Source organism: Choloepus didactylus, chromosome 4 (genome assembly GCF_015220235.1).
Source record: "Choloepus didactylus isolate mChoDid1 chromosome 4, mChoDid1.pri, whole genome shotgun sequence".
Lineage (NCBI taxonomy): Eukaryota > Metazoa > Chordata > Mammalia > Pilosa > Megalonychidae > Choloepus > Choloepus didactylus.
Genome location: NC_051310.1, coordinates 20,787,453 through 20,931,631, shown reverse-complemented (window position 1 = coordinate 20,931,631; position 144,179 = coordinate 20,787,453). Strand labels below are relative to the sequence as shown.

Genomic DNA, 144,179 nt, shown 5'->3' with positions numbered 1-144,179 from the left:
CATCACCTGGCCAAGTTGCCACATGAACCTAACCATCACACTACTCAACAATAAAAGACAAACAACCCAATTTAAAAATGGGCAGAAAACTGGAAAAGACATTTCTCCAAAGAGGATATACAAATAGCTAAAAAGTTCATGAAAAGATACTCAACATCACTAGCTATTAGGGAAATGCAAATCAAAACCACAATAAGATATCATTTCACACTCACTAGAATGAATGACTACTAATAAAAAAATTACAAGTAGTGGAGAGGTTGTGAAGAAAGGAACATTCATTAATTGTTGGTGAGAATGTAAAATGGTACACTGTGGAAGACAGTTTGGCAGTTCCTCAGGAAGCTATGTATAGAATTACCATATGACCTGGCAATCTCACTACTAGGTATATACCCAGAGGAATTGAAAGCAGGGACTTGAATAAATATTTGCACACTGATGTTCATAGTGGCATTATTCACTATTGCAAAAAGATGGAAGCAACCCAAGTGTCCATCAATTGAAGAACGCATAAACAAAATGTGGTATATATATACATCATACAATGGAATATTATTCATCCATAAAAAGGAATGAAGTCCTGATGCATGCAACAACAGGATGAATCTTGAATGAAATAAGCCAGATAGAAAAGGTTAACTATTGTATGAACTAATTATAATAAGCAAACTCAAAGAGTTAGAATCTAGAATATAGATTACCAGGGGATGGACTGGGGGTAGAGAATGGAGAGTTGATGCTTGTTTTTTACAGAACTTCTATTTAAGTTGATTGTAAAGTTTTGGAAATGGGTGGTGGTTATGTTAGCACATTATTGTGAGTGAAATTAACAGCACTGAATTTTGTATATGAATGTCATTAAAAGAGGAAATTGTAGATCATATATATATACTAGATAAAAATTAAAAGATAAAAAAAAAACCCAGTCTGAATGAGATGGGTCACATCTTAACTGAAATAGCTTCATCTAAAGGTCCTACTTACAATGAATTTACACCCACTGATATTAAATGTTTTTCTGGGGTACAGACAGTTTCAAACTAGTACACTGATTCAGTTGGGTCACACTTTAACTTCAGTAACCTCATCAAAATGTTATATTTACAACAGTTCACACCCACAGGAATGCATTAAGTGTAAGAACATGTTTTTTGGGGGTATATGGATCCAAACCACCACAACACAAAAATGCAATTAGACGAACAAGAGATTTATAGAGAGAATGCCAGTGAGGGAAAAAAGATAGGAAGCAGGCATAGGCTGTGCAAGCTGTAAGACTACAGTGTGGGTCTAACCCTTCTGAAGGAGAGAGGGAAGGAAGGAAGTTTGGATGTACGTGGCTTCTACTGCCATGCAGTCTAAGGAAGTTTCCATCAGTCCATTGGAGTGTCCATGAGCCAAAATTGCCCATCAGAGGTGTCCTGAATCCTATAGAGATGGGAATGAATTAGTGTCCCTGCTGTGCTCTATCATTGGCTGAGAACAACCCATGGAAAACCTAAAGAAATGACTTCTGAGGGAGTCAACAGAGCTTGTGGATCCACTGTGGACCAGACTTTATCCAAGACTTCATTAATACCTGTCGTTCTCAGGGACTCACTCTGAGAGATGATGCTTCTGGTCTCCGGGTACCAATGCCAACTCAGACCCTGTGTCTAATTGTCCTTTAAGGTCTGGTTATTTCACTTTTTCCAGTATACAGTCATCCAAGTTAATGGCCAAGGTCCCTTTGGGGAGGGGCTAGAGGAATCATTGTGATATATACTTACTATAATCAAAGGGTTCTGGAGCTAAAAATTAGCTCAGAACTGGGAACTGAGCAAGGGATCATAACTTTTAATTGAGTGAACACCCTCAGCCTCCTGCTCCTCTTTTCTTGCCTTTTTCTTGTTTTTGCAGATGTTAAGCAGCACCTTATTGGCTCCTCATCTATTTTGCCCTAAGGACACCATACTCTATTCACCATCCGCATAGCTCCCTGAAGGTCAAGCCCCTTTGGCTGCCCCTCTGACCTTACCAGTCATCATGGAAATTATAGCCTCGTGACTTTCTTTGGTTAAGCTCTGCACCTTGATCTCAAATTAGTTCAGAACTCCATCATCCCCAGAGATTAACAAGCCCATATCTGTATTCTCTGTCTTACCATCATCCAAGGTCTGCAAAGGAGCCACCACTAAGCTTCTTAGTGATGCTGGTGCCCCTCTCTCCAGTGCATTTCTAATGACCTCAGTGAATGGTTGACCTCTGTTCCTGCCCCCAAAACATAATCCTCTGGTGAGTTGTCTGGTCTCATATAATAATACACATTTCAGAAAGTCCACTTCCCTTGGCCTCTCTATTCCTTACCCTACTGACTATAAGGGCAGCTCAGACATTTCACTTTGCTCAGCATTGGTCTTCATTTTCTCCAGGATTCTATGAGCCACCCTAGCATCAAGTTTGCTCCATCCTTCAAGCTTCTCCCAGAGTGTTAAGTCCGTGTCCCAATACAGTGCTCCCAAGTCAACGAATTCTTGCTCATCCAATCTTATAATCCACCCCCCCTTCATCACACACCCTTAAACCAAGTCCCTGGGATATTTATTTAGCTCCTGATGGTACATTCTAACAATTCTTAAAGCTCCTTTTCTGTATAATCTCTTTTCTCCCATATTAGACCCAGATTTCCAAGTCAGGTTATGCTGGACCTTAACATTAATTAGTCTGGGTGTGGGAACAACTCTCCATGGACAGCATTTGCTACCTTTTGAAGGAAGGACCTCATCAGTGTTTTCCAGCATGCAGAAGATAAGGCCACCTTTGAAAACTCTGAAGATACAGGAGGATCTGCAGAGCCAACATCCTCAAGGGCATTCATCAAGATGTCCCTGTTCCTGCTCCACATTTTAGGGTCCTGGTTTTCCTATTGAGGACCCTGATCTTAGCAAACAAGACCTGTCTTGGCTGAGCATTTAAACATCCCTGGAGCTCTACAATAGTAACTATCAGATCTTCTCTCTGCGGCTCAGCTATGTCCATTCCTCTGATGCAGGAGATGAAAGCTACCAAAGATACCCTCTTTGTAAGCTACCAGAGAGATCCTTGGGTTCTAAAACTTAGTCTTTACTACCAGTTAAAGTCATTCAGTTTCTTATTATTTCTCTGCAGAGCACCCTGCAACTTGAAAGCTAACGTCTCTATCTTTGAAGGCATTTTTTCTTTTATATCTTTCAAAAGCCTGAACCATTGCATCTGCAAAGGAGTTCCTCTCTACTAGGTGGTCTTCCCAGGTCAATTTCAGGTGAACTTGGGTCACCTTGGAAGAATCTTCAGCAACTGAGCCACTACCCTGTGCCAGGGACCATCCATGCTCCACTCAGGCCAGTATCCTGTTTGCCTACCAGGCAGTGAATCAGCCAGTCCCAGAACCCCATCTTACTGCCTGTTTTCTAGACCACTCCTGGTACCACTTGTGTGAGTTCAGGTTTTCCAAGAAGCAGATGCCAAGACAGGATTTGACATGCAAGAGATTTATAGGGGGAAATGCCTGTGAGGAAGATGAGGAGAGAGCCAGAGAAGGTGGGGGAAACCAACAAACCACAGTGAAGATCTGGCCTCTGTGAAGAAGATAAGGAAAGAACAGGGTTTGAGAAGGAAGTCTCAGACTGCAACAGAGTTCTAAGAAGTTTCAACCAGGCCAACAGGGAGTTCTCAAGCCAAGGTAGCTCATCATTAGCCTTCTCATCACACTCAAACCTTGGCTGGTGCAGCCCATGCAAAGTGAGGCTTTGTGTGAAAGTGGTGGTGAATTCAGAAGGAAGGCCATTAGTCAATGATTTTCTCTGCAGCAGGAGTTATGGGTAGCACATTTGCATGGCTGCCACACCTACCTGTCTCAAAGATTTACTAGAAAACATAAAAAAGTTCCAGGATCTAGCAGGAAATCAGGGTATAACCAGAACTGGACAATGGACAAAGAAATTACCAGCCATTGGTAGAGGAAATGCTGAAAACATCTATCCCCTTATGGTAGGCAGAATTCTAAGATGACCCTCACGACCCTCACCCTTGTATAATCTCCTCCCTTGAGTGTGGGCAGAACCTGTGAATACAATAGGGACTTCTGAAGATGTAATTAAGGTTACTAATCAGCTGACTTTGGGTTAATCAAAAGGGACATTATCTGGGCGAGGAGAGTTTTTTTCAGCTGGTCACAGCAGAGGTCAGAATAAATCAAAGTGAGAAGGGGATTCAGTGTGAGGGATTCCACTGCTGGCTGTGATAATATGAGAGGGCTGATGAGAGGGTCCACAGCAAGGAACTGCAGGTGGCCTCTAAGAGCCAGGAAATGGTGACCTCAGACCTACAACATCAAGGAACTGGATCCTACCAACAACCTGAGTGAGTTAAGAGGCAGATTGTCCCCAGAGTCTTGGACAAGAATGCAGCTGGCTGAGAGACACTTTGGGGGCAGACTCGGGGTAGAGAACGCAGTTGACACATGTTGAGTTTAGTTTCAAGCAGCTAAATTTGTGGTAATTTGTTATGCAGCAATGAAAACTAATACACTCTTTCCCTTCTCCTCCCCAAAATGCACGTAAATTATTTATATATTTTTATATATGTATGTATCATGCTTGTTACAATGTTCTCATAAGCTTGTGTGTCCTTAAAGAAGCTGCTCAACTCTACTGAAACCCAGTTTCCTTGTGTCTAAAAAGGGAAGGTGAGTGAAGACATTTTCCTTTGATAGATAATCTCTATGTTCCTTAGATCTAGATATGTTCACTAGACTTGCATAACTTGGCCCATCCCATTTCATTATTTTATTATCTGTTATTCCCCTTATTAATGTTTATTCATCACAATTTTAATAATAAATATTTAAGGTTTCTTAAGCTTGTATCATTTCATTTCATTGACTGCAATCCTATAATGTAAATGTTATCATTTGCACATTTACAGATTAGTTTAAATTGTTTATGAGTATTTTTTAAGCACCTAATAAATGCTGAACACTGTTCTAGAACTTGGGGATACAGTAGTAAACAGAAGTTTTAAAAATCCTTGCTGCTTTCATGAAGCTCATTCTGATGGGAAAGCTAGACAATACCTGAGTAAACTGGTAAATAAATGCAATAGTTTCAGATTTGATAAATTCTGTGAAGGAAATAAAGCTAGGTAATAGGAGAGTGAGAGACTGGGGCAAAGGGAGGTCAATTAAGGCTGATAACCAGTTTAATGAAAAAGATCCCATAAGGTGAAGTTCTGAAGGTAGAGCATTCCAAACAGAAGCTATCACAAAGACAAAGTACAAAGCTTGGGGTATTCACAAAAATAAGGCCAATGTAGAAACTGAGGCTCAGAGGAGCCAAGTAAGTAGTCCAAGGCCACCCAGCCATTTGTGTGTAGCACCAGGATTTGAAGCGGATTTAGTTTCTGATAGTGGGATCTAACCCGCAATGCTCTTTGTTAGGGAAATCACAGATACCTGTTAAGCCACCATCTTCTAGACATCACCTTCTAGACATCACCTTCCCCTACCTTCTTCTCTCAGGAAGCCACAAACACAGGCTAAATGGCCATCCTCAGCCTTTCTCTACCCTCACCTCCTTTTCTATGGTGGGCCAATCCACAGGCAGGGGAGAGATGTTATGTCTAATGAAAAGGTCCTGCTAGACCTCAAACCTGGAAACCAGGAACAAGCAGCCCCAGATGCTTATCAGAATAGGAATTCTCAGTGGCAGGGCCCCTCAGCTCCCCCCAGGTACATAAAATCCACACTCAAACAGAATAAATTGTCCTGTCTTCTCCAGCATGAAGGGGGGCATGCCATCTACTGACCCCGACCCAGAGCAGTTTTCAGCCACCCTGGGAGCAGCCATGATGGGACTGCTCTTTTGGACTCTTGATACTACACAAGCGACAAAGAGATTCACTTTTTCTGGACTCTTTTTTTCTGTCCAATAAAGGGATCATTTGCTGAAAATTTCTGTTGTGCCCTGAATCTGTGTTCCCATGGTCACACCATTGAAGTAGCATAAATAACCCTAAATATAAAAACTCTTTACAGGTCTTCAGCAACTCTTGCTTACCAATGAGCTCTACAGCGGGGAGCTAAGAAAGAAGTTCTATTTTTTTAATAGTTAAAAAAACTGAAAGAATATTTCATGATGCAAAAATTATATGAAATTAAAATTCCATTGTCCACAAATAAAGTTTTATTGGTACACCAGCCAGTAAATTACAAATTGTCTGTGGCTGTTTTGCTTTCAACAACAAATATCACGTGTTGTGACGGAGACCACAAGGTCCATAAGGCCTAATAGTTTTACGATCTGGCCCCTTACAGAAAAAGTTTGCTGACCCCAGCTCTGCAGTGTCTTAACACGGCCACTTAAATGAGCAGGAAACAAGTGTCCCAATGAAGCTCCGTGTTCCCACTTTGAAACCTGATATCTGAGGAACATCTAGAAGCAAAGTTTCCACTGAAGAGTTCACTGGCAGGCAAGAGTAGCTGAAGGCCTGTAAAGAGTGGTTAAGCTCCCCTGTTTTATGTTAAGGGTTAGTTCGGCTACTTAATTGTTCTACCATATCTTCAGCCCTAAAGAGGTGGTTAGGAGAGAGAAGAGAAGGAGGAGCAAAAACTAGACAGGACAATACACAGTATAAGGGGAGAGATGGTCACACCTCAGAAATGGGGAGAAATGAAGCAAACTACTTAAGATCTTGAAGACGAGAGCTAGGACATGCAGTGTTTAAAATGGTATGGTGGTTTGGAGCTATATACCCCCAAAAAACATGTTCTTAATTTTAATCCATTTCTGTGGGTGTGAAACCATTATAAGTAGAATTTTCTAATGAGGTTACTTCAGTTAAGTTGTGGCCCAGCTCAGACAGAACAGCTCTTTATCTTATTACTGGAGTCCTTTATAAGCAGAATGAAATTCAGATGGAGAGAAAGCCACAGAGGAAGCAGCCAGAAGCTGAACATCAATGGAACCTGGAAGAGAAGAGAGAAGCCAGGAGAGGCCACCGTGCACATTGCCATGTGGTAGAGGAGCCCAGGACCAAGGATCACCAGCAGCCAACACCAGAACACTAATCCTCAGGAAGAAAGCATCATCTTCATGATGCCTTGATTTAGACTTCTCCTAGCCTCAAAACTATGAGCCATTAAATTTCCATTGTTTAAGACAGCCCATTACATGGTATTTGCTTAGCAGCTGTGGAAACCAAAACAGATTCCTTAGAGACCCTCTGTATTAATTTCCTAGAGTTGCTATAAAAATTTCCACAAACTGAGTGGCTTAAAACAACCAAAATCTATTCTCTTACAGTTCTGGAGGCTAGATATACAAAAACAAGGTGTCTCTAGGAAAGAATCCTCCCTTCCTTCTTCCTGGCTTCTGCTGGTTGCCAGCAATCCTTGGCAATTCTTGGCTTATAGCCACATCCACTTGAACTTCTGCCTCTGTCTGCACATGGCCCTGTGCCCTCTGGGTGTGAAAATCTGTTTCTCTTTATGGTCCTCTTATCAGGACACCAGTCAATGGATTTAGAACCCGCCTTAATGTAAATGACCTCATCTTAACGAATTATCTCTGCAAAGTCCCTATTACTAAATAAGGTCACATTCTGAGGTTCAGGGTGGACATGAATTTGGGGGAGACACAATTGAACCCAGTACACTCTCTGAGAGATGTGGCTCTAAAGGGCTCACACAGACTGGAAGAATCCTGGCCTCATTACTGACTAGCAGAAAAATCATTTTACCAATGCAAACCCCAATTTTCTTAATAGCAAAGACGGGGCAGAGTGAATTCCCACCAGCTGAAGGGCTCCTGCTCTTCATTCCCACTTGGCCCTCCACCTCCCTGCCTGGGTCTCCTTTCCTCCCCGTCTCTGTCGACATACTCACCTGGTAAACCCAGTGCCTTCCCTAGTATCTGCTCACTGGTAGGCACTCAATAAATATTAGCGGAATGAATAAATGAATGCTGTGACAAGGTCCGACGTGTGTTCTTTTTTATCTATAAAAGAAAGAAAATCAGCATGCTCTTCCCCTTGCTAGCTGTTGCAATTTCACAAGCTTGTCACGCTAACCACCAAAATGCCACCTGCTGAAGTTTCATAACCCCCAGTGAAAAAAACAGAGTCGAAAGCAGTTTCCCTGATAAATTACCCCGGGTGTTCCTTTCAAAAGCTGTTTGCAGATGACATAATCAAGTGTAAGAACAGAAAACTCGCATTCTTGGGCTACCATTCTCAGATACAGTGACTAATTTCCTAGAGAAAATTGAAGAAGGAAACCATGTGTCTTCTTTTTCTGCCATGCCTCACAGAAAACAGACATTCTCTTCCCTTGCTATTGTTTTTTTTTAAAAACGATAAAGATGTTGAACACAGCAATCAACACGTTAGAATGTGTGTGGTCTAATCTCAGAGTTGTGGAGCTAAAAGAATAAATGTGGATGCTAAAAGCAATTTCAAAATAGCTCATGTACTTTAAAGCCTTTTTCCTTCTCCCATCTACTTCCTTCTCCAATTGCAGTTTTTCTTACACCTACACAGGGGAGACAAGAAACATCTGGTTTTTTTTGCTATAAGGTCCACAAGGAAGTACTCACAAGTAATGACTTGGCTTCCCACTTACCAGCTGGGAGACTTTGGAAAAGCTATGTAACTTCCCCAAGCCTCAGTTTTCTCATCTGAAAAATGGGACCAGCCATGCCTATATTGAAGATCTGTTGTAATGAATAGATGTATGTAACATGGCACTTGCTACTAGGGGATTATTATTGTCATGGCTAATTACATTAATGACGTGATTAGAAGCAGATTTGTGTCATCTAATAAGGGCTAACATTTATTGAGAGCAAGGTTCTAACTGCTTTTTTCATGCATTAGTTTGTGCTATTTTTGCAATGGTGCTAGAAGAGAGGAAGGTTCAGAATCCTCTTTCACAAATGAGGAAACTTGCCTGAAGTTACACCAGCAGTTTGCTGCAGAGCTGGGATTTGAACCAGACGTCTGGCTCCAGAAGTGGGGAGTACTTGACCATTAGCCTGACTGCTCTCCTTTGAAATACCATGGTGGTATTACAGTCCAGAAACATTCACAGAGATGCTAACAACATACAGGGAAGGAAAAAATGTTCTAACAATAATAAAAGATTTTCTTTTAAAACTTTTACAGCCCTTTGCTCTGTTTTCTAGGGAAGTTAGCTTCTCTCCTTGGAAAACTTGGCTGCTCTTCCATAAGTTTTCAATAAATATTCCTTTCATGTAAGAGAAAAATGAATTATTACATGAATTAATACACAAATTATCCTGTGTATTTCAATGTAATACAACTAGGTAAAACCCAAACATTTTTTAAAGGCACAGAAAAAAAGACAAAGAACATTCACCAAAAATGTTGATAATATTTTTAAAGCGATTCCCATCCTACTGCCTACATTTTTATATTTTCTAGATTGTCTCTATTTGCTTATACATCACTTTTTTTTGAAGGAGAAATATCATTTCATAAAATGAATATTACACATTTTATCATTTGAATGCACAGAAACCAGCATTTCCCTTATTTTCTGAACTATACAGCACAGGCCAATTGTGCTTGTTTAAAAATACTTCAAAGTTCTCTTAAACACATAAAAATTAACATTTTCTCTTATTTAAATTCAATAGCCTATTCTCTGCCACTTTTCACATGTGCTAGCTTAAGCCTGACATTTGGAAACTGCCTGAAACCATTTCTGTGAGTGGACCACTGCCAAAACAAAAGTTTATCCTCTCTCTGATTTTATGCCATCACACCGTTTTGCCCTTTGGTCCAGGTGTTCTACAAATTCTTGCATATGTTTACTAACCATTACCATTGTGCTAAAATCAATACAGACATTCAAATGAATGAAATATGAAAATAGAGACAAATAAACTATACCACATACCATTCTGTATCAGAACTAAAATTCGGCCATCTCACTGTAAAAGGGGCTATTTTCTAAACTGTACTAGCATGATGCTAGATGCCTCCTCAGACAGTAGATATTCTGAGATGCCTTGTGTTGCCAGCCCAGGTTAATAAACAGACCTCAAAACATCCCAACTCCCCTTACTAAACCCTTATCTCGTTAGCATTTGTTAATATTTTCAAAACCCTTGTGTAATTTGTTCTTACTTCTAGGAATAAAAATTCCTGAATGTAAAATTTAAATGTGCACAGTCGACAAACATATGCAAGGAAAGCTGTCAACACTGAAATATGAAAAAATCTAATTAATTTGGTTGATTCCACCCAAGAACAGTCAGAGAAGAATTTCTGAATCATGAAATATTTGAAGACATGCAGACTTATTAAGTACAGCTATATATGTTAGCCAAAGCAGGGCCACCATGGATTAGTGAGTCAACGTCCAAATTAACAATCAGTAAACGTGGCATCGATTATTATGTTGATAGGCTGTCTACTGGGCTTCCAAAGATATGTTCTTAGAGGGAGATCAAACATAGTCTCATGCAGCCAAGGGATTTTTCAAGCTTATGTCTGACTTGGAATAGATTCTACTTTCGTGAGGTCCAAATTATTGAAGTTCTTCTAAGTAGGGAGATGGGGATTGTCTGACAACCTAACTGGGCATCTGATCTTTCTGTTTTTTATTTTTTAAGACACCATACCTTCCACTAGTGCGATCCCAGAAAAGAGGCTGGAAAATGTGCCTTGTCTTCCGCAGTGAGGAATGCACCTTTTAGCGTGGTCGATAGAGGCCTTGAGGCAGGAATATTTCAGAAGGACGTATAAGAAAATGCCAAGCACAGGACCTCAATAAACACCCGCCACATCTGAGTCTGAGTCTCATATGAGGTCGAGCTCAGGAATGAACAAATTGCAGGTTGAGTCAAGTGTAAAATGTTTCATGATAGGCTCAAGAGAGACAGAACGGATTAGGGTGGTTTGTCAAATGGGGCACGGGGAGTTATTCTAACAATAATACTTTAGACTGATGGAGTATCCTTCCAAAGAATTTTTCTTTCTAAAACTCTAACATTCTTCCACAAGCAGGACTTTGTTCCTGTGTAGTTTGAGGTCCCCTTTTTTTATGACTGGAGAGATGGTCAAATGAAAGATTCTAAAAATCTTAGTACACTTTATTAACGGAACATCTTACTTTTCTGCACCCCATGTTTAACACTTTCCCTTAATAGTCAATCATCATTCATTCAAGCCTCTTGTAAAAAGCTTCCAATAAACTACATGCAACATAATCACTGTACTTAGCCACATTCTTCTCAATTTCAGCATATCCCATGCTTCATCCTTTTGCCTTGAACTGCACTGTTTGATGATTAACCTTGCATCTTCTCCGCAATGCGTGTTGGCAAAGAGACTGATTCCATTTCCTATAAGAAGAAGCTGGGTAAACATATGATCCTGCCTCTGGAGGGGTCTCAGAGCGGAACAAGTTTGAATGTATTGCCCAGGAGCTTCTATTTGTTCAGTAAGACCCAAAAATTCAGGAGCAGGCCTTTCATGAGAGTCTGCTTGAGGTGATGGACAAAATGTGGGTGGGGAGGCTGGGAAAACCTGGGTTCAAATACCAGCTGTAGAACTTAGCAGATAGATTCCTTAGGCAAATCAGAGCCTCTGTCTCCTCTAGTAAAATGTGGATAATTCCATGTGTCTTACATGGATAAGTAGAGAAAATGTAGACATAAATTGCTGAGCACAGTGCCTGCAACTCAGAAAATGTTAGCTTCTAAATAATAGAAAAGCAAAACATTTTGGCTGTGGCATTCGGGTAGCTTGAGGGTGAAGTGAGAGAATTGTGGAAGGACGAGATCACAAAAAGAAAATAAACGATTTATTTCCCATACTGATGCAGCTTTTTCACAAAATATTTGACACATCCACTTTCAGTTTTACTAAAGAAAAGAAAGATAGTTATTCAAACTGACTGTCTGTGAATTCAGCTCGACTCAGCTCAATTCCTAAAGGACTGAGCAATGCTGACTCAGAAAGGCCTGGGAAACTCAAGAGTCTTTCTGAACAAAGAGCTGAGAGAAAGATGCACCTGCTTCTTAGGGAGGGCTAGACTGGTCTTGGAAAGCCCTTGCTAATGCTGCCTGCCAACACTGGGCTCGTCCCACTTTTCCTCCATCCCTCCTCCCTCCACACCCTAACTTACCTTCCTTCACCTCACAGGTGATTGCTAAAAAGCCCTGGCAGCTCAGTTCCGTGTAACAATGAGGGGCTTCCACCAAGAGGGCAAGGGACACCAAAGACCCTCCAAACCCCAGCCTTTGTGATCGCTGGGACACATCTGTCCACCTAATTTTGACATCAGAGCTAAAGGAATCATTTGCCAAAGGCAATCCCCAGTGGGAAGTGCCTTCCATGTTCTCTAATGCTTGGACGGTTGATTGTGCAGAGCAGAATGCTGAAATTCATTTGATGTGATTATGGCAATGTTACTCTGTGTGATACCTTCAAAGAATGCAATGACCAAATGTCACAAAGCTTCCTCAGAAATGCACCATGGACCCAATAAATACATAAATACTTTGACATTTCTTTGACATTTATTGGCTTCCCAGAGACTCATGGTATATGAAGGACGGACCACTTGAATTTTAAACAGTATCCCACTGACATAGTTTGGGTTATCTTTCAAAAATAGTTTGATCTATGCACTATTCCCCTAATATGAGTAAAATAGAATCAATGGGTATTGAGCAACTATTGGCAAGTGCTTAAAGATCAGCACAAACAGACACTGTTTTCTTCCAGGAGATCTAGAAGCAGCACTGCAGATGAGCCCTCCTCAGGAAACTGACTTCCCATCTTGTGAGAAGGAGCCCATTGCTCTAAAGGCTTAATGACATCCAGCTCATTTGGGGTGAGGTTAACATACTGCACACAGCCAGTACATAAAGGCTCTCCTTTGATAGAGGTGGCGATTGTGCTTACGGATGACTAACGTTATTTCAAGGCACAGAGCATGGAAAGTTTTTCCATCGGAACCAATAGTTAACATAAAGTCCCCAAGGATAGGAAGGGGGCTGGGACATTGACATGTTTCCTTTTGACATCTTGCACCAATATACTACAAGCGATTAAGGACGCCGTATCTCATCTTCAAACAGCTGAGCTTTCTACTGCGGCTCTTAAGAGATGCTATTTGTAATTGTAACCAGATTGTTCCCCCAAACACGCCACAGAATCTGGTCATAAAGGTAATGTTCTTCTATAAAACAACGGCTTCATAAAATGATCAGAGCCTGGCCCAGTGTCCTAAACACTTACCTACCCCTTAAACTGTTGGATTAGATTAAAGTGCCATGGGGACATAACTGATGTAATGTTTCAAAATCATAAATGCAGGGAGAGGGATTTTAGAGCTGGATAATGGAGAAAATGGAATAATGCAATAAAAGCTGGCTCAAAAGCTGAGTCTGTGATACTTGATTTATTGTTTTAATATAATGCTGTAAAGGCCATGCTTGAATATACAGCAGTATTTTATTTATCTAATAGCCCTGATCCTAACAGTGGGTGTTTAACAATGACTTTAAACTGGAATGGTGGCACACATAAATGAAGCTGTTTTAAGAATGCTCCCCAAGAAAGGCAACAGAGAAGACGTGGGAGAGGTTGAGGGGCTGTGTTCCAGGGGTACCTGAGGGCCCCTCTATAAAACATAATTTCTCACCTCTCCAGCATGGCTCTGCAGCTTTGAGAACTGCCCCCAGTCCTGCAAATCTCAGTAAATTAGACCCAAGATGAAAGCCCTGGCGAATAATCACAGCCCATAGGACTAGCCCTGAACCTGCCGCGCTGGGTCCTCCCTGGGGCCAGCAGTGGGGCGCACTCGCTGACAAGGGAGAACGGAAGGGAGTGGTGCCTCCATGCTCTCTGCTGCTCTGCCCTCTTGGAATGTGCCAGACAAAATGCCATCAGCCATGTAGGTGAGCCTCAATCCCGTTCTGGGAAATTTTCAAGTTGTCCTCAATTATGAGATGGGAAATACAGTCTCAAATACAGCCTCAATTCAGAAATCAGAAGGTACAGTTCCAGGCAACAATCGCATTGACTTATTTCACATCTCTCCTCCCCAAGCCAGGATCCATTCCACAGAGAATTCTTTCTGTGGTGAGAACCCGATCCCTCTAGCCGGTCCTCCTGAGCAAAGACCCCTATGAAATGACCCCAGACTCAACATTCAAACCACTCTGCACCCTTGGCGCATCCTCCTCCCTCCTTCGTCCCCATTCCCTTCCTTCCTCCTGCCCACTCTCCCGGGTCAGATCCAATCTCAACGTGCTCCCCAAAGGCCAATGAAGACCAACCATCTTGTGAATGGTCTCGTTGAAGCGCCTCACTCAGGGATGGGGGTGGGGGGCTGGTTGGTGGGCTTCAATTTGGCAGCTCTCTCCAAAGAAGTCCTCTTCACGAATCCACTCTTTCTACCTTTATATCCTCCTGGCATGTTTTTGCACCATCTGAGCCCCAAGCTTTTGAAAATCAGCCTTTGTTCTGCCGTTTCACTCTGGAATTTCATATCTATAGTATCCTGGTGCCTCTGTTCAAATTTCCAGTTACCTTTTCTCACATGTGTGCAAAGTGGTTAGCATACACTAAGCACTGGCACTTAATAAATGTATCTATCCATAGTAATATCACCAGTCATAAAGTTAAGGCACTTGGAAAGCACAATAACATAAAATTCAAAACTCCAATCAGGTCATGTCTCCACCTGGATATAGGTCCTCTGGCGGCTTCCCATTGCGTTTAGGATAAAAATACCCCCTCCCCATCAGTCACACTCCACCCCTGCCGTCTCTCAAACCTCACCTTCTTTAACCCATCTCTTCATAAATTTCCTCCAATCACAGCAGGCTTTATGAGTCATTGCTCCAACATCCCAAGCTCTCCCATCTCAAGATCTTTGCACTTCCTGCTCTCACTGCCTAGAACAGTCATCCCCAGTTCTTCAGTCTCCCTCAGATCCTAGCCCCGAGAGGACCCCCATCACCACCACCCGATAGGAAGTAGGTTTCTGCCTCACACCCCCAGGCACACAGGAGTGCATTACTAGGAAACATTTGCATTATAGCATTTACCACGATCTGGAACAATCTTCTTAATTTTTGTATTTTCTTATTATCTATTTCCTTCTCCCTAAAAAACAAAAATGGGTGTCTTCCTGCAATTTCCATCTAATGGAAAACCTCTCCCTCTTCCCAAATACATGGATATTTTCCAGAGCCATTAGAGATGATAAGGAGATAATAATAACTATTAACAGGTATTGAGTACATCGATGCTGGGCATAATGGCCTTATGCATATTAAGCCATTTAACACAACACTCTGATGAGGTTAGTACCCACATTATGTCCTTTTTCTCCTGAGGAAACTGGGGAACAGAAAAGTTCAGTAAACTTGGCCATGATTACAGTGTCAGAACTTGCACGCAGACCTTCTGGCTCCAGAACCTGGACTTGCAGCCACCTTGCGGTGTGCCATCTTGCACCTCCTGTCATGCCACGGGCAGAGGTTCTGTCCTCCCCAGAGGCCACTGTATGTAATTACCTGGGAAGATAATCTCTCCCACTCCACCTGCTCCCTCCATATACAAATTCTCAGAACAGCTATGGATTTAAAACTGAATTTTTACAACAAAAAGACAAATGCATAGAGTAGTTAAACAACTATAGATTTAAGATGGACTTTTTCCATTCATATTCCTTTTAGTTTTGTCATCATTTTATGATGTTTCTTCAAAATCTATCAACATCTGCTTGGCCCTGATTTAAATGCTGGACTACAAAGTTTGTCAATTGTTTACCTGTGGCATCATCTGTGCACCAGTATCTCACCCACGGGATGGGTCAAGGTGTGGCTTCTAGTCAAGTCAACAAGAACTTCTCTGGCTTGCTTTTTCTTTTATTCTCTTCTTTCTTTTACTGTTTTTTTTTTTTCTTCTTTATTTCCTCCCTCCCACCTGACCTTCTTCCTTCCTTCCTCCCTTATTTCCTTTCTTCTTTTCTTTCAACAAAGCTGAGGGAGAAAAAGCAGAACTCCAAAACATATATTTCTGGGCTCTATGAAAGTAACATTAGTGGCCATTTACTGAGGACTTGCAGAGAGACAGGTGCGTTCCACATTGGTTCAACATGTGGGCTCCGCAGCCACATGGCCAGGCTTTGAACACTCACTTGAGACTTTGAGCAAGTTACTTCTCCTCTCCCAGCCACAGTTTTCTCATCTGCAAAGTGGGGATACATCCTTCATAGAGTATTTTGAATATTAAATGAGTTAATATACATAAAGTGCTTAGAACAGGACTGACTTACGGAGTATCATATAAATGTAACAGTACTGTGAATTTGGGGCAAGAGAATGCAAAAGGGTAGTGTCAGAAGAGTGAAGGGGCTCCCACAAAGACTGGCAGAGGGTACTTAAATGGCCTATGAATTTGTACAAAGTAGATAAAAGATAACGCCAAGAAAATGCATTTATAGATATAAAATTTGCCCAGTTGGGATAGAACATTATAGCACAGAGCAGAGAAGAAGAGAGAAATACATTCATTTTGGGGTAGTACAACTTTCTCCCAATATCTCCCATTAAAAATCACAGATTCTACATGCCCGCAGATCACTCCTAAATAAGCTTCCAGCCACTACAGGTGCACCTTCTAGTGTGTCCGACACAAGGCCCAGCCCCAGCCTTTGCTTGAACACATCAAATGAAAGGCAGGTCCCTGTTTCCCAAGACAGACCATGCAGTTGGGCTGAAAAATGGCCCCTAAGATATCCATGTTCTAATCCCTGAACCTGTAAATGTTACCTTCTGTGCAAAAGGGACTTATCTGTTTCCTTCTCCCTAAAAAGCAAAAATGGGTGTCTTCCCTGCAATTTCCATTTAAAGGAAAACCTTTCCCTCTTCCCAAATACATGGATATTTTCCAGAGCCATTAGAGGTGATAAGGAGATAATAATAACTATTAACAGGTATTGGGTACATCGATGCTGGGCATAACGGCCTTAAGCATATTCAGCCATTTAACACAACAACCTGATGAGGTTAGTACCCACATTATATCCTTTTTCTCCTGAGGAAGAAGATGTGATTAAGTTAAGGATTTGGAGATGGGGAACTATCTTTGATTATCCAGGTGGGCTCTAAATGTAATCACAAGTATCATTATAAGAGGGAGTAGAAGGAGATTTGACTAGACAGATAGAAGATATGAGGATGGGAGCAAGAGGTTGGAGAGATATGAGGAAGGGGCCACATGCCAAGGAGTACAGGCAGCCATCAGAAAAGGCAAGGGGTGGATTCTCTTCTAGAGCCTCCAGAAGGAACCAGCCCTGCTGACACCTTGATTTCAACCCAGCAATGGTGATTTCAGGCTTCTGGGATACAGCTCTGCAAGAGAATAAATTTGCATTGTTTTAAGCCACCAAGCTTGTGGTGATTTGTTATAGCAGCCACAGGACTAATACAGATGGGTTGTTGTAACTGTTACTACAGTGGTTCTCCAACTTCCCACCCATGAAATGCTGATGCCTCATGACCCACATATTAAATAGGTAAAGTTGAACTATGAATAAAACTATTATACAAAAAATAATAATGTCTATTAGTTTTGAAACCATACTATATCCCAGGCACAGCATTAAGTTTTTCCATGTATAATTTCATGAAATTTAATCCTCGCCACAATTCCTACTTTGTAGATGAGCCAAGGTTTGAAAAGTTATATAATTTGCTGAAGTCATAAAGCTAATTAAGTATAAAAAAAGGATTCAAACCGACTTTGAGTCCCAAAATAATTACGTTGAAATTAACATGAACAAATGTACCAAATTTAAGTTTTTCCTATGTTTGAAGGGTCTACTATTAGTTGTCTGTGGGTGTGTGCTAGCAGATAGCCAGAAAAATGATTAGAAAGACCAATATTAACAAACAAATGAAAAAAACTCAGAATCATTAATGTCTAAGAACAAATTGCTTCCTTGAAGCACTAGATATTTGGATTTGTAATTGCAATGTTATGTAGCTTTATGGAACATAAAGTTTAGTTATATTAAATATTTCTAAACATTGTAAATTTGGAACAATTAAATATAGAATGACTTTTGAGGCTGCCATTTGTTTATAAATCCCAGGCCACAGCAAGCATTTAATTCTCACAACTACCTTCTGAGGCAGATGATTTTTATTCTTCCCATTTACAAATGGGGCAACTAAGGCTGAGAGAGTTTAAGTCACCTGCCTAAGGCCCCTCAGCTTATGAGCAATGGAGCCAGGATTGAAACCAGTGGCAGCCTGATTCCAAAATCCAACATACTTTTCTGCACCCCAATGAGAAGGGAGAACCATCAACCTGCAACCCCCCAAAAAATTTTTCATCCAGGAGGACATTACACTACATGCTCAGCCCCTTGTGTCTCATTTTGGGGGTAGCATAATGGCTAGCTTTGGGGAGATGTGTTGAGGAAGGGCCAAAGGCAAAGTGATCTATTTGGTTAATTTTTTTTTTTTTTTTTTTTTTTTTTTTGATATACTGCAAAGAAAGCATGACTTCTAGGTACTGAAAGTTGGAAAGCTGTTCATTTTATTGAGCCCAAGTCTGCTTCTGTGGTATTTCATCGCCTGGCCTTGGATCTGCCCTCTAGGGTCACAGACAGCAAGCCTACTCCCCTTCGATTTGATGGACCATTCATTTCTCCCTAAGTCTTTGTTTCTGAACTAAATATATTCCTTTTCTTCAAATGTCCTTGATAAAATAAGGTTGCTGTTTTAGGATCTGCAAAATCAAAGCTGACTCTCAAACTGGCTACAGCCTTGATTTCAGTTCTGTCATCTCAACAAGATGAAAGCCTCAGAACAAGGAGAGAAAGACTAATCGGAGATTCTTGTTTTTGTTCTCATTTTTTTTTTCCCTTTGGTGACTATTCACTACAGTACAATGCACTAGTTAGCTATTCCAGCCTCTCACTCTAGGGCTTGGTCAAAGGAATCATGAAGAATGAAGGGCAATTGTGGCCCCCTAAGCTGGCCCTGCTCACACACAGGGGGTGACACAGAGGGGCTGGCCTAAAATCCACAGGCAACCCTGAGTGCATGGCCAGGAAACTGCTTCCACAGAATGGGTCCTCGTTTATTACCTCCCCTATGGCTTAAACGTGCTTACCTCATCTAAGGCATTAAGGGTAGGTCCTTATCCGTGTCCCTGGAAGCAAGGAAGCATAATTTCTGGATACGGATCTACTTGTCACAAGAATGCCGTGAGTATCACATGGAAAAGGGCATACAGAACTCATTGTGACTTCCCTGAACACACACAATGGCCACACTCAGTTCACCAAATTTGTGTTTCATGAAAAAGGAAAACACTCATGTTCTAGTTTGCTAATGCTGCCAGAATGCAAAACACCAGAAATGGACTGGCTTTTATAAAAGGGGGTTTATTTGGTTACACAGTTACAGTCTTAAGGTCATTAAGTATCCAAGGTAACATATCAGCAATTGGGTACCTTCACTGGAGGATGGCCAATGGTATCCAGAAAACCTCTGTTAGCTGGGAAGGCACATGGCTGGCATCTGCCCCAAAGTTCTGGTTTCAAAATGGCTTTCTCCCAAGATGTTTCTCTCTAGGCTGCAGTTCCTCAAAAATGTCACTCTTAGTTGCACTTGGGATATTTGTCCTCTCTCAGCTTCTCCAGAGCAAGAATCTGCTTTCAATGGCCATCTTCAAACTGTCTCTCACCTGCAGCTCCTGTGCTTTTTTCCAAGTGTCCTTCTTGGCTGTAGCAAGCTTGCTCCTTCTGTCCGAGCTTATATAGTCTCCAGTAATTTAATTCAGACCCACCCTGAATAGGTGGGGCAACACCTCCATGGAAATTATCCAATTAGAGTCATCACCCACAGTTGGGTGGGGCACATCTCCATGGAAACACTCAAAGAATCACAATCTAATCAAAACTGATAGGCCTGCCCACACAAGATTACATCAAAGATAATGGCATTTGGGGGACATAATACATTCAAATTGGCACAACTGATTACAGGTGAGCCTCAGTGAGGTCTTCAGGCTCTCAAGAGAATTTGACCTATGATCTTCTGTAATGGTTTCCATTTTTTCCACCTTGATTCTCCCTGAGAAAATTCCACTTAGAACAGCCCAATTCCCAAAGCAATAAAATCAAGATATTTAAGAAAATAAATGGCTTCTGTCATGTTCTAGTCTAGTAAAGATGTCATAGCACAAAGACCCCTCGCAAAGTCCCCTCAAATGTATTTGTGCTAAAAGGAAAAAACTTGATCTTTTGACATGTGTCTTCTGGGTACTGGGTCCAGGAGAAAGACAATTCGCAAGCCAAATGCAAGGTTTCTGACAAGAACCTCCTGACTTTCTGACAATCTGCTTTGAGCTCTGAGATCCTCATGGATTTTCATTCCGCAACCATTTCTGATCATGAAGTCGGAGGCTCTGTGGCTGGTGGATCAAGCTGGGTCAGGAAACCAGTGTTCAGGTCCTGCTTCTGCTTTTCTTCATTCTGGGATTCCGCACAAACCCCTTACCCTCCTAAGCTTTGGTTACCTTATCTGTGGAACTGTTATTATTATTTCCCACAATAATACTTACCTCTAGGCACTAATGGAAGAAAATGATGTTACTACTACGTTGCACAAGCGTAACTTTTGAGGGTTTGATCAAGAGGCAGCTTCAATTCTATCTCACCATTCCTTTCAGTTAATTCCATGGGACCGGCTGTTTCTTGCCCCTGGATCACCTTTTGGGTTATTCCCAAGACTTTTCTGAACACTTTAAAGTAATCACAGAAGTCTTGGTTTAGTAATTCATATTTTCTATCCCCTGGAATAAAGAAAACATTCTCCTTCTTCATTCTCATTCACAGCCTCTCCATGTTCACAGCTGGGCAGAGCAAGCTGACTGCCCACAGCAAGAGAAGGTGGTGTGTGGCTTCTCTTTCCACACTTGCACATTCTTCCCTTCTCCTAGACCTTGTTAGTCGTAGTTTCTGACTCTTCTACAAGCAGAGTGTGAGGGAGAACAAGGAAAAAGAGGCTCGTCTTGGGATAACCTAGCCTTGGAGCCATGTTCTCTCCTGAAGATTCTTCCCTGCGTCTCTGAGACACACACCTTCACCCCATCGCTAGGGGTTTCTCTCCTGTTGTCAAGTTGACTCAGGCTAATGCTTCTCTTACAGCTGGCACTTATGGCCCTTCTTCAGCCCCTGGAAATCTAGGCATCCACCCCCTCCCCTGTGGGAGATACCACCCCCCTGCTCACGACCATCTTGGTCAGGATCTAAGACAGCCCCAAGCTGGCTTGCTCACAAGCATGTCCTGCCCCCTCCCCATTTCACAGGACACACTTCCTTTGTCTAGAGAGACCCAGGGAATGTAGCCAACCTCAAGGCCACAGCGAACCCTCCTTCACTCCATTTTCAAAGCAACTAGCCAGTCCAGTTTCTCACCCTCTGGATTTCTGGAAGTATGTCATGTACCAGTCAACAGTGCCTGCCATACTGACAGAGATGCACATTATGTTGTCTGGGTAGAATCCTTAAAACTCTCTCTCTGATCTCATCCTTCTCCCTTGTGGGAGTCAGGGGCTAACTACACATCAACAACTACCAAAAATCCTCTTCTCCTCTACCACTCTTTTGTCCATCTTTCCAACCTCTGAGAGGCTGGAGCGAAGTGGCCAGGGATGAGCCAGAACCTTGGGTTTTGGTCACCTCCTTCTCAAGCCTTGCATGGCTTAGACTGTAGCATCTATTAACCCAGGGCACAGTTGTTATTGGGACTGGAAGACCTTCAATTTAATATCCCTTTACAGTAATAGAAACAGTGGTAAAGATGGCAGCCAATATTTCAGTCACTTGGGTGTGCCAGGCACTGTATCAAGTGATTTATGAGTATTCTATTATTAACTCCTCATTACAACCCAATGTGAAACCTGCATTTTTTGCCTCCTTTGACAGATGAGGAAAGTGAGGCTCAGAGAGGGTCTGTAACTTGGCTCAAATCACAAAGTACCTAAGGGGCAATGTTACAACTAGAAAGCAGGTCAGTCTGATTCCAAGGCCAATACTCACAACTTCTCTACTCTCATACCAGAATGCCTGTGTAACCAACCATCAAATTAGTCATTTATTTGATAGTCCATGAGAAAGCCCTTTGTTAAACTATAAAGTATTCTTCAATTATTTATATTGTTATTGTAGTTATAAAAAACAATAATTTTTATTATTCCATTCTACCAGTATGGCTTTAAGCTGCTTATACAAGATGCATTGAACACTATAAAATGATTAAAATTGAGGCTGGGGATTGGGAGGTGATAGAGTAAGTGTTACATTGGCCATTAAAATGTCTTAAACATTAAGGTGCCTAAAAGTAGACTATTTAACTGCATTATGATCATCAAATTAACTTGGCTCTTTTCCCAAGCATGATCTGTGGTGAACCAAAAGGACTGAAATGTAGGCAACATAAATGATGTGCAAGACCCCCTCTGATAGGTGCATGTAGCCCTACTGATTGCTCAGAAAACAGAACATCTTTGCTTTGCTCTGGAACCATACAAACATCAGAAATATTTACACAGCTTTCCCTACCACTTAAAGGATTAAAGCATTAAAACTTGATGAGACCACTATTAACATTAACAGCTAACATGCAATGAGTTGTTCTCTGCCAGGCACTGAGTACTTCCTAAGAATGGTTTCCTCTAACCTTCTCAACTACCCTAGAAATAAAACCATTGGTGTTCCCATCCTACAGAGGGCATTTCATATGGTCACCTTGAACTTGTAAATGATGGAGGCTGGATTTGAACTCACCCACCATGCAAAGCAGCCTCATGACCCTTGAGGGTTGACACTGGGGTTGACGCTCTCTCCACAGCTACCATGAAAGAGGCTATTCACTGTATATACATTCACAGTAACAAATGCATAGCAAAACTATCTTATATTTGCATGTGTGTTTGCATTTTTAGAACACTTTTCAAAAATATTAACTCCTTCAATCCATATCACAATCTTATAAGCAAGACAAGAATTCTTTCCCCAGGTAACTGTATGGTAACGTGGTTGTGGACACTAGTGTCAGACTGTGTGGGTCCACATCATGCCTCCTTCACGGACTCGAGAAAGTTACCAACCTTCTATGTGCATCACTTTCCTCATCTGTACAATGGGAATAATAAACAGTGCTTGTCTCCAAGGTTCTTGAGATGGTTAAATTGGATAAGAACGTGAAGTTCTTAGCCCAGCCCATAATAAGCCCCTAGGAGATTCTATTTTACAGATAAAAACAACTGAGGCTCAGAGAAGTTAAACAACTTACCAAAGAACATATGGCTCCCAAGTCTCAAAACCAGGACAAAAATCCAAGTCTTCTAAATCCTAGGGCAGAACTATTTACACTACAATATCTCATCTCTCTGTTACCTTTCATTTTCATTATTCTTTCATGTTCTGGATTTAAATCAGTCTGAAACTTCTTGTCCTCTAAGTGGTTCTAAATGTAATTCCTCTTCCTATGCCCATTCAATAAAGATTACAATTTCTATAAACCTCCGAGTCTTCTTGTCCAAACTCTTTTATGAAAACCTTTATCCCAAGAAGTTACTCATCTTATTGCCCAATAGCAAAGCAGTTCTCTCAAGAAAACACCTTCAATATATAAGCACCAAGGCCATAAAAACATGGAATTCACAGCAGCACTCACCACCCAGCCACCCAACTGCTCTCTCCCCTGAACCTGCCATGTTATGTTCATGGGTCTTCTTTGCTTACTGAGACAGACCCTAATAATGTACAAGCTCTTGCAGTGTTTGTAAGTAAATTCGGCAACCCACAGATGGAAAAGCTGCCTTGGGACCACACTTCCACCTTATTTTATTTTCTGAATTTATCCAACCATCCTGGAAAGCAGTTCTTAAAATTATGGGATGCAGAATGAAAAACCCATCAGGATTTAATGACCATATTTCAGCATCTTGCTGCTTAAAGGAAGCTGGCTTTTTCAGCACTTTTGCAATTGTTCAAATTGGAAGGGGATCAAAAAGGTAGAGTGAGAGTTTGATTTTTTTTAACTGCCATGAACCATCCATCAAAGTTAAACTATTGATAGGGAGAAGGGAGGAGGAATGAAGAGCTGTGAGTGAGGACGATTGCAGGATATTAAAAAAGACAATCTCCCCTTCTAATAAAATACAATTAACTGAGTTTCATCAAGGCTTCTATAAAAAATACACAAAGAATCAATATTAGGCATAAAACTCAAAAGTGGGTTGTTATCTCTAAACCAGAGAAAACATTTCATTAGGCTGAGGGATTTTATACTCCCATTGGGAAAATTACTTTTTCCTCACACCCCTCCTTTGCTCACTACAGAAACTCAATTGAAAAGTCAATCATCAAAATCACTTAGCGAATGTCCAGAGGGGCTGCCAATTTCTAAAGATGTGTGTTTCTTCGTGGAAGATTCAGGTCCCTCGCACCCTTCCGTGGTGTTGGCTCACACTCTTCCATCATTTGGCTGTTTTTTTACTGTTCTGCGGTCTTCTTTTTCTGTTTGTCTGTTTTTGTTGTCGTTGGAAACAGAAAGCCCGTTTTCTAGGGTTACGGGCAACAGCTTTTCCCTTTAACATTTCGGTGTTCCTTGACAGTCTGTGCACCGGTGAGATCACCTGTAGTCCAAGTTATAAATGAGCATCACTCTCAAGTTGCCCTCACTGCAGCAAGGACAGACTTTTCCTGGCTGATAGCACAAGGGATAGTCTTTTCAAATCTCATCTCCAGATCTGCCTGTTGCTTAATTTACCCTCTGTCCAGTAATGACGCTGATTGGTTTATGATCCTTCTGACCACAGAACGACAAGGCACAACCCCTCCTTCCACCATGCACTAAAAAACAAGTCAAGCAGATAGGCACACACACACACACACACACAAGGAATCCAGGAGCAGAACTTGAAGATCAAGAACACATGGGCAAAGCAGGAGCTTCAAGAATCATCTGAAGACCTCAGTCATAAATCACCAAACCAGAAAGAGCATGATATAAGACTACTGTGCTACTGGGTACCGATGGCGGGCTGCTAGTAAATGGTAGCTGTGGTAAAATAACAATTTATTGGATACCTACTATCATTCTACTTCGGAGTCCTCTTTTTATTGGCTAGCAATGTGATATGGGGCCCATCACCTCAATTTCTGAGCACAGGGTTGTTAAACTCACATGTGATATATTTGAACCCACTTTATCGACCATCAAGCATTTTAAAAGAGAGGTTTAGTTTGCCAGCCCAGCACAGTGACTTGTGCTGTTAGTTGACCAGTCTCTGTGTGTATTTATTTATTGAAGTAAATAAATTCTAACCTACTTTGTTTGAGCTGTGTGGAAGTGTCCCAAAGATGACAGATGGTGCCAGTAGAAGCAAAGCTGCAGTGGGGCCATCATCCCCAATGAACACGTCTGGCATCGGTCTTCACCTAATAATCTTTATATTTGGAAAAACACCGCTGCTTTGGTCAGGTCCAAGCCTTTTGCCCTTTCCCTGATCGCCCTGCTATTTCTGAAAGAACTTTCTATAATCAGCAAAATAAGTATCTAAATCTTAAAAGAATTTTTTGAAAAAGAATTCAGCAATTACTAAAGCATGTACTTTTTATACACATCAGGGTATACCCCAGTAGGGTGTAATCTCCATGAAAGTCTTATTGTGCATTGCCAGCAGTTCACGCAGCGTCTGGCACCCAGTAAAAAAACCTGTTTAATTAATTAATATATTGCCTACACAAAATGTCAAAAATTGGGTTGCAATTACTGTTAAATCCTGGTAGAAAAAGCAGAAATTGACTGCATCATATAACTGAGTGAAAATCGTGATTAGACCAGTAATTAGCAGGATCACAGCTGTGACTAATTCTTTAGACCAGAGCCATTTAATAAATAAACATCCCCTGGCCTTTGAAGAATGTATTATTACCCAGGCAAAAGTCAAGATTAGCCAAGCAAAGGTGGTGAAAGCCAGCAAAGGACTTTTAGCCATGACATTAAACCTGCTTAAATCACACACGATTTAAGTAACGATAATAAAAATTGTAGTAAGAATGCCAATGTGATACTTTACACAATGATAGTAAAAATTAGTTATAATTAGTTGTATGCTCCATCTTAGAATATTTCAACAGTAGATTTATATCCATAAAACATTTTGAGTTCCACACTCCAATCAGTATTAAAAAATAAAAAAAAAATTTTTAAATCCTTTTTTCTAGGCCAATGTGATACTTTAACCATAGGAATGCTGCCATCTAGTGGACACCTCTTAGTCTGAGGTTCTTCTGTCTTCTGGAAATAAGTCAAGGAAGTATACACAGCCCTGAGGTTCATGTCAGATATCTGTTTTTCTTTAGGAGATTAATTTGTGTGATTCCTCTATAGGTTTTTCTAAATGGAGATCAGAGTATGCACTAGCCTGTCTCCTGTCTTAGCAGAAAGATATTTTCAAATGTGTCAGTCACACTAGAGCTGGCATTAGAATTTCTGTTTATCTGCTTTTGTGTGAAAACAAGAAACTCAGAAGAGAAACTGTGTCCCTCTGGGAAGGAGCTCCATCAGACCAGCAAGAGCCTGCCTTCTGTTTAGCTCCTGGTGTGTTTTGAGGAACTAGACCTCAAAAGGAAACATTGACAGATCACTTCCTTTCTCTCTCTCTCTCTCTCTCTCTCTCTCTGTTTGGTGTTGTCCTGAAACAATTTTGGAGAACTGCTCCATTACAAATTTGCTACTATTTGGAAAAGAACATTTTATTTTAGCCCCTCCACATGCATTGCTACAGTATGGAGATTGCGTGGCGTAGGATAAGGATGCAAGTGAGAAAGCAGAGAATCCAGGCTCTTTTCTCAGCCATGGGTCTGAGGCATGTCCTGACTGTCAGCCTCAGTTTCTTCCTCTGCCAAGTGAGCAGCCAGATTATATGATGTTTATGGCACCTCCTCGCTCAAAGGCATGTGCAGACAGGTCAGAGGCCAGTGCTACAACCCTATTAAATGAAGCAGGCACTGTGCCAGGATGACAAACATAAAAAGCAATCTCAAGACTCCCCCCATTTTACCCTCTTCAGTTGATATCCAGCCTCACTGCTACCTGGAAAATCTTGGAGAGAAGGGTTGCTCCTTTCCACTCAGTGGAGGGCTGACATGGAATTCACAATCATTTCTGAGCACTATTCCTACATTCACCAAAGGATGTGGATCTTAGCCTTGGATGCACATTGGAATTGTCTGGGAGGCCTTAAAGAATTCCGATGCCTGGGATCTACCCAGACTTAATTGGTATGGGATGCTGCTGAGGCCTTGGATGGTTTAAAAACTCTTCAGGTGATTGTAATTTGCAATAAAGCTTGAGAACCACTTCTCTAGAGAAAATAAAACACAAAGCCCTTTGGTAATGAAATGAATCTTTTCAGCAATCGGCAGGAAACCAAGGCACCTGTACCCAATCACCTCATCCCTCATCATCCTTTACCTTGGGAACTTCTGGCTGCTTCTAAGCCCCTTTGCTTGCAGAGGAACATTTCAAACACTGCTCCTTAGTCCTCAAAGTAAATGCATGTGCCACAATAACTCATTCTTTGCCAAAGAAGGAAAAATAAAAACAAAAGGGAATATTAAATTCTCCTTGCTAAAGACTTTTTAAGTACTGTAGATGTTTTAAAGAGAAAAGGGAATTTAGTGATCATCTATTTTAATTCCTTGATTTGACAGGCAAAGACGTAAACCAAGAAAGATCAATCACTTCATGTGGGTTATTACACATTCCATGTAGGCTGGAGTCTTTGCTGCTACTTTTATATACATTGTATCATTACCTGTGCACTACAAACCTTCAAGGTGGCCATTACTGTTCCCAGTTTACAAATGTGTTGAAATTTCATGAGATTAAGCCAATGTAGGTAACTTTGGACTTGGACTTGAACCTACACCCACCCAGCTCCTCTCTACCACACCAATTCCAATTTCCAGACGTGTGACCTGAAAGCTCACAGTCCAGTGCTCTCTCCACCATACCCCAGCTGCCCTTCACCTTCCATTTATTTATTGGACTATTATTCTCTAAAGTAATTCAGCTAAGGCTCTCCTTAGAAATCTACTTAGAAAAACCTTGACTTTCTTCTTCCCCAAATTACTACAGCACAATATTTTCCAAGCCAAAAGCAAATCCTGTGGTCTGACAATAGAACAGAACTTGGAAATGGGGATAACTAAGGAAAATCTAGAGAGTGCAGTTGCTCTCTGCTGTCTTCATGTGCACAAATATTTTTCTAGTATAATCATCATGCTCATTTGAAGAAAATGTGTAATAAGGTATAAGAAAATTTAAAGCCCCTATTTTGACCTCCCAGAAATAATCACCAATCACATTTTGACACATTGATGCATTCATTTCCAGTTGATTTAAAATGAATCCTTTTTATTTTCTTTGAAAAACTGGAACCATTTTGTAAATACTACTCTATATACCACTTTTTAAAAACTGAATATTACATCATGAGCAGTTTTCCATGTCATTAAATATTATTTGCAAGCATGATTTAAAAATAAATCAATTCCATACTATAAGATGTGCATAATTTCTTTACCCGTTCTGCTATCATTGGACATTTAAGGAATTTCCAAATTTTCACTATTATAAAAGCCCTGTGGGGGCAGGTCCTTGATGGGCGGCAGCGATCTGCAGACCTGCAACGTGGAGGAGGACATCTGGCAGCTCATCTTCCCCAAGAAGTTTGGAACAGCTGAGACACTTCTCGATTCAGAGTTCACATGCTTCTGGAGCATCAAAAGCAGCAGAACGAGAGTGCAGAGGGTGAACAGGAACTCTCAGAGGTCTTCATGAAAACTTTGAACTATACGGTCCATTTCAATTGGTTGGAAAACAAAAAGAACATTGCCTATGTCCATAATTTGTTGCTCCAGAAAAAGCTTTCTAAGTTCAAGTTGGCCTGTTTGGCCAACCTTTGCCCCAGAGACTGCCAAGGAGTCCAAGGCTCTGATCCCAAGCCTGGAAGGGCAGTTTGAAGATAAGGTGCTGCAACAGATTCTCGATGATACCCAGATAAAACATGGCTTTCAAAATTAATCTCCAAACTTCACTGCAGCTTGGGGACCAACATTCCCAGCAGAGGGGCTGGGGCAGAAACCCTCTTCCAGAAAACACATGGGCTGCCTATGGCTAGAACGACACAGCTTGGTCTTGGTTTTGTTGCCATTTCAAACTTGACTCTTGGACCCTGGGGACCATGTAAGGAAAGGTGGAGGTGGGATGATTGGATTATAAACTGCACTACTGCGTAGTATTCGGCTCCTGCATTATTTTTGTATTTCATGTTTTCATTTAGTGTGTTTATAGTTTTGAAACCGGGCTAGAACACATAAAACAAGTTTGGGGAAAACAGCAGTATTACTTAGATGCAAAAGGAAAAATTAAACCAGACCAGTATGGTGTCTGAAAGTCATAAAGAAAGGATGAGTGGTAGTGACTGGGAAAGGGCCTTGGCACCATTGGGCCTAACCCAGGAGACAGAGAAGAAGTTCGCTGCGGAAAGCAGTTCCACCGGAAGATGACGGGGCTGACTTGGACTGTCTGGCAGAATGTGAATTTGGAGTAAGTGGTCCTGAAGCACTCATTTTGTTACCCCAAATTAAAATTTTTTTCCTTCAGAGGTCAGACATTGTAAGTCTGAACACTTTGAAGTGTCTCCCTCCTGCAGAACAGCCAATCCAAACCCTGGGCTTGCTCATAAGCAACTCGTGCTCTTTAATGGGGTTGGTTTGGAAGGAGAGCGTCTGTCCGTCCCTGAGCCGTCACAGGGGAAGCTGCTTGTACAGAGGCTGTGTTGGGGGAAACACAGAGAACGCTATATTCTAGCTTTGATTTTTCTGAAGGGAAGTAGGCCTGTTTTCTTCACAATTTTTTTTTTCCTTTGGAGCAGTTGTTGGCTGTATATGAATTTATGATCCAAGGAAAAAGCTGGGTTAAAAAACACTGTTGGCTTTAAAAGTCGTGATAGTTTTATGTCAACTGCTGGCTAAGGTAAAAGTAAAAATAAAGTATTCTTATTTTCATAAGTTCTTGCTCTTTCTGAAATAACATGGTTCCTGAGTTACCAATATTCTTGATCAGTGTTTAGAGGAAATAATCTGTCCTTTTTCCCTTGTGCAACTTCTCTTTTTGGAGCCTTAAGTGTTCTCAACTGTAAGGTATGGGCAATAATAGAACCTGTCTACCCCAGGGATATTTGTAGAAGATTTAATGAGAAAATTATTATGAACAGCCTAGTGGTGTTTGACACATAGTGTGTCTTCAGTTAAGGTTAGCTGTTACTATTAAGCTCAGTCAGGTGAACAAGTATATAGAGATGGCAAGTCAGCTTGTTTCTCTAGAAATTACTACAAGAATTTGGTACTGTGGCAACTGATACTGGGATCAGACTATGAAAACAAATCAAACAGCTTCCTCTTTAAGTCTCCAGAATTACTATTTGTTCCAATTAGAAGTGTCTGTTCTGGTTTGCTAATGCTGCCGTTACGCAAAATACCAGAAATGGATTGGCTTTTATAAAAGAGATTTGTTAGGTTACATAATTACAGTTCTAAGGCCATAAAAGTGTCCAAACTAAGGCATCAACAAGATGATACCTTCACTGAAGAATGGCCGATGGCATCCGGAACACCTGTCAGCTGGGAAGGCACGTGGCTGGCATCTGCTGGTTCTTTGCTCCCAGGTTGTGTTTCAAAATGGCTTTCTCCAAAATGTCTCTGGGCTTCATCTCTTAGCGTCTCCAAACATCTTTCTGTCTGCACCTCCAAGCATCTCCAAGCATCAGCAAGCATCTGGGGTCTGTGTCAGCTCTTAGTCTCTTAAGTACTCCAGTGAACTAATCAAGACCCACCCTGAATGGGCAGGGCCACACCTCCATGGAAATAATCTGTCAAAAGTGTCACCCACAGTTGGGTGAGTCACATCTCTATGGAAACACTCAAGGGAAAAGTTCAACCCTAATCAAAAGACTAATAAATCTGCCCCCACAAGATTGAATTGAAGAACATGGCTTTTGGGGGGACATAATATATCCAAACTGGCACAGTGTCCTTGATGAAGCTGTAAGAATTATTAATTGTATTAAATCTTGACATCTGAGTAAAAAAAAAAAAGCTCTTTAATAAGCATCCTAGCAAACACCTATTTAGATTCCGATTTACATGTTTTTCATGATGAGTTTCTAAGAACTGTCATAATATTTTAAGACATGCACATAATATATAAATATAAACATATATTTATAAATTCATAAATATTACACATATTACTTAATTTGAATATAATATATAAAATGATATAGACTATATAAATATATACATATATTTGCCAATATGATAGGCCAAAATTCACTATCTTTCAATTATTTCAATTAACTTATACATTTTCATAATATTTCATATTAGCTAAAGCAATGCAGGGCCCAAATAGTTCTGGTCAAAACAATTTGGTTGGCTCGGTCATTGTTTGAGAATGGCAGCAAAGATGGCTTCTCTTACCTCTAACGGCTAAAGTGTCCATGTCGTGTCATATCTTCCAGGCATTTCAAAGATCCTGAAAGGTGGAACTGTTTTACATGCACAAATCTGGTTGCTATGTTCTTAGAGGGGTGGTACTCAAGTGAAACACTCCTGAGATTCCAGTCAGCTTCTTCTGAAATATGGATGGCTCTCTTATCTCTGTTTATTCTTGTCTCAATTTACCCATCAGGAAAGGCAAGCTTTGCTTTTAATGATTATGCAGAACTGGCCCTTTACTGGTCTAAGGACTATTAACATCACTCCCAGAGGCTCCCATATGACTGCCCCTTAGAGTTCTGCAGCTCTCAGTTCAGGAAAGTCCTGAGGAGCTGGACAGAGGCCCCACCCATTGACCTTGGCAATTGGCTCAACCTCTCTATGCCTGGGTTTCCCCATCTGTTTTAATGGGATACTACTGAATATATAGGATTAATAGTACTTCATAGGATTAAATCTGATCACAGTTATAAAGTAGCAGAAGCAGAGGCTGCATCCAGAAGTGCTGACTCCCTTCTTTGTCCCTTGCTAGAAAGGGCTTCTGCCCCTATTTCCCATGTCCTTTCCTTCCCTGGTGAACTAAGCAGGTCAGTTTGGAAGGAAACCTCGAGATCCTCTCTGCCTCTCTCCATAAAGCCCAATTTAGCCTTGTGTAGCCAGTACCAGTGTCCTCTCCTTTGGGACCCCTCTCCCATGGCTGTTGCTTCTCTAGAAGCTCATGGGAACCCCGATCCTCCTCCCCAAACACCTCAGCTACAGAGCCCTGCCCCCAGTCCCACACCAAAGGACCCACTTCTTCCGGTTTTCCAAATGTATAATCCCTTGATGTCTATAAAAGCTATTCATCTCTGCAATGTATAGAAAAACTGGAAACAATCAAAGTGACTAAAAGTAGCAAATGTCAAATTATGGTCCAACTCAACTGAATGTTATAGGCCACTAAAAATTACAATTATGGAGACCATATCAAAACAAAAGGCTATTTAGAGTATATTTTATGAAAATGCAGAATAACGAACAATGCTATGTACACTGATTACAGTGATTTCCAAATCTGTCTACATACAGGCAAGGACTGAAAGGGAATCCAAAAAGAGGAAAACAGCTGTTTCATTAGGATATGAGGATTATGAGTGAATCTTTTTTAAATATCTTTTCCCTTGTCATAGTATGTTCTTATAACAAATAAAATCCAGCTTAACTGGTAGGAAGAGCATAATTTATTTATTTAAAATTGCCATCCCAAATGGTTAAGAAAAATACCACTGCTGACTCTAAAAATAGTAGTGTGGAGTTACTTCAAGCTTATAATTATGGTTATCATTTATTGACATTGATTCTTAATATATGTCAGGCTTGAGCTAAGTATTTTGCAGGTATAATTTAGCCTGATAACAATACTCACAAGGTTAATTAGCTTCGTTTTACACATAAGGAATCTGAAGCTCAGAGAAGTTTAGTGGTTTGCCCATGATCAGAAAGTTAGCAAGAAGCAATGCTGAGGGAGGTCTGTTTGGCCTTCAGAGCTTGCAGAGGAATTTTCACTCATGTTGCATGATTCACTCCTAACACAGCCAAGTCCATAAGGCATACTAGTCACATAAGAGTTTGGTAAAGTTCTCTGTTTTTTTTAGCAGTGCAAGCATGCCTAAATACTTCATTTGGGTCATTTATATTAGTGGAAAAAGCTTAAAACCAGATTACACTTTTCACTTTGCCTATCTCTAAAATGCATTTAATGGGCTACAGGTAAACTGTGATACTTATTAAAATGGACTTTTATTGCATCCTAAATAGCTGTGATAGCTTCACTGTGCATTTTAAATTTGCAGAGCATTTATTTTTGCTCTGCATTTATATTTGCACAATTTATATGAGTCTTTGCTAATAAATTTCTTATCTGATTAGCATTTGATGACTCAAGCTCAGCAACTGACCCATGCTAATGATGCAGTAATACTACAGTAGATTAGGGAAGGGGTAGTGTTGACTCACTCCAAAGGGTACCTGTCATATTATAAGCTTAATTCACTTCTGCAGAGTCATTTAAGGCTTCCAGTGAAAGACTATTGTCCTGTTTTGTTTTTTGGCCATTCAGAACCTTGCATGAAAGTATAATTCATCTAAGCAACAGATGTCCTGAAAGTTTTATGCAAACCAAGTTGCTTTTATTGAATTCCATTTTTAATGCCCTGAAAGAAAATCATATTGCAAAAAGTTATACCCTCGCTACTAATAATTGTATATGCTAAAATTAAGTTAAAGTGCTTTTGTTAAAGGAGGAGATGGAAAGCTGTCATATAGATGGCAACTAGAGAGGAATATAAAGGGAGAGGAACAATCCAGATTATTTGCTACATTGGAGAGCAGAGGGCAGTTATGGTCAGATTATAACTCTATTAGCCTTGAGTCTTCATATATATCAGGACGTGATGAAGCCTCCAGAACTCAACATCACTGGACTCACCAATCTGGATAAAATTGGCTGGAACTTCCATTTCATCTCAACCATCCTTCTGGGTATTTACACCTTACTGCCAGGGGTAGACCTCTGCCAAATTAGCTCAGTTTCTGGATTATGTCATCATCCAACCCCTGTTCTGCACTGCAGCAAATTTGAAAGGAATCTCAGTTTCTTCCATCTATACAAACCACACACAAACTGTGCCAGTTTGAATGTATTATGTCCCCCAAACGCCATTATCTTTGATGTAATCCTGTGTGGGCAGACGTTATCAGTGTTGATTAGACTGTAATTCTTTGAGTGTTTCTTTGGAATGTGCCCCACCCAGCTGTGGGTGATGACTCTGATTGGATAATTTCCAGGTGTTGCTCCGCCCATTTGGGGTGGGTCTAAGTTGAGTCACTGAAGCCATATAAATGAGCTGACAGACAGAGGGAACTCAGTGCAGCTGCAGCTGTGAGTGATGTTCTGAAGCGGAGCTACAGCCAAGAGGGACACTTTGAAGAATGCACAGAAGCCACAGGTGAGAGACAGTTTGAAGGCGGCCATTAAAAGCAGACTCTTGCTTCAGAGAAGCTAAGAGAGGACAAATGCCCCAAGAGCAACCGAGAGTGACATTCTGAAGAGGAGCTGTGGCCTAAAAAGGAACATCCTGGGAGAAAGCCATTCTGAAACCAGAACATGGAGCAGATGTCAGCCACGTGCCTTCCCAGCTAACAGAGGTTTTCCGGACGCCATTGGCCATCCTCCAGTGAAGGTACCCTATTGCTGATGTGTTACCTTGGACCCTTTATGGCCTTAAGACTGTAACTGTGTAACCAAATAAACCCCCTTTTATAAAAGCCAATCCACCTCTGGTATTTTGCATTCCGGCAGCATTAGCAAACTAAAACACAAACACATGCATACACACATGCACACATACACATGCACACACTCACAGGCATACACATGTACCACGTGCACACACACACACGTAAATTTGCACTAACTCTGACACACACATACACACATGACTCGTAGAAAGTATTTATTTCTGAGATTTCAGAAAATGGGGTTATTTCAGTTGCACATTCATCATCTCTGTGCATAAAATTCCTTTGACCTCTTCACCAGCAGGGGCTCCTCGCTGGCCTCTGGCCACCTCTCCAGCTCCTCTCTCTCTTCTCATTCTTCCCAAGCTTGATCTCTTATGCACAGCAGTTTTGAAATTCCCCTGGTTTTCTTGACTCCTTCAAGTCTTTACTGTTCTCCCTTTCATCCCCAAATGTCTTGACAAGGTATTTTCCTAAAATGGTTTCCTTCCTTGGAAGAATTCCAGTAGCAGATGTTAAAATAGTACATTTTCTGCCACCTACATTCCTCTTTCTCCCCTGCCTATTTTGCGTGTGTGATTTGCGACCAGTACCCAGGACAATAAACAAGTGCTATATTCTGGAGTTGATAAAGCCTGGTAACAAAAAAGAAGCACTGAATAACTCTTAAAATCAATCCATCTTTTGGGCATCTCACTAATTGGAAGGACATTATATGGCCTGAGCTGCATTAAACACAGGGTGGACCTGTATATTCCTTGGCTTGGGACCCAAACCATCAAGAGGGCCCATGGATGCCTTGGATCCCAGCTCTTTTCGGGGACAGCTGGTCATCTACCAACCATGAGTTTGAAGCCAAAAAAGGCAACTATTCAATAATCCCAGAAGACTGTTAACAGGAGGTGCCAAGTGCATGATTCCATGTCAAAACAGAAGCCTGCTGAAGACACTGCTTAGCAAGGAACTAAAGAAAGTTAGTTCTGCCAAGGAGATTTCAAGACAATTCAGTAAGGGTGGTGTGTCAGTTTGGAACTGTTATGGGCCCCAGAAGAGCCATGTTGGGTAGAACTTTTGATTAAGTGTTTCCATGGAGATGTGACTCAATCAACTGTAGGTGAGACCTTTGATTAAATTATTTCCATGGAGATGTGGGCCCTGCCCATTCAGGGTGGATCTTGATTAATTCACTGGAGTATTTAAGAGAGCTCAGGAGCCCACACAGATGCTGATGCTTGGAGATGCTTGGAGATGCAGACAGAAGGATGTTTGTGGATGCTAAGCTAAGAGATGAAGCCCAAGGTTTGCCCTAGAGAAGCTACAAAAGGACCCCCAGATGCTTAGAGGGAAAAGCCCTGGAAGAAAGAAGCAAGGATGCACAGGAGCTGAGAGAGAGGAGTAAAGAAGAGAAGCCCAGAGACATTTTGGAGAAAGCCATTTTTAAACACAACATGGGAGCAAAGGACCAGCAGACACCAGCCACGTGCCTTCCCAGCTGACAGAGGTTTTTCCAGATGCCATTGTCCATTCTTCAGTGAAGGTATCCTCTTGTTGATGCCTTAGTATGGACACTTTTATGGCCTTAGAACTATAAACTTGTAACCCAATAAATCTCCTTTATAAAAGCCAACTCATTTCTGGTATTTTGCATAACAGCAGCATTAGCAAACCGGAACAGGTGGGTATGGAGGGAACAGCTGGAGTGTTGCTTTCAAACCTCAGTTCATCATGCCAAACATCCAAACTGAACAGCAGATGCAAGCACTAGTGCTGGGTGTCATCTTTGCTATGGCAAAGGAGGATAGAGAAGTAGAGAACCAATTTCCTGGATCTACACCCTTCAACACTGGGTTACTTCAGGGTCAAAGACACTCGAGGTGATGCATAAAAAAGCCCATCACTGTTTCTGCATAGGTCTTTCTCCTTTGGCCAGTCTTCCTGAGCCGTATGGCCAATCTCTCACCTCTGCCCACTCTCCTCCCCAGCTCTCATCACCCCACTACACACACACCCTTATCCACTAATGAAAGACCAGCTCTGTTATGTTTGCCTCCATGTGCAAGCCAGAATACTTTCTTCACCTCCCAGGGGTAGCTGCATGTTTACCCTTTAAGAGGAAAATTGCTGTATTGGCAAGAGATTTCATCCTGCCTCAGGGAACAGGGAGGGGGGATATAAGATGTGCCTCTTTTTTTGTCAAGAGATTCTCCTCTTCATTCCAGAAATCATTCTCTGACTCTGCCGGCTCCCTTTTGCAATACAAAAGGAGCAGTTTACCCAAGGATTATGAGCAATTTGGGAGGTAGTTTCCCTGCCAAGTTGCCAAGTCATGAAGAAAATGCAACTTGTCTGGCAATAAAAGGATCAGGAAATAGTGATGGCCTGGGAGTTCTCTGCAAGCAGCAGCAGGGAACCACAGAGGGAAATGAAATGCTCTTTCAAGAGGAAACACCAAGAGCTCTCTGGCTGAGCTCTAGCCTGGAATCACAGAAAGCCCAGAATGCAGGGCTTGAGATGCAGGACAGTCTTGGTCCTCATCCTGGTCACCCCTGCAGCAGCACTGGACACACGGATCACACTCTCACCCTGACCCCTCTCTCCTTCGGCTCTCTCCTACCTCCCCGCACTCCTCCTTGGAATCTCCTGCACTGGTGTGGCTCCACCTCCTGACCTCCAAACCCATCGCTCTATCCTTGGACCTCTCTTCTGCATCAATTCTCACTCCCTACCTCTTCTCATCCAGACTTCAAGGACTATCCATATGCTGATGGCTCTCCACTTTCTAACACCAGACCACTCCCCTTAAACTCAGACTTCTCTATCCATGGCCTACTCAACATCTTTACTTTGATGTCTGATAAGCATCTCAAACTTAGCAATGTTCCAACTTGCACTCTGGGTCTTCTGTCCAAAGCCTGTTCCTCCTTCTGTCTTGCCCATCTCAGTAGATGAAAAACCACTCTTCCAAATGTTCAGGCTAAAATCTTAGAGTCATCCTTCAACTTCCCTCTTTCTCTTACACCTTATATCTGGGCCATCAGTAAAGCCTATTGCAATTCTACCTTCTAATTCCAACCACTTCTTACCATCTCACCATTACCAACCTGGTACCAACCACCAGCCCATCTTATTAGGACCACTTCAGGAACCTCCTAAATGGTCTCCAAGTTTCCATCCTTTCTATGGTGTGCTCCACACAATAGCCACATCTTCTGGGAGCCAAATCCGACCATTTCCCTGTTCAAACTTTCCAAATATTTCCAATCTCACTCAGCATAAATTCCTACATGATCTGTCCCCTGCTACTCACCATGCCTTATTTTTATTCCTAGCATTAATCATACCCTCCATATTATACATCTGTTTTTTCCTCCAGGACAGGGATCAGCAAACCACAGCCCCCAGGCCAGCCACCTGTTTTGTAAATAAAGTTTTATCGGAACACAGCTCACTCAGTCCTTTATTATCTGTGGCTGCTTTAGGGCTACAATGGCAGAGACCATATGGTTCACCTAAGCCTAAAATATGTACTGTCTGGCCTCTTAACAGAAAAGATTTGCTAATCCCTGTGCTAGAATATAAACTCTGTGAAAACAGGGAGTTTGTAAACAATGTTCAATATTTGTTAAATAAATAATAAGCAAATATGAGATAAAGTGTGAAGTAGTGACTGGATTTCTAACAAAGGTATCAGAATGTGATGTCCAAATGAGGATTGTCTTGCAAAAGACAATGATTGCAATAATAATGTAATGGGTGTTCTGGCTGAAAGCAGATGCAAAAAGTTTTGATGTTGCAAATGGTTTCTGCCTCCTAAGAGAAAAGGCTTGAATTTACTTCCAAGAAGACCATATTTTGGTTTGGGAAAATTCCCCCACTCGTATTAGTTCCCCCCTGCCACCCCCAGGGAACCCCTGTCTTCAGTGGCATAACCTGAATGCTGATGTCCCAGACTACTACATTTAATAAGGGAAATTGGGTGTGATTTTCCACACAGCTACAGGTTTCAGGTGAAGGTGAGGTAAAAACCCACCTCTTCTCTTTAGGTGCTAGAGGAAGTTTGTCTTGGACCCTGAGGGATGGAGATGGCTGGGGCATCCCCAGTGCGGCATGGGCGCGGGCCCTGAGGTAGAGAGGGAAGTGGCCGGGAGGACCCTCTGAGGAGAGGCCTGGGTCCTGGGCTCTGTGTGTTGCTGCTCTAGTGGAGGTTTGCAGTTATTCTGTGTGGTTTCTGGATTTCTAATGTGCTACTGGGAATTAGAGGAAGAGCTTGGCCCAGACTAGAGATGGAAGTGCAAAAGGAGAGAGCAGTTCATGCTCCCCTAGAGCCAGAATAGGGGTAACACATGGGGACAGCAGCCCCTGCAGCCATGCCCACTGGAGAGGCACCTCAGGGTTGCCGGAGCTACGGCAGCAATGTGGGCACATCACGGGAAGCTGGAGGACAGAGGGAACCACTCCTGAGCACAGCTGGGAGAGCCCATCTGACAACTCAGAAGAGCCCTGGGTCGGGAACTTCTACAGTAGCGATACTGTGGATACTAAAAAGGAAACGTGATCTTATTTTGGATTACAATCTAGTGAGACAAGGACGTTTAGCTTATAATAAAACTAGCAATTTAAAGAACATTATCTTAATGATTACCATTGAGTATTCATTTATTCAGTCGTTTAGTAAATATGGATTGAGTGCTTGCCATATGCCCAGCATGGGCAACTAATGGAGATAGTACAGTGAGCCCAACAGACAGGACTGTGATTTCAGGAGCTTATGGTCTAGTGGAGGAGGTGGATAATAAACAAAATTAAACAAATACTTATGCATTTATTATAAACTGTACAAAGGAATACAAGGAGGGAGACACAATGGATGGACGCATGGATGCATGGATGCAAAAGAACAAATGAGCTTTCGACTTTCTTGCACTCCTAAATTCTTCCAATTCATTACTGGTCCAAAAGACATGCCTCATTGAGAGCTGGTTAGCCTGGGTGACTTGCTCTTATCCTCATGATAGATCCCTCCCTTTAGTCAGGAAAAGGACCCCACTCTTTGCAGGCCTACAAGAGCCCACTGTTCCAGTTTGCTAACAGTGCCCTTTTGCAACACACCAGAAATGGACTGGCTTTTATAAAAGGGGTTTATTTGGTTTCACAATTACAGTCTTAAGGCCATAAGGTGTCCACAGTAAGGCATCAACAAAGGGTATCTTCACTGGAGAAAGGCCACTGGCATCCGGAAAACCTCTGTTAGCTGAGAAGGCACGTGACTGGTGTCTGCTTGCTCCCAGGATGTGTTTCAAAATGGCATTCTCCAAAGTGTTGCTTTTGGGGTGTTTTGTCCTCTCTTAGCTGCATCTGCTTTTCAGAATGTCACTCTCAGTTGCTCTGAGGTCCTTCCATCTGTGAGCTCCTTTATACAACTCCAGTGATCCAATCAACACCCACCCCGAATGGGCAGGGTAACAACTCCATGGAAATTATCCAATCAAAGGTCCTGCCCATAGTTGATGGAGTCACATCTCCACGGAAACACTCAATCAATATGTTCCAACCTAATCAACACTAATACATCTGCCCCCACAAAATTGAATCAAAGATAATGGCATTTTGGGGGACATAATACATCCAAATTGGCACACCTGCCTCTTCCACCAATTGCTCCAACACACCTACAATGAGCTCTCTCTTTACTCATTATTCACCAGCCCAGGTGACTTCCTGGTGAATTTCTAAATATAAAACTTGCCCTTCAAGACTTTCATAGGAAGATGACCCAGACTCCCAGCAGCCTCCAGGGTAGCACAAGTCTGGGACTCATCAAATCTTTACACATAAACCCCCAAAACGGGTTTACTGGTAATCCCAATTCATTAGAGGTATAAACACGGAATGCTTCTTTTCCCCAGTAATTGCTCTGCCCAAAAGTTTCTGCTCTTCCAACCCCTCCCTGCTGGAAAGAAGGGCATCTGGTAATATCCCAACCTAGTTCCATCACTTTTTGGTCACTCAATTATTAGAATAGAATAACTCCAGTTCTTAAAGACCCGCTCTTCATTTTAACTCTTCAAATTCGTATTTGACCCATAGCTCTCCCCCAGGGCAGGCTAAACTGCAGCCCTGCAGCTCTCACATACTCTCTCCATCTCTTACTCCAGTCCTACTGTTGCGGTGTTGGAGCAAGAGGACACAGAAAGTAGACCCAAGTGTCCACCTGCCTACCTCCCTAGCCGCCAGCCCCTTTTCATTGGCTTCTTCTGTTTCTCTGCCTAATCCTGACTGGATATTAGTCCCCTCTGTGTGACTGGGCTTAAAATGGACTCCCAGGACCATATTTGCAGATTCTTGGGAGGGGAAGTAGTCTTCAGAGCCTCCTCTTTACATAATCCTCCCCCACTGAAAATCTTGCTGGGCTTGTCCTTTTCCTACCTCCCTCAGCATCCTGAGGAAGCTGCAGGATACCCTGTCCCAGTAGGCAACTCCCTTTTGGAGACACCAGTAAGACAGCTACCCCTTCTGGGACTCCACTAGACCCACAGGACATTCAGATGGTCCTACAAGCCAGTGGCAGAAGTGCAGGCAGCTTTGCTGGGGCTGCTGCTGGGATCATCTTTCTCCAGTCCCTGGAGCATAATTTTAGTAGCATCAGAAATTTGCAGACCACAGATGACCATTAAACCCCAAGCTAGCAGAGAGTAGATGGTTCAGGCACGTAGAAGATTTGGGGCCCTCCAGCCCTTATTTTGGGGAGGAGAGCAAAAGGAATGGTTTTTCTTCACCAATAATGTACTCTCCCCCACCCCCTTAAGAGGCTATTTCTCTCCTCTTGCACCAGCCCTCTTGGATCTGGAGAGAGTTGGGGCAAGGGGCATAGGGCAAATTCTCTAATAGTGTCTGCCAAAAAGCCTTGCAGAGTGGGGCCACCTACTAGAAGTTCTCGGAACTTGGGACATGAGGTCCTTAGCACCTTTGGGTCTCAGCTGTGGGACTTTGTAGGCAATTCTGGGGAGCTATGACTTCATTCCACCTCCAGAATCATCTGGTTGCTCTACTTTTAACAGCTCAAGACCAAGCCGGATGAGAGCATCAGGATTCAAAAATATTGCACTGAAAAGAAAACCTTTAAGAGGATCCTCTGTGGTCCTGGCTGGAGCTCTCAAAGCTCCGTGATGTCTCACTTGATAAAAAAGGGGCAGCTTGTCTGTCAGCAGCTGAAGCACAAGTTCACTAAGAACTAACAGACCCAGAAACAAACGTCACCTGAGGCTGCACTAACAGAAATAGGCGGTTTTCTCTCTCTGTCCTCAACCAACCACATCGCACATTTGAGAAACATTTATCGAGTCCCAGAATAAGATAGGTTCAGAATCAGAGATGGACAGAGCCCTCCTGCCTACCTAGGTGACTGTCAGTCCAACGGAGGAGACAGATATGAAAACAAACCCTCCTGCCACAGGGAGAAAGGAGCAGCATATCAAGGGAAGGCAACATTCTGAAGAGAACCAGGAAACCTCAGAAGCAAACATTTGTCCTGATCTTTGAAGCATAACTAGATCAAAAGGAAAATGTTATGGGGGCAGGGAAGAGAAACTTTCAGTGTTTCAAACAGACTAAAGGGGAGGGGCATGTTCATCTTTACACACTTAGGTCCTTGTAGCTAAGAACCCCTGAAATACCCTACCATAGGCAATAAATAAATACTGCTTCCCTAAATGAGCTGTAACAGTGACCTTTATCTATTTGAAGGGCTCCAAAGTGGGATAAGGATTAGACTTTGTTAGGGTTGATTCTGATCTAGAATTAGAATCAACTGGTGGAAGTTCTAGAAAGGTAGATTTTGGGGCTCAAAAGAAATCATTTCTAATGATGACAACTTTCCTGGAATGAAGACATCTTGCTAGAAGAGTCCAGTTACCAATGAATGGGGGTCAGATGGGAGCTAAATCATCACTAGTCATACTTGAAAGTAGGGATCCCCTCTCATCGAGTCTCCAAAGCACTCAACGATTTGCTAATCCTATTTTGAAGATGGTGCCATTCATTTGGCTTAATAAACCCAACATGTTTATTAAACAATAATCTCCAAAAAGAACTGGAAAAACCTGCACAAGAGGACTGTCCAGAGATCACATGCCAAATAATTCACTTCTTGTTTGGACCCGTAGTGCAAGGATTTGAATGCATGAGCTTCTTGCTCCAGGACCTTGGCGACAGAGGAGAGAGGATCTCCATCAAAAATATATATATAAAAATTAAATGCTTCTTATTTTTATGCTGCTGATGATAAAGAAAGGCACTTGCTTGCCTCACAACTACTTTTTTAGCTTTCCAGTTGTGGTTGCCATGGTGATCTGAGCTGATGCCTGACTCCTGAGAAGAGGCCCAAGCTCCCTGGTGTGGTTCACTGAGTTTCCAAGCCTGGCTGACACCCCCAGATCCTCCTCAAGGACCTTGGGCCCTGTCTGCCAGCAGTGGGCTGTGTCTTACTTAGTCCAAATAATAAAAGGAGGGAATTTAAACCTTGGTCATTTGGTTTTATAATAGTTTTTCTTAACAGATTTTTATTTTTAACAATACACAGCACATACAAATATAGGGCAGTACAAATAAAGTAAACTCACCTGAAATTACATTCAAAGAGGACCTCTGTTACTATCTTGAACACATTCTGGAATAATATGTTATTGTCTCTATCGTTTGTCTGTGTGTGCTCATATGAATACTTCTTTTTATATGAAATCAAATCATACGGCACTTGATCTTTGGACCTTTAATATTTCACTCAAAATGTCATGTTATGGTCATCTATCTTCATCGAAAAATGCAATAATATCTAATAGAACTGAGAGCTAAGAAGAAGACCTATTAATTCGCTTGATTCTCATATAATTCTAGCCATGTGGGTGCTGCTATTCTCCCTGTTTTACAAATAGAAAAAACTGAGGCATCAAAAAATTAAGTTCCAAGATCACACAGCTATTAAGTCTTGGAATCAGAATTCAAACATGGGTGGTATGGTTCCAAAGCCTGTGCATATAACTACCACATGATGCCATCTTTTCAAAGGTTGTATGGCATTTTGCAGGGTAGATTTACCATCATATTGTTACTCAGTCCTCTTTTTTTTTCAGCATATAGATTGTTTGCAATACTTTGCAATTGTAAGCAAACTCTGATAAACTTCCTTGGATGAACCTTTTGTAAACCTTGGCAGCCACTGTGCAGAAGGAATGCTGTCAGTGGGTTTCCTCTGCTGTTTAGAAAGGTTGTTGGAATTTAAAGTTGTGTGAGAGTGCCTCTTCCCCCACCTCCTTGACATACCAGGTTTGTCATTGGTGCTTTCAGCTGTAGTTCTTTGACTGTAATGAGGTTGAACAGCATTCATTTTTATTGATCTGTTGGTTCTCTTTTTTTAAGTTACCTATCTGTTCCTTTGCCTGTTTCTTTTTAATTTGGGTGTCTATCTTTCCCAGGTTAACTTTCCACAGCTCTCTCTATGTCCAGGCTAGTGTATATATTATGGCAATAGAGTTGATTGACTCTTTCAGCACCTGTCCTAATTTCCTCCTATTCCAAGAGAGCTAAAAACCAGACTCCCTTACAGCTAGGGTTTTCTTTTTAATTCTTTTACTGAGATATATTCACATATGATACAATCATCCACAATATACAATCAACTGTTCACAGTACCATCATATAGTTGTGCATTGTGCCGGTTTGAGTGTATTGTGTCCCCCAAATGCCATTATCTTTGTGGTCTTGTGTGGGGCAGGCGTTTTGGTGATGGTTGGATTTGCTTGGAATGTGCCCCACCCAGCTGTGGGCAATGATTCTGATGAGATGTTCTCATGGAGGCGTGGCCCCGCCCATTCAGGGCTATATAAATGAGCTGACTCAAAGAGGAAAGAGGAAAGAGAGTGCAGCTGGGAGTAATGTTTTGAAGAGAAGCAAGCTTGCTAGAAAGGAATGTCCTGGGAGAAAGCCGTTTTGAGGCCGGAGCTTTGGAGCAGACGCCAGCTGCCTTCCTAGCTAACAGAGGTTTTCCGGACACCACTGGCCGTCCTCCGGTTAAGGTACCCGACTGCTGAGGTGTTACCTTGGATGCTTTGTGGCCTTAAGACTGTAATTGTGCAGTGAAATAAACCCCCGTTTTATAAAAGCTTATCCATCTCTGGTGTTTTGCATTCTGCAGCATTAGCAAACTAGAACAGATTTTGGTACCAGAGAAGTGGGGTGCTTTTGCTGCTGAGTTTGCAAATACCAAACATGTTGGAACAGCTTTTTAAATGGATAAGGGGGAGTTTCTGGAAGAGTTGTGAGGAGCTTGATAGAAAAGGGCAAAACTGCTTTAAAGAGACTGTTTGTGGAATTATGGACTCTAAAGATACTTCTGATGAGGACTTGAGCAGAAATGATGAATGTGTTGTTGCAAACTGGAAGAAAGGTGATCCTTGTTTTAAAGTGGCACAAAATTTGGCAAAATTGAGTCCTGGTGTCAGATGGAAGGAAGACTCTGGAAGCAACAACCTGGAATACTTAGCTGAGGAGATCTCCAGACTACGTGTGGAGGACATATCCTGGCTTCTCCTTGCAGCTTATAGTAAAATGCGAGCAGAGAGAGATAAACTTAGAACTGAACTCTTGGGTTCAAAGAAACCAGAAGTTGATGGCTTGGAAAATTACAGGCTTCCAGGGGGTGGAATCCCAGAAGCTACAGCCCAACGTGAAAATGGAACCAAACATGGAACCCAGCCGCCATTTCAGTACAAGCCAAGATTGGAAAAGGAGTTATCTAGAAAGGATTTGTGGAAGGTCCTATTGTCTAATGGCTTCGACCCCTGTGTGCTTCATGCAAAGCCAACAGAATTTTTGCAAGATCTTTATAGACAGAGCCATTGCCGGTCTGGATGGAGGAGACAGACAAGGAAAAAAATTAAAGGAAAAATCTCTTCAAAGACAGAGCCATGGAGGTTGAGGTCTGGAGTCAGGAGGTCTTGGGCTGGGAGAGCGGAGGAGCCCACATGCATGGAAAGGGTGAGTTTGCCCTGGAGGTCTAGGGCGGGCTTTCCGCCTCAATGCTCTGGAAGAGTTTTGCCACCTCAGGTCCCAAAGAGGGTGGAGCACATTTCCAGGAAATTGGGGAGAGCCTGGCTGCCACCCCACTGTTCTGAAGGGGTTGAGCGTGTGTCCCGCAGATGGAAGGGAATCCGGGAGCTGCCCCGATGTTTGAGGAGGGTGGGGCCGAGAAGGTGGTCTCCCCAGTGTGTGGAAATGTTGGAGCACTCACCCAAGCATTTGGAGAGAAAAGGGCTGCCACAAAGGCCCTTAGGAAGGGTTAGACTCCTGCTCTCTCAAGCCCCATGGATGCAACATCGTTCTGTTAATGACTCTCAGACTTTGAAATCTAATGGAGTTTGTCCTGCGGGTTTTAGGAACTGTTTTGCTCCTGTTAACCCTGTTTTCCTTACTGTTTCTCCTTATGGCAATGGAAATGTTCATCCTATGAATGTCTCTCCTTTGTATATTGGAAGCACATAACTTGTTCTAGGTTCACAGATCCACAGCTAGAGGGGAATTATGCCTTAGGACTGACCAAGCCTAAACTGATTTTGATGGGATTTATACTTAACTTTTGTTACTGAAATGATTTAAGTTTTTGTGATATTGTGATGAAATGAATGTATTTTGTATTTGGAAAGATAATGTCATTTTAGGTTCCAGGGGGTGGAATGTGCCGGTTTGAGTGTATTGTGTCCCCCAAATGCCATTATCTTTGTGGTCTTGTGTGGGGCAGGCGTTTTGGTGATGGTTGGATTTGCTTGGAATGTGCCCCACCCAGCTGTGGGCAATGATTCTGAAGAGATGTTCTCATGGAGGCGTGGCCCCGCCCATTCAGGGTGGGCCCTTATCGGTGGGGCTATATAAATGAGCTGACTCGGGGGAAGAAAGAGAGTGCAGCTGGGAGTGATGTTTTGAAGAGAAGCAAGCTTGCTAGAAAGGAATGTCCTGGGAGAAAGCCGTTTTGAGGCCGGAGCTTTGGAGCAGACGCCAGCTGCCTTCCTAGCTAACAGAGGTTTTCCGGACACCACTGGCCGTCCTCCGGTTAAGGTACCCGACTGCTGAGGTGTTACCTTGGATGCTTTGTGGCCTTAAGACTGTAATTGTGTAGTGAAATAAACCCCCGTTTTATAAAAGCTTATCCATCTCTGGTGTTTTGCATTCTGCAGCATTAGCAAACTAGAACATGCATTAATCACCACAATCAATTTTTGAACATTTTCCTTACTCCAAAAAGAATAAAAATAAGAATAAAAATAAAAGTAAAAAGAACACCCAAAGCATTCCATCCCTCCCCATCCCACCCTATTTTTCATTTTATTTTTGTCCCCATTTTTCTATTCATCTGTCCATACACTGGATAAAGGGAGTGTGAGCCACAAGGTTTTCACAATCACACAGTCACACCATGTAAGCTCCATAGTTATACAATCATCTTCAAGAATCAAGGCAACTGGTTTGCAGTTCTACAGTTTCAGTTATTTCCTTCTAACTATTCCAATATACTAAAAACTAAAAAGGGATATCTATATAGTACATAAGTATGCCCTGCAGAGTGCCTTTCGACTCCATTTAAAATCTCTCAGCCACTGAAACTTTATTTTGTTTCATTTCACTTCCCCTCTTGGTCAAGATTTTCTCAATCCCACAATGCTGGGTTCAGGTTCATCCCTGGGAATCACGTCCCTCATTGCCAGGGAGATTTAATGTCCCATGTAGAGGGGGAGGGCAGTGAGTTAATCTGCCGAGTGGGCTGAGAGAGAGAGAGAGAGAGAGAGAGAGACCACATCTGAGCAACAAAGAGGTTTTCTTGAGGTGACTCTTACGCAAAATAAAATTATAAGTAGGCTTAGCCTCTCCTTTGCAGTAACAAGCTTCATAATGGCAAGCCCCAAGATCGAGGGTTTGGCCTACTAAGTTGACAGTCCTCAATGTTTATGAGAATATCAGTAATTCCCCAGGTAGGAAAGTTTAATATTTCCACATTTTCCCCCAGTTTCTCAGGATGGTGTTGCAAATACATTTTTTGCAGCTAGGATTTTTAATGTAATCTTGTTCCATCACTCAGACACCCTAATAGAATTTAGCCAGAAAATGGGTCAGTACACGAAGCACATTTGGCATTCACTTTTGCTGCTGTGGAGTCACTAAGTCTGGTGTGACTCATAAGCCAACAGTTCTGGTCACAGCTTCTTTACATATATATATATATACTTTAATCAAAAAAATTTTAAACAAAACAAAAAGGAATAAGAAAAACCAATAACCTAAAATAACTACATTGCTTCCAACATGTTACCATACCCCAAGAAAATTAACAAACCATAGTCATTCCTAAGCATTCCCATATCATTAAGATTACTCTCCGTATCTTATCTGTTCTTATTAGATTATCATTCCCCCTTCACTAGTTGCTGTCTATCTCTAGATCCCCTACATTATACAATATAAAACATTTATTTTACATTTTTCACAGAGTTCACATTAGTGGTAACATACAATATCTTTCCTTTTGCATCTGGCTTATTTCACTCAATATTATGTCTTCAAGGTTCATCCATGTTGTCATATGTTTGATGACCTTGTTCCTTCTTTACTGCTGTGTAGTATTCCATAACGTGTACATACCACATTTTGTTTATCCACTCATTTGCTGAAGGACATTTGGATTGCTTCCATCTCTTGGTAATTCTGAATAATGCCACTATGAACATCAGTGTAAGAATATCTGTTCACGTCACTGCTTTCAGATCTTCTGGGTATATACTGAGAAGTGAAATTGCTGGATCAAATGTAACTTGATATGTACTTTTCTAAGGAACCACCAGACTGTCTTCCAGAGTGGCTGTACCATTATACAGTCCCACCAACAATGAATAAGAGTTCTAATTTCTCCACATACTCTCCAGCATTTGTAGTTTCCTGTTTGTTTAATGGCAGCCATTCTAATTGGTGTGAGATGGTATCTCATTGTAGTCTTAATTTGCATCTCCCTAAAGCTAGTGAAGATGAACATTTTTTTTCATGTTTTTTAGCCATTGTATTTCTTCTTCAGAGAAATATCTTTTCATATCTTCTGCAATTTTATAATTGGGTTGTTTGTACTATTGTCATTGCATTGTAGGATTTCTTTAAATATGTAAGATATCAGTCTTTTATCAGATACATGGCTTCCAAATATTTTTTTCCCATTGAGTTGGCTGCCTCTTCACCTTTTTAACAAATTCCTTTGAGATACAGAAGCTTTTAATTTTGAGGAGTTCCCATTTATCTATTTTTTCTTTCACTGCTTGTACTTTGAGTGTAAGGCCTGAGAAGCGACCTCCTAAGAAGGTCTTGAAGATGTTTCCCCACATTATCTTCTAGGAGTTTTATGGTACTGTCTCTTATACTGAGGTCTTTGATCCACTTTGAGTTAATTTTTGTGTAGGGTGTGGTCACAGCTTCTTAATCCTTGGCTCAAATCTGTGACCCTGTGCCCCAGTAGCCAGCAGTGAGCATGGCAGCTTCCTCAGCAGCTTCCTGGCGATCAAAGCAGCAGTTGCCTTGGAAAGCCAGCTCTGGAATCTCTTCCTTTGGCCCTCCAATGATGTAGTAATCACCTAATTCTTTGTATTAAATCCCTTTCTGCTTAAAGAGCTAGGGTGGATTTTGTAATCTGCAACTGAACCCTAACCACTAATTGCTAAGCCATGTTAATCACATTTTGTCAATATTTTTCAAAGTTTGTCATTGCCTTTCCATCTTGTTTTGGCTGTTCCATGCCATTTAATTTCTTTTCTGAGTGTGTAGTCATGTTTTAAATACTCTTATGGCTAGTTTATAAGATCCCAGAAAAGCTTGTCCCACATCAAGTGTACAAAAAGCTGTTGTCTTTCACTACTATTATTAATTATTTGCAATTACGTGTGTGTGTGTTTAATGTAAGGAATAAGACAACTGCCATAATCAGGTATTCCCACTTTCTATAGAGACTTGAATCTGCACTTTATTATATGCCAGGGGTTGCCAAACTTTTTGTAAAGGGCCAGATACTAAATATTTTTGGCTTTGCAGGCCATAAAGCCTCCATCACAACTACTCAGTTCTACCATCGTCCTGTGAAAACAGTCATAGATAATATGTAAATGAATGGATCTGGCCATATTTGGCCTTCTGGTCATGGTTTGCTGACACTAGGTCTATACTATCCATTGGTTTTTCTATTCCTGGGCCACGCTCACTGAATTGGTATAACTTTTAAGTCCTTTCTCATTACACTCTACAGAATTCTTCTAGCTATTCTTGACTACTCCTATAGAAGGACTTCAGAATCATTTTTTAAGTTAAGGAAACCTTAACTGGGGTTTTTGCCAGTTTGGATGTATTATGTCCTCCAAAATGCCATGTTCTTTGATGCAATCCTGTGGGTGCAGAGGTATTAGTGTTGATTGGGTTGAAATCCTTTGAGTGTTTCCATGGAATTATGACTCAATCAACTGTGGGTGAAATGTTTGACCCATTCAGGGTGGGTCTTGATTCAATCACTGGATTCCTATAAAAAGAGCTCACAAACAGAAGGACCTCAGAGCAGCTGTGAGTGGCATTTTGGAGAGTAACTGAGAGAGACATTTGGAGATGGACATTGAAAACAGACATGCTAGTCCAGAGTTTGCTCTGGAGAAGCTAAAAGAGGACAAAATGCCCCAAGAACAACATTTTGAAGAATGCACAGGAGCTGACAGAGGAGCTAGAACATAACCCGGGATCAGCAGACACCAGCCACGTGCCTTCCCAGCTAACAGAGGTCTTCCAGACACCATTGGCCTCCCTCCAGTGAAGATATACTTGTGTTGATGCCTTAATTTGGACATTTTCATGGCCTTCAGACTGTAGCTTTGTAACCAAATAAACCCCCTTTATAAAAGCCAATCTATTTCTGGTATTTTGCATAATGGCAGCATCAGCAAACTGGAACAGGTTTTACTTAATTCATAAATAAATTTAGAAAGAATACCACCTTTACAGAATTATCTTCCAATCTCCACTTATTCAAGACTTCTTTTATCATTAATTTTCTTTGTAAAGAGGCAGTTTAGGCAAAGATTCAAATCCCAGCTCTGCCATTTCCAGACAATGTTGCTTTGGACAAGTTTTTAACTCCTCTGTGTTTTCCTTTCCTCATCAGTAAAATAGGAATAATAATATCTCTCTTGCAGGGTTTTGTGAGGATTAAATGACTTTCCTCACACACAGAAAGCACTGTTCTCGTGAACTTCTACACTTCTTGTTACATCTGTTAAAGTATAGTGGTTATTGCCATGGCATCCTTCTGTTTCTAACCTTTAAAAATGCTTATGGTGTTTGCCATTAAGCATAATGGAAATAACTCATGGAAATTTCACTAATATAATCTATTCCTATTTTACTCTTTTGTGTATCCTGAACATATACAGACTTTTATCAAATGCTTTTGCCACATCTAACGATATCAACATACACTTTCCCCTCTCTTACCCAACAACATAAATGATTACACTATAGATTTCCAATACTGGTCCATCTTTGATTTGCTAAAATGAACCTCTCTTCGCCATGATGCTATCTTTTTTACCGCCTTGCTAGGTTCTGTTTGCCAATACTTTATTTTGGATTTTCACATCAATATTCTTAAGGAAGATTAGATTGCTTCACTGCTAATTGTTTGTTTCTAAGTGCTACCTTCATCCAGTTTTTGGTACCAATATTGTACTTGCTTTCTAAAAATAATTCAGAAGGTTTACTTCTCCTTCTCTGTTCTAGAACAATGTTAAACAGCCTAAGAGCCACGTGATGCTCAACAAGTTAAAATTATTCAATTGGAAATGGTTTGGGCCCAATGTTTTGTGGAACTGACTCAATTTCTTAAATGAAAATGGTCATTTTAATTGTTTTTAGTTTCTCTTGAGTCTGTTTCATTAAAGCTTTTTTATTTTGAGAAAAGCATTCATTTAACCAATTGTTGTTGTTAGAATATAATCTGTATTCACATGTACAGTAACAGAAAAACTATAAACTTCTTTAATTTATATATTCTTTAGTTTTTAGTATTTCATTAATTTTTATACTGATTCATTTCATCAATATTTATATTATTTTTAATTAAAAAGAAAAATAATTTTTATATATGCCTCACTCTGTGCCTTTACCCACCTCCCCACCCCTAATCTAATGTACAGTCGTTAACAGTCCTTAGAAATGCCATTGACATAAGCAGGAGCCCTCATGCTGGCTTAAGCAGGGCATGGGAAGGCAAAATGGCAAAGAAAATCTATGGTTGCTGGGACAGGAGTTATGCCAGGCTCCAAGAGTGGTTCTCAACCTTGACTGCACATCAGAATCACCTGGGGTGTTTCTAACAGTCATACCAGTGACCCCTCCCCAAACCAGTGAAATCTGAATCTTTGGGGCAGAACCTAGGCATCAGTATTTTAAGTCCCCTCAGATGATTCTGATGTGTACCCAGACCTGAGAACCTCCAGGGTCCAGAATTATGGAGGGGAAACACACCAAAACCTTAAAGGAATTAGGGGCTCTGTCCCAGGCACAAAGGTTTGCATCTCTCTGCAGGGCTCTGAGAACCAGGATTGCATCATCACCACTTAACACAGGCTTCCAAAGCTAGAAATACCTCAGGCCAAAAACAGGCATGTACACAAAAATGCAAAAACATTCTCCCAGTGGAGGTGGACAAGCAGTGCCTGAGACAAGAGCCACGGAGCGGCAGTTCCTGTAGCTCACTGCTCTCTTCTACTCCTGTACGAATTCATCATTTCCTTTGAAAAAGGTTTAGAGTTGAGGAAATAAATTCAGGGAGTAAGATCTCCATGAGTCTCATTCATGACCTAGATGTAGTAACACCACAGGATAGCATTTTCAAACTGAATTAAGCTTCAGAAGATAGTCTCTAGAACATCTCAAACAAGATGAGGAGAAAGTGTATTAAATAATTATTCTCCACCCCACCTCACCCCCTCCTCCCAGAAAACATCCAAATAGGTAAGACTTTTCCCATTTTATTCCTCTGTTGTTTTACATGAGGCCAGTTAATCAACCTATTTTTTGGTTGTGGATAATATATCAGCTGCTTGGGCTTTTAAAAGTCCTCATATTTAATCTAAGAGTAGTTTTATTCATTTCACATGACAATCAGTGGCAATCCCCAAACTCCAGCTTCCCTAGTAATTCAGGATGGAGTCAGACAGACTAGTTCAGGGCCCAACACTCACTATGTCTGTGTCCTTCGGCACATTTTGAAATTTTAATTTCAAACATTATCTACCTCACGGGGTTGTTGTGAGGGTGAAATGACACAACTCATGTAAAGTACCTAACGCAGTGTCTGCCACATCATAAACACTGCATCCACTCATTTGACAGATATTTATTTCACTATGTACTATGCATCAAGGACTGCATCAGGAATGATATATACAGTGGTACACAAAATCAGGCGATCCCTGCTTCCATGGAGCTTACATACTAATTGTCAATACATTCTGGCTATTATTATTTCAATATGCTAAGAATGGCAACAACCTTTTCACAGCTAAAAACAAATAGCGTGAGTGATATGGCAAGAATTTGCAAACTTTTACTTGAGCTTGCGGATTCCCAAATCAGCAGCTATTTGTACAGTTAAGTTTCATGGAAAGAAACAATGTAGGACTCAAGGGCTATATAACTTTCTGATTTTGCTTAAATTTTCTAATACTTGACGAGGCAGGGATAAGGGGTGAGTAAGAACAGCTTGAGATGGCCAAATTCCTGTCCCAGGATGTCTGTACAGTGCATTATAACTTCTGTTTTAAGTCATTTCACCTCTTGGGCTATAGTTATTTTGTAAAATGAAGAGGGAATGCCAACCTATTTCTAAGATCCCTGCAGCTCTAGCATTCTTCAGTAATTTGTTTTGTTTTTGTTTTTCCCTAAAAGCAGTGATTCTGGTCTCCCAACTTTAATACAGTAGTATTAAAAACACTTGGCAAATGTTTTTCTACCAACTGAGATTTTTACATATTAAAACAGGAACCCTGTGGCAGAGGCTGCTAATCGCCTACCCCAACCTCCATTTCTCCCTTCCTCCTTGGTAACTGAACCCTCCTTTTCTTTGAGGTAGCAACAGCCCAGATAAGACCCTTTTCCCAGCCTCCCTTTGACACTCCAGCTGCAATTTTATTAAATTTCAGCTGATGAAATGGAAATCAATCTCTTCTTCCCCTTTTGAACAGCAATAAACAAAAGGAATATGTAAGAAGTAAAATGCTACTGAAACATGCAGAAGAGGAATTTTCGAAAGCCAATGTTGAACAAATATTCCCATTAAACAAGCCATAAGCATTTTATTTAGATAATTAAATGAATGGGTCTTGAACCCTTTACACTTAGAGGAGAAAAATTTCATTGCTGTTAAACTAATGGTAATCATTTAATTCATTGTGTTTATGATCACTGTAGTAGATTGAATCATGTACTCCAACAAAAGCCATGTTCTTAATTTTAATCCTTATTCCAGTGGATGTGAACCCACTGTAAATAGGATCCTTAGAAGATGTGTTATGGATGGACTCATTTGTGAGTAAGCATGGCCAAACTGAATCAGGGTGGGCCTTAATCCATACTACTAGAGGCCTATAAAGAGAAGAAATTCAGACACGGATGGAACCTTAGGGAGAAGCCAGAAGTCAGTGGAAACTGGAAGAGCTGATAGAGGGTGACAGATCTTCACGTGATGGAGGCAGGGATGCAAGCCAAACGACCCCAAGGAACAAGGCAAGCCAGCACCAGAACACTACAGGCTTCAGAGAAAAAGCAAGGCCTTGCTGATGCCTTGACTGTGGACTTCTAGCCTCTAAAACTGTGAGTCAGTAAATTCCCGTTGCTAAGCCAACCAGGGTACGGTATTTGTCAAAGCAGCCTGGAGAACAGCCAGAAAACAATCACTGACCATTCCCCATGTCTTCTTCTACCCTCTATTTAAGACAGCAAAAAGTCCTTGCCCTCTAAGAAAATTTTATTAGAAAGTTTCATACAGTATTCCAAATAGAAGACTTTAAATCCTTTCATTTAAGAAACCGGACACATCTCCAGGATAAAGTGTCTTGGATAGTTTTACTTACAAACCTTAATTATTTGCATAAATAATCACAATCTATCTAAGTCTGTTCTACAGGGTCTTGAGGAAGAGACCTTGGGAGGATGTCACCAATAAATTTTTTTTAAAATTAAAGGAACTTGCACCTTCTGCCTGCGTCTATTAGGATCTTCCAAGTGAATGGCTGATAGTCTGTTTTCAAATAGAGCAGTAAATCCACTGCAGTGGAAACACAGATGTCAAAGTCCACACTGCTTTCCAAAGCACACAGGACATCATCACACATAAAAACTTTAACACAGTCTATAAAACTACTATCCACATTGTGTTAAATATATACCACACAATTTGAAAGCATTAGTGTATGGGCACACCTCATTTCATCGTGCTTTACTTTGTAGATATAGCATTTTTTACAAACTGAAGGTTTGTGACAACCCTGTACTGAGTAAGTCTATTAGTGCCATTTTTCCAACAGCATGTGCTCACTTCGTGTCTCTGTGTCACATTTTGGTAATTCTTGCAGTATTTCAAACTTTTTCATTATTATTATATCTGTTATGGTGATCTGTGATCTTTGATGTTACTATTGTAATTGTTTAGGGGCACCATGAACTGTGCCCATATAAGATGGTGAACTTAATAAATGTCGTATGTGTTCTGACTGCTTCATCAACTGTTTCCCCATCTCTCTCCCTCTCCTCAGGCCTCCATATTCTCTGAAACACAACAATATTGAAATTAGGCCAATTAATGACCTTACAATGGCCTCTAAGCGTTCAAGTGAAAGGATGAGCCACACACCTCTCATTTTAAGTCAAAAGCTAGAAATGATTAAACTTAGTAAGGAAAGCATGTCCAAAGCCAAGACAGGCTGAAAGCTAGGCCTCTTGTGCCAAACAGTTAGCAAGTTATGAATGGGAAGGAAAAAGTAAATGTGCTACTCCACTGAACACATGAATGATAAGAACATGAAATAGCCTTATTGCTGATATGGAGAAAGTTTTAATGGCCTGGATAGAGGATCAAACCAGCCACAACATTCCCTTAAAGCAAAGCCTAATCCAGAGCAAGGCCCTAACTCTCTTCAATTCTATGAAGGCTGACAGAGGTGAGGAAGCCACAGAAGAAAAGTTTGAAGCTAGCAGAGGTTGGTTCATGAGGCTTAAGGAAAGAATCCATCTCCAAACATAAAAGTGCAAGGTGACGCAGCAAGTCCTGCTGTAAAAGCTGCAGCAAGCTAACCAGAAGATCTAGCTGAGATAATTGAGGAAGGTGACTACACTGAACAATAGATCTTCAATAAGATGAAATAGCCTTCTATTGGAAGAAGATGCATCAAGGACTTTCATAGCTAGAAAGAAGTCAACATCTTGCTCCAAAGTTTTAAAGGACAGGCTGACCCTCGTTAGGAACTAATGTAGCTGGTGTCATTAAGTAGAAGCCAGTGCTCATTTACCATTCTAAAAATCCTAGGGCCCTTAAGAATGACACTGCATGTACTCTACCTGTGCTCTATAAATGTAACAACAAAGCCTGGATGACAGCACTTCTTTTTAAAACATGGTTTACTGAGTATTTTAAGCCCACTTTTGAGATCAAATGATCAGAAAAAAGATTCCTTTTGGCAATGCACCTGGCCACCCAAGACTCTGATGGAAATGAACAAGGAAATGAATGTTGTTTTCATGCCTGCAAACACAACATCCATTCTTCAGTCCATGGATCAAGGAGTCAATTCGACTTTTAAGTCTTATCATTTAAGAAATACATTTCATAAAGGCTATAGCTGCCATGGATAGTGATTCCTCTGATGGATCTGGGCAGAGGAAATTGAAAACCTTCTGGAAAGCATTCACCATTCCAGATGTCATTAAGAACATATGCAATTCTTGAGAGAAGGTCAAAATATCAATATCAACAGGAGTATGGAAGAAGTTGATTCTAACCCTCATGGATGACTTTGAGGGGTTCAAGAGCTCACTGGAAATGTAGAACTATTAAACTTCCCCACCTGAAGAATTACTGATATTCTCTCAAGTGTTAGGGACTCCTAATTCAATAAGCCAAGTCCTTGATCTTGAGGCTTGCCCTTATGAAAATTATTTCTGTAATGGCAAAGCTAAGCCTACTCATAATTATGCCTAACAGTCAACCCCAGTGTTCCAGTTTGCTAATGCTGCTGTTATGCAAAATACCAGAAATGAATTGGCTTTTATGAAGGGGGTTTATTTGGTTACAAATTTAGAGCCTGAAGGCTGTGAAAATGTCCAAATTAAAGCATCAACACAAATATACCTTCACCGAAGGAAGGCCAATGGTGTCCGGAAAACCTCTGTTAGCTGGGAAGGCACATGGCTGGCATCTGCTGATCCTGGGCTGTGTTCCAGCTCCTCTCTCCACTCCTGTGTATTCTTCAAAGTGTTGTTCTTGGAGCGTTTGTCCTCTCTTCACTTCGGAGCAACTCTGGGGTGGCTTAAGTAAAAGTATGCTTTCAACAGCCATCTCCAAAATGTCCCTCTCAGCTGCTCTGAGGTCTTTCTGTTTGTGAGCTCTTTTATAGGACTCCAGTGATTAAATCAAGACCCACCCTGAATGGGCAGGGCCCTGTTCTTTATGGAAATAATTTAATTAAGCATTTCACCCACAGTTGATTGAGTCACATTCCATGGAAACACTTATTCAAAGATTCCAACCTAATCAACACTAGTAAGTCTGCCCCCACAAGATTGCATCAAAGAACATGGTGTTTTGGAGGACATAATACATCCAAATCAGCACACCCAGAGACCCTCTTTTGTTGCTCAGATGTGGCTTCTCTAAGCCAAACTCCACAAATAAAACTCCCTACCCTCTCCCTACATGGGAAATGACTCCCATGGGTGTAAATCTCCCTGGCAATGTGGGACGTGACTCCCAGGGATGAGCCTGGCCCTAGCATCATGGGATCAACCATGCCTTCTTGACCAAAATGGAGAAGGGAAACGGAACAAAATAAAGTTTCAGTGGCTGAGAGATTTCAAATGGAGTTGAGAGGTCATTCTGGAGGTTAGTCTTATGGAAGCTTCAGCAAGATATATTGCAAATTGTCACAGTATGCCAAGTCCTAACCAACAGTATTCCTGAAAACCCTGAAGGATACCCTAGGCTCTATATAATACTTTATAAAAGTTTTACCTATTAAGTTTATTTTTTCAGAAACGTAAAGTCTCTAAATGGCTCCTATGCCATATAAACCCTGAAACCCAGAGGTACCAGTCTCTCCAAGTTCATCAATCAGTTTCATTCCTATAGCCCATAATGTTGATGCCCCTTTTCAGCAAAAAGAAGTTAGAGTGGTCATAGCACAGATATCCCTGAAGATTGAGAAAATGATCAAATGAGAGGGAGGAGTTGTAATTGAGAAGTTAGGATTTAACAAATGGTATGACTACTGACTCATTATATATTAGAATAACCAGAAGGAAATACCTGAAATTGTTGAACTGTAATCCAGTGGCCTTGATCTTTGATAATGATTGTATAACTATAAGTCATCTTGTGACTGTGTTGTTGTAAAAACTTTGTGACTCACACCTCCTTTATCCAGTGTATGGGTACATGAGTAGTAAAATAAATACATGCATGCAATAAAAAAGGTTTGAAAAAGATCAAAAGAAAATTAATATTGTGTGTCATGTAAAAATTATATGAAATTCAAATTTCAGTGTTCATAAATAAAGTTCTACTGGAACACACACACAAAAAAGACTTCACTGGAGGAAGTAACCGCAGATGTGGTAGAAATAGCAAGAGAATTAGAAGTGGAGCCTGAAGACATGACTGAATTGCCACAATCTCATGATAAAATTTGAACAGATAAGGAGTTGCTTCTAACAGATGAGCAAAGAAAGTAGCTTCTTAAGATGGAATCTACTCCTGTGAAGACGCTATGAACATCATTGAAAGGGAGAGTCAATCAATGTGGCAAACTTCATTATTATCTTATTTTACGAAATTGCCACAGCCACCCCAAGCTTCAACAACCACCACCCTGATTAGTCAGCAGCCATAAACCTTGAGCCAAGACCCTCCACCAGCAAAAAGATTATGGTTAGCATTTCTTAGCAATAAAGTATTTTTAATTAAGGTATGTGCACTTCTTTAGCACACTTAATCGACACCATATAATGTAAACATAACTTTTATATGTACTGAGAAAGCAAACAATTTGTGTGCCTCACTTTATTTTTTGCTTTATTGTTGTGGTCTGGAACCAAAACTGCAATATTTCCATAATCTTAAATATGGATGCAGAAAGTGATAAACTGGATAATGTTCAAAACTTAATTCTATAATGTTTCCATCCCCCAACTAATGTAAAAACTATAAATATCCTATTGAACCAAAACTTCTTACCCAACAATCACTAGCTATCCCTCAAGTGTGTATATTTTTTTCTTGGTTGAGTAACAATAATCAATTCTGTGGGGCATCAAGTTCAATTTTATTGGAGAAGGAAGGGAAGAGTGACAGAGGAGGAGGGAGAGGGAGGAGAGAGGAGCAGCAAAGTATTAAGGAACAGACCACTTCTATAATGGAAGGAAATCAAGTAGATGAAATTAATCTCAGAAGGAGGAGGAGGAATAGAAAAGAGTACTTGAGGAAATCATGGATAAAATGGTTAAAAGATTGACAAATATGGTGAAATCTGTAAAGCCACAGATACAGCAAGTTCAATAATTCCAAACAGGATAAACACAGAGAAAGCCACACCAAGACACATCACCCAACTCACTGAAAAATAGTGATAAAGTGAAAATATTTAAAGCAGCCTAAAAATAGGCACTCCATAGAAGGGAAAAAAGAACAATAGTTCACTTATCATAAACAACACATCACCAGAGTACAATGGAATATTATTTTTAAAGTGCTGAAGAAAAAGGTGTCAATCTAAATTATATATTCAGCAAAAAAATTCCTTCAAAATTAAACTTGAAATACATTTCAGTCAAACAGAAACTGAAGGAATTTACCATCAGCAGACCTGAATTACAAAAAAATGCTAAAGGAAGTTCTTCGGGTTGGAGGAATATAATGAGAGGTGGAAACTCAGATCTAGACAAAGGATTGAAAACCAGAAATGGCAAATATATGGGGAAATATAAAAGACTTATTTCGCATGTTTCAATTTCTTTAACAAATGACTATTTAAAACAGAAATAATTGTATTATAGGGTTTATAATGTATGTATAACTAAAATGAAAGATAATAGCCAAAGGGTGAGAGGAGGGCAAGTGGAAATACACCAGCAGATTTTTACATTTTACGTGAAGTATTATAATAATATTTGAAGATATAGTGTGATAATTTAAATATGCATATGATAAACCCAAAAGGAAAACACACACACACACACAACACGTAACTAATAAGCCAACAGAAGAGATTAAATGGAATACTAACAAATAATTATTACAAAAGGAGGCAGGGAAAGAGAAAAAAGAAACAATGAATCAATGGGACAAATAGAAAATAGCAAGAGGGTAGCCTTAAGCCCAAATGCATCAATAAGTACATTAAATGTTAATGAATTAACATACAAAATAAAATGTAGAGACTATCAGTCTTTTAAAGACAAGACTCAAATATATGCTGTCTACAAGAAACCCATTTTAAACATGAGATAAATACATAAAAATAAAAAGATGGAAAAATATATACAATGTAAACACTAATCATAAAAAATCTGAAGTACCTGGATTAAAATTAAAAATACAGACTTCAGAGAAAGAAATGTTACCATAAATAAAGAGGGACTTCTTGCAACTATATGGGGAATAATTCATGATGGAGAAAAAAAACAATCCTAAATATTTATTGATCTAATAAGAAAGCTTCAAAATACATGAAGCAAAAATTTCTGAATTGTGAGAAACAGAAAACACACAATCGTATTTGGAGAGTTCAACACTGCTCCTTCAATGACTGACAGAACAAGTAAACAGAAAACAGTAAGGACACAGAACCTTAAATAGCCCTACCCACCAACAAAACCAAATTGATACTTGTAAAACATTACAGCCAATGCTGCAGAACACATCTTCTCTTCAAGGGTACATTGACTAAGATAAACCACTTTCCAGCTCACAAAACAAGTGTAAATATCTTTAAAAGAACTGAAATCAAACAGTTTATATTCTCTGACCACAACAGAACTAAGATACAAATAACAAAAATATAACTGGAAAATCCTTAAACACTTGGAAATTAAATGGCACACTTCTAGTTAACACAAAGGTAAAAAAAAAAAATTACATGGGAAATTAGAAAATTTTTTGGACTCAATGAAAATGAAAACATCACATATCAAAATACGTGAGATGCAGCCAAAGCAGTGCTGTGATAGTTTGAAGCTGTATGTACCCCCCCCCCCCAGAAAAACATGTTCTTAAACTTAATCCATTCCTGTGGGTGTGGACCCATTGTAAGTGGGACCTTTTTGATGAGGCTACTTCAGTTAAGGTGTGACCCACCTCATTCACGATGGGTCTTAATCTGATCACTGAAGTCCCTTATTATAAATGGAATGAATGCAGAGAAGGTGGGGTGTGGAGAAAGCCATGGAAGCAAAAAGCTGAAAGCAACAAAACCTGGAAAAGTAGGGAGATACCAGCAGACACCATCCATGTGCCTTGCCATGCGGCAGAGGAGCCAAGGATCACCTGCAGCCAGTCTTCAGAAAGAAATCATCACCTTGATGATGTCTTGATTTGGATATTGTTTCAGACCTCAAAACAGTAGTAAGTTAATAAATTGCCTTTGTTTTAGTCAACCCGTTTCACAGTATTTGCTGGAGCAGCCTAGGAAACTAAAACAGTTGTTAAATACTTACATTTTTTAAAAAGATGTAAAATAAAAAATCTAAGCTTATACCTTAAGAAGCTAGGAAAAGAAAAGCAAATTAAATCTAAAGTGAGCAGAAGAAAATAAACAATAACAATAAGAGCAGTTATCAAAAAAAAAAAAAAAAAAGAAAAGAAAAAGAAAAAGAAAACAATGCAAAAAAATCTAAGAAACCAAATCTGGTTCTTTGAAAAGCTGAATACCATTGATAAAACTCTACCCAAACTCATGATGACACAAATTGCCCTTATAAAGAAGTGTCTATGAACACTAAAACGATGAGAATACTATAAACAATTTTATACCAATAAATTTGACAACATAGATGAAATGGACAAAATTCCTTGAAAGACACAAATCGCCATAAATGAAATAAGAAATAGAAAAATTGGGATAGCCTTATAGCTGTTAAGACTTCTTAGCTTAACTATCAGTTAAGCTGATAGTTCAGAGAAACAGAACCGTGTGTGTCTGTGTGTGTGTGTGTGTGTGTGTGTGTGTGTGTGTGTGTGAATGGACCTTTAAGGAACTGGCTAGGACTGGCAAGTCCAAAATGTACACAGTAAGCCAACCATGTGTAAACTCAGACAAGAGTTGATATTGTAGTGTTAAGGCAGAATTTCCCCTCTGGTTTTTTGCTCTTAAGGACTTCAATTGACTGGGTGAGGCCCATGCACTTTCCTTAAGGTAATCTTACTTAAGGTCAACTTATTGTTGATGTTGACCATGTCTACAAAACATCATCACAGCAACATCTACACTAGTGTTTGAACAAACAACTGGGTATCACAGTTGAGCCAAGGTGACATGTAAAATTAACCGTCACAGCCCCAACTGACCCTTCTTTGATCCGTGTTATGATACTGGAGCTGGATCCTCTAAACATTTCTTTTTCCAGATGGTGCACTATTAAGCTTTTTCAATGGAGGGTAGGAGGGACAGTGCAGGAGGAAGATTCCTTGTTCCAATGTGCTTTTTCCTTCTTTCCCCTGTGTTGTGCAGCAGCTAGTGGCATTTGGGACACCTAGTGATGCTCACCTTTCCAGTGAGCTTCACTGGCATTCTGTGGAGGGTGGGGGTGGGGGACACCAAGTGGCACTTACTCTCCAGTGATTTTTCACTAATAACCCTGTAAGTGGCTCATGGCACCACAAAAGATAGCTTCTTAGTGAGTTCCAACAGCACCCAGAGGCAGCTTCCTAGTGAGCCTTACCATCACCATCGCCCCCAGAAGGTGGTTTCCTACTTGCCAGCCCTGGCATGCAACATCTCTGCAAACTTCCACACCATCCACAGGGCCACAGCCACACCATCTCCAGTGAGACTGGACTCTCGGCCTTGTGAGGAAGCCTTCCTCCAAATTTGTTCTCCCCCAGCCACAGAAGTAGATGGTCTCAAAAGCTCCTCTTATTTTATCCTTTAGAGTTTTCTGGACCCCTTGGTAGTTAATACATTGTTACTTGTCAATAATTCCTTATATTACTTTTTTCCCTTTTCAAATAACTAGTGTGGTTTCTGTCTCTGGACCCTGACTGATACACTGATGAATTCTAAGATTGAAGAACCTACACATTCTTTCAGAATATAAATGAGTTTCCTGTATCAGTCAGAGTTCCAGCAGAGAAACAGACATGTATATATAATATGTATACATGTCTTTAAAGAGATTTATCAGATTTCCCAACTGATATTATGAGGAATCACTCTGTTACCAAAACCAAAGACATTATAAGAAAAGAAAACTACATGCCAATATTCTCTATGAGCACAGACACAAAACCCTTAACCAAATATTGGCAAATCAAATACACACACACATATATAATATATATAATGAAGTATAACATATAAACAGCAGTAAACCTCTCTTGGACCGGAAATATCCCAAGAATGCAAAGTTGGTTTAATTTATTTGAAAAGCAAACAATGTAATTCACCACATTAATAGAAGAAAGAAGAAAATTCAAATAATTACCTCATCAGATATAGGAAAAGGATTTAACAAAATTCAACATTTATCTATAAAAAAAATTCTAGCAAACTAGAAATAGAGGGAAACTTTCTAACATAATAAAGGGCATCATAAAAAGAGAAAAAAGGCCTACAGTTAACATCACACAGTGAAAACCAAAACACTTTCCTCCTAAGATCTAGAACAAGGAAAGGACATCTGCTCTGGCCACTTCAATATTATACTAGAATTCCCAGCCAATGCAATCAGACAACCACAAAAATACACACTTTTTGGAAAGGAAATAGTAAAACTGTCTTTAATTAGAGAGGACATGATTGTGTATGCAGACAATCCTTAATAATCTACAAAAAAAGCTATTAAGCCCAATAAGTAAATTTAGCAAGGCAGGGTTGTAAGTCAATATACAAAAATCACTGCATTTCTAAATACAAACAACAAATATTTGAAAAATGAAAGTAGATAAAACTCCACACCATTTACAATAGCATCAAAAGACATAAATAATTAAGGATAAATTTAATAAGTGCAAGATTCGAACTGTGAAAACTACAGAAATTTATGAGAGAAATCATGACAGGCCTAAATAAATTGAGAGATGCAACACGTGCGTGGATTAAAGAGTTAATATTACGAAAGTATCAATTCTCCCCAAATTCATCTGTAATTTCAATGCAATATCAATCAAAATTCTAGCTGGTTCTTGGCAGAAACAGATAAGGTAAATCTAAAATTTTCTATGGAAATGCAAAGGAACTGGGTTAACCAAAACAATTTTTAAGAACAAAGCTGGAGGACAAACTGAGCTTAAAATTTACTATAAAGCTACAGTAATCAAGTCCAAAAGATATTTGCTTAAGGGTAGACATATAGATCAAAGGAACAGAATATAGAGTCTATTTCTGGATGTACACATTTATGGACCATTGATTTTCAACAAAGGATGGGCTTTTTAACAAATGATGAAAAAAAAAACTGGACATCAGTATAGAAAAAAATGAAACTTAATCATTACCTCCAATCATTCGCAAAAATTAACTCAAATTGGACCACAGCGTACCTTGTGAACTTGAGGTAGACAAAAATTTCTTAGAACACAAAAAGCACCTAACATAAAAGAAAAAAAAAGGTAAACTGTGCTTCCAAATTAAAATTTTGTACTCTTAAGAAGATACTGTTAAGAAAATGAAACGGCAAGCTACAGAACTGGGGAAAATAATCTGCAAAATATACACAAAACCTTATATCCAGAATATATAAACAGCTCTTATAACTCAATAAGACAATACAATTTTAAAATTGGGCAAAAAATTGGGACATACGACAAAAGGAAAAATACAAATAGTCAATAACCCCATGAAAAAATGCTAAACATCTTTATTCAACAGAGAAATACACTACTACACACCCACATGAATAGTTAAAATTAGAAGAATGAGAATATGAGGTATTAGCAAGAATGTGTAGCCACCGGAACTCTCAAACACTGATGATGGGAATATAAAATCATACACTCATTTGAAAAAGTTGGGCAGTTTCTTATAATGTTAAACACACATTTACAATAGGGCCCAGCAACTTTTACATCTTAGTATTTACCCAAATAAAAAAAAAACATATTTCCACACAAAGATTTCTACACAAATACATTTCATGGCAGCTTTATCTGTAATACTGAATATTGGGAGGGAAAACCAAAGGAATATACCCATACAAGGGAATGCTCTTGAGCAATAAGGAGGAGAAAACTACTGATAGACACAACAATGTGGACAAATCTTAAAAGCATTCTACTGAATGAAATAAACTGTTCACAAAAGAGTACACAGAGTATGGTGCCACTTGTTTAGAACACAGAAAACTGATCTATTAACAATATAGATTAGAATAATAGTTGCCTGAAATTGGAGACGGAGGAGACCTGACTGTACTGGTGCATGAGAAAAATTTCTGGAGTGATGGAAATATTCAGTATCTTGCTTGGGATGCCAGTCACATGTCCATGTATCAAAACTTATCAAACCATACACTTGAAATTGAAGCATTTTATTGTATATAAAATATAACCTCAATAAAGATAGTTTAAAAAATATAGAGACAGACCTACAATGGTTACGTTCATGTGTCAACTTGGCTAGGTTATGGTGTCCAGCTGTTTGGTCAAGCAAATACTGGCCTGATTGTTGCTGTGAAGATACTTCATGGATTTAAATCATTAATTGATAGCATCTATGGCTAACTGCATCTATGGCTAATTACATCTACAATCAACAAAGGAGACTGCCTTCAGCAATGAGAGAAGTCCCATCCAATCAGTTGAAGTCCTTAAGGGAGAATTGATGATTTCAGAAGTCAGAAAGGAGAATTCCTACCTCCACTTCAGCCAACTAGCTTCTCCTAAGAAATTCATTGAAACCTTAATGTAATTCATTGAAACCTGCCCTAGGAATTTGGACTTGCCAATCCCTGCAGTTAGGTGAGCCAGTTCCTACAGCAAATCTCTTAACACACACACACACACACACACACACACACACACGCATACACACACACACACTCTGCCAGTTCTGTTTCTATGGAGAACCTAATATAAAACCTGAAATGGAAATCATTTAGACAATTTTAATTTAAACATTTTCTCTGAAATCTGGTGTATTCTAGTAATTAATTTCTGGTCTTCAATAGTAATGCAATGTTTCACGTCAGCTTAGCCTACATAAACCATTACTAATTCCAAAATAGTAATATTAGTTCAATGAAGTTTTAAACATTCCTGAATTTACTTTAGCCACATGAATAACTATTTCTAAGAGATGCACTAATGCTTAGATTTAAATTAAACTTCATGAGAAACATGCTTACCCATATTCAAATATAAGCAGATTTGTAGCTTTAGGAAATGAGGGCAGCAAATCACACAAAATATTTGGAGTGATCCAATTCAGTGAACTAGCAAAAAGCTAATATTCCCCTTCTCCCATGCACAAGGGAATAAAAGAATTCATTAGTTTTAGTCTATTACCAGTGCCCCATGAGAATAGAGACCACAAGAGGCACAATGAAATAAAAAAAGACAGGAAAACTGCTAATCTCTGTGCAGAGATTCAATGCAGTTACAGCATTGGCTAGGTAGGGTTTTCATCCTCCTTCCAGCCACCTGGGAAAAGGTTTCAGAGTTACCAGGGTTAGAGGACTAAAAGTTGGATCTGAAAGAATTACAGAACACAGATAACCCAATTAATCTGCTAATATTTATTACCGCCAAAATAGCTCTAGTTTATTAATGAGAAGTTTTTCAAATCATTCCACTTGTCATATCCTACAATTCAAAAGCATTATCTTACAATGGAAAAGAAAAAAATGCTGTTCAGTGTAAGGAAGGCATGTAACCGTGCTTTTCAGAAAGCTACACATCCAGTGTTCTTCAGTTTCTTAATACAGCAGCATTATCTTAAGTTTACTTAGATACTTAGTCAGCATTAATAAATATATCACAGTGATGATCAAGTTATCACCTTTGGCATGATCACTTGCAAATAAGAGGAAGAGAGCTACCTCAGCACTAAAACCAAGGCTTTGAGGTCTGAACCATCCAGGCCACTTCTAAGGACAGGACCAATGTACAGTTTGAATTTTAGGAGACACATCAGGTAATGATAAAGATTTACCTGTTTTCCCCTTGGAATTGGTTCTAATAAAAATCTTGCAGAGATCCAAGCAAAATTAAATTTTTCTTCCCCTTAACTATTCATTATCTTTAGCCTCCAAAAGGTTCAAATATTGGTCCAGCAAGACAAGAACTAGCTCTGAATCAAAAGCCAAAAAAAAAAAAAAAAAAAAAAGGAAGAAAGAAAGAAAGAAAATCCAGAGTGTTTTATGGTGCTCTGCGAGTATTATCTTGTGGCTTCCACATAAAAGTTGTCAAACTGTGCAAAGTCAAAGGAGTGTGTTCCAATCGCAGCCCAGCCATTCGTTGGGAAAGCCACATAGACATCTTTCCAGAGAAGCTTACCATTCAACATGCCAGAGGAGAAACGACCCTAGAGTAGAAAGAGACGTATCCCTTGTAAACATATGGAAATGATCTTCTGAATTCTGTTTCTTATTAACGTATGGCACACCCATTTAATGGTGCAAATGTCCTTCTTACTCAAGACTCACCACTGCAAACTGCAGTTCCACAAGTTTTAGCAAAATCTGAAATACAGGGAAAATTTTCTTGAAGGAAATTCCTGTCTACCTATTTAAACAGTTTCCAAGGCAAAAGGAATGCCTCAATATGTCCTTGTGCTCCACCCAAAAGTTCTAAAACCAACCAACAAAAATGTAAAACTTTTCATAAAATTATTATAAACTTTTAGACAAAACCCCACTAAAATAAAAAGTATTTCTTATTTTTAAGAGGTTGCAGTACGTGTGTTGTCACTAACAGCACCAGCTCTTCAGATATGATTGTGCTGAAGCCAAAATATCTGCCTCTACCTCACTGTTTATTTAAGGTCCTCATTAAGGGACCTTAGCTCAGCCAGAAGAGAATTAATTAACCATAGTTTTATGGTTTGTCCCCATGTACAGATTATCACTTCAAAGCAATATGATATGTCAGGAACATTTACTTCTAAGTTAGAAAAATAATAACCATCCATTAAACTGATGATTGGAGGAGAAGGAAAAGGTAACTTGTGGGCTTACTAGTCACTGACAGAGAAAGATAATGCCTTCCGCAGAGGGTTTCGATGAGGTTGTCGTTCCTGCTTAGCATAATGCGAGGCACAGAGTGAACAATAAATCCTGGCTTTTATTATTATTTTAGCAAATTTGTGAGCAGGCAGCCAAGCACATCAATTATAGCTTACCGTTGAAAATTAGCTCATCTTACGGATGAAGACACTGGGGGCTAACAACAGTAAAACTCCAAGTCACGATTTAATGGCAGAGCTAGGACGTGACTCCAAGTCCCAAACTCTAAATTTCATTACTCTCAGTCACAGCGCAATCGTCAGCTCTAAAAGTGTTTATTGGATGTCTTCTGCCATTAAGAAGAGAGTGAATACTAACACCGAGCCAAGGAACTCACATACCCAACTCGTATTTAAGCACGGGACTCCCCAAGCAGTGTGGGCCCACCCTCCCTCTCTGACCTTCCCTCACTCCTCAGGCTTCAGCCTTCCTGCCTTCTGGGCTGCTCCCCACATAAAGGCCAATCACCCCACATTTTGCACCAGCTACGCCGTCTGCTCAAACTGCTCTACCCAACACTGAAGTCTTGGCTCAGAAGTCATCAACTCAGCAAGGTCCTCCCTGACCACTTATTCAGCAGGTGAGCTACTTTATCACATTACACCACTTTATTTTCTTCATAATGTTTTATTTTAATTTACCTGTTTACAACTTTACTATCCTAAAACAGGGGCTGGCAAACTATGCCCTGCAGACAGGCTGCTTGTTTTATAAATCAAGTTTTTCTGGAACACAGCCAAGTACATTTGAACCCATCATTCATTATGTATCATTTCTGGCTGTTCTCACACTTTAACAGCAGAGTTAAGGAGCTGCACCAGAGACTCTCAGTTCCACAAAGCCTAAAGTATTTATTACCTTTAAGAAAAAGTTTGCCAACCCCTGTCCTAGAATAATAAAGGTTCTAAGAGAGCAGAAACCTGTCTTACTGCTCAATGCTGCATCCCTAGCATTAGAACAGTGCAGATAGTCAGTGCTTAATGAAATGTGTTGAATAAAAGAACAAAACACACTTAACCCTCAAAACAACCTTAAAGAAGTTATCTTTTCACAGAGGAAGCAGAAACTCAAGTGAAATAACTTGGAGTATCAGCATGCATCAGTAAGGAACTGTGAATGCCAATCTGTCTGGTTCCAAACGTTCAGACCCCTCAGAATATTAATTTGATTCATTAAGTGCTTACCACATGTCAGGCACAGGAGGAAGCACTTCATATATATTATCTCATTTAATCTTCATAAGAAGGGCATATTAGGATGTTGTGGATGTGAAAACAGAAACTCAGAGATATAAAATGCTTGCAAGTGGAACACAGGACACTGTTCTAACCCCCATCCCAACAGTGTAAGTTCCCTGACACATGCTGAGGAGAATTCAGCAGATGGCCAATGTTAAAGGGATAAAATCCTCATATTAGCTGTAATTTGAAATATGGACACTATAGAAGATATGCTTTGGTTTTGTTTTTCACTCATGACAGCAAATACTTACATGCCAAATGCTGTTTTATGCACTGGGAATTTAGTAAGAACAAGAAAAACAAGGTCCCCACTCTCATGGAGCACATCTTCTAGTAGAAGGAGACACACACGGTCACACAACAAGGGCTTGGCGATAAGTGGCATGCAGAGAATTAGAATAGGTTGATATGACGATGGAGGCCTGAGAGATCACTTTGGAGTGTTAAGAGAAAGACTCCCAGAGTATGTGGTCTACAGCTGGGAAGCAAGTGAGATGCAGAATGCCCACAGTGGACAGAATGAGAAGTAATGGGCAAGGGAGAGGTAAAGCAGGTGTAGGTTGGCTAAATCCCCACCCATCAGAGCAGCAAATCAAGAGGTAACATCTCAAAGTAGTAAATCACATTATATTAAAGGGATACTAGAAGAAACAGCTAAAATAATTACATGTCCTCAGAGAAGCAGAGCACGGCTGAGAGTGAGGATGAAGGGGCAAGAGGTGAAGAAGGAAGCAGTTGTTTTCAATAGGCCCTATTAAAAATTAAATACTATTTACTTTTTGGACAATGTGTGCAAAACAGGTCCAAAAAAAATTAAGAGAATTTATTTTTTAAATCCCACTCATAACTTCATAAAATTACTAAAAATAAGCCTATTAAGAAGTGTGCAAGATCTACAATAATAAGACTATAGACCTCTACTGAAGGGCATAGTGGGTGACATAAATGAAGGACATGAATGGTAAGATACAGCATATTCCTGCCAAACTGATATATAAATTCAGTGTAATACCAGCAGCAATTTTCACAGAATTGAAAAGCTGTTTTTAAAGTTCAAGGAGAAGAATACATATACCGGAATGGCAAAGATAATTTTAAAGAACAATGAGCAACTTTGTCCCACTGGAAATCCACTCATTCATTTAACAAGTGCTCAGTGGGCTCTTGCTCTGACTGTGTTTCAGGTACTTTTCCAGGTGCCAGAGATCCAACAGTGAATAAAATGGCTGGAGCCTTGCCAAAAAAGGAGATATGTCCTACTGAGGAGAATAGGACAAACACAACAACATGGCAGGAGGTAATAAGAACTTTGGGGAAAAAGAGAGCAAGGTACGGGGAAAGAGAGTGAGAGGGGTGTTATTTTATTTACAGTGGTCAGGAAAGAACTCTGAAGAAACTAAGGGAGCAAAAAACATAATGAAGACTTTAGAAAGCTAGTGCGATTTTAAGTGTGACATTGGATAGGAACAGACAATCAGAGCAACATAAAGAATGGAGAGAAATCCAAAAACCGATCTATGCACATGTGATGATTTGTTATATCAAAAAGGTGGCCTTTTAAATCATGGGGAGAAAGACAGACAATGAAAGAAATGATGATGGCTATTCATTTGTTTAAAAAAATTATATTGGGTACTAACCCTTACAAGTCACAAATAAATTCCAGATGAATTAAAGACTTAAACATAAAAGAAAAGAACCCTAAACATTGCCTTGAGAAAGGGGAAGGTCTTCTTAAATAAAATTCAATGAAACCAATGGGAAAAAAGGTGAAATGTTTGACAATACCAAAATTTAAAACTTATCAAAAAATATCATAAACAAAATTAAAATACACATGAAAGACTGGCAAAAATATTTGTGACATATATAACAGACAATGGGTTACTACCCAGAATGCATAATAACTTCAAACAAACCCATTAGAAAAAGCAAGAGTAGAAAAATGAGTAAAGGATGTGAATGGGCAACTTCAGAAAAAATAAAATGCAAATAGCCAATAAACATAATAAGATGTGCAACAACCCTAATTATCAAGGAAATACAAATCATTATCTATTAGTTGAAAACAAAACTTTAAAAATTAATAATATAAATATTCTTATAATTGCTGTAAAAATTGGTACAGTTTGGCTAGTAATATGGCAGCAATTGTTAACATTTAAAATGCAATTCCACTTGTAAATATCTGTCTAAACAAATAACAGCACACGTGCCCACCGGGAGATATGTATGAGACCTCTCCCCTCTGTTTGCAAGTAAAGCCAGCCCTTCCTGCCTCAGTTTCTTGTGAAAGAGAAGAACTGGCAACAAAGTAATGCTCATCAACTGTGGAATGCCTAAATAAACTATGTGACACCCAAACTACAGAATGCTACAAAGCAGTTTAAAAGAATGAGGTAGAGCCATTCATACTGACAGGAAAGGATCTTCAAGACATACTGTTAATGTCTGAAAAATCAGTACTATCACTTTTGGTGGTTGGATGCAAGAAGAGCACAAGTTCAAAAAGTTATCTGAATTCCATTTTTAATCTCTTTCTCAACCTAAACAGGACTATCCTGGAAGAGAGCAGCATCTTATATGGAAGAATTTTCCTATATGGCATCCCTCACAAGCACTGTCAATCAATAACTCATGATCAATCAGCAATTCTGACAACTATTTTTAGATTCCTGGTATACTACAAACAATGTGATATCTTTTCTGACAAATATATTCCTGGAAACCAACTTTCAAAATTATTTTCTTGTAGTTAAAAAAACAATAGCAAACAATAAAAAAAAAAAAAAAAAAAAAAACAAAACTGTGCTTTCAGTTGAAAACCAAATTATTCTCAACCACCAAAAAATAAGTTTACATGACTTTTCACATATCTATATATTCCAATTATAGTCTTGGTTCAAGAAAACATGAAAAAATAGTTCAATTATTGACTTCAGCTACCAATTACTCCTCAGTTTAAAAAACAAAATTTAAAAATAGTGCTCTGGTGGCTCTTATGTGGATAACCCTAACCTACACTGCTATCCGAGGGACCTGTGGTTTGCTGGTACTGTGGCAGATTCCCTGCTTCTTTCCATTATTTATCATATTCTACCCCCCTCTCATTTGATAACAGAAAATGCTTGAGAGGCACAAGAAAAAAACAATTTACCCCTAGGCATTCCCATCAGCAATACTTACCTTAAGAGTTAAAGTGAGTGTATACCATTTTTTTGCTGTAACGTCAACATGTCCTAATTTATATATGATCCATCCAGCTGTAGAAGAAAAAGAGTATCCTAACATATATTTATATATTATATAAATATATTTTATGAAGTGTTATATAAATATATTATACCAACATTATGCATTGATATATAATTTATATATAAAAATTCATATAAACAGATTTTTTATCTAAATCATATAACTCAGTGGGGAATTCTCAGACAATATTAGTCTGTAGTAAAGTCAGCACTAATAAGGAACTGTGTCTCTTCCCTTCCAAATCTACAACTAAAACAAAAATGTCCTTCGTTCAACCATGCATTCAACAACCAAGTATTGAGATCCTATTCTGAGCCATCTACTATAGGTGGACTTACAATGGAACTAGTGAAATAAACTTGCAAACCAGGCACAGTATAATGGATTAGAGCCTACAGTCCAAATGTACATTTATGCCTGATTGAACTGAATATGGAGGATAAGGAGGAGTAGTCAAAGACTACCATAAGATTTCCAGGTAGTAGTAATTGGTTGTGCAGAAATAGCATTAATTGAGAATTAGGGGAAGAAAACAATGAGTTAATTTTTGGATTTATTACATTTGAATGTGTGTGAGAAACCCAGGATGAGATTTGAGTAGGCAATTTAAAATATGCAACAGTGGGGATGATAGATACAGACTTAACATTCTAATTCCAATTCTGCTACTAACTAGTTTTGAAACCTTGGGCAAATCAATTAACCTCAATGGCTCTCTGTTTTGTATTGGAAAAATCAGTGAGGTACCTTCTAGATAGGCCATGCTGTGATTCTACAACTCCTACTCCAATGTCCTGACTACCCATTTCCTCTTTAATACACTGGAATCATTATTTACAGAGGCCTTTTTACCTTAGGAAGAGGCAAAGAGCAGCAAGCCACAGAAGAGGGAAAACTATTAATGCAGAAGGAAAGTCTAGAGAGTGAGAACCAAGAAAAGTCACCACTAATAGGGTCTAGTTTCAATGGAGAGGTAAGGATCAAAACCTCAGTGAATCAGATGCCATTCAAGTTGAACATATTTTAAGCACCTGTTCTGGATAAAATACCTAAAATAAGGGCTGTCAAGATGATGGAGCCAATCAAACTGTCCAAGTCATTAACCAAATTTTAAAACAAGATTTTCTCCATTTTAATTTCTCCATTTTATCAATCTCTCTCTCTTCATTTCTATAAGCCCACTAAGAACATTCTTACAGTCTTGCTTTTATTTATGGTGTTTGTTGAGCATTCTCTCCCCACCACCATCTGCCCTCTCAAAGCCAAGCTTAATTCTACAGTGCCCTAAAGAGTTTTGTACAATTATTTTAGCTTTGGCTAAGCTGCTCCTCTCTGTACTAATTAAATGCTCTCTGCAATCCTTAATGGTTTGCTATTTGCTTTATATGTGTCAAATCTCTTCTCAATCAGATGTCCAAGTGTCCTGAGGCAGAGCTCTTTCATTGTTCCCACAAGCTATATGCAGATGCTCAAAATAACAGATCACATAGCAGGCTCTCAGTAAATGTTGTGGGGTCATGTGCTATAAAAGAAGTCACTTACCTAGATCACCTGTAAGTCTGTAGGTTCCATTTGCAAAAATCCAGAAGAAAACTCCTTGGGCACTTCTAATGAAAATACCACCTTTATTCACTCTTCCTGCAATGAATACTCCTCCCTTCTCAGGGGTCTCTATGTACACATCACACTGTACAGTCATATTGATCCTGTGGAACGAAAATGCAGATCAGTATTCTTAAATTATGCCATTTCTAGTCCAGCATAGACGTGTCACTTCACAGCCACATGCTTCCTTCCAAACTTCTAGTTAGGATGAGACTGTGATTTGCTAAGTCTGTGCATGTAATGGAGATGGACTTCAAGAATCTTCACTGAAAGTGGTTTGCTAACTAAGATTTTATGTGACTTAAAAATCTCATTGTCTCTTTTAATGGGTTTCTGGAAAATAAAATTCACTTTTTTAAGTTGCTTAGGAACATTTTTCTTGTCTCTATAATAAAACAACTTCTCATTCTAAGAATAGCCACTTTTACATTGGCACATAAAAAGTAAATGTTTCCACACAATTCTAAAAAAAAAAAGATTCATTCAAATTTCAAAGAGCAAAGAGAAGCAAGCAGTGAAAGCAATACCTCTGGAAAACTACTTTGGGGCTAATTTTTACATTTAAACCTAACAAGATTAAAACATTATTCCAGAAGAAAGATATAAAATTATTTCTCTGCAAAGACAGAGTCAGCTCTATGTTGACTCTCCAGATGTGGTTCTCAAACTTGAGCAACATCAAAATCACCTGAACTTGTTAAACTCATTCTACTGGGCCTCACCCTCCCCTCCCAGTTTCTGATTCTGTAGCTGTGGTGGGCTGAATAACAGCCCCTCAAATAGATATCCACATCCTCATCCCTGGAACCTGTAAATGCTCCCTTACATGGTCAAAAAATGGGGCTTACAGATGTAATTAAATCTAAGGATTCTGAAATGAGGGGGGATTATCCTGGATTATCCAAGTAGACCTTAAACATAATCATGTGTCCTTAAAAGAGTCAGGAGATTAGACGCAGACAGAAGAGGGGAAGACAATGTGGCCATGGAGGCAGAGATTGGGGTGATGTGGCCTCAAGGGGCTGGAAAAGGCAAGGAACGGCTTCTCCCCTAGAGCTGTGGGAGGGAGCACAGCCCTACCAACACCTCGATTTTGACCCAGTGAAACTGATTTCAGATGTCTGCCCTCAGAACTGAAAGAAAACAAATTTTATTGTTTTAAATTAGCAAGTTTGGGGTAATTTGTTACTGAATTCATAGGAAACTAACAGACTAGGTCTGGGGTGGACCCCTGAATTTGTATGTCTCAAAAGTTCTCAGGTGTTGCTGATGCCATTTTGAGAACCAATGGCCTACCGAACATCTCTGTATATAGAGACAGTAAGAATCACTGTTCTAGAGTCATTGATCCACAGTACACCAAAGGAGGGAAAAGATTTGGGCGACCAGGAACTGAGCTTTTACAGGGAGCTCTCCTCCAGGCTCTCTTTTAAAAATGCTACCACATATGATGCTTTCCTACTGTGAGGATATAGCCACATCTCCCTGTCCCCCACTAATCCAATGTTACTTCAGAAAATAATTCACTTCCTACTCACTGACTGATTGCAACTAGGAAGAAAAAAGAAAGCCTGCACACAACCAAGTAATAAACCAAGCAACTCATCTGAAATAAGACTAAAACTGCCAAGAAGTATGTTTTGGAAATGGGGGGAAATTGGAACTAGAATTATGTGGCTTTAACATTTCTCAGAATTTCTTATCAGTGAATTTAATTTTGCACAGTGGAATTATACTATTTAAAGGGAAATAATGAAAAAGAAACACCAACATCAAGTACACAATCAGGAAAATCCATGCTTAATCATCTAACCAGAGGTGGAAGACCTTACAGGAGAGGCAACCCTAAATAACTGAAGCCCAGTCTTTCTTGTATGTCCTCCCACATTACAGGGATTACTTTTCCCTTTGCAGATTAACAGCAGTATGAAACCAGGTCTGATCAACACTGTTCCTTACACCCTCAGCCTCCTTTCTGGTGCTCACCAAAAGTTTAAAAGTGCTAAAGATATTGCCAACACCATAAACTTATTCTATTTAGAGTTGGGGCAAAAGAAAATCAAAACATTTTCCTTCTTTAAATATCCCATTCCAGAATAAGTGATCTCTGCATCAGAATTTGTCAGGCAATTTTGCAGATAATGGATGGAATAGAATAAAAGTGCAGTTTATTCTTCCATAGCCATAATCTCCCTGCAGTGCCGAGAGAACAAAAACAAGCCAACATATTAAGCAACTTTGATCAAAGGGATGCAAAGTTCAGCTGTGTGCAGTGAAGGGCAATTTTGTGCTGTCGTCTGATCCTAGTCAAAGCTTACTAACAAGATGGAAACTCTTAAGTAGTTTGGTAAAGACTATCCTTTACAGTCCAGTTACTAGGCTGATACTGAACTAAATCTAAACACGAGAGAGGAAGTTATACTGTAAAAAAATTCTAAGACCTATTGAAGCTAATATCTGATGTACTAAAATAGCACTAAAGAGAGAGAAACTAATTTTCCCTTTCCTATTCTTAGGAAGAAAACAATGATTATCACAAGGCTGCGAGGTGAGCATGGCCTACGGAGCCAGACAGATCTGGCGTCTAGCCCTGGTTCTGTCATTTGCAAATATGGGATCTTGGGCAAATCACTTACCCCATAGGCTAAGTTTCCTCATCTGTAAAGTGGGGTGGTTGAGAGAAGGTCATACAAGTGTCCACTATTACCCAGGGTCTACTGCCTCCTTTCCCCACAATAAGTGTGTGCAATGCAGCCAGAGAACAAACAAACATGCAATGTGTGTGGATCTACGAACAGATCTGGCTACCTGGAACAGAGGATGGAATACTGGGAAATGACATATGATAAACAGGATGAGACCAAATTATAAAGGGTCTTGGAAGTCAGGCACAGAAACTTAGACCTGATTCGGCAGCAAGAGAGTCATTGCAGATTCTTGAGCAATGGAATAACATGATAAAAGTAGGGTTTAAGGAAGATGAAGACATAAAGCCATTTCTTGACACACACATGGGCTATTCCCTGGTTTCTGTACTTTCAGAATATGTCTCTCTTTCTCTCTCTACCCACTCTCCTCCATCCCCCTTTCTCACTTCCTTGCCCATTACAATAGATCCTGGTAAAGACTGAACATTACTATTCAAATATTGCAAAATTTAAAAATTTATGAAAAGTTTTGGTTCATCTTTGGATGGAACTCTATCTCGTCTCTCTATTACAATTAAGAGGACTCTAAATTTTGCTGGAGTTTCAATCAGAAATGAGAAAATCTGAGTTAGAAAGAGCCCTCGACACTATTCTGTGGCATGGGGAATAGGGGTTGTGCCAGAAAGAATGTATTATGTTCCCCAAACACCATTATTTTGATGCAATCTTGTGTGGCCAGACATATTAGTGTTGATTAGATGGTAATTCTTTGATTGAGTGGTTCCATGGAGATGTGACCCATCCAACTGTGGGTGACAACTCTGATTGGATAGTTTCCATGGAGGTGTGGCCCCACCCATTCAGCATGGGCCTTAATTAGTTTACTGGAGCACTGTATAAGCTCAGACAGAAGGAGCAAGCTTGCTACAGCCAAGAGGGACACTTTGAAGAATGCACAGGAACTGAGAGAGGAGCTGCAGTTTACAGAAACATTTTGGAGATGGCCTTTGAAAGCAGACTCTTGCTCTGGAGAAGGTAAGACAGGACAAATGCCCCCAGAGCAACTGAGAGTGACATTTTGAAGAGGAGCTGCGGCCTAGAGAGGAAACCCATTTTGAAACCAGAACTCTGGAGCAGCCACCAGCCACGTGCCTTCCCAGCTAACAGAGGTTTTCTGGACCCCACTGGCCATCCTCTAGTGAAGGTACCCTAATGTTGATCCATTACCTTGGACACTTTATGGCCTTAAGACTGTAACTGTGTAACCAAATAAACCCCCTTTTATAAAAGCCAACTCATTTCCGGTGTTTTGCAAAAAGATAGCATTAGCAAACTAGAACAGAGGTTGACCCAGAAAAGTTTCAGGTTTCCAAGTTTGGAGGCCAGCTTTCAAACTGGCAATCAAAATAAAAGGACCCACCCCTTGGACACTTAAACCCAGCCACCTGTCTTACAGTAGGCTAATCAGTCATAAATGAGAAAGTCAGAAACCCACTGCGATGCTCAGAAAATCAAGGTAAAATATCCAATTCAGAGATGATAGGATACACAGTGTTTCCATTGTGTAAAAAGGCAAAAATTATTCTAAATTAGGCACTCTGCTCTAATAACCCCAAAACTCTCTATGGTACTATAAGGGTTCCAAGGCTTCTGGTTAACTGAAAGGTTCTCAAGACTTTGTCAGAGCTTGGAGCAAAAAATCAGGATTTACAACAGCGAGTAAGGCAAAAAAGAAGGGATAAATACTTTCTGCAGCATTCCACAGATAAGCAATTCAAGGTTGTTTTCAGAATTATCTTCCCTTTCCCTATCCAACTTCTAAGCTACAGATACGGTCCTCTGGGGGCTTTTCATTACTAGTTACTATCAACAAACCTGGAATGCTTAGGATTTTATTTTTTGTTACAGAGGAATTATATTATTTAAAAGGAAAAATATAAAATAAACCCTAAAACAGGTATAATAATAATCAGCACATAGGAATTCTATTACTGACTTAAAGGGGAAGGTGAAATTTTGGTTTGGTCATTATATTTTTAAGTGAAGAAAAAATAATACACTATTTACCAGACTCTTAAAGAAAAAGGAGTGGAATTCATTAGCCAACTAAGAACAGATTTGCTTTTTACTATTACAATTTTTACTATTTACTGTTTCTGTTTTACTACTACTATCACCTAGTAAACAGATTTTCTAGAGGCTATGGCAGTGTAATTCTTGTCTTGATCCAGCAGGTGGCAACATAAGATCAATAATTCAACACTCCAGTAAAAACTTTGCAAACCACAAAGACTGTTTAAAAATAGTAAGCTAGAGTTGAGTTCAAGAGTCCTTAGTTTTTATATTGAACTCAAACTGGTTCTGCAACAATTGCTATTAAACTGGGCAAATCTGAGGAAAGACACAGAGCAGCAAACAAAGGCATTTTTACAGATGTTTTAGATCTTTGGCCTAGTTAGACCATTGACAACTCTGCTTCAGAATGCACCAGACAACATTACAAGGTTATTTCTGCCAGATCTACATTGAAGACATCAATTTTACATACCATTTGTAATCTCCTATAATACTGATTGTGTTGGATGCATCGGCAGCCCAAGTGATGGGCCGTTGATTGAGAACTTGGCGTAGTGTGAAGTGATGCTCTCCGGGATCTTCAGCATTTACAAAGTATTCAAATACACCTGTCTGATCAGCAAAATTTGGAGCTTCGCTAAAAGGGTTATCTGTTCAGAACATAATAAATTCTCCATTTAGTATCAAACCATTACAGAATCTTTTCTCTCTGATGTTTTATGGTACATTTTGAAACATGTTTGAAAAGTTTTAAATAAATAAATACTTACAACTATTCAAAATTTAGAGTTTAGGTCTCATAAAGGGATAAAGATTTTTATATCATCATTACAAAAGTATAATATGATGAATTTGATATAAAAATTTTGCACAATATTTAATCCATGCATTTGGTTGAGAGGAAAGAGCATGAGTTTTAGAGTAAGGCAGACCTGGACTCAAATTCCAGCTCAGTCTGTCACCCTGGGCAAAGTTCTTAACTCAATTTTCCTCACTTCTAAGTGGCATGGGACAGGAGATTAAATGATCCATACTTATATTTATATAAAGTATGAATATAAGCCACTACCTAGCAAAGACTCAACGAAGGACAGTTTTGATATTTCCAGTATCTGTCAAGTAAGGTTCTAAACTACTGGTCACAATCCTCACCTAGAAGGACGTTAGAGGAGGCTCATTATTTCACGTATGGAATTCACAGATTTCCTTCTACTTTGAAAATGGAGCAAAAATCTAGTTTGGGACGTAAGCTATCAATCCCTTTTTAGTTTTATTAAGTTAAATTACAGTCTTACAGTGACAAAGGTCATGGAAGAGCAATTTTAATCATAGTATCTTACAGCTATTTTGCACTTTATGCTTTCCCAAATGCTTTCACATTCATTATCTCATTTGAGATAATATTAAGAACCATATCAAGTAATTTCAAAGCTTGTTTTTAGTTTTTAACTTTTATAGCTAATTCAGCATTACGTTTTAGATTTGAAAGTTTAGAACTGTTTTTCAGGTTCAGGATCACAGAACAAAGAGTTTTGGAGTGGGGAGTTCTTCAACTGCTAAGCGATGGCAAAAAAAGTTAGCTTCTCTATGAGAGTGAGCAAGAGACGTGCTAAGACAGTCGGGGCTGGAAAAATTAGAAGACTCATTTAAGAGACCATGTAAGAGAGTTGCTGGAAACAAACCAAGTTCCCTGAGGGTCACTGCTGTCTGTATAGTCCAAATAATTGAGGGGACTCCAGTATGGACTAAGGCAGTGGCTGGCAGGGAGTGGCAGGAGACTCCATTGTTGGTTGAGGTTCAAGGGACACTTTAGCAATGACAATCTCCCTCCCTACTACTCTTCAACAGCTACAGATTTTAGGAGCAGTTTAGAGCCACCTGATCCCATCTGGGAGACCCATAATCTTCTAGACTACCACCTAATAGACAAAGAAAGGTTTGTTGTGCTTACTGAATGATCTAGGAATATGACCACAATGGATGTGTCTTCTAAGTTTTTACATGGTTTTTCTAAATCACTGTGGTAGTCTGGAGCTGTATGTACACCAAAAAAAAAAAAAAAAAAAAGTTCTTAAATTTAATCCATTCCTGCAGATGTGAACCCATTGTAAGTAAGACCTTTGATGAGGTTACTTCAGTTAAGTACTAATTCTTGGAACCCTTTATAGGCAGAATGAAACTCAAACAGAGAGACAGAAGGCCATGGGAAGCAAGAAGCTGAAATTCAATGGAACCCAGAAGAGAAGAAAGCCCAAGAAAGGCCGCCATATGCATTGCCATATGACAGAAAAGCCAAGGACCAAGGATGGCCGGCAGCCAGCCCCAGAATTCCAGTCTTAGGGAAGAAGACATTGCCTTGATGATCCTTGACTTGGACTTTCTCTTAATCTCAAAACAGTGAGTTAACAAATTCCCATTGTTCAAACCAACCCCTTGCCTAGTATTTGCTTGAGCAGCCCAGGAAAATAAAACAATTACCAAAATCAAGAGCTCTTTCAGATAGCTCTTCATAGAACACCAAGAAAACACTAATATAAAACTCCTAGGCACAGCCAGAGAATAGACAATGAGTTGGACTATCCAAGGATAGGACAGCTGCCCATAAGGAGACTCAGTTTGCTAGCACTATAGCAATAATGGAAAGACAGATAATAACATGCCTTAGCTGCCACACAAAAGGAAGATGTCAATAATGGCTTTCATGAGCTATGGCAGTCACGAATCTCAAGTTTCACTAAAAACAAGTTAGAATTTTAACTTTCCTGCTGAGAGTAACACCTGTTTTTTCAGGTACCAAAACATATAGTGTCCTCAAATTGAGAATTGTTTTGAAGTAACATGAAAATTAGATCTCCTTTTACCACATAGTGATTTCAGAGCTAAATAAAGGTGATTTTACAGCCACTCCATCATGCACATGGTGTGAGAGGCAGAAATTCACCCACTGCTGCTTGAGATAGAGACCGAGTTAAATTTTAGGGGGAAAAAAAAAAAAACTTACCACTATGGAAATCATCCTTGTATCTAGATGGGAAGGGCTGGGACCCTGGAGGGTGCCAGTAGCTGCCCTTGTGACCTGTGGTGAGGGTGGAGAGGGTGAAGAGCTCGTCCTCTCGCAGCTCCAGGGTGAAGCGGCCGCTGCCACCAGCGAGCTGAAAGAGAAAGCAACTGGTACTCAAGGCCTGGTGCTGCGGCTCATCTAGTTGGAACAAAATATGTGTGTGTGTGTGTGTGTGTGTGTGTGTGTGTGTGTGTATAAAACAGGCTTAAAGAAAACCCAAACACCTTCCTGTTAGAACTTCCTAACAACTTGTAAAAGATACACCCACTACCAAGGCCCTTGGAATCATCCTGTTCTTCAAGGGTTTTAGAAGACTTTGTTAAACTACAGTTTTCAGAGATGATTTTAAAAGAATTTTCAACTTATGGATGGAAGAAGTAGTAGATGATCTCAAAGCTGTTTTTATTAGTCTTCTCCATTAGACTGCAAGCTCCTTAAAGCTTATGTATGTTCAATACATTTAACTAAGAGACTGCTCATTGATCCTGTAGGACTTTACTAAGGTAGAAAATTCCATAAAATTTCACTGTTGACTCAGCGGTTAATCACAGAAAACCTTTCAAGAAGAAAAAGTAAAATGTTGCTCATTATATCTTCAATATTTATTACAATTAGTCAGTTATGTTTACGTCATAGTTATGATCTTAACAATTAACTTAATCTCTTTAAGCCACAATCTCCTTTTCTATGAAATGAGGAAAACAATACATAGCTCTCAGGGCTGTTGTGAGGATTAAATAAGATAATGTTTATAAAGTACTTAGCTCAGTGTGTGACTTACAGAAAACATTCCCTGTTTCCTAGCAGCTACATGTAGACATTTGAATACATCACAAGTCCTTACATAATTAATGTAGGTATTAAAGTGATATCTATTTTATGAAACTTTCAGCAGATTTTTTTCCTACTTTGAATTAAAGCAGTTTATATCACGTCTTTGCTTTGAGAGTAAATTTTCGGTCTTCTCTGTAAAATACCTGATGCCATATTCTGCTAGCTAAGGAATAACCCCAAATGGTATTTTTCCTATGGGGGAAATCAACTTTACTATGCTATTTTCAGCAATTTGTTGTACAAAAGTAGAGACCGTTCCTATTAGAAATTAATATATAATGGGTGTTCAGTCATTTGCTAGTGACTGATTCCCAGAACATTAATCATTTGCAGAAGTAACAGATTTGTGTCAATCAGATGAAGCAATGTGCTCGTTTGTTCATTTTTGAAACGTTTACTGAGAAATCACCATGTTTGTGCCAAGCAGAGGGTAAGCACCTGGAAATAATCAAGTAAGGCAGGGCCCCAAACCTCAAGGTGTCCAATCTAGTCGGCCAGTATTCAATTAGGTAAGCACAAAGTCCTAGGTGGCTACGGAGCTAAGACTGGGTGGTGGGCATCAGAAAACTTCAGGAAGTAACACTCAGGCTGATAAAGAAGGATGATAAAGACAGGAGAAGCCACTGTAGGAGGAGGAAGAAGCACATGCAAAGTCACAGAGGTAAGTATATTGCCATGCTGTGCTCTGAAAAACACCAAGAGGTTTAGTCTGTCAGGAGAGAACAGCTTAGGAGGAGATACAGCTAGGAAAGAAAGCAAAATGCACCTCAGGAGGAGATACCGAGGGTCACATGCTAGGCTAAGGGGTATGAACTTTATTGGAAAAATCACTGAGGTACTTTGAGCAAGGGACTGACAAAAATCAGAGCCGCCTTTTAGAGAGATCACTCTAGCAACGTGTGGTGCATGGCCTGGACAGTCACACTGGGGGCCTGAAACCAGTTAGCAGGTAATTTCAGAAGTCCAGGAGAATGATAGTAAGGAACCGAAACAAGCAGTAGCAGGGGGAAGGGAGGATCAGGAATGGGGATGAGAAATATATGGATGACAGAATCTGTCTTCCACTTGGTCACTAGTGAGATGTAGAGGGTGAGCAGGAACAAGGGAGTCTAGGAGGAGATGCAAATTTCTGACTTGGGCAGCCAGGGGATGGTGAAACCACTCACCAAGACAAACTAAGTGCCTAAGAGCAAAACACACCTATAAAAGCAAAAATGTCTTTACTGCCTTGAAGAGGGTTTCTACAAAATAAAAATAGTTGGAGACAACTTTGTCTCTATCATGCTTCAACCATAAAATCATAATTTTCATAATTTCCATAAAATCAATTTCAAAGCTAAAAATTCTAAATTCATTAATAAAATTTCTTTTCCCTTTTACTATTTTAGTCTTGTAATGCCAAAATATAGGAATTTATTTTAAAACTACCCATAGAGGATCCAGTTGTTTAAAAATAAACTTCTCAGATGTTTTTCCAAGTTTGGTATACCACACCTGTAGCTCTGGTATTTGACTCTAGGGAGCAAACACACAAAAAAAGCATGGTTGAGTAAGATTCCTCATATCATCTCTGAGGATTTCCAAAAACAGTAACAGCAACAATGGACTAATAACAATGTAAGCTCTGTAATGTAAACATCTCAAATTTAAAAGACACATCTCAAATGTAAATTTAAAAGATACATCTCAAATTTAAAGTGATATTTTTCAAAGTAAGAAAACATTCAAGCAAATACTTTATTTCCTATAAATACTAAAGAATTTTGATAAATGTTAAAAAAGATTTTAATGCCTCTGCTTCAAAAATACTCATTCTATTCAAATTTAACAGTAAGTATAAGCAACAAGAATCTGTTGTCTTTTTTGCATAGGTAACTGTAAATATCAATGCTTGAAGGTTCCCAGACCACATAACTGATGCATCTACCGCTAAGAACAACTTTCTTACATGGGACCTTGTAAGTGTTCTTCAAAGGCACAAAAAGCTTTGCCTTCTACTGGCTTCTACCATGTTTAACTAAAACCTGTTAGAAGAGAGAAGACACCAAGGAATCTGTCCATTTGTATACAAACTGTTAATAGTTCATAATATGAGACTTCACATAATAACTGCAGGCCTGTGATAAAATACATAAATTCTTAAATCAAAATCAAAATAAAAGTCTCACATATGTACTTACAAAAGATCCCTTAAGGAAGAAGGTAGCAAACTGTTGCGACACATTGAAATAAGGAAGGAATGGTCGAATACACATAGAATGTTTATGGCTCTGAGGTAAAAAGAAAAATCACATAAGTTATTAAAATAACGTAACATATCTTAGGGGAAAAAAGTTAAGTAATTAATGCCTCAATATTAACAGAAATGGCACACATTAAGTGACAAATATGAGTTTATTTCAACTTGAAAAAGCATTTTTCTAACATAAACATTATTGAAATGCCTGCTGTGTATGCCTATTGAAAGTAAAACTTAATGGCACTTATACTGACCAAACTTTGGATTTAGAGTTCATCTCCAAAGATATATTATTGGCACAGATGGATTAATTTTTATAACTCTGTTTTCTCAGTAAAATCCATCAAATTAAAAGCAAAGCTTGGGCCAAAATCAAAAGATGTAGTGACAATTCCTATTTTATGGGATTCAACAGTCACAGAGCACTTACAGTACAAAGTTCTATACCAGGCTTCATGGACAATAAAAAAATTACAACTATACTAGAGATTTCAGTATTCTACTCTCAGTGATTGCTAGCACAACTAGACTGAAAAAAATCAACAAGGATTAAGGATACAGATGTGAACAACACTACTAATGAACTTGACTTCACTGACATCTATAGAATATTCCACCCAGCAACAGCAGAATGCACATTCTTCTCAAGTGCGCATGGAACACTTACCAAGGTAGGTGATATTCTTGGCCATAATAGAAGTATGAATGAAGGCAACACGATTCAAGTCACTGTGGAGCAAGTTGCATTGTGGGAACATGGGCTCAAACATGACAGAGACTTCCAGCAAATGTCTGCTTTATTACTTACAAGACAGCACATAGGATCCAAAAAAGAGGGAAAATGATCCCATCATGGTTGGTTCCCTGGGTAGACCAACCAGTCAGGTCAGAATCAACAGCTCTGTACACCCCACTTTGTGTCAGAGATGAGGGACACTTGTTAGTTAGTCCCCCAGAAAAACTAATAAACAACCAGGAACAACTAGTAAATAATCTGGAACAACTGCTGGGGGGCAACCGTGACTGTCCACACTTCGTACACCAACCTGGATTGGGTGGAATGGCTGAGATTGCAGCATAAAAACTGTAAGAAAAACTGTGGAACTGCGCTGGGAGCTCCCTCACCCCACAGCAGGCTGAGCTGCAAGACCTCACTGTGGGAGAAAGCAGCATTCCTGGAGCAAACGAATATAGTGCAACCTAGCTCCAACTGGGGTTTTAATTAACAAATGTGGACTGCTGAATAAAAGCTACAAACATAGACAAACCCCTAACAAGTAGCAAAGTATCCTGAGGCTGCTCCCAGTGGAGAGGAGGTGGAGCTGATGGAAAAAAAAATTAATAAAAAAAAAAAAAAAAGAGAGAGGCTTTTAGAGACGACTGATCTTAGAGAGTCAGAAAATGCCTGTGTCCCAGGAAAGGGAGCTCAGAAGACCAGGAGCTCTCTCTGACTGAGGGGCAAAACTGGGGGACTGTGGGCTGGCTCTGAAAAGGGGCTTCCTTTCCCTTTTTGTCTCTTGCAACCTGAGTGGCTCAGTGGAGAGAGCCTCAGTCATTTTCAGCCAGACAGGGTGGAGCTAACATACTCAGAGAGACAAAGGAGCAATTCAAATACAGAAGATAACTCCCTAGGGGGGGTGTATCTTCCTTAAGAGGAAGGAGGGGGGCCCAGCTCTAGTGCTGGCCTTCCCTTCAGAACTCAGACCCCAGGGCCTGGGGGAAAACAGTCAAACAGAAACAATCTAAGCTGAGAATTAAAGGGACCACACCTCTTTATACCAGTCGGAAGTGACAGGTTAACAGGCACCAACTGCTGGGCAAGTTAGGAAAAACACAGCAGCTAGAGGCCTCACAGGAAAGTCTGCCACTCTTCTAAGACACACCCTCAAGGAAACTTGACACTGAATATAGCCACATTCTGAGACCTGAACGGTTCTGGTCTGTGAAAATGTTTGGAAAAATGTTCACTAAGGAAACCAGATGCCTAGACAACATAAAACTACAAATTAGACTAGGAAAAACAAAGATATGGCCCAGTCAAAGGCGCAAACTTACACCTCAATTGAGATACAGTTGAGATATTGTTTCACTTTAATGAAACAATCTATTAAAGATTTTCAAATAAATATGCTAAATCAATTCAAAAACAAAGTCAATGAGTTCAGGGAAGATATGGCAAAAGAGATGAAGGATACAAAGAAAACACTGGACGAACATGAGGTAGAAATCAAAAGTATGAATAAAAAACTGGCAGAATCTATGGAAATGAAAGGCACAACACAAGAGATGGAAAACACAATGGAGACATACAACAGCAGATTTCAGGAGGCAGAAGAAAACATTCATGAACTGGAGAACAAGATACCTGAAATCCTATACACAAAAGAACAGACAGAGAAAAGAATGGAAAAATATGAGAAACATCTCACGGAATTGAATAACAACATGAAACGCATGAATGTACATGTCATGGGTGTCCCAGAAGGAGGAGAGAAGGGAAAAGGGGCAGAAGCAATAACAGAGGAAATAATCAATGAAAATATCCCATCTCTTATGAAAAACATAAAACTACAGACTTAAGAAACGCAACGTACCCCAAATAGAATAGATCTGGATAGACCTATGCCAAGACACATAATAATCAGATTAACAAACGTCAAAGACAAAGAGAGAATCCTGAAAGCAGCAAGAGAAAAGCAATCCATCACATACAAAGGAAGCTTGATAAGACTATGTACAGATTTCTCAGTAGAAACCATGGAGGCAAGAAAGAAGTGGTATGATATATTTAAGATAATGAAAGAGAAAAACCAGCAACCAAGATCCTATATCTAGCAAAACTGTCCTTCAAATATGAGAGAGAGTTTAAAATATTCTCTGACAGACAATGAGAGAGTTTATGAATAAGATACCTGCTCTACAGGAAATACTAAAGGGAGCACTACAGACAAATAGGAAAAGACAGGAGTGAGAGGTTTGGAACACAATTTTGAGTGATGGTAACACAGTAATGCAAGTATACTGAACAAAGACGACTATGAGTATGGTTGAAAGAGGAAGGTTAGGAGCATGTGGAACACTGAAGGAAAGAGGAAAGATAAAGACTGGGACTGTATAATCTAGTGAAACCTAGAGTGCTCAACAATTGCAATAAAATGTACAAATATGTTTTTATGTGAGGGAGAACAAATGAATGTCAACATTGCAAAGTGTTAAAAATGGGGTGGTATTGGGGAAAAATACAATCAATGCATACTAGACACTACAGTTAACAGAAGCACTGCATTATGTTTCCTTTAATGTAACAAAGGCAATGTACTAAAGCTAAATGCCTATAAGTGGGGGGATACAAGGAAAGGGTATGGGACTCTTGGCATTGGTGATGTTGTCTGACTCTTATTGTACTTTAATTCTATCTTTCCTTTTGTTGCTTTTTTAGCTGTCACTTTTTTTCTTTCTTTTTCTTTTTCTTTCGTCTACCTTCTTTGACTCTTCCTCCATCTTTGTGGAAGAAACGGAGATGTCCTTATACAGATAGTGGAGACGGTGGTGAATGCATGAATACATGATTATACAGGGAACCATCAATCGTTTATTTAGGACAGAATTATGGTGGGTGAAAAAAACCATCTTAAAAAACAAAAATGGGTTTATGAAGAAACCTTGAGGGCACTATCTTGAGTGAAATAAGTCAGACACAAAAGGACAAATACTGTATGGTCTCACTATGAACTAATTATAATATGTAAACTCATAGACATGAAATATAGGTTACCAGGATATAAAATGAGGCTAAAGAATAGGACACAGTTGCTTATTATGAGCAGAATGTTTAACTAGGCTGAACTTAAGTGTTTGGAAATGGACAGAGGTGATGGGAGCACGTTATTGTGAAAATAACTAACAGTGCTGAATGGTGTGTGAATATGGCAGAAAGGGGAAGCTTAGAGTCACGTATGTCACTAGAAGGAAAGTTGAAGGTTAGAAGATCGGAATGCATAAAACAGTGAATCTTGTGGTGGACAATGTCCATGATTAACTGTACAAATATTAGAAATCTCTTTCATGAACTAGAACAAATGTATGACACTATAACTAGGAGTTAATAATAGAGGGGTATATAGGGAAAAAAATATACCTATTACAAACTATGTACTACAGTTAGTAGTATTTTAATATTCTTTCATCAATAGTAACAAATGTATTATACCAATACTATGAGTCAATAATGGAGGGGGGTTGGTTAGGGGTATGGGAGGATTTGAGTTTTCTTTTTTTGTTTTTGTTTCTTTTCTGGAGTAACAAAAATGTTCTAAAAATTGAAAAAAAATTAATTGTGGTGACAGATGCACAGCTGTGTGATGGTACCAGGGTCAATTGATTGTGTACTTTGGAAGATTGTATGGTATGTGAACAATCTCAAAAAAATTGAATTTAAAAAAAAATGAATGATTCAGATTTGTATCAACATGGAAAACTCCCCCAAATGTCAAGTGAATAAAAGAAACCTGTAGAATGATGTTTTTAAAAAAAGGATATTAGGGAAATAAGATGCATAACTTTATGTCATAAATTCGAAAACTTAGATGAAATGGACAAATGTCTGGAAAAACACAAAGATCCCAAGCTCAATCCAAGGAACAAATAGATAACCTGCATCTACAAACAAAACTGAAATTGCAGTTAAAAACCATCCCACAAAGAAACTTGCAGACCCGGATGGCTTTACTGGGGAATTCTACCAAAAATTTAGGTATAAATAATGCCGATTCTACACAAATTCTTACAAAAAACTGAGTAAGAAGGAATCCTTACCAATTCATTCTATGAAGCCACCATTACCCTGATATCAAGCCCAAAGACATTACACGAAAAGAAAACTACGGACCCATATGCCTTAATGAATATGAATTTTAAAATTCTAAACAAAATTTCAACAAATTGAATCTAACAACATATTAAAAGGATAATGTACTATTGCCAAGTGGGTTTATCACAGGAAAGCAGGGTTGATTTAACATGAAAAAAAAAAAAAATCAATCAATGGGACATCAGTGGGAACAGCAAAGTAATAACCTAGGAAAATCTGTCCCCCTACCATAAAAGCAACAAGAACTCTGGTAAAAACTATCAAAATCAACTTTTTCTGAACACTGGGAATTAGCCACAGGCTTGCAACAATCTGGAGAACGTGTATTTTAGAAAAAGGCTGAGTCAAGTAAGAAGGTTGAACTTTGTGGCATTTAAACTGCTCTGTTCCCATCCCCCTCTCCCCAGTAGCCTTGAAAACCAACAATCCAACAGTCACGTGAACCCAGCAGCCTAGCAACTGGGTTGCTAGGAGGAGGCAGAACAGGATTGAGCTCCTCCAAAGATCCACTCCCAGAAAACTGCCATTGCATGACCTGAAGGTCGTTTCCCTGGGAAACCCTAACTGCAGAGTTTGTTTTAATCTGACCTGACATAGACTTGCCCAATGTGAAAAGGCTTTTCCCAGAATTTAATGAAAACAATCAGTGGCAGCTATTTAACAATGCACCTGTCTGAGGTGGCAATAACAGTTGGGATGACAACAGGCTGACCAAAAAAAACTAAAAGGAAAAGCTGGGAAATGAGATGTCCATAGGGAACTTTCAAAAGTTCTGACATATTCCTAGGAATCTAGAGGACCATTCACATTATAATGTGAAGGGCTCTGCACATGCCTATAAAAGACGTAATAAGGCCCCAAATTCTCACCTCAAGATGACTGTGAAGCTTTGTGCAGGTAGAAGTTAAGGTAGAACAATAAACTGCTTGCCTGATCATTGAAGGCATGCCCCACACACAAATAGAGCCCATCAGCAAATGCTGGAAGATTTACTGGTAACAAGCATTTAAGGAAACCTCTGTATAATCATGAGTTGACCACTAAGTTACCTAAGCAGAGACTTCAGTGGACACACACGATAAAGCTTACTGATTTCACAGAATTAGTTCAGGACAGTCACTAAATAAAGAGGAACAACAACAAAAAATGCTGGAGTAGGGGATGAATGTAATTTCCAGGGTTGCCACACTACATTATGTAAAATACCTACTTTTCAATTAAGAAAACATGAGACAAGCACAGAATGGTCCAGGAAAGAATGGTCCATACCCAGGAAAAAAAAAAACAGTCAACAGAAACCATCTCTGAGGAAGCCCCTATGTTAGACTTATCAGGCAAAGACTTAAAATCAGCGATTTAAAATATGTTCAAAGAACAAAAGGGAATCATGGCTAAAGAACTGAAGGAGAGTTCTACTTCCAGAGTAGCAACATGAGGAGCTCCACAGACTCACTCCCCAGCTAAACTGGTGAAAAAAACATTTTTTTTTTATATTAAAGTCTATGGAAATGGTCCAGAGTGCATGTGGCAAATGAAGAAACATTTATTCAAGAAAAACTACTAAAACTCAGCAAGAGCCTGTGACATTTCAATCACTACCCACTGCCTCCCCCCACCTCCTAAATCAGAGTGACAGAAATTTCACTCCAGGAGGGTGCAGCCAAGAACACAAGGCTCCCTCTCCCTCCAGTTCCCAGTCAAGGGCTCTGGTCTTGTCCCAGGATGGGCAGGATGCCAGCACCCCTCCTGCTAACTGATGCAGACACTAAGCAACAGCAAGTGTGGCCAAGAGGGTGGAGTCAACCTTCATCCAACCAGCCCCCATTCATGGAGTGTCAAGTTCTTCCTTGGGTGCAGCACAATAAGAATACTGAGGCCCCAATCTCCTTACCCTAGATAGTCTGTAGGGCAGATGTCCCATGCAGGGAGAGGCAAACTGAAAAGACCAGAAGAGGCTATTGTCTTCAGTTAGCACACTGTTCCTTAATCAGGGGTGTCCCTAAAAGAGAAATGCACCACCATCCCCACTCCTGGCTCTGAATGCTGAGACAGAGTTACCCAAGGGAGAGGCAGGCTGTAAAACAGAGTGCTCAGGAGTTCTCCTCAAAGGAGTGTATTGTATTTGAAACAGTGTGGAAAAGTTCAAGTCTAAGGGCACTCTCAAAAATAATAGAGATTTAGGTGGAAAGCAATTAAGAAAAGATTGGTAGTTACATGAGAGAAATAAGCTAAACCACAACCCAGCTACTTTATCACAGAGAAACAGGAAAAGAGATAACTAAAAAAAGAAAAATGAAAAGGAAACCCTCCTAGGGTCAGAACAACCTCAAACAGTAAGCTCAAAAACCATCCCAGCAAATGAACTACAGTTAATCTGGATTAGTCTATGGAGCAATTTAAACCCCATGACATTGTTGAAAACAACAGTACAGTCAACCAGCAATTAGTAGACAATAGCAGCAGGGTGTGGTGAAGGACAGAGCACTTCAAGGAGAACCCTGGGAAAACCAGTCACACCAGCAGGACTGTGCAGGTGCCCAAGGCTGCAACTCCTGAGGGGCAACATCAGAGGCTTCAGACGGTAGGGGAAACAGACTTCACAAAAATAGTCCAGGCAGTCACTAAACAAATAAGCCCCAGGGGGGAGGGCAACCAGCACCCAGGGTTGGTGCAATATTTTATCTAAAAGGCTCAGTTTTTTACAAAAAAATTATGGTACATACGAAGAAAACAGGAAAGTATGACCCATACACAGGGAAAAGAGCAGGCAACTGCCTATGAAAGAGACCAGATGTTAGATTTAATAAAGACTTCCAAGTAGCCAATATAAATATATTCAAAGAGCTTAAGGAAACTATGACTAAAGAAAGTATGAAAATGATGTTTCACTATACAGAGAATATCAATAAAGAGAAATTATGAAAAAAACAACGAATTGAAAATTCTGGATTTTAAAAGCACAGTAATAACAAATGAAAAATTCATTCTAGAGGGGTCAACAGAGATCTGAACTGGCGAAGAAAGAATTAGAAAACTAAAGACAGATCATAGAGATTGTGCAATCCAAGGAACAGAGATAAAACAGAATGAAGAAAACTGAACAGAGAAACTCACAGGAAATTAGGAATGAAGAAAGGAGAGAGAAAACAGAAAAAAACTAGTAAAAGAAATAATAGCTGAAAACTCTCAAAACTGGATGAAAAACATTAATCTACACATCCAAGAAGCTCAATGTATTCCAAGTAGAATAAATGCAAAGAGATCCACACATACACATATCATATTAAAAATGCTGAAAGTCAAAGAAAAGGACGATATTTGGAAGGCAGCAAGAGAAAAACGACTTACCAGTTAAGGGAACCCAAGTGAGATTAACAGTTCACTGTTAAGAAACAGTGGCAGTGGGATAACATATTCAAAGTTGTCAAAGAAAAAACTGTCAACCAAGTATCCCATATGCAGCAAAATTATCTATCAAAAATGAAGGCAAAATAAAGACATTTCTAGATAAAAAAAAAAAACTGGGAGAATTCATTGAAAGCAGATGCACCTTTCAAGAAGTACTAAAGGAAGTGCTTCCAGCCTAAAGCAAGCATGATAGGGTTAGGTTCATGTGTCAACTTGGCCAGGTGATGGTGTCAAGGTGTCTGGTCAAGCAAGCACTGGTCTAACCGTTACTGCATGGACATTTGTGGCTGATTAATAAAGCAGAAGACTGGTTATTAAAGCATCAGTCATTTGACTGCACCTGCGACTGATTATATCAACAAAGGGTATGTCTTCCGCAATGAGAGAGTTCAGTCAGCTGGAGTTAATCCAATCAGTTGAAGAACTTTTAGCGGAAAGAGAGAGAGGATCTTCACTTCTTCTTTGGCTACCAGCATCTCCTGAGGAGTTCATCAAACACCTCCATTGGAGTTGCCAGTTTGCTGCCTGCCCTATGGAATCTGGACTCATGCATCCTGTCCTATGGATTTTGACTCATGCATCCCCACAGTTGCATGAGACACTTTTATAAAATCTTATATTTACAGAATCTCTTACTGGTTCTGTTTCCTAGAGAACCCTAACTAATACAGCAAGTGGCACCAGAATGTAATTTCAATCCACAAACAAAGAGCACTGGGTAAAGGTAATTATGTAATGATAACAGATACTATAAATGCATATTTTTCTTTTTTCTTTTCATAACTGATTATAAAACAATGTGCACATAACTGTACTTTTGGATCTATAACATGTAGAAATGTAACATAATTGCCAGTTACTGAAAAAGGAGGCAGGTGGGAGAAAAGCTGTATTGGACCAAGGAAATGACACCGGATGGTAACTCAAATCCACAGGAACAAATGAAAAAACCAGAAATGATAAATAAGAAGGGTAATAAAATGAATACTATAAATATATACTTGTTTTCCTTTCTTCCCTAAGCTTTTAAAAGAAACATAAAATTATCTAGAGAGTAATAATTATAACAATGTATTGTTGGGTTTCTAGCATATAGAAGTGCAAAATGTATGACAAAAATAGATAAAAAGGGGAAAGAGGAGAGAGCAATAGAGAAGCAACATGGGAATTCTGTGGAAAAAACATTTGTAAACTCTGCTTCTGCTTCAGCATACATGTCTAAACTCTTATCGAAGATGACGGGAATGTCTTGCTTTGCTACGCTATGTTCCTGCACGTAGTACATTCCACTCCGAAGGCCAAGGCTTATCTGTTGTTTACTTGCCTGTTGATTTTTGTGTCATAAAGGTGAAAACGTCCTGCCTCCCCTCCTACCTCCCTAAACAGCCTTGAGTGCCAGCATGTCTCCCTACCCTGAAAATCTCAATAAAAACCGAGATGAGAATTGCTAGGGAGGACTCTCTCGAGTTGTTCTTACTCTCACCTCTCCTGACTTTTGCCTCAAGTAATTCATTGCGTGACCGTGGTTACTGCTGGAAAAGAAACCACAAATGGTGCCCCATGTGAGGTGTGGCATCAGGATTTCCAGGTGAAGCAATCAGCACATTTAGGAGGAGAGAATTTCGTCCGGACTACAATTTTTCATCCCTAAAGTAAGGAACAGCAGCACCCGCTTGGGATAGCTGCGAACGTGCTTACTCTCAGCGAGAGTTTTTCTTTCATCATGGGCTCAGGACTTACAAAGGAACAATCTCTATATGTTAAAACCTTACAACAGCTTTTAAAGGCGGCTAACTGCCCTGTAAAGAAAACTCAATTATTTAATCTACTTCAAACTTAGTTTCCCAACCGAAGCACTTTAAATTTTGAAATTTTGAAAACAAGTCGGCTACGTCCTTAAGAAGAAACATGAATTAGGAAGCAAAATATCGGTCTCAACCTGTCAGATTCCAGAAAAAGAATCTAGTATATAGAAGGAATTTATGACCTAGGGAACCTGCAGCTTATCTCAGAAAAACCAGGTGCACCATAAACTAAAGGATGAAGGCTGTTCAAGGCTATTCTGGCCATGGTGGCGCCTCGACCCCCAGGGGGCGGATAAGGCAAGATCAGATATGCCCATAAGATGAACCAGAAAGGCCTGCTCTCCCTAGATAGATAACACAGCTGCACCTCAAAGAATAATGCTCCAAACCCTAGCAACCAATCAGCCCCGACATTGACAGGCACTCACCCAATCGAGGCACAGGACACACTCAGCAGGCACCCTTCCCCCCCAACACCCTCCCATCCCAATGTGGGTTTTTCCTTTAAAAAATGCTGCTCTCAGATAGGGAGCTGGAGCCATTTTCTTTCTTTCCTTTCACTGGCTCCCACCTGCTTTCTTCCTCTAAACCTTAAACTCTCTTCTTAAACCATGACTCGCTGCGTTGTGTGGATTTCTGAACGACTCCAAGCTAACAAACCTTAATGACCTAGGGGCTAGTTCATACCGCCCTATGCCCTCTTCAATCTTCTGTCCAGCCCACAGCTCCCCCTGAGGAGTCTGAAACAAAAATGCAATTAAAGAGGAGAAAGATTGGCTGCCTCCGCCTCCTCCACCTTTGCGAAACAAGCAACACAAAAAAACAAATTCCTATTCCTGACAATCTTCCCCATCCTGTAATGGAACAATGTAACACCTATACATTCCATTAATCCCTGCCAAAAGATTGTTTATTAGTTTCAGGAAGCATTAACTAAAGTGTTTTAAATATTTAGCATTATTCTAACAAGTTTAATTTTAATGGTAAGAGCATATTGTATAAAAGGTATAAAGAATGTTTTTCTAATTAAAAGAAAATAGCTTTGTCCTAAATGACTGATTGTTTAAAAATGTGAGCTGGAGATGGAACCTAAATGGATACAGAAAGTTGCAGAAAGTTTGTGAAGGGGGAAATTTGTTTCTGTAGTCAAAGTTAAAAAATAAATACAGAAAGCTGCAAAAGGTTTGCAGAAACAATTATTAATGTGGTCAAAGTTAAAAAATAGTAAAAATTAGTAATAACACTACTTAACAATGGAATCTCACAACTTAAAAAAAAAAGTAGTTATATAAAACAAAATAGCATTAAATATTCTAACCACCACCTAAAGCAGTAATTAATATTCAGTGTTGTATGTATGTGCCTAATAATTCACAAAATATACTCCTGCTGTTTTACCATCAACCCAGCCACTCTCTTCCTGCTTCTCCTATCCTACTCCTCATCATGGTAATTGTATGCTGTAATACGTTGGCTTGAAAACAATTTCCAAAATCATTTTGGTAACTTTTAATATGAAATATTAAAAAAAAATGTGCTTTTATTAAAAGTTTCCTTAGATTATTAAAGTATTATTTCTTAGTAAGAGGTTATAAATATGTTTTCCTAAATAATCAATTGAGGAATTTTCCCAATTTATCAATTTCCTAAATAATCAAAACAGACAAAAACCTGTTTTGTCAAAATAACTTCCTGCACTTCATATTAACTTTATCATGTCCTTGGTGGTTTAAAAATATTGTCTTCCCACTTTTAAAAGAGCTAAGTCATTTCCTTAACTTTAGTTAAAAAAAAAAAAAATACTGTTTCAAACCTAACAACTTTTAACATTTTGCTTTCTCAAAGTCAAGCCCTAAAAAATATCTTTTTATTCCCAACAGTTACAAAGAATTTGTTCGCTCACCTTGGAAAAAAAATGAAGTGCTAAAAATATGTTATAAGTTGCAAAAAAAGTTTAGACAATGTTATAAAAATTAAAAAGTTCTAACCTTTTAGTTACTGATGTGCATAACATCAAACAACAATACAGTACTGCCAGTTATAATTTTAGTTATTTTTAAAATGTTATCTGTCACAAAAACAGCCAAATTTCCTTGTAAGTTACACCGTTTTACTCTAATGCTTTTCTAAAAGTGCTTGCAGTTAACTACAAGTCAGAGCTTCATCTTCAATAACAACAAAAAGACTTAAAAAGAAGCAAGATAACTCTGCCATGCTTTATCAGCAATTGTACTCAGAAAATAATCTAAATTCTGCCATCAAAGTTCCTTGAAAACAGAACTGTCAATAATCAACACCATGTCCCAAATACGAAGAACTGAAGAAAGACGCATCGCCTTCGTTGCCAAAGCATCTACTACAGACCCTTGTAATTCCAATATAAAATTTTTAAATAAAAAAGGGGGAAATGTGGGAATTCTGTGGATAAAAAACTTGTAAACTCTGCTTCTGCTTCAGCATGCATACAGGCAAAAGACTGCCTTTGTCTAAACTATCGAAGACGATGGGAATGTCTTGCTTTGCTACGCTATGTTCTTGCACGTAGTACATTCCACTCCCGAGGCCAAGCTTAACTGTTGTTTACGTGGCTGTTGATTTTTGTGTCATAAAGGTGAAAACGTCCTGCCTCCCCTCCTACCTCCCTAAACAGCCTTGAGTGCCAGCAGGTCTCCCTACCCCGAAAATCTCAATAAAAACCGAGATGAGAACTGCTAGGGAGGACACTCTCTCTTGAGTTGTTCTCACTCTCGCCTCTCTTAACTTTTGTCTCCAGTAATTCATTGCATCACCATGGTTACTGCTAAACAAGAAACCACAAAGCAACATTTCTATATCTCACTAAAATTTAATTGGTATAAAACTGAAGATTCTGATAAGTTAAGGTATATATGATAATCCCTAGAGCACCCATGAATGAAGCAATGCAGAAAAATAAAGTGAAAAAATATTAAAGGAATTAAAATGCTACATCAGAAAATATTCACTAAAAGCAGAAGAAATTAGTAAACTAGAATAGAGGAACAAGAAAGACATGAGACATACAGAAAACAAAGAGTAAAATGGCAGGTGTAAATCCAACTATGTCAATATCAACATTAAGTTTAAAGGATTAAACAATACAATCAAAAGGGAGAGATAGTCTGGGTAAAAAAGTGAGATCCAGCTATATGCTTTCAAAAGGAGCCACACTTTAGATTCAGTAAAAATCAATTGAAAACGAAAGGACAGAAAAAGATAAACCATGCTAAACAGAAACCACAAAAATGTGGTTAGAGTAACAGTAGCCAAAATAAGCTTTTAAAAAAAATGGTTACCAGAGATAGAAATATTTTATGATGATTAAACGACGGACCCAATAGGAAAATATAAGAATTATAAATATAAAAATACCTAACAAGGCCTCAAAATATAAAACAAACAAAAACTGACAGAATGCAGGGGAGAGAAAGTATGGGTTATAGAGAGCTCAACAAAAATAGCTGAACACTTCAATAATCCACTCTCAATAATGGATAGAACAGCATAGCATAAGATCAACAAGGAAATAGTGGACTTGAGCAATACTATTAACAAACTAGACCAAATAGTTTATAGAACACCATCAGGAAATATACTCTTCTCAAATACACATGGAAAATTCTCCAAGATAGACTATATTTCAGGCAACAAAGTTAAGTCTCAAAAATTTAAAGGACTGAAATTACAGAAAGTATGTTCTCTGATCACAATGGAATGAAATTAGAAATCAGTAACAGAAACACTTGGGGAAATTCACAAATATGTGAAAATTAACACACACCTAAATAACTGATAGGTCAAGAAAAAATCACAAGGAAAATTAGAAAATACTATGAGACAGATGAAAAGGAAGCCATAACATAAAATTTAGGGGATGTAGCTAAAGCTGCATATATAAATAGTTGTAAATGCCTATTGTTAAAAAAAGAAAGAACTCAAATCAATAACCTAATTTTCCACCTTAAGAAACAAGAAAAAGAACAGTCACTAAACCCACAGGAAACAGAAGGTAGGAAATAATAAAACTTATAGCAGAAATTAACGAAAAAAGAATTAGAGAAAAATCAACAAAACCGAAAGTTGTTCTTTGAAAAGATCTACAATGTGGACCAACCTTTAGCTAGAATGACCAAAAAAAAAAGAGATAAGACACAAATTACAAAAAAGAGAAATGAAAGAGGGACATTATTATCATCCTTTCTGAAATAAAAAGGATTATAGGAGAATACTATCAACAATAGTTCATAGTATATGAATACCATGCAGCATACCAACAAATGAGATTGTCTAAACGAAATAGACAAATTCCTAGAAATACATAACCTACCAAATTTGACTCAAGTAGTCACTGGAAATCTGAATATACCTATAACAAGTAAAGTGAATGAATTAGTAATCAAAAATTTCTGAAAAGAAAAACCCAAATCCAAATGACTTCACTGGTGAATTTTATCAAATATCTAAAGAATTAATAGCATTCTTCACAAACTCTTCCAAAAATAGAAGGGGAAGGAACACTTTATAACTCATTCTGAGTCCAGTATTACCCTGATAGCAAAAGCAGACAGAGACATAACAATGAAAGGAAACTATGGAACAGTATCTCTTATGAATATGGATGTAAAAATACTCAACAGAATACTAGTAAAATGAATCCAGAAACAAACAAAAGGGATTATACACCATAACAAAGTGGGATTTATCCCAGGAATGCAAGGCTGGTTCAACATAGAAAAATCAATCACTATAAGACACCATATTAATAGAATGCAGACAAAAACCACATGATCATCTCAAAAGACATAGAAAGCACACAACACCTTTTCATGAGAACACAATCAACAAACTAGGAAGAGAAGGTCAGTGCCTCAACCTGATAAAAAAAAATCTATGAAAATATCACAGCTAATATTACACATAATGATGAAAGACTGAAAGCTTGTCTCCTAAGATCAGGAACAAGGCAAGGATGTCCACATTTGCCATTTCTAGTTAACATAGTACTGGCAGCACTAGCTAGGACAATTAAGCAAGGAAAAGAAATAAAAGGCACCTGGATTGTAAAGGAAGAAGTGAAACTACCTCTACTAAAAGATGATGTGATCTTCTAGTTAAAAAATTCAAAGGGATCTAATAGGAAACTATTAGAACTAATACATGAGGACAGCAAGCTTGTAAGATACAGATCAATACAGAAAAATCAATTGCATTTCTATACACTAGAAATGAAAAATGTGAATAAATTTGAAAAACAACTCATTTAAGTAGTACCAGAAAAAATAAAATATTTAGGAATACCAAAAAGAAGTGTAATACTTGTACATTCAAAACTACAAAACATCAATGGAAGAAATTAAAGAAGACATAAAATAAATGGAAAGACATCCCATGTTCATGAATCAGATTTAATATTGTTATAAGGGCAATGATCCTCAAAATGATCCACAGATGAAAGGTAATCCCTATTAAAATCAAACTAGCTTCTCTGTAGAAACTGACAAGCTGATCCTAAAATTAAAATGGAAATTAAAGGACACAGAATAGTCAAAATCTTGAAAAAGAACAAATTGTAGGACTCACACTCCCTGAATTCAAAACTTACCACAGAGCTATACTAATTAAGACACACTGGTACCGGCATTAGGATAGACATATAATTCAGTAGAATAGAGTCCCAAAATAAACTCTCCCATTTACTGTCAATTGATTTTCCACAAGGGTGCCAGGGCAATCAATGAGGGAAAGAATATTTTCAACAAAAGGAGCAGGGACAACTGGATATCTACAGGCAAATGAATAAAGCTGGACACACCATAGAAAACAATTACCTCAAAGTGATCAAAGACCTAAATGTAACAGTTAAAATTGTAAAAGTCTTAGAAAAAAGCATAGGTATAAATCTTAATGACCTTGGATTGAGAAACAGTTTCTTAGATATCACATAAAGAGCACAAGCAACAAAAGAAAAACTAGATTAAATTGACTTCATCAAATTTGAAAACTTTTCTGCTTCAAAGGACAACATGTAAAAACTTAAGGACAACACAAAGAAATAAGAAAAATATTTGCAAATCATAAATCTGAAAAGGGACATCTACTCAGAATATATGAAGAACTCTCAGAACTCAATTATGAAAAAAACAAATATCCTAATTAGAAAGTGGGCCAAGGATTTAAATATACATTTCATCAAAGAAGATATACAAACGGTCAATAATAAGCTCATGAAAAGATGCTCAACATCATTAGTGACTAGGTAAGTGCAAATCAAAACCAGAATGAGATACCACTTCACAACCACTATGACAGCTATAATAAGAGAAATCAGTACCCTTACACATTGCTGGTGGGAATGCAAAATGTGGAAACTCTGGAAAACATTTTTGCAGATCCTCAAACTACTAAAATAGAGTTACCACATGACCCAGTAATTCCACTCCTATATATATACCCAAGAGAACTGAAAACATGTCCACAAAACTTGTATATGAATGTTAACTGCAGCATTATCCATAATAGCCACAAAATAAAAACAACTCAAATGTCATCAATCAATGAATGGATAAACAAAAAGTGTTACATCCATACAATGGTATATTATTCAGACATACAAATAATGAAGCACCGACATAACACAACAAAAATGAACCTTGAAAGCATTGCTAAATGAAGGAAACAGACACAGACCACAAATTATATGATTCCATTTACAGGAAATATCCAAAGGAAATCCACAGTGACAAGGGCTCAGAGGAGGAGGTAATAGGAAGTAAGTGCTAATGGGTATTGGGTTTCTTTTTGGGGTGATGAAAATATTCTGGAATTAGATAGTGGTAATGCTTGCACACCTCTGTGAATATTTTAAAAACCACAAAAATTATATGCTTTAAAAGAGTGAATTTCATATTATATGAATTATATCTCAACAAAAAATTAATCAAGATGATTTACTCTTTTAATAAACAACAACAACAAAAAATTCCCCACGTGGGGAACTCCTGATATTCTCTCAGGCATCAGGGACTCCCAATTTAATAAGCCAAGACCTCGATCTTGAGGTTTGCCCTTAGGAAACTTATTTCTGTAATGGCGAAGCTAAGCCTACTTAGAATTATGCCTAAGAGTTACTCCCAGAGAACCTCTTTTGTTGCTCATATGTGGCCTCTCTCTCTAAGGCAAACTCTGCAAATAAACTCAATACACTTTCCCCTACAAGGGACATGACTCCCATGGGTGTAAATCTAGATTAGAATGGAAGACATTCAGTTATTTTAATTTTCAGATTGTCTATGAAGAAAAGCCACTAGAACTATAAGTGAGTTTAGCAAGGTTGCAGAAAGCAATACCACTATACAAAAATCTGCTGTTATTTCTCAATACATAACAGTAAAAGACTCAATGCTTTCCTCCTAAACTCAGGGACAAGACAGGGATGTCTGCTCTTCCATTCAACAATGTAGTGGAGATTCCAGCCAGTCCAATCAGGCAAATGAAAGATATCTAGATTAGAATGGAAGACATACAGTTATTTTAATGTGCAGATTATCTACAAAGAAAAGCCATTAGAACTATAAGTGAGTTTAGCAAGGTTGCAGAAAGCAATACCATTATACAAAAATCTGCTGTATTTCTATATACTAGCAACTAATACAGCAAATGACTGAAATAGCCAAAACAACTTTGAAAAAGGAAGAACAAAGTTGGAGGGCTAACATTACCTGGTTCCAAGAATTTCGGTAATCATAGTATTGGCATGAATATACCTAAATAGATTAATTGAACAAAATAGTGTCCATAAATAAACCTACATATATATGAACAATTGTTTTTACAAAGGGGAAAAACAATGCAGTGGAGAAAGGATAGCCTTTTTAACAAACAGTGGTAGAGGTAGAATAAATGGATAACAACATGCAAACAAAAAAAGAAAAGAAAAGAAAAAAGAAAAAAAGAAAAGGAACTTGAATCCATACAAAATGGCTCATGGACCTAAAGACAAAACCTAAAACTATAAAACTTTTAGAAGAAAACATGGAAGAAAATCTTTGTGACTTGAGTTGGGCAAAAATTTCTTAGATATGACACTAAGAGTATGTTCCTTGAAAGAACTAATAAATTGGACTTCATCAAAATTAAAAACCCTTGCTATTCAAAAGACACTGTTAACCAATTGAAAAGACAAGCTACAGACTGGAAGAAAATTTTTACAAAGTGCATATCTGATAAAGATCTTTTATCCAGAATGTGTAAAGAACTTTCAAAACTCAACGATAAAAAAACAACCAACAAAAATGGGCAAAATATTTGAATGCTCGACATTTCACCAAAGAAGATACATGAATGACAAATAAGTGCATGAAAAGATACTCAACATCATTAGTCATTAGGGAACTGCAAACTAAATCACAATGAAATACTACTATATACCTATTGGAATAGCTAAACATTTAAAAGACTGATCACACCCAAGTGCTAGCAGTGGTAAGGAGAAACTGGAACTCTCAATTGTACTGATGATAAGAATGTAAAATCTTACAAACACTTTGGAGGACAGTTGGCAGCTTCTTAAAAAATTAAACATGCACCTACCATACGATCCAGACATTCTACTCCTAGGTATTTACCCAAGAGAAATGGAAATACATGTCTATATAAGACGTGTACACAAATGTTCATAGCAGCTTCATGCGTAAAAGCCAAAAATTGGAAACATCCCAAATGTGCACCAACAAGTCAATGATAAACAAACTGTGGTACATCCATACAACGAAAAACTACTCAGCAACAAGGAATGAACTACTGATACACACAATAACATGGATAAATCTCAAAATAACTATGCTGATTGAAAGAAGCAATACAACAAACAGAAGATACTGTATGATTTCATTTATATAAAACTCTAGAGAATATAAACTAATCTATAGTGACAGAAAGCAGTGATCAATAGCTGCTTAGGGAGCCACAGTTGTGGGGGGAGGGGAGTAGGAGGGAAGAAGTTAAGAGACATGAGCACTCTTTTCAGGGATAATACATACATTCACTATCTTGACTGTAGTGATCGTTTCTTGGGCACATACCTTGTTGAAACTTAAGAAATTGTGCACTTTAAATATGTGCCACTTATATGTCAATTATACTTTAATAAAGTTGGTTTAAAAAATAAAAGCATTCAGTTTTTTAGTATGCTATTTCTGATCCTAAAGAATAATCCAAAAGCAACACTGAAAAATTACCATGGTTTCAATGATGATGGTGAGGTTACCTAAGCCATCAGTCAGAGCTACGTAGCTTCCTCCTTTCTCTAAATGGCCAACTGTCTTCAGGTAGTGCCAACCCGGTTGAGTAAACTGAGTGGTATGAGCTATAGAAAAGCAAAGAAAGACCCAAATAAGATTAAAAATGGTGATAATAGGGGTTCTCTAAATTTAAAAAAAAAAAAAAAAAAAAAAAAGCTGTCAATGATTTGAGTCTGAATGAGCCTGACAAGCCATTTTCTATTTTGGGGGAAAATACCTCTTAACATCAGGCATTAACTTTTAAGTGATTAATCCAGTCATGGTACAACTGCAGAAAGATTCTTAGACTAACTGGTAAAAATAAATGACTCTGTGAGTCAAAGTATATTGATTACTCTTTTTTTTCAAGAGCAAAATAAAGTCACCCCTTCCCAACCTGTGTTTATGTATATCTCACCCATCCTGACATAATTACCAAAATAAGGTTAAAAACAATAATAATGCATTTCAAAAACATAAGTTTTATCATTTCTAACTAGTTTGTTTTCACAATATATATTGATTGGGCACCTCCAAAGATGGTCCTGAAAATATACTGAGCAATATTTCATGTCCTCAGCCCACCACTCAAAAGAGCAGTCACAAAAACAGCAAAGCACACTAGCTCACCTAGACAATGTGGACCAACAATTTTACCATTGAAGGGGTTAACCAACCAGGATATACAAGTCCAACTTAAGTTCTCCATATTTTGTAAGAACAATTTAAGGGGTTTATTCTAAAGTCATGATTTATGATTTAGGGAGTTAGAGATGGAATCTGAGCCATACCTGTTACCCAGATAGGAGATTCTACTACATAGTGCCCACTCCATGGTTCCTGAGCAGTCATCAGTCCACATCGCCCATAAGGCAACTGTTCATAGTAACTAGCCACCAAATTCCAAGCTATTGTGCTATAAGATTTGTTTGATAAAAGAGAAATATCAAAATGAATAATGATAAAAATATAAATGTCTAAAAGCCTATAGTAAAAAGACCTTATGATGGCTTATGTAAGTATATGTAAGTGATCACAAAATGATCACAGAACACAAGGAAATATAAGTTGCCTAAGTTCACTCACATTTTGAAAAATCCAATGCTAGACACATGCAAGAATTTTTAACTGCAAATGACACAATAAAAAAAATACAAATGTATATGGGTTGTACAAGATTTTTTACAGAATGAATAAATGGACTTCATTTCTAGGAAGAAGGAATATTCTGTGAGTTATGACATATTTTCTACATCAGTGTTACCCAAACTTGTGTGGCATCAGAATCAATTGGGGTACTGACTAGACCAACAGGAGGTTCCCATGAAGATTCTGAATCACTAGGATTCCACATTTTCTAAGGAATCAATAAAACAAATGTCCCAGTTACTCATTAAGAGAAAGTACAATTGGAGAAAATTGCTTTTATTCTATAACCAAATATACACAAGTATTTAAAATGATGAAGTAGAAATATACTTAATTATGTGAAAATATACAATAATATATAATTATAATGCCTTAAGTGAAAAGCAGCTTGCTAAACAGATCATATATTATGACCTCCATTTTGTATTAAAAATTTATACATGTAAACACAAGTTGGAAGGATGTACAAAAAAAGTTGAAGGTCTGTTATTTCTGAATGCCAAGATTATGGGTGATTTTGTTTCCTTCTTGCACTTATCTAGAGTTTCTAAATTCTATGCCATAAACATGCATTACTCTTACAACCAAATTAAGTTATTAAAACCAAATTCACCATGATAAGAATCTTTTCTTTCAAAAAGAGAAGAAAAAGAACTAAAGGCCATGAGAAGAATATATCAACTCACATTAACATTACAAAAGTTTGTATTGTCTTACTTTGGTTCTGTTTATCATTGTTGCAGAAAGCTAATTTGATTCTAATTACAATTAAAGTGTTTTCAAAGCATTTGTGAATTGCTTCCCTTAGAAATAAAGGGAGTTGTATTGTATTCTCCCCTAAGAATCTCTATGCCAACAGACAATTACACAAGTAAATTGATGCCATAAAAGAATATCAATCAGGCAGACTGGGATGTGAATTGTCAACAAGAAAACTGGCCTGGTCTAACAAAAAGATGGGAAATGAAGGGAAATAGTCCAGTTTAAAAGAGACTTAAGAGACATAACAGCCAAATGCAAAGCATAATGCTTTAATGATCTTGGTTAAAAACAAAAAAACATAAATGACATTTTGAAGACAATTAGGAAAATTTGAGTGTAGACTGGATATTAGAAACATCAAAGAATGCTGTTATGTATGAAAATGATATTGTGATCAGATGGGAGAATGTCCTTATTTTTTGTAGATACATACTAAAATATTTATGGAGGAGGTGTCATCATATCTGTAACTTTATAATTGTTTATTAAAATATATTTATGATCTCACTGATATGAAATATTAGATGAAGTAAACTCATAAAGTCAGAAACTAGAATACGGGTTACCAGATTCTACTTGGGGCAATAGAAAAGTTTTGGTAGTGGATGGCAGTGATGGTAGCACAACATTGTGAATGTAATTAAAAGCACTGAATTACACATTTGAATGTGGCTAAAAGGGGAAATTTTAGGCTATATATATGTTATTAGAATAAAAAGAAAAAGAAAAGAAACATAGGACTGTACAACACAAATAGGAAAACCTAATGTAAACTATGGACTATAGCTAATAGTATAATTAGGGCTACATGGGAACTCTGTACTATCTGCATATTTCTGTAAACCTACAACTTCTCTAATAAAAAAAATTATATTAAAAAATAAAAAGATGTACCTTGTCAAAAATCACAAAACTGCAAGAACTTTACTACATACATATTATACCTTAATAAACTTGACTATTAACCTAGAAAAAGACATGGAGTAGACACAGATTAGGTATAGGTATAAAGAAGCAAATAAGGCAAAATATTTACAATCATTGAATCTATATGTGATAAGAATATGAATATCCACTGTACTTTTTTCTATCTAATTAGGTTTTCAAAAGTTTTCATAATAAAAAACTTGAAAACTTATTAACTCACGAAGTCATGTAGCCATTGATATAATTCTGATTCAATATGCGACCCCAGCAGCCTGCACCCTGGTTATTGTTGACAGTGCTGAAATCTTCAGAAGACCAAAGCTTCTTCCCAGTCAACTTCGCATCGAGCACTGTTTTGGTCCCAGGATAATGAGCCCTAAAAAAAAAAAGGTGGGAAGAAATGGGAAAAGTCAGAATGTGGCACTTACACATATATTTGTGAGCGAATAAAAATATAGCTCCTCCCCAAGGTTTTCTATTTTAAAACAATGGGCAGCTTCAAGATCAAGGACAGGCATCTGCCACCCATCTGTCTATCCCAGAATCCTGTGAAAACAACAGCAAACAAAAACAGAAGGAGATAAACTTTTAACAGCACCCAGAATGGGACGAAAGATCCTCAGTAGATGAGGGATTTCAATCTGGTTTTGGAAACCATAAAATGGATGAAAGTGCACTGGCGGATGGAGCTAGCAGAGAAGGCCACAAGCCAGAACACTCCAGGAAAAGAATGGAGTGGAGAATAATTGTGGAAAGACGGTAGAGTAGGAAGCTCCAGGAATCAGTCCTTCTACCACAACAACTATTAAAACAGGCAGGATCTGTCTGAATCAACTATTTTGAAATTCTGGAGTCTAACAGAATACTGTATAGCATCCAGAGAAGAGCATAAGAAAGAGGCTGGTAAACTACAATAACTACCAGTGAACTGCTCTCTCTGCATGGCGGCTACCATCCCTACCCCTACTTTTGTTTGCTGTTGTTTTCATAGCAACAGTGGGGTCCAGCCCCTGGTATAGCTTGCTGGTGCCAGAAAGGAATATAAAAATCCACTTTCCCAAGATCCAGGAGTGAGAGGGAGTGGAGCACACACTGATCACTGACCACTGCTTTTGATTAGCTATTTCAGATCACTGGGGCCCAGCTCTGAGGGGAGCCATTGTTCCAACCTGGCCAGGACAAAGGTGGCAGAGGAGACTTAAAGATGGTGGCTTCCTCGGAGTTGTGGAGGACAGCTGAAGGGCTGCATTTGCTGGGTAGGTGCCAAGTCAAGAAGTGCAGGTTTGGGGAGCCATGGAAGACGCTTCTGGCACCCTTCCTGGTCCTTCCCTCACTTCCTCCCCAGGGCAATTTAGAGCCAGCCAGTGCTCCCTGGCCTTGTTGCAGCTGGGAAGGCCTGACTTGGGGAAATCCTCTCCAGGATGCTCCCTCCTCCCAGAATTTGCCCTCCTGGCAAAAGCAACTTGAAACAAGGAAAGCAAGTTAAGAAACAATTTAGGCAGACAGCCTGGGGCAAAGGCTTACATTCTCTAAGTCCTTCAGTGGAACACCCAGTTTCCTGGGAAGCAGAGGGAGCATTCAAATCCCTGTAAGCAGGGGAACTCCTAAAGCCACTAGCAAACACAAGCCTAGGACAAGACACAGGCACAGAGGAGACAGAGAGGACCCAGCACTTTGCACTCACCTTGGGCTGACCTTCCTGATAGGAGGGCAAACTCTGAAGGAGAGCACCAGCCAATGCAAAGTCAATTTGCAAGGACAGTGAAAGGTGCTTTAGCTTAGGTTGGCTCGGTTTTGTCAGCTCCTGACACTCAAGAAAATCTCTGTCATGTCACCTGCTGTATTCAAACTGAAAGAAACAGACACCTCAAGGAGTAAATCCCAGAGTTAACCATTTTAAAATACTAAAATGTACAGTGTACAACAAAGGACTACAAGACAAGCAAGGAAACAGGAAGTGACAGCTCATTCAAAGGAAGAGAATAAAAACCCAGAAAACACCAAGGAAGAACAGGAACAGACTGTGGGCATATCAGACAGACTTTTGAAAAATGATTTTCAATGTGCTCAGAGAGATGAAGGAAAATTCGGAGAAAGAACCAAAGGATATAAGGAAAACAATGAATGAACAATATGAAAATTTCAATAAAGACATAGAAAATTTAAAAAGGAACCAAACAGAACTACTGGAGTTGAAGAACACAAGAAATGAAATGAAAAACTCCCAGGAGGGTTTCAACAGAAGACTGGAACTGGCAGAAGAAAGAATGAGCAAACTCAAAGACAAGATAATTGAAAGTAAAAAGTATTATGAAGAGTGAAAATAGCCTAAGAGACCTCTGGAACACCATCAAGCATCCCAGTGTACACATTACAGGTGTCCCAGAAGAAGAAGAAAGGGAGAAAGGGCAGAAGGAATATTCGAAAAAATAATGACAAAAAAAGACATGAATATGCACATCTAAGAAGCCCAGAGAACACCAAACAGGATAAACTTGAAGAAAAATAAAATTCCCCATCACATGATCAAACTATCAAATGCAAAGGACAAGCAAGGAGAAAGCTCTGAAAGCTGCAAGAGAAAAGCAACATACTAAGTACTAGGGAGTCCCAAATAGATTAAGTTCTGATTTCTCATCAGAAACCACTGAAGCAAGAAGGCAGTGGATTGAAATACTGAAAGAAAACAACCACCAACCAAGAATTTTATTATCTCGCAAGACTTTCTTTCAAAACTGAGAGATTAAGAGAGTTTAAGACATTCCAAGACAAGCAAAAGCTAAGAGTTCATGACCCCCAGACCTGCTCTAAAAACAAGGCTAGGAGAGGCGGGGCAAGATGGCAGACTGGTGAGCTGTAAGTTTTAGTTACTCCTCCAGGAAAGTAGGTAAAAAGCCAGGAACTGCGTGGACTGGACACCACAGAGCAATCTGTCTTTGGGCATACTTCATACAACACTCATGAAAACGTGGAACTGCTGAGATCAGCGAAATCTGTAAGTTTTTGCGGCCAGGGGACCCGCACCCCTCCCTGCCAGGCTCAGTCCCGGGGGAGGAGGGGCTGTCAGCTCCGGGAAGGAGAAGGGAGAACTGCAGTGGCTGCTCTTATCGGAAACTCATTCTACTGATTCAAACTCCAACCATAGATAGACTGAGACCAGACACCAGAGACTCTGAGAGCAGCCAGCCCAGCAGAGAGGAGACAGGCATAGAAAAAAAACAACACGAAAAACTCCAAAATAAAAGCAGAGGATTTTTGGAGTTCTGGTGAACACAGAAAGGGGAAGGGCGGAGCTCAGGCCTTGAGGCGCATATGCAAATCCCGAAGCAAAGCTGATCTCTCTGCCCTGTGTACCTTTCCTTAATGGCCCTGGTTGCTTTGTCTATTAGCATTTCAATAACCCATTAGATCTCTGAGGAGGGCCGTTTTTTGTTTTTTTGTTTTGTTTTTGTTTTTTTGTTTTTTTTTTTTAAATCCTTTTTGCTTTTTCTAAAACAATTACTCTAAGAAGCTCAATACAGAAAGCTTCAAAGAATTGCAATTTGGGCACGTCAAGTCAAGAGCAGAACTAAGAGAGCTCTGAGACAAAAGGCAATAATCCAGTGGCTGAGAAAATTCACTAAACAACACAACTTCCCAAGAAAAGGGGGGTGTCCGCTCACAGCCACCATCCTGGTGGACAGGAAACACTCCTGCCCATCGCCAGCCCCATAGCCCAGAGCTACCCCAGACAACCCAGTGTGACGGAAGTGCTTCAAATAACAGGCACACGCCACAAAACTGGGCGTGGACATTAGCCTTCCCTGCAACCTCAGCTGAATGTCCCAGAGCTGGGAAGGTGGAGCAGTGTGAATTAACAAAGCCCCATTCAGCCATCATTTGAGCAGACTGGGAGCCTCCCTACACAGCCCAGCAGCCCAGAACTGCCCTGGGGGGACGGCACTCACCTGTGACATAGCACAGTCATCCCTCAACAGAGGACCCGGGGTGCACAGCCTGGAAGAGGGGCCCACTTGCAAGTCTCAGGAGCCATACGCCAATACCAAAGACTTGTGGGTCACTGGCAGAGACAAACTGTGGCAGGACTGAACTGAAGGATTAGACTATTGCAGCAGCTTTAAAACTCTAGGATCATCAGGGAGATTTGACTGTTAGGGCCACCCCCCCTCCCCGACTGCCCAGAAACACGCCCCACATACAGGGCAGGCAACACCAACTACACACGCAAGCTTGGTACACCAATTGGGCCCCACAAGACTCACTCCCCCACTCACCAAAAAGGCTAAGCAGGGGAGAACTGGCTTGTGGAGAACAGGTGGCTCGTGGACGCCACCTGCTGGTTAGTTAGAGAAAGTGTACTCCACGAAGCTGTAGATCTGATAAATTAGAGATAAGGACTGCAATAGGTCTACAAACCCTAAAAGAACCCTATCAAGTTCAGCAAATGCCACGAGGCCAAAAACAACAGAAAATTATAAAGCATATGAAAAAACCAGACGATATGGATAACCCAAGCCCAAGCACCCAAATCAAAAGACCAGAAGAGGCACAGCACCTAGAGCAGCTACTCAAAGAACTAAAGATGAACAATGAGACCATAGTACGGGAGATAAAGGAAATCAAGAAGACCCTAGAAGAGCATAAAGAAGACATTGCAAGACTAAATAAAAAAATGGATGATCTTATGGAAATTAAAGAAACTGTTGACCAAATTAAAAAGATTCTGGACACTCATAGTACAAGACTAGAGGAAGTTGAACAACGAATCAGTGACCTGGAAGATGACAGAATGGAAAATGAAAGCATGAAAGAAAGAATGGGGAAAAAAATTGAAAAACTCGAAATGGACCTCAGGGATATGATAGATAATATGAAACGTCCGAATATAAGACTCATTGGTGTCCCAGAAGGGGAAGAAAAGGGTAAAGGTCTAGGAAGAGTATTCAAAGAAATTGTTGGGGAAAACTTTCCAAATCTTCTAAACAACATAAATACACAAATCATAAATGCTCAGCGAACTCCAAATAGAATAAATCCAAAAAAACCCACTCCGAGACATATACTGATCACACTGTCAAACATAGAAGAGAAGGAGCAAGTTCTGAAAGCAGCAAGAGAAAAGCAATTCACCACATACAAAGGAAACAGCATAAGACTAAGTAGTGACTACTCAGCAGCCACCATGGAGGCAAGAAGCCAGTGGCACGATATATTTAAAATTCTGAGTGAGAGGAATTTCCAGCCAAGAATACTTTATCCAGCAAAGCTCTCCTTCAAATTTGAGGGAGAGCTTAAATTTTTCACAGACAAAGAAATGCTGAGAGAATTTGCTAACAAGAGCCCTGCCCTACTGGAGATACTCAAGGGAGCCCTACAGACAGAGAAACAAAGACAGGACAGAGAGACTTGGAGAAAGGTTCAGTACTAAAGAGATTCGGTATGGGTACAATAAAGGATATTAATAGAGAGAGGGAAAAATATGGCAAACATAATCCAAAGGATAAGATGGCCGATTCAAGAAATGCCTTCACGGTTTTAACGTTGAATGTAAATGGATTAAACTCCCCAATTAAAAGATAAAGATTCGCAGAATGGATCAAAAAAAATGAACCATCAATATGTTGCATACAAGAGACTCATCTTAGACACAGGGACACAAAGAAACTGAAAGTGAAAGGATGGAAAAAAATATTTCATGCAAGCTACAGCCAAAAGAAAGCAGGTGTAGCAATATTAATCTCAGATAAAATAGACTTCAAATGCAGGGATGTTTTGAGAGACAAAGAAGGCCACTACATACTAATAAAAGGGGCAATTCAGCAAGAAGAAATAACAATTGTTAATGTCTATGCACCCAATCAAGGTACCACAAAATACATGAGAGAAACACTGGCAAAACTAAAGGAAGCAATTGATGTTTCCACAATAATTGTGGGAGACTTCAACACATCACTCTCTCCTATAGATAGATCAACCAGACAGAAGACCAATAAGGAAATTGAAAACCTAAACAATCTGATAAATGAATTAGATTTAACAGACATCTACAGGACATTACATCCCAAATCACCAGGATACACATACTTTTCTAGTGCTCACGGAACTTTCTCCAGAATAGATCATATGCTGGGACATAAAACAAGCCTCAATAAATTTAAAAAGATTGAAATTATTCAAAGCACATTCTCTGACCACAATGGAATACAATTAGAAGTCAATAACCATCAGAGACTTAGAAAATTCACAAATACCTGGAGGTTAAACAACACACTCCTAAACAATCAGTGGGTTAAAGAAGAAATAGCAAGAGAAATTGCTAAATATATAGAGACGAATGAAAATGAGAACACAACATACCAAAACCTATGGGATGCAGCAAAAGCAGTGCTAAGGGGGAAATTTATAGCACTAAACGCATATATTAAAAAGGAAGAAAGAGGCAAAATCAAAGAACTAATGGATCAACTGAAGAAGCTAGAAAATGAACAGGAAACCAATCCTAAACCAAGTAGAAGAAAAGAAATAACAAGGATTAAAGCAGAAATAAATGACAGAGAACAAAAAAACAATAGAGAGGATAAATATCACCAAAAGTTGGTTCTTTGAGAAGATCAACAAGATTGACAAGCCCCTAGCTAGACTGACAAAATCAAAAAGAGAGAAGACCCACATAAACAAAATAATGAATGAAAAAGGTGACATAACTGCAGATCCTGAAGAAATTAAAAAAATTATAAGAGGATACTATGAACAACTGTATGGCAACAAACTGGATAATGTAGAGGAAATGGACAATTTCCTGGAAACATATGAACAACCTAGACTGACCAGAGAAGAAATAGAAGACCTCAACCAACCCATCACAAGCAAAGAGATCCAATCAGTCATCAAAAATCTTCCCACAAATAAATGCCCAGGGCCAGATGGCTTCACAGGGGAATTCTACCAAACTTTCCAGAAAGAACTGACACCAATCTTACTCAAACTCTTTCAAAACATTGAAAAAAATGGAACACTACCTAACTCATTTTATGAAGCTAACATCAATCTAATACCAAAACCAGGCAAAGATGCTACAAAAAAGGAAAACTATCGGCCAATCTCCCTAATGAATATAGATGCAAAAATCCTCAACAAAATACTTGCAAATCGAATCCAAAGACACATTAAAAAAATCATACACCATGACCAAGTGGGGTTCATTCCAGGCATGCAAGGATGGTTCAACATAAGAAAAACAATCAATGTATTACAACACATTAAAAACTCGAAAGGGAAAAATCAATTGATCATCTCAATAGATGCTGAAAAAGCATTTGACAAAATCAAACATCCCTTTTTGATAAAAACACTTCAAAAGGTAGGAATTGAAGGAAACTTCCTCAACATGATAAAGAGCATATATGAAAAACCCACAGCCAGCATAGTACTCAATGGTGAGAGACTGAAAGCCTTCCCTCTAAGATCAGGAACAAGACAAGGATGCCCGCTGTCCCCACTGTTATTCAACATTGTGCTGGAAGTGCTAGCCAGGGCAATCCGGCAAGACAAAGAAATAAAAGGCATCCAAATTGGAAAAGAAGTAAAACTGTCATTGTTTGCAGATGATATGATCTTATATCTAGAAAACCCTGAGAAATCAACGATACACCTACTAGAGCTAATAAACAAATTTAGCAAAGTAGCGGGATACAAGATTAATGCACATAAGTCAGTAATGTTTCTATATGCTAGAAATGAACAAACTGAAGAGACACTCAAGAAAAAGATACCATTTTCAATAGCAACTAAAAAAATCAAGTACCTAGGAATAAACTTAACCAAAGATGTAAAAGACCTATACAAAGAAAACTACATAACTCTACTAAAAGAAATAGAAGGGGACCTTAAAAGATGGAAAAATATTCCATGTTCATGGATAGGAAGGCTAAATGTCATTAAGATGTCAATTCTACCCAAACTCATCTACAGATTCAATGCAATCCCAATCAAAATTCCAACAACCTACTTTGCAGACTTGGAAAAGCTAGTTATCAAATTTATTTGGAAAGGGAAGATGCCTCGAATTGCTAAAGACACTCTAAAAAAGAAAAACGAAGTGGGAGGACTTACACTCCCTGACTTTGAAGCTTATTATAAAGCCACAGTTGCCAAAACAGCATGGTACTGGCACAAAGATAGACATATAGATCAATGGAATCGAATTGAGAACTCAGAGATAGACCCTCAGATCTATGGCCGACTGATCTTTGATAAGGCCCCCAAAGTCACCGAACTGAGCCATAATGGTCTTTTCAACAAATGGGGCTGGGAGAGTTGGATATCCATATCCAAAAGAATGAAGGAGGACCCCTACCTCACCCCCTTCACAAAAATTAACTCAAAATGGACCAAAGATCTCAATATAAAAGAAAGTACCATAAAACTCCTAGAAGATAATGTAGGAAAACATCTTCAAGACCTTGTATTAGGAGGCCACTTCCTAGACTTTACACCCAAAGCACAAGCAACAAAAGAGAAAATAGATAAATGGGAACTCCTCAAGCTTAGAAGTTTCTGCACCTCAAAGGAATTTCTCAAAAAGGTAAAGAGGCAGCCAACTCAATGGGAAAAAATTTTTGGAAACCATGTATCTGACAAAAGACTGATATCTTGCATATACAAAGAAATCCTACAACTCAATGACAATAGTACAGACAGCCCAATTATAAAATGGGCAAAAGATATGAAAAGACAGTTCTCTGAAGAGGAAATACAAATGGCCAAGAAACACATGAAAAAATGTTCAGCTTCACTAGCTATTAGAGAGATGCAAATTAAGACCACAATGAGATACCATCTAACACCAGTTAGAATGGCTGCCATTAAACAAACAGGAAACTACAAATGCTGGAGGGGATGTGGAGAAATTGGAACTCTTATTCATTGTTGGTGGGACTGTATAATGGTTCAGCCACTCTGGAAGTCAGTCTGGCAGTTCCTTAGAAAACTAGATATAGAGCTACCATTCGATCCAGCGATTGCACTTCTCGGTATATACCCGGAAGATCGGAAAGCAGTGACACGAACAGATATCTGCACGCCAATGTTCATAGCAGCATTATTCACAATTGCCAAGAGATGGAAACAACCCAAATGTCCTTCAACAGATGAGTGGATAAATAAAATGTGGTATATACACACGATGGAATACTACGCGGCAGTAAGAAGGAACGATCTGGTGAAACATATGACAACATGGATGAACCTTGAAGACATAATGCTGAGCGAAATAAGCCAGGCACAAAAAGAGAAATATTATATGCTACCACTAATGTGAACTTTGAAAAATGTAAAACAAATGGTTTATAATGTAGAATGTAGGGGAACTAGCAGTAGAGAGCAATTAAGGAAGGGGGAACAATAATCCAAGAAGAACAGATAAGCTATTTAACGTTCTGGGGATGCCCAGAAATGACTATGGTCTGTTAATTTCTGATGGATGTAGTAGGAACAAGTTCACTGAAATGTTGCTATATTATGTAACTTTCTTGTGGTAAAGTAGGAACATGTTGGAAGTTAAGCAGTTATCTTAGGTTAGTTGTCTTTTTCTTACTCCCTTGTTATGGTCTCTTTGAAATGTTCTTTTATTGTATGTTTGTTTTCTTTTTAACTTTTTTTTTCATACAGTTGATTTAAAAAAGAAGGGAAAGTTAAAAAAAAAAAAAAAAAAAAGAAAAAAGACAAACAAGGGAAAAAAAAAAAAAAAGTTGTAGTGCCCCCTTGAGGAGCCTGTGGAGAATGCAGGGGTATTCGCCTACCCCACCTCCATGGTTGCTAACATGACCACAGACATAGGGGACTGGTGGTTTGATGGGTTGAGCCCTCTACCATAAGTTTTACCCTTGGGAAGACGGTTGCTGCAAAGGAGAGGCTAGGCCTCCCTGTATTTGTGCCTAAGAGTCTCCTCCTGAATGCCTCTTTGTTGCTCAGATGTGGCCCTCTCTCTCTGGCTAAGCCAACTTGAAAGGTGAAATCACTGCCCTCCCCCCTACGTGGGATCAGACACCCAGGGAAGTGAATCTCCCTGGCAACGTGGAATATGACTCCCGGGGAGGAATGTAGACCCGGCATTGTGGGATGGAGAACATCTTCTTGACCAAAAGGGGGATGTGAAAGGAAATGAAATAAGCTTCAGTGGCAGAGAGATTCCAAAACGAGCCAAGAGATCACTCTGGTGGGCACTCTTACGCACACTTTAGACAACCTTTTTTAGGTTCTAAAGAATTGGGGTAGCTGGTGGTGGATACCTGAAACTATTAAACTGCGGCCCAGAGCCCATGAATCTCGAAGACAGTTGTATAAAAGTGTAGCTTGTGAGGGGTGACAGTGGGATTGGGAATGCCATAAGGACCAAACTCCACTTTGTCTAGTTTATGGATGGATGTGTAGAAAAGTAGGGGAAGGAAACAAACAGACAAAGGTACCCAGTGTTCTTTTTTACTTCAATTGCTCTTTTTCACTCTAATTATTATTCTTGTTATTTTTGTGTGTGTGCTAATGAAGGTGTCAGGGATTGATTTAGGTGATGAATGTACAACTATGTAATGGTACTGTAAACAATCGAAAGTACAATTTGTTTTGTATGACTGCATGGTATGTGAATATATCTCAATAAAATGATGATTAAAAAAAAAAAAAAAAAAAAAAAACAAGGCTAAAGGGAGTTCTTCAGAATAAAAGGAAAGGACACAAGAACAGCAGTTCAAAGTGGCATAAAGAAATAAAGACCTCCGGTAAAGGTAGTCATTTGGGAAATTATAAATGCCAGTACTATTGTACTGTATTTTGGGTATGTAACACCACTTCTGACTTCCTACAGGTCAAAATGCAAATGCATAAAACGTAATAGTAAGTCTATGGTTTTGGACATAGATATATAAAGGTATAATTTGCTACAAATACAAAAAAAAGTAGCAGGATGATGGGGTATAGGAAGAATGTATGTGTATGCTATTGAAGTCAAGTTGTTATCAAATCACACATAATTTTTATAGACTAAGGATGTTTAGTTTTAATCCTACGGTAACCACAAGGAAAATATATGAAAAATATAACCAGAAAGAAATGAGAAGGGACTCAATGTGGTACAATACAAAAAAATCAAATAAATAAAAGAAAGTAAACACTAAAGGAAGAATTGAGAGGAAAGAAAGATAAAAGATTTTGAAAGTCTAGCAAACTGGAAAATCCTGCCTTATCCCAAATGGATTAAACTCTACAGTAAAAAGGCAGAGTTTGGCAGAATGGAGAACAAAGCTGTTTACAAAACACTCACCTTAAATGCAAAGACATAAGTAGGTTGAATGTGAAAGGATGGACAAAAATATACTATACAAGTAGTAACCAAAAGGGAGCTGGGGTAGTTATACTGAATCAGATAAAACAGACCTAAGTCAAAAACTGTTTCCAGGGCAAAGACAGTCATTATATACAGATAAGGGGGTCAATTCAACAAGAAGATGCAACAATTATAAATATGTATGCTCCTACCAGGAGAGCCCCAAAATATATGAAAGATATACTGACAGATTTGAAGGGAAAAATAGATGGTTCTACATTAATAGTAGGATACGTTAATACACCACTTTCAATGATGGATAAACCATCTAAACAGAAAATCAATAAGGAAACAGAAGACCTGAACAATACTCTAAACCGACTAGACTTTACAGACACTTATAGAACACTTCACCCAACAGCAACAGAATACACATTCTTCTCAAGTGCCCATGGTTCATTCTCCAAGAGAGACCATGTCTTAGGCCACAAAACAAGTCTCAATAAAAGCAAAAATACCAAAATCATACAATGTATATTCTTGGACCACAATGAAATGGAGCTAGAAAACAGTAACAGAAGGAGAAGTGGAAAAGTCACAAAAATGTGGAAATAGGGAGCATAATCTTAACCAAATGGGTTAAAAAGGAACTCACAAGGGAAATCTGGAATTAGCTTGAGTTGAATAAAAATGAAATTATAGCATACTTATAATGGGATGCAAAAAAGGCAGTGCTGAGAGGGAAATTTATAGTTCTAAATGCTCACATTAAAAAAGAAGAAAGATTTCACATCCGAGACATAATTTTAAAACTAGAAGAACTACAAAAAGAAGAGCAAACTAAACCCAAAAAGCATGCAGAAGGAAGGAAATAAAGATTAGAGTAGAGATAAAGGAAATGGAGAATAAAAAAACAATAGAGAGAATCAACAAAACCAAAAGCTGGTTATTTGAAAAGATCAATAAAAGTGACAAACCTTAAGCTACACTGACAAAAAAAGAAAGAGAACACAAATAACTAAAATCAGAAATGAAAAGGGGGACATTACTACTGAAATTTATTACCACTGAAATAAAAATGACTATAAAAGGATACTGTGAACAACTGTACATCAACAATTTAGATAACCCTAGATGAAATGAACAATTCCTAGAAACTCACAAACTACCTCCACTGACTGCAGAAGAAATAAAAGATCTCAACAAACCATTAACTAGTAAAGGGATGGAATCAGTAATCAAAATCCTTCCAATAAAAAAAAATCTCAAGACCAGATGGCGTCACTGACAAATTTTATCAAACAACCCAAACGTCCTTAAACAGAAGAATGGATAAACAAAATGTGGTATATCTATACAATGGAATATTATTTAGCCATAAAAGGATGCTATAACATGGATGAACCTTGAAAACATCACACTAAGTGAAAGAGGCAGACACAAAAAGCCACATATTGGATGACTCCATTGGTATGAAATATTCAGAGTTGGCAAATCCATAGAAATAGAAAGTAAGATTAGTGGCTGCTGGAGCTGGGGAAATGGGGAAATGAAACCTGACTGCTTGATGGGTACAGGAGTTCATTTTGGCATGGTGAAAATGTTCTGGAACTGGACAGAGTTAATAGTTGTGCAATATCGTGAAGGTACAAAGTGTCACTATCAGTAAATTTTATGCAATGTGTATTTTGCCACAATTAAAAAAAAAAGGAAATTGGGAAATTAGTTTTTATAATATATTTGATTTAACCCAATACATCCAAATATTATAATTAAACATGTCATCCATATTAAACAACTATTAAGTAACATTTTAAGTTCTTTTTTTATACATTTGTAATTGAATAAACTCCCTTTATAAAAGCCAGTCCATTTCTGGTATTTTGCATAACAGACGGCAGCATTAGCAAACCAGAACACCATGTAAACAAACACCAGAGAGGACCTGTCACCAGCAGACTTGTTTTCTAACTCCAGTGTGTATTTTACATTTATAGCACATCTAAATTCAGACTAGTCACATTTCAAGTGCTCAGTAGTCACATGTGGCTACTGAATATTATATTGGACAACACAGGTCTAAACTCATAACAATCCCAGAAATAGAGACCAAATAATACCTTCCAGAAAGGTAGAGCCTCATTTTTCCAGTTTGCTAATGCTGCCGTTAAGCAAAATACCAGAAATGGGTTCGCTTTTATAAAGGGGATTTATTAGGTTACAAATTTACAGTTCTGTGGCCATAAAAGTGTCCAAACTAAGGCATCATCAAGAGGATACCTTCACTGAAGAAAGGCCAAACACCTCTGTCAGCTGGGAAGGCATGTGGCTGCCATCTGCTGATCCTTTGCTCCTGGGTTCTGGTTTCAAAATGGCTTTCTCCCAGGACATTTCCCTCTAAGCTGGGGGTGTTCTCTTAGTTTCTCTGGGGCAAACTCTGGGCTATCATCTCCAAATGTCTCCAAACATCTGCTTTCAATAGCCATCTCCAAAATGTCTCCCTCAGCTTCTCTTGGGACGTTTTTTCCCCTCTCTGCTCTCTGTGTGAGCTCTCTTTAAAGGACTCAGTGATCTAATCAAAACCCACCCTGAATGGGCAGGGTCCACATTTCCATGGAAATAATTTAATCAAACATTTCCACCCTAATCAACAGACTCATCAGTCTGCCCCCACAAGACTGCATTAAATAATATGGCATTTCCGGGGACATAATATATTCAATCCAGCACACTCGCCGTAACAATAAGCAGATTAAATAAATAAGAATTCATTTTTTTCCTAACTTAATACATCTGAGATCAACATTATTTTGTTTTCCCTCAAGTTTTGAGCTATTTTATGAATGTCTTAAAGATACAGCCAAAAATTTCATCCTAATTTCAATTTATGAAATGCTCAAATATAAATGCACAAATATCTTACTTCTTTTTGACAAAAAACAAAAAAGTCAAATTTCAGACTGTGAGAAACTCTACAGGGCAAACAAACAAGTTTCTTCAATAAACTTATTGTTCTAGTTTGCTAATGCTGTGGAATGCAAAACACCAGAGATTCATTGGCTTTTATAAAAGGAGGTTTATTTGGCTATACAGTTACAGTCTTAAGGCCATAAAGTGTCCAAGGTAATACATCAGTAATCAGATACCTTCACTGGAGGATGGCAAATGGTGTCTGGAAAACCTCTGTTAGCTGGGAAGGCACGTGGCTGGCTTCTGCTCCAAAGTTCTGGTTTCAAAATGGCTTTCTCCCAGGACGTTCCTCTCTAGCAAGCTTGCTCCTCTTCAAAATGTCACTCACAGCTGCACTGAGTTCCTTCTCTTTGAGTCAGCTCATTTATATGACTCCACTGATCAAGGCCCACCCTGAATGGGTGGGGCCATGCCTCCATGGGAATATCTCATCAGAGTCATCACCCACAGCTGGGTGGGGCACATTCCAAGCAAATCTAATCAGCACCAAAACACCTGCCCCACAAGACTACATCAAAGATAATGGCGTTTGGGGGACACAATACATTCAAACTGGCACATTCCACCCCTGGACCCCAAAATGACATTATCTTTCCAAATACAAAATACATTCATTCCATCACAATATCACAAAACTTAAATCATTTCAGTAACAAAAGTTAAGTACAAGATCCTATCAAAATCAATTACAGGTGTGGTGCGTCCTAAGGCATAATTCTCCTTTTGCTTTGGATCTGTGGACTTAGAACAAGTTATATGCTTCCAATATACAAAGGAGGGACATTCATAGGATAAACATTCCCATTGCCATAAGGAGAAACAGTAAGGAAAACAGGGTTAACAGGACCAAAACAGTTTCTAAAACCTGCAGGACAAACTCCATTAGATTTCAAAGTCTGAGAGTCATTTACAGAACAATGTTGCATCCTTGGGGCTTGGGAGAGCAGGAGTCTAACCCTTCCTAAGGGCCTTTGTGGCAGCCCTTTCCTCTCCAAACACTTGGGTGAGTGCTCCAACATATCCACACAATGGGGAGACCACCTTCTCAGCCCCACCCTCCTCAAATATCGGGGCAGCTCCCGGATTCCTTTCCATCTCCAGGGCACATGCTCAACCCCTTCAGAACAGTGTGGTGGCAGCCAGGCTCTCCCCAATTCCCTGGGAATGTGCTCCACCCTCTTTGGGGCTTGGGGTGGCAGGACATTTCCTGAGCATCGAGGTGGAAGGCCCACCCTCAACCTCCAGGGCAAACTCACCCTTTCCATGCATGTGGGCTGCTTCGCTCTCCCAGCCCGAGACTTCTTGACTCCAGACCTCAACCTCCATGGCTCTGTCTTTGAAGAAATTTTTCCTTCAGTTTGTTCCTTGTCTGTCTTCTCCAGTCCAGACTGGCAATGGCTGTCTGTAAAGATCTCGCAAAAATTCTGTTGGCTTTGCATGAAGCCATCAGACAATAGGACTTTACACAAATCCTTTCTGGATAATTCCATCTCCAATCTTGGCTTGTACTGAAATGGCGGCTGGGTTCCATGTTTGGTTACATCCTCATGTTGGGCTATAGCTTCTGTGATTCCATCCCCTGGAAGCTCGTAATTTTCCAAGCCATCAGCTTCTGGTTCCTTTGAACCCAAGAGTTCAGTTCTAAGTTTATCTTTCTCTGCTTGCATTTTACTATAAGCTGCAAGAAGCAGCCAGGGTACATCCTCCACATGTAGTCTGGAGATCTCCTCAGCTAAGTATTCCAGGTTGTCACTTTCAAATTCTTCCTTCCATCTGACACCAGGACTCAATTTTGCCAAATTCTCTGCCACTTTAAAACAAGGATTGCCTTTCTTCCAGTTTGCAACAATACATTCATCATTTCTGCTCAAGTCCTCATCAGAAGTATCTTTAGAGTCCATATTTCCATAAACAGTCTCTTTAAAGCAGTTTTGGCCTTTTCTATCAAGCTCCCCACAATTCTTCCAGAATCTTCCCCTTATCCATTTGAAAAGCCGTTCCAACATGTTTGGTATTTGCAAACTCAGCAGCAAAAGCACCCCACTCCTGGTACCAAAATCTATTCTAGTTTGCCAATGCTGCAGAATGCAAAACACCAGAGATGGATTGGCTTTTATAAAAAGGGGGTTTATTTGGCTATACAGTTACAGTCTTAAGGCCATAAAGTGTCCAAGGTAACACATCAGTAATCAGGTGCCTTCACTGGAGGATGGCAAATGGCGTCTGGAAAACCTCTGTTAGCTGGGAAGGCACGTGGCTGGCGTCTGCTCCAAAGTTCTGGTTTCAAAATGGCTTTCTCCCAGGACATTCCTCTCTAGCAAGCTTGCTCCTCTTCAAAATGTCACTCACAGCTGCACTGAGTTCCTTCTCTTTGAGTCAGCTCATTTATATGACTCCACTGATCAAGGCCCACCCTGAATGGGTGGGGCCATGCCTCCATGGGAATATCTCATCAGAGTCATCACCCACAGCTGGGTGGGGCACATTCCAAGCAAATCTAATCAGCACCAAAACATCTGCCCCACAAGACTACATCAAAGATAATGGCGTTTGGGGGACACAATACATTCAAACTGGCACACTTATTAAAAAATAAAAGGGGTGCAGGAACTTAAAGATTAGAAGGACCTTAAAGGAAATAAAAATCAATTACAAATATGGACTTTACTTGGATTCAATTTAATAAAAGAAACTGTAAAATAACAATGATAATGGATATTTGATAATATCAAGACAATATTTTGGTTTTCTAGGGTGTGATAATGGTAAAAGAGTCCTTATCTTTTAGAGAAACGGTAAAATTTTTATGAATGAAATAGCAGGATGCATGAAATTTCCTTCAAAATAATATGGGGAAGAAGGAGAAAGGAGTGGATAAGCATGGGATGGAGAATTGGCCATGAGTTGATAATTACTAAAGGTGAGTGACGGGAACATGGAAATTTATTATATTATTCTGACAGCTTTTCTATTATGTTCAAAATTCTTCATAATAAAAAGTTTTTAAAAAAGCATATAGATCAAGCAAAGTCTTTGGAGTGAATAAAAAACAAGCTCCATTTATTCTATCTTTAAAATGGTTATACACACCATCATGATGAATAAAACTGAAAGTCACTTAAAAAAAAATACTGTTGGAGTACAGTGACGTCAAGATCCAGGAGACAAAAAAGCAGAATTAGAATAAGGAAGACTGTCAAAGCTCTACTGCTAAGGAGAAACTACTAAGGTCACTATGGCAGCTTGAATTATGTACCCCCAAAAAAGGCATGTTCTTCATCTTAACCTGTGTTCCTGTGCATTCAGACCGATTTGCAAATAGGACCTTTAAAAGATGTTATTATTAGTTAAGGTGTGGTCACCTGAATCAGGATAGATTTTAATCTGTATTCCTGAAAACCTTATCTTAATCTGTATTCCTGAAAACCTTATAAACAGGAGCCAAAAGCCAGAATTCAGCAGAAACCAGAAGAGAAGACACAAGGAGATTGCCAGGTGATGGGAGGCAGAGATGCAAGCCAAGGAACCCCAACCAGGTCAGCACCAGAATGCTACTAACTTCAGGGAGAAAGCATGGTCCTGTCGACACCTTGATTTTGGACTTCTAGCCTCTGAAACTTTGAAATGCTTGTTGTTTAAGCCCACCCTTGGTACAGTACCTGTCATGGCAGCCTGACAAACTCAGACTGTCACTGATCGTAACTGTGCAGTAATGGATTAACCTTGCCCAAAGAGAGGTCTGGCCCTTGCCTCAGCTCCTGGGAGGTAGCTTTCTAAGACCTCGGAATGTCCTGCGTTATAAGAGTGTCTTTATTTACCTGAGGGCCTTGGACCACACCAAACAGTCTACGCTAACAATAAGGTTTATGGGCTTTGGGCTCTCAGTATCAGCTAGACCTGTGGAGGGACTACAGAATAAGATCAGCCACATGGGCAATCAATCATGTCTAGATAACCAACCCCAAGAAAAACCTTACACCTCAAGGCTCAAGTGAATTTCCCTGGTTGGCAATACTCTGTGCATGTTGTCACACACAGCTGCTGGGAGAAAGATGTTATCTGTACAAATCTCCTGAGAGAGGACAACTGGAAGCTTCATGTTTGGAACTCTCCTGGAATCTGCCCTAAGCATCTCTTCCCTTGGCCAGCTGTAATCTGTAACCTTTTGCTGTAATAGACTAAAACCACGAGAAAAACAGCTTTCAGTGAGTTCTAAGAATCAATCTAGAGAATTAAAGAACTTAAGGGTGGTCTTGGGGACTCCCAAATCTGCAATTGATGCCAGAGTGAACATGGACATAGGGTCTCCAAACTTTTACCATACCATTTCTTTATGCATTCATGCTGAGAACTCCCTACATCAGGAAGTTTGAGTTAGGAACTAATTTCAAGATATTGTCCAATAATACCTAAAAGTAAATTCAACTCTGCCCCTTAAACAAAGCCCCATTTTATTAGACTCTAAACATTTAAACAATTTGTTAAAACTTAACTAATGCATTTCATTGCCAAAGAAGGCTCCAAAAATACATGCAGTCCAAAGAAAAGGGAATGAACTGTCTGCTACACATGCCTTAATTAAGTAAACAGAAGAAACCTGCCTTCTGAAAATATAATCAGATGGGGAGAGGAAAGCAAAAACAAAAGCACAGTCAATACATAGAGCAAGCAAACAGGAATGGCTAGATTTCAAATTAAAACATTCCTTACCCTATAACATCAATCACCTTCAAGAGCTCGGGGTCAAGCAGCACAGAAGCAGAAATGGGCTCCCAGAGATTATCACTCACTATGATTTTCACTCGCTGGAAACCTTCAAAGTTCAGCATTTCTCTTAACAGCTTTTTGAGAGAGAAACAGAGCACATAGGAAAGGCTGCAAATGAGTTTTTAACTGCTGAATCATGACCTAGATAGCTAAAGTATTTTTAAAACTCAGCATGTAGGATGATAGTTTCAATATTATTTCTCAATAGAAATGTGCCTCCTGTGAAAAATAAAAGCATTACCATCAAGGTAACGGACTTCGTGGTAATGTAAAAAGAAAAACACAAAACGAAACAAAAAACAAGGAATAAAATGTTTTAGAGGTGTTTCTCCCTGGATTTTAAAATTATGTGTTAACCATAGAAAATTTGAGGAATAAAAAGACTGAAATAATCATAATTGTACCACCCAGAAATAACTACTATTATTTTAGTATGCATTCCTCCTCTTTCCATACAAATACAATAATAAAATTGGAATCATATTAAACATACCCTTTAGTAAAGTGTTTTAACCTAACATTTTAGGTTGAGTATGTTCCAATGTCTGTAAATATTCTGCCATTATTAAACATAGTGCAGTTCTTAATCTTTTGGTATCACACTAGAAGTTGAAATAAGAAATAGTCCCTTCTTACCCCCAAGTTTTTCACACTTAAAAACCAGAGAGTCAAAAAAAAAATATTTCTGGAGGACTACTCACCCACAAAAATTAAAAGTTCAATTCTAAAGGGGAGGAAATCAACAAAGCACATACTGAGTGTCTGCTGTGATACTTAACACTATACTGGCCCCATAAGGACACTTAGGTGGTAAACACCCCTACCAGAACACGAAAACTAACAGGGTATATTGGAAAATCAGTGCACAAGTACACACCAAAATATACCTGGAGTTTCTGGGGTCTGACTGCAACAAGTTCCTCCTCTCAAAGCCCTCTCCTCCCCAACAACTGTGAATTAGATAAAATATGCCATTCCTCCCATGAACTCATTAGCCTCCTGACTGGGCTCAGTGTCCCACTTTTCCTCCCCTGTCCAATCCATCATTCACCACTTGCCCTTCCCCAAATCCCTTTATCTCTCAGGAAGAGCCATGCCCTGGCCTTAGCAACTTGGGGAGTTCCTAGCCACCCTTCTTGAAGACTCCAACTACATGTCACCTCCTCCAAGAGGCTTCCCTAATCTACCCAGGCAGAGATGTTCTCTCTGAGAACCCCACATGCGCATTATTCTGTTAGACACAATGTTTTAGTTACCCGTATCTGGCTTTATAACCCTCACATGCAAACTCTTTTTGGGCAGAAACATTAGTTTTTATCTGAGTATCTGTACAATACAAGACAAATTAGATGCTCAGCAAATTCTTGTTGAATGAGTGAATGAATGAAATTTACCTGAATATTATCTGCTTAAAAACATAAGATGCTCAATTTAAGGAAGTTAAAAAAAAACTGAAGCTTAAGCAAATCAAAAATTAAATTTCTTGGGAAAAAGATACATAAAACAAGACAAATAGAACTGAAAAATAAAACTAGAGGACATTTCCACCTGAAAAATAAAACTGCATTGTATTTTCCAGTGACAGAAGGGGTTATTAATCTCAGTTTTTCCTTTCCTGAAAAATGCCAATAATAACAGTTAGCTCATAGGGGACAGGATAGGAATTAAAGGAGACAAATATTTCGGAAAAGTGGCTCATAAATAACAGGCTTTGCGAATGGTAGTTGCAACCTGTATACTAATCACAAATAGAATTATATAATACACTCCATTATAAAAGGTATCCCAAAGAAAAACAAGAATGGGACTACATATTATAAATTTTGACAGAAGAAAATGAAAAAAAAAAGCTACATTTCTTGAAGTCCTAAACCTAAAATGATAAAATTCCTTCTGTAATGATTATCATAACTTCACAAATAATGAATTTCAAAATACAGAAATTCAACACAACTCTTCAGACAAAGGCAATTCAGGGCTTCCAAGGAATGTCACATGCTATAATATCAGGAATATCCAAAATATTAAGAAATTTGCTTGAATTTTATGTCAACAAAAAATAAATAATTATGCTACAAAAAAAAAAATATGGTGTTCCTACTAATTTCTGTGGAACTATAAAGGAAGTATTCACTAATAATTTAAAGATTAAAAGACTTTTTAAGTTTTACAGACCTTGATGTAATTGACGTCAAATGTCCTCTCATTCCAAATCTACAAAAAAAAAAAGTTTAAAAAGTCTGAATTGAAAGTTTTTACATTTCAAAAGGTAGATATTAGTATTAACATACCACTTTGCCCACCAACTTTCATAACTTTCATATTATCTGATAAGCCGTTTTTCTCACTTTATGGAATCTCTCATCATAAAATTTATAGATATTTATAAGACAGTAACTTTTTAAAATTAAAATATTATTTTTAAAAATCTTAAACTATTTGGTGGGCATTTTTCAAAAAGTAATTTGTTCCACAGATTTCCAAGAAATCCTGGCAGAGTGCTGTGTGCCAGGCACCATACTAGGCACTGGAAGACTAACACGGAGACTCTTGTAATAATAAGCACAACTGAAAATCAAGTATTAATAAGCACACTATATAGAAGTAATTTTTTTAAGCACACACAGAGAATCACAGCAATGTGCTAGATAACAAAAGCAAACTTTTAATGAGGATGGATATAAGGGACAAGCACAAATCTCTCAGGTTTGCCATCACCAAGCATGGAGTTTTAGAGATAAAAGGGAATTTACATGACTTTCACTCTACAGCTGAGAAAACTATTAATAGCACAGATGAATCTAGAGTCTAGATGCTATAACTACAAGGTATCTTTCTACTTCAGTGAAATGGGAAAGAGTTTTTTTATATGAAAAGTCCCTCATCATAGCATGTGATTATCAAGAGTCTGGAAGAGATGTGAATCACCCATTATTTACCAGAAACATTTTCTAAATGTGACTTTACCTTAATAGAAAGTTGTTAGATCCAAACCTGCATTCAGTTTCACTGTGGGTTAAAAATTCCCTGACATTTAAGAAAGTTCTCAAATACAAACTAAATTTCAGTTATAATTTGGAAAAAGATTACAAAAATGAGTAGATTCTTGCCTCTGGCTTCTCACACTCTTGGTTCATATCCGTGACCTTTGTCACCCTGAGACAATGCAGTTTCTCTGTTCCAGTGCCCCCCTCTCTCACTGAACCTCTCAAGAGCTTATTTATCTTGGTATCCCTAGAACACAGTAGGAGCTCAATAACTGCTTGTTCATTGCATGAAAACGTCTTAAATCAGTCGTGACAAATGGTGCATTAACCAACAAGTGTTTATGTCTTTGCGTAAAGCTCCAGGGGGTACAATGCCTTCTGAGGCAAACCTCCAGCCTGTCAACAGACCAGCTGGAGGGACAATAAATCATGTTTTATACTTTTTAATCATTAAAAGACACAAAATAACAGTTTAGGACAGAGGAAGGCAGATTGCAGCCTGTAGATCAAATTTGGCCCACCACCTTTACTTTTAGGACCTGGGAGCTAAAAGTGTTTTTACAATTTTAAATGGTTACATTTTAAATAGTTTAGTTATATAACTATCTACATACCTACCCAATGTCCTCAATTTTGCCTCTAGACCCACAAAACCTAGAATATTTACCCTTTGGTTCTTTAAGAAAAAGTTGCCAACCCCTGGTTTAGGACAATAGAAGACTCCTAGGGCAAAATGAGATTAATTATTAAACTGAATGTAAACACAGTATTGTTGTAACAGCTAGAGAAACTAGGGAAAGCTTTGTAAAAGGGTTTGAGGTGGGGTGGTAGGAAAAAAAAAAGCAATTAAAAAAAAAAAACAGTTCAGACAAGGCATACACTTTCAGTACAGTTTTCAAGGGTGGGAGGAATTTGGATGGGCAAAGCAGAGGAATAAAAGATGACCTGCAGTTTAATTTGCATTGTCAAACACCAATAGAAGGAATTAGTCTCATGACACAAACTAGTTAGTCAACAAAGTGTCATCGAATCAAATTACTTTTAAAAAATTACAAATAAATGTCCCAAACTTAATCATATTTTAAATTTATTACTAACCCCAATATAATCAATGTCCAGATTATGATACTGCTTGGCACCCATAATCCAGCTGATAATATAGTAGGCAGTCAGCCGCAGGTTGACATAAGGCCAGTTGTAACCTTTCCCCAGCCAGCCCGGGAATGACCAGGGCAACCCTGCAGAGAGAAGGTGAGAGGCAGAGATGAAGCCGATAAAACCACATTGCTGCACTGTTAACAAACCAAACCCAATAAAAACAATGATAGATCTGACTAAAGGAGAGATTATACACTACACGCAAACTTTCCAATCTTTGGATGCTGTAATTCCTTATTCACCCCTAGGGTCAGTTCCCATAATTCCAAATGCTCTTTCAAGGAAAAGAAACACAAACAAACATCAACAAAAACAAGCACCTCCCTCAAAAAGACATGGGATACTCAATTTAACTTAATATTCCCTCCCCCTTTTGGAAATGTCCAATAGTCAATTTCTGGCCTCAGAGGTCAAATGAAAGAGTTCTAGAAGTCTTATGCTTAACTACTCCTATGAGGTAAATGTAATATGAATCCCTCTTTCACCAGCACATCTTACAGTTTTAAGGCTATTTAAAATATTAATTAGTCAGGTAATCAAATTTAGCAAAACTAGTTTTTCTTTACTATAAATGCCAATGACTCAATAAGGAAATATACCTTTGTTAAATGATATAGATCAAATGAGTCCACAAATAAGTCCAGATTTTTCAATAACTCTATTATTTTTAAGTAAAAAAATAAGAAGAGTGGGAAAGAACTCCTTAGGCTTCTAAATCCTAATTCTGTTATTAATATATTAACCTGAACTGAACATTTACATTCCTTAACCATTGAATATATTACCAATCTAGTTAGTTCATCACTGAAAAAAATCAAAATCAAAATACAAAATGCTTATTTATTTTCCACATTCAGGAGGAATGCATAAGAGTATCTAACATAAGAATGCTACATGTTCAAAATGGAACATTTTGAAACAATGAGATGTCAGATACATTCTGAGGGCCCCCCATGTGTTAAGCCTTTGTTAGGACAGGGGTCAGCCTGCCAGACTTTCTACATTTAAATGAGAGCTGACCTTGAAAGTAGCACAAGGGGAGGGCTGTGCTAATTCAAGAATGCTTTTTTACTGCTCAAACATTCCTGGAATGTCTTGCAAAGTCCATTTAGAAAGAACATATTCTTCAATTTTTTAATTTAGAAACAAATTATTCTTTTCCTTCAATTTGATTGCTGAAAATCATTTTTAAAATAGCTTGAAATCAAGTCTTTAAAACCCATCAATACTTTCACTGAAAGCAGGACTGTTTCAAAACATCAAATTCATTTGAAACAATCAAAGTATTCTACCACTGCGGATGTCTGAAATAATTCACAGACTTCATATTCACTGCTACAGAACTGGGAAATGAGTCCAGTCCCCTCTGAGCAACCGTCCAACGACTGCACTAAGACCTAAGCTCCACAGCAGAGGGATCTGGGGCTTTTTTCAATATCCCCAGTGCCTGGGACAGTAACCAGCACATTGTTGAGGTTTTAAAAAAAACACATCTGTATGTACTTCTAGAAATTGGGTCTACTACTGCATGTAATATACAATTTTGTAAACTGTATTGCCCTTTTACACATTTTTATAAGAGATTTTGTTGAGGAAATTCTAGAGTCACAGAAAAAAAAATGGAATGGAATTAGGCTCTAAACCTGATTTTGGCATTAACTAATTGTCTATGACCTTAGGTCAGTAGCTTAACCTCTCTAAGCCTCCATTCCTCTTCTATAAAATGCAAACAGTAGCTGCAGAGCTACCGTTAAGATCAGACATAATATATTACAGCAAAGAAAGGCTCATGCTTGGCACATGCTTTGATGCTGGTAGCATCCTTGTGGTTTTAACAACCTCTTTAGTGTTTCACTATTAATAGCCCAGAAACGAGAGGGCAGAAGCATTGCAAGCTTCACTTCTTACCCATGAGGGTAATATTTGGGTTCCTCTTCTTAGCTTCCTTCATTAACCACCACTCGTATCCTCGGAAATAATCCTCGTCTAGCTCATAGTGCATGTGGGAGGGCTCCGTGCCATCTGAAAGGGCGAGAGCACAAGAGGCAGGGATCCATCTGTCAGTGGTACTTCTGAGAGACACTCACACATACACACACGCACATTTCACAGAAGGAGTACTTCATTTCCAATCCTGAGGTTGGGCAAATAAGAATAATCTTATATAACCTGAGGATGGATGATCAAAGAATAGTAATTCACTTTTTAAAATTATCCTAAGCATCTTAAAGATCTGACATAAAAGCCGCAACTTACTATATTATAAGCATTGTTCAGAGAATGGTTATCATCTAATTTAAAATTCCTAGAACTACATTCTTCTGGACATGTCATCTCTCTGGAGTTTTCAAGTTCCCAGGTCCAACTTTAAGTCTACATCCCCTCAACTTCAGCTTCTTTATCCTGGCTGTGAATCCAGGAGTTCCTGAGCCCCAATTCTCAAACCTAATATAGGCCTTGAGCCTATAACATGCCCTGTTATAGCAAAAAAAAAAAAAAAATATATAGAGTTTTGAGAAAAAAGGAATGAGTACACATTCCCCTACAGCAAAAATTCTATACTAAACTCTATATTGTGTCAAGGAGGACACAGCAAAGTCCTCATGTGTCATCACATTCCGCAAACAGTGCCCTTGCTAAGTCAGGCCTCACATCAGACTTGACAAGAACTGCCTGCTTTTGTATCTCTATCTCTAATGTAGCTTCAGCAAATGACGCTAGCCAGTCATCAACAATACAGCCTAAAAGATATTGACAATAAAATACATCTTCTTACAGTAGCTTGGGGAAAGTGTTTGCTATGGGGGTATTCTTTTGGTTTTGATTTCCTTTTTTTTTTCTTTCAACACAGATTAAACACTAATACCACCACACAGATATATCTATTTAGCAAAGAATTACTTCCAAGTCACTAGCAGGGACACAAATGTGCGAACAATACTCTAGAGTTCACTACAGTGGATTCTGATCTATAAATAATAAACTACATATAATCAGTAAGAAATTAAATTCTTTTTTCTTCCTACTGGAAGTCAGAGACCTAGCAACTATTAATTGATAATATGTACAAGAAAAAGCCAATCAAAAGCGTGACAAATGAAGACTAGAGATTTGGTGTTTAAAAATAATTTTGTTTTAAAGACAAAAAAAAAAGCCATCTACCTGAAATAATTACTTTGTAACCATATATTTTATTTGATGTTAATAACACCTTACATGTTTTATATAAAATTTAAATCTTTCTTTTCTTAATTTCTCAATTAAATTCCAAACTGCTCCCTAAACTCTGACTAGTGTATATAGTTTTAAGAAACTGTGAATTTACTAAACTAAATCTAAATAAGCAATCTATAGAAAATTCATACTTTGATATAAATTTTAAAAATAATTAAAGAGTTAAAAATTAGCAATAAGAAACAAACTCCTAAGCAACAATCAATATCAGAAGTGGTGGTATTATTTATATTCTGAAATCACAATCTATAAGCTTAGGTATAGATTGAAATGTTGGGGGCAGGGGGCAGATCCATGCTCCAAATAGTCCTACCTGTTGTCTGCCCATCACCACCTATTTCAACTTTTAGAATCTGCAAAGAGGCACCAAAGTGTGGCTGGGGAAAGAAGAAACAGCATTAACACCGTGCTTCATTGTATAAAGGACAAAGCGCTTCCAGGCAAAATTACTGCCTTTGGTTTAACGGATGAAAAAGCCAAAGCAAAACTTCAACTAGCAGCTTCTTCCAAAAGCAATCTGCCAATTTTTTTCATTAGAATTGTGAAGCTGATAAATTCTACGGATGAAATTCACCATACCATTTTTAAAATATCACAGATATCATTAAATGATAATTTTTTCATTACCTTAAAGAGATAATCCAGTATTTGAGAACGATATGGCTCTGGATAATTTACTAGAAGTCGGGAGGTTGCCTAAAAATTAAAAAAAAAAAAAAAAGGTTTCAAAAGTAAGAATAAAATAAATCCAACCCCAAATATTTTCTCGTAGTGCTCACAGGTGCCACTTGACATGCCCATATTTTGGCTACTCTTGAGAAAGGTTGAGCAGGGTGGACAGTCACTTTCCAGGCTGCTTGCTTGCATGCCTCTGTGTTGCCCCATCATTGGGCAAGCAGGCCTGTTGATGTCCAATAGCTAAAAGAAGATTCTGAGCAACAAGCAAGTTTCTCTTCTGCTGGGATGAAGGTTAGCTGGAAGGCAAACTTGCTGAGGCTTTTGATGAACCACATGATTACAAACCCATCTTGAAGATCCTGACTCAAAGAGTGGTTATTAGAAGAAATGAAACTTAGGTTTACTATCTTAAGACCATTTGTCAGCAACAATGTCTGGGGGCTGGGATGGGAGGCATGATCTCATTTAACTTTCCCCCTCAACATCTTGTAGGAAAACATTACAAACAGGAATGCTAAAAGGAAGTACTACTCTTCACATCCTTTTTAGAGATTTGTAAGTGTTATCTGTTCCTATCAGGAATGACCACACAATAATCCCCAGGCCCGGCTGTACTAAGAAAACCTCACACAAGACTGGCAGAGAATGGATGGAAAGACATAAGTAGAAAGTGCAGGGACCAATACTTGATCATATCTAGACCATGACTAATGACTACTTGAGAAAAGAAACCACCAAATCAATAATTAACCAATAATCTATCCTTTGGGGAGCAATATAAGCAAGGGGAAGAAGAGAGGTATGTTTTCAGCAGGGAAAAGTGAAACACCCCTAGGTGTGGAAGCCAGAGAGTACCATGTTCAAACCACCACCACCTTCCCAGGTATATGGCAGGTATAAAGTACTACACTTTTATGGGACTCAACTTTCTTTTACATACCCTCATACATGCTACCACTGACACCGGTGGTACCCATCTCTATCACCCTCACACCCAAAGCTTCTCTAGCACCTGCAACTGAGCCACAGGGCCATGAAGCTGCTTTCTAGCCACCTGAAGCCCAACACATCACAAACCAAACACAGCATCTTTTCCTAAATCTGCTCCTTCTCCTGCATTCGCCATTTTAGTAAAGAACAACATCTAAACCATAAACTTGGGGTCACTATTTCACAAAACTTCTCATCAATCTGCCATCACCAAGACCTATATAGTATCTTTCAAATCCATCCCCTCCTCTTCACCCCACTGCCTTAAACCAGACCCTCCTCACTTATTAGAAAAGCCTAAGTGGTATCAGAGCCTCCCATATGCCTCACTGTCTTCTAACTCTCCACACTAATACCAAATTAATCTACCCAAAACATAAATCTAGTCATGAAAACACTGTTCAAAAATGCTAAGGCTTCCATTCCCCCAATGGCTTTTGGATAAAGTTCAAATTGCTCAGTTTTATACATAAATCCCTTAATTATTTTGGTCCTAACTCAGATACTTCACCTCCTACACTCACACCTAGATATGTCAAACTATCTTTTCTCCTCCTTCTGCGTGGAATGCCCCCACATTCTCCTTGGCCAGCTCTAATTCATCCTGTAGCTTTCAATTCAAACATCACCTGTTCCAGGAAAGACACCTTCTACTCCTCCCATCGATCTGATATAGGGGCCTCCCCTCGGTGCTCCCTTGAAGTCAGGTCCATTTCTCTACCAGAAAACTTCTAACTCAGGGCCATAATCACTCCTTTACTCAGCTGTCTCACCTCTAAGTTCCTTGAGGACAAGGGCTGTGTCTTATTTTAGTTCATACTCATTTACTCTTTTATTTAATAAGAATTTAACAGCTTTTATCTTTTATTGCACTAGAACAGACACCATAATGCCACAAACTGTGGTAGGTACAAGGGACTCCACAAAGAAGTTTAAAGTGGTGGGAAAATACATAATATTGCAATAATTTTCATTCAGTCAGTAATTTATTGAGCTTCTGAGTAATGCACTACACCTAGGGACACTAAAACTTGTTGGAAAGCAGGAGTCTCCTACTCTGAATTATTAAGCAACCTTCTCATACTACAGGAGGTTTGAATGAGATTCCATTGTTGTTTACAAGCTATGTCATCACGGGCAGGCTGTGTGACCTTACTCACTCAGCTGTTGTAAGAGAGTTAAGATGTCCATATAGTCATTGTTCTCAAAAAGCTTACAGCCTAGCAGAGGCTCACAATATTAAAAGTAGTCACTCTTCTTGCCCTTGGGAAGACTGTTGCTGCAAAGGAGAGGCTAGGCCTCCCTATAATTGTGCCTAATAGCCTCCTCCCGAATGCCTCTTTGTTGCTCAGATGTGGCCCTCTCTCTCTAGCTAAGCCAACTTGGAAGGTGAAATCACTGCCCTCACCCCGAAGTGGGATCTGACACCAGGGGAGTGAATCTCCCTGGCAACGTGGAATATGACTCCCGGGGAGGAATCTAGACCCAGCATCGTGGGATGGAGAACATCTTCTTGACCAAAAGAGGGATGTGAAAGGAAATGAAATAAGCTTCAGTGGCAGAGAGATTCCAAAAGGAGCCGAGAGGTCACTCTGGTGGGCACTCTTATGCACAATACAGACAACCCTTTTCAGGTTCTAATGAATTGGAACAGCTAGCAGTAAACGCCTGAAACTATCAAACTACAGCCCAGAACCCATGACTCTTAAAGACGATTGTATAAAAATGTAGCTTATGAGGGGTGACAATGCAATTGGGAAAGCCATATGGACCACACTCCCCTTTGTCTAGTTTATGGATGAATGAGTAGATAAATGGGGGAAGGAAAAAAAAAGGCACCCAGTGTTCTTTTTTACTTTGATTTTTATTCTTATTATTTTTGTGTGTGTAGTAATGAAAATGTCAAAAATTAATGGTGATGAATGCACAACTATATAATGGTACTGTAAACAACTGAATGTATGCTTTGTTTTGTATGACTGCATGTTACGTGAATATATCTCAATAAAATGAATTAAAGAAAATAATAAAACCTTTAAAAAAAAAGTAGTCACTCTTTAAGTGAATTAACACTGTATATGCACATTAACATATCCTTGACCCTAAGTAAACAATGCTTACCCGCCCTGTATTATGCCCTTAGAACTGTGTATTTTGCCATTTCCAGGATATTTTGCCCTGTATGCCCTCCTATCCTTAACAAAGTGAGTGCCAGTTTTAGGCAAACACATTATATCATCATGCTATTGCAAGTCTGCAGTTCACACACAATACAAAAACAAAGTCAATTAAGGGCAGTATAGCCCAATCTTGAAATATACCATTAGGCAACAACAATTTACCAGATGACTAACCACATTGCCTGAATAAAGGCTAGAGTTGGTTACAAACCCAGGAAGAAGCCTTGGAAACAACCTCTCTTTGTTCAAAGGCCTTAGGATAACCTCCTTCTTTCTAATCTCTGAAACTCAATGATATTAACCAACATTAATTATCTACCAGACACCATCCTAAACACTTTACACTTGATCTGCACACTGCCCTTACCAGGCAAGTTTCATCCAATCCCCAGTTAAGGAGCTGAATCACAGAGAGGTTAAATAACCTATCCAAGGCCATACAATGAGGGGTGGGTCCCAGACTGGAAACCTGGCAGTCTGCTTGAGTCCATCCATGTTCTCAACCACCGCACGTACCATATAGCCTTCTCTACATGGTATGAAGATTAAATGAAAGCATTTCAAACACTTTTTGCCACAAACTGTGGTAGGTACAAGGGACTCCACAAAGAAGTTTAAAGTGGTGGGAAAATATATAGTATTGCAATAATTTTCATTCCATCAGTAATTTATTGAGCTTCTGAGTAATGCACCACAGCCAATACTTGTTGGCTATCAGTAGTCTCCTATTCTGAATTATTAAGCAATCTTCTCATTTTCATAATTTTTATTTAAATTATAAACTTAATATAACCAAAGACTTCCTTTTTTAGCAAGCCCTAAATGTGATCTGGTGTACAAAAATCAGTCTCTCTCCCAAAGGTCTGCCACCATAAACCCCAAGACCTAATGAATAAAAAGGTAAGAGGACCAAACAAAGACAAAGCAAGGGTCACCAAGAGCATGGCACAGATGGAAAGTAAATTTTGTTAGGAGCTAAAACACTCATGCTAGTGAAAAAAAAAAGCTTCCAGGCCTTGAGACCACCTGTTGGCAAGACCAGGGACTAAGGAAATGACCAACTGGGCCCATTCACAATTTTGCATAAAGCTAGAATTGCACTCACATCTCCTTTTGAGTAAATCCTACAGAATGCCCACATAAAAAGAACTCATCCCATCAAACTACACCAAGAGAGGCCTAAGGAAACCTGAAGATGAAATGTAATGTGGTATCCAGAATGGGATCCGGAACAGAAAAAGGGCACTTAGGTAAAAACTTAGGAAATCTGAATGGTGTAGGGACTTTAGTTTATAATAATACACCAATACTGGTTGTGGCAAATGTTCCATTCTATGTATGGGATGTTAATAACAGGGGAAACCGGCTGTGGGATATACAGGAACTCTCTGTCCTGTCTTTGCAACTTTTCTGTAAATCTAAACTACTCTAAACTTTACAGTTTATTTAACTAAAACAACGACAACAACCCCTATCTCTGCTGCTGAGATCCTAGAATCAGTAAAGTTTCTCAGTTCTTACTATCAGAGTCAACTGGTGTATGTGTGCTGGAATACAGATTCTCAGGCCCCACTCCTGAACTACAGTCAGAATTTGCAGGGAGGGGCGGGAGGAGAGACATTTTAACAATCACACCAGGTGATGCTAATGCACCCTAAAAGTGAAGAGCCAGTGTTTTGGCCTTTGATCCAATGTTTCCCACCTCCCCGGAACGCAAAAATAGCCACCGATGAGGCACAGAGACACGGGTCCTCCCAGGGGGCAATTGACCATACTAGGCCCTCACGCTCTATAGGGCAATATATCCTCCACAACAGTAAACAGTCCTAGGTGATGATACCAGATGACCCTAGTGTAGCTTGCAATAAGAATTATATATATTTATAACCCTAGACAGTTTCAGGCCTCTTACCTTCTTAACAGGACCCTGAGGCACCTGTTGTGTGACAAAACCCTTACTCAGCACTGGCCCCTCTGAAGGAGCCCAATGCCCCTCTGCACTAGTGGCCCAGGGTTTCCGATTCCCACACCCACCCTCCCGCTAAAGCTGAAGAAGCACAGTCCAAATATCCACTGCGGCGTCTCCTTCCGCAGACAGACGACCCCTGGTTCCCTGACAACTTTTGGAGGGACCCTCCCCAAGTGCCGTCTCCCCGGCAAGGAAAACCCAAGCCCCGGAGGCCAGGCAGAGGGGCGAAGCCCTGGTCTTGTCACTCTCTAGCTCTGTCACTCGCTGGACCTCTGGAACCTCATTTGTTCAAACCTAACTGCCTCTACAGATTCATCTTTAACAAGCAAGCGCCGGCCCCAGTCCCCCAGGGGCGCCGCCCCTAGAGACAGACCACAGGAGGAGAGCATCAAAAAGGGGCTGCGCCGCTGGAACTTCTGGAGCGGGACCGGACGGAGCGGACCCCCGGAGCCCACCGCGCATCCGCGCGGCTCGCCGCTCACCCCGCCGCCGCTGACTGCGCCAATGCCGTCGAACTCGCGGCCCAGCCCGCCGGAGTCGTCGAGCACATACGTGCCTCCCGGCGCCAGCATCGCGCACAACAGCAAGGGCACCGCGGCGCGCGGGGCCACCATCGCTTTCTTTCGGCGTTGCCGGGAAGCCTTGATTAGGCTCACAGCCATTGTGTCGGTCACATGACTCCGGTGTCCATGGGGGCGCGTCCAGCCGCCGTCATGAGAGATAAGGGCAGGAGGCGAATGACGCCGCCGCCGCCATCTTGAGTGCGGGCCACGGGCCGCCGGCGGTGCGGACGTCATGTCCAGCGAGGGCGGAACAAGCTTTTTCTTGTGGCGTGGGTGGGCGGAGGCTGGCTCGGGCTTTCACTTTTACTCCCTTTGTTCCTTCTCTGTGGAACCCAGTGTATTGGAGCACTTAGCGAAGGCAAGGGGTGTGCTCAAGGTCTGCGAGGAGAACAGGGCAGTGAGTGTCCCTGTCGTGGGGCTACGCCACTCTCAGAGCACGGCCGCCTCGTGCCATTCGGTGGCAGAGTAAGGAGGACCGGGCTTGGAGGGTCTAACTAAGCCGAGGTTCAGCTGTCTTGGTCGAGTCACTTAGCTCTCTGAGTCACAGTTTCCTTTTATGTAAGATGAAGCAAGAAGCGCAGCCACAAAGCAAACATAGTAAATGAAATAAAAAAGGAAGATAATAGGCACTCGGTAAATCTTATTTTAATGGGCTTCGCAACTTGGCAAATGTTAGCTGGGAACGTTCTCCTTTCTTGTAACTGCCCTGATAAATCCAGAGTTTTTAGCTTCCTGAACTACTGCCAGTTGAAATGATTCCAGACAGATAACCTTAGAATTGGTAGAAAGGAGTGACTTGTCCTGGAATTTCTGCCACATCCAGCATTATCCCGAGATTTCTGATTCCCTTCGTATTGAAGCAAATTGTGGTGACTGAGAATCTTGAGAAAGCTTTTCTGATCCCAAAATCTCTCTTGGCAGAACCAGCCCAAGCACCAGGAACAAAAAAATGTCAAGGAAACACCGGGTGGCAAGGGGAAGACATCCAACATAATGTTTTAGGCATGGGCAAAGCACCAGTGGGTGCAAGCCATAGGTAATAAATCAGGTGAACATTAAGCTTCCCACCAACCCTGAGACTTTGTATCTGTGATAGGCATATAGCACATAAGGACCAGGTAATATGACTGGAAGAAGGAAGGTGATAACAAAGGAAAATACCATACATGTGAAAGTAGGAAGTTGAAACCAATAGCCAGCATATGCCTTCACGTAGTGCATCATTGCAACTTGTACTTGGAAGGCATGCTATAAATATTTGTGTAATGTGTAAATTCTGCAGAAGAGGAAACAGAATTTTTAACAGAAAAGGTAGCTTCACCCCCAGGAAGTATTACTAGTTCCTACTAATTCATATACTTGCTCACCAGAGAAAATGTTTCTGTTATTTGTAATTTCTAATCTACACTCAGTAGACCATTAAACAAGAAAGTTCTAGTAAAAAATCAATAAACACAAGCTGAGAAATAAAGATCCTTGGACTGCTGAGCATGGCACTCAAATTTGCTCAAGATGTGAGTTAAAGGGAAATGGCACTTACCAGACAATCATGTGTTTGGCTTCCTATCTGTGGTTCAAGTGTTTGAGAAAAACAAGACATTAGGAAAGGAGTGTCTCCCAGTACTCAAAATTTCAAATGAATTTAAAAACTGACACTTTCCCTCTTAAATTGACAATGTTTCTGAGTACCCCAGCTATACTTTTGCCACTGCAAATCTCTCCTTTATCTTAAGTGAAAAATGTGATCAAAATCAAATGGTCTCTTGAAAAAGATGAGAGATTGTGCCCTTCAATGACAGTTACTGGAAGTCTGGCAGCAGGCTGCTCTCTCATTTTAGGAAGTGGCTTTAATTTTAGAAATCATAATTAGGCTGCCAGAAATTGAAGGGCGGACATCAAGTCTTTTTTCTTGTACTTCCTAAGCACAGTGTTTAATTCATGATAGCTATTCGAAAAAGGTTGAGTTGAACTTAAAACATACACAATAATCACATAAGGGGAAAAGGAAAAAAAGGATTATTTACTTTCCTTAAACATTCCTTACAGTAGAACTCTCCTAGGACACAAAGGATATAAAGTATTTATGAAGTATTTTCTATTCATGAACTATCCTGCTTATCAGGTCTTTCAACTCTGCACTTAAGTTGCTTGATTGCAATTGTTAATTGCATCACCTCGGTCAGTAACTTTTCTCTAAAATATGTGAAGAGCTTTTGTTGCTCAAGGCTTTATATAAGGAAAATGAAAATGGTTGAGAGAACAGAATTCACTTTATGGATTAAATTATAAATTGCTTGCTAAACGTTTTCTTAAGTATAACCACAGATACAAACTGCTCTGGCAAGCAGCAATGTATGGTATAGTGGTGAAAAGATTGATTCTGTAACCCCAGACTGGTGCTGGCTTCAGTTTACCCATCCATAAAATGGAGACAATGATGAAATGAGTTGATATGAAGACTAGCTAAATTAACATTCATACAGCACTTAAAAGAGTGACAAGCACACCATGCTACATGTGTTATTATATTAAAATAACACAAATGACACACAGTCTTAACTATAGTATAACTTCTGAGTTTACTGCTCTCCCCTAAAACTAGGACAATACTGGGGAAATGGATTATTCCTTTCTTTGTACTGGTCTGATTTTTTTTTTTTTTTTTTTTTTTGCTTTTGGTCAGCAAGCATCCAAGCCCATGTCCAATTTGGCTGATTCCCCATGGTGTGAGTCTTGGTGGGAGGCAGAATTCCACCTCCTTCAGGAGTGATGGGGCCAGATCCTCCCTCTTCCTGCCCTCAGCTGCACAGGCTCTGGCAGTGACCACACTCCCACAGCCAGTCCCACCAACCTGCAACTTTGATCTTGAACAAATGACTATATTTATGCACAGTTGAGAAATCACACTGGAGCCATGTCAGAGTCCAAAGAAGAGAGTGGCATAGAGGCTTCAACAGAGTTAACCTCAAGTGCTGGAGCAGTGGGGTCAGCAGTGCCATCCTAACTTCACTGCCTAGGCTATCTTTATGGCCCATTGACTGTAACCTGTTTTCCAAGCCTGGTTCTGCAGCCTCTGCATCATTCCGTGGCTGTGCCAGTTTGGATATATTATGTCCCCCAGAAAAAGCCATATTGTTTAATGCAGTCTTGTGGGAGCAGATTGATTAATCTCTGTGATTAGGGTGTGACCTCTTGATTGACTGTTTCCATGGAGGTCTAGCCCCACCCATTCAGCATGGGTCTTGATTAGTTTACTGGAGCCCTATAGGAGTTCAGTGCTGCAGCTGAGACAGACATTTTGCAGACAGCCATTGAAAGCAGACTTTTGCCGATGCTAATGCTTACACATGCTTGGAGATGCAGGCAGAAGAACATTTAGTTAAGAGATGAAGCCCAGAGATATGCTAAGACAGGACCCCCAGGCACTTAAGAGGAAAACAACCTTGGAGAAAGAACTAAGACTGCACAGGAGCTGAG

The 144,179-nt window shown here is 39.2% G+C and overlaps 1 protein-coding gene and 1 pseudogene across 3 annotated transcripts; one reads left to right on the top strand and one right to left on the bottom strand.

Moving 5' to 3' along the window:
* The first annotated feature begins 28,766 nt into the window (after window positions 1-28,766).
* LOC119532571 lies at window positions 28,767-29,189 on the top strand (annotated as a pseudogene).
* Window positions 29,190-67,202: 38,013 nt separating this feature from the next.
* GALC (galactosylceramidase) lies at window positions 67,203-140,861 on the bottom strand. 3 transcript variants are annotated; one of them, XM_037832134.1, is made up of 17 exons: window positions 140,622-140,846; window positions 134,950-135,018; window positions 134,636-134,699; window positions 132,997-133,110; window positions 131,029-131,168; window positions 129,119-129,157; window positions 126,887-127,017; window positions 108,107-108,262; window positions 105,840-105,964; window positions 105,007-105,134; window positions 85,611-85,700; window positions 84,859-84,945; window positions 82,537-82,687; window positions 80,008-80,185; window positions 74,749-74,912; window positions 73,138-73,214; window positions 67,203-68,010 (listed from the first exon to the last, which is right to left on the bottom strand). In XM_037832134.1, the coding sequence occupies exons 1-17, from the start codon at window positions 140,799-140,801 to the stop codon at window positions 67,864-67,866; spliced, it is 2,040 nt and encodes a 679-aa protein (XP_037688062.1). In that variant the 5' UTR covers window positions 140,802-140,846; the 3' UTR covers window positions 67,203-67,863. The 3 variants fall into 3 exon arrangements, with proteins under 3 accessions (XP_037688062.1, XP_037688063.1, XP_037688064.1); XM_037832135.1 differs by lacking the exon at window positions 134,636-134,699 and having other exon boundaries at window positions 140,622-140,674; XM_037832136.1 differs by lacking the exons at window positions 67,203-68,010; window positions 73,138-73,214; window positions 80,008-80,185 and having other exon boundaries at window positions 74,769-74,912; window positions 140,622-140,861.
* Between the last annotated feature and the right edge of the window lie 3,318 nt (window positions 140,862-144,179).

Coding starts and splice junctions, on each gene's coding strand:
- GALC (XM_037832134.1), bottom strand. CDS start 140,801: ATGGCTGTGAGCCTAATCAAGGCTTCCCGGCAACGCCGAAAGAAAGCG. Junction 105,135..105,839: donor ATCTCCTATCTGGGTAACAG/GTATGGCTCAGA, acceptor GCTTTTCTATAG/CTCATACCACTCAGTTTACT. Junction 82,688..84,858: donor AACAACTGGATCCTCTATGG/GTAGTTTTAAAA, acceptor TTTCTCTTTCAG/CTCGCTGGTGGCAGCGGCCG.